General features: G+C 42.4%; 3 protein-coding genes across 13 annotated transcripts; 2 read left to right on the top strand and 1 right to left on the bottom strand.

The window, feature by feature from the left end:
• The first annotated feature begins 34,268 nt into the window (after nucleotides 1-34,268).
• Nucleotides 34,269-35,553, top strand: id1 (inhibitor of DNA binding 1, HLH protein). The gene is made up of 2 exons (XM_050038907.1): nucleotides 34,269-34,767; nucleotides 34,989-35,553. The coding sequence occupies exons 1-2, from the start codon at nucleotides 34,285-34,287 to the stop codon at nucleotides 35,022-35,024; spliced, it is 519 nt and encodes a 172-aa protein (XP_049894864.1). The 5' UTR covers nucleotides 34,269-34,284; the 3' UTR covers nucleotides 35,025-35,553.
• Nucleotides 35,554-39,125: 3,572 nt separating this feature from the next.
• ncoa3 (nuclear receptor coactivator 3) lies at nucleotides 39,126-74,117 on the bottom strand. Of its 4 annotated transcripts, XM_050036958.1 has the most exons (24): nucleotides 73,982-74,117; nucleotides 69,675-69,824; nucleotides 56,031-56,098; nucleotides 53,894-53,998; nucleotides 53,461-53,621; nucleotides 52,038-52,138; nucleotides 51,635-51,809; nucleotides 50,619-50,810; nucleotides 50,361-50,447; nucleotides 49,854-49,997; nucleotides 48,314-48,461; nucleotides 47,617-48,206; nucleotides 45,712-46,694; nucleotides 45,474-45,597; nucleotides 45,013-45,252; nucleotides 44,588-44,794; nucleotides 44,091-44,208; nucleotides 43,806-43,977; nucleotides 43,052-43,423; nucleotides 42,722-42,868; nucleotides 42,368-42,611; nucleotides 42,085-42,277; nucleotides 41,738-41,948; nucleotides 39,126-40,887 (listed from the first exon to the last, which is right to left on the bottom strand). In XM_050036958.1, the coding sequence occupies exons 4-24, from the start codon at nucleotides 53,977-53,979 to the stop codon at nucleotides 40,876-40,878; spliced, it is 4,707 nt and encodes a 1,568-aa protein (XP_049892915.1). In that variant the 5' UTR covers nucleotides 53,980-53,998; nucleotides 56,031-56,098; nucleotides 69,675-69,824; nucleotides 73,982-74,117; the 3' UTR covers nucleotides 39,126-40,875. The 4 variants fall into 4 exon arrangements, with proteins under 4 accessions (XP_049892915.1, XP_049892917.1, XP_049892914.1 ...); XM_050036960.1 differs by lacking the exon at nucleotides 69,675-69,824 and having other exon boundaries at nucleotides 42,377-42,611; nucleotides 73,982-74,094; XM_050036957.1 differs by lacking the exon at nucleotides 69,675-69,824 and having other exon boundaries at nucleotides 73,982-74,093.
• On the top strand, nucleotides 70,762-104,557 carry zmynd8 (zinc finger, MYND-type containing 8). Of its 8 annotated transcripts, none has more exons than XM_050036965.1 (21): nucleotides 70,762-70,852; nucleotides 85,873-85,940; nucleotides 86,862-87,013; nucleotides 89,856-90,077; nucleotides 90,286-90,399; nucleotides 90,922-90,987; nucleotides 91,195-91,287; nucleotides 91,387-91,474; nucleotides 92,247-92,302; nucleotides 92,432-92,509; nucleotides 92,629-92,744; nucleotides 92,827-93,326; nucleotides 94,091-94,225; nucleotides 94,390-94,545; nucleotides 100,020-100,553; nucleotides 100,697-101,218; nucleotides 101,412-101,608; nucleotides 102,138-102,218; nucleotides 102,329-102,407; nucleotides 102,514-102,753; nucleotides 103,856-104,557. In XM_050036965.1, exons 2-21 carry the CDS (start codon nucleotides 85,916-85,918, stop codon nucleotides 104,029-104,031), a joined length of 3,630 nt encoding a protein of 1,209 aa, XP_049892922.1. In that variant the 5' UTR covers nucleotides 70,762-70,852; nucleotides 85,873-85,915; the 3' UTR covers nucleotides 104,032-104,557. The 8 variants fall into 8 exon arrangements, with proteins under 8 accessions (XP_049892922.1, XP_049892925.1, XP_049892919.1 ...); XM_050036968.1 differs by lacking the exon at nucleotides 70,762-70,852 and adding an exon at nucleotides 80,798-80,925 and having other exon boundaries at nucleotides 89,934-90,077; XM_050036962.1 differs by lacking the exon at nucleotides 70,762-70,852 and adding an exon at nucleotides 80,798-80,925.
• Nucleotides 104,558-106,242: the final 1,685 nt, after the last annotated feature.

Below are 106,242 nucleotides of genomic sequence, written 5' to 3'. Positions count from 1 at the left end.
GGGGGGGGGGGGGGGGGGGGGGGGGGGCGGGGGGGGGCGGGGGGGGGGGGGGGCCAATCTGTTTATATTACATAAACTCATCCAAGAGCCATGGGAGAGCAGGCGAGAGAGGAGAGCAGTAATAACCTGTGGATCACTTCTCTCTGAGTCAACATCAAGGCTCTGTGTTTATTTTTCATTATTTCCCAGCGGCACTGAGCTCCTGGAAGAGAGGCCTCATACGCAGAACTGAACTGAACAGCGTCGCATCCACACTACAAGCTGAACCTTCGCAGTCCTATTTTTAGTCTCAAAAACGACTGTAACCATAAAGACGAAATGACGGCTTCACTCTCAAAGTGTTTGCGTGTTTTCTAGAGGTGATGGTAAAGCCTTTGCAGATGGATCAACAGCCTACACCCAGCGAGAGGAGCCCATAATCTGTTTAAATATGTCTCTGTGAATTGTTGTTGTGATTACCAATAGAGCTGTTATTACAGGCATTACCATGAGCTTGACAAGTATCTCATGGCAATGGTTCAGTTCACTGTCACAAGCATGGTGAGATCCCTGATGACAACAGTCGCTGGATGACTGATGATATATAGACAGATAGACCCATGATTTTAGTTCAAGTGTCGAATCCAGTGCATCTGACGTAAAAAAAAGAGACCAATCATGAGTGAAAGAGAAAGAGAAAGAGAAATATGCAGCTGCAGAGAGTAGAAGTTGAGTGAAAGGTTAAGAGCCACCTGCAGACAGAGGAGCGTTCAAGACGCCACAACACAGTCGTAAAAACCCTCTTAAGGCAGTTTGTTACAAACCAGTTTAACACACTGGAGCAGTTTACAACTGGAGCTGATGCACAGTAAAGCGCTTTACACAGTCACTGTGACTGGCAGATACCACCACACACACACACACACACACACACACACACACACACACACACACACACACAGATTTTGGAACTATAATCTTTATGTTGATATGATCCAGTTGAGTGAGTGCTATAATAACACTTCACCTGTCACTTGACATTGAGACTGTTCTGGTCTGGTTCTACCTGACAGGGCATGACGGCTGACACCACTCTGACATTTTCAACTCCCACATTCAGTCACAATACGACCTTTGATAAAGGGTATTCAATGCTTTATTTTTAGCAACACGGATGCAAACCTTTTAGTAAATCCATCTGTCCATTAGTTAAAGTGAACACAACTCTGCCCCCCCCATTCACTGACTGTACCTGTTATCAAGAATGGCGAGGCGGAATAATGATGTGACTTTGCCACCTTGAACAGGCAGTGTAAAAGGGCCTTATATATATATAATCCAATTTCACTCAATTCCAAAATCTTCATAATATCCCACTGTTAGAGGCACAACAACTGTGGAATTTTCCATTGAAAAACACTGTATCTTGGATTGAATATTTCAGTTTTCAGTCAGCAAAGTGCAATATAGCTTCAGTACAGACACAGAATATGATGTAACATCAAAGCAGCTTCATGTAACCTTTGCCAAACAACACATTCAACTTCTTTTCATCCAACATGAGTGTCTTCAGTCAGTTGATTTTAAATTGTCATGATTGGGTGATGATAAATTGATGTAGCAAAGGCACAAATTGGTGCATAAAATTGAACATAATGCAGGAAATTAAGTGTTTGATGCTCAAAATTTTCTGCTGGAGGACCCCCAAACTCCCCATTTCATATGCATTCCCACCAGTGTTGAAATGAAACCTACACCCTTGCATGGATATATTAGGAGAGCTGAATAAAATGCCACCAGCTGACCTCGCTGCCAGTTAGCACCAGTGGCCACTTCCGGTACTGCACTTTAAAAAATCCTCTGCGTCCCAGCAGCATTTTCCCTATTGTCAACCATCATAAAAAAGACTGTTGAAACTGTTGACAATACAATGCAAACTGCAAATGAAGCTAATTATTACTCTTTGTGTTATCAAAATGGAACCCTCGAAAGTTGTGAGCATTTGTAAAACTCCCCCAGAGTCAAGAACTGCTATTTTATTTATAAATGTGACATCATATCATAAAGTCTATCGGATGGGCTCACAGGGAAAGAGAAATGTATGTGTATATTCAGTGAACTGGATAATGCAGAGGCAAACCGTGAAGAGAGGACTGTATTGAACTGGGTGAGCAACTTTGATTGGAATGAGCTGATTCCATCTTTGAGTCTGGTTTCCAGTTTACTTGTTACATCCAGTTCAGTTGAAGTCTTTATTTGTCATATCATATGTAGGTACACAGCTACAGCAGAGCAGTCGCTGGCAATGAAACTAGTTCCACCATATGTATATATATGTATATATATATATATGTATATATACATATATATATATATATATATATATAAATGAAATAGAATAAAATAACTTAAAGAAACTGTTAGACGTGGTGTAATCAGGCAAAACAGATAGTAGTAATATGAAGGTAAAGTGTACAGTGTGGTGTGAGTACTACAAATATGTCTACTGGTGAGGTATGACATGTTTATATTTTGTTTAGGTTCTCATATTAAAAAAAATGTGTTTATATGTGATCAAATTCAGTGTAAGAGATAAGTCATAGAGTGAATGAGCTCACTCAGTACTGTCTGTAACATAGCAATGTAAGCATGTACAGTTTGCTAACATTAGCCACCATAAGCTAGTGGTCATTCTAGAGCCACAAAGGCTGTAACTGCAAAACCAGTGAGACAACTGAAATGAACAAGGGTGCATTTAGTTGCTTTTGAATTCAACTTTGCATTTTATAATTTCACCATTTTGAAGAATGATTTATTCTCACTTTAAAGGTCTACTGTGTCAGATTTAGTGGCATCTATAAATGATCTTTATTTGTCAGTTGTCACAAGGCAATTTTACACAAGGTAAATTCACACAAGGTCGTTGAAATTTATCTCCTCACATATCCCTCCCTTAAATACACCAAAAACATGCATTTTAGAAGGGTCATGACACAGGGTCAGCCATAGTACTGCACCCCGGAGCAGTTTAGGGGTGTGATGCCTTGTTTAAGGGCACCTGTCCAGCTGCTAGTCCACACTACATTTCAGGTCTGTAAGGGGACTCGGCAATAACTGTGAATGTCATATGTTAAACAGATGCCTCTAAATCCGACTCACTTCACCTTAACGTTGAGGTTTCAGGAGAATGATGGAAACACGTGAAAGGAGCATTTACATTAATCAGTATTTATCCTGCCAGGCGGATGATACGCACAGCAATTCTCACCCACTATGGCTGTGTAATTGCTTTCCTCACACCTCTCTTTATAACTTTATCAGTAGTCAAATCATATACACAACACTTCTCACCTACTGCAGCAGTCTGATTGCTTTGCTTCATACCTGACTTTATCACCAGTCAGAGTTTATTCTAAGCCTCCTGATAACACGTTAAGCCTGTATTTACCTTACTCTCTGAGCTCAAACACAGCTAATACCACTGCGGGTGCACCACCACTGCTGTTGAGCCTCTCCCAGTGGGGAGCTTGGCAGGCCTGTGTTGACAGTGGTGTTGCCCCAGTAAGCCTGATGATTCACACACAATATTGTGCCAATCTGCAGGTCTCAACATACACCAACGGTGCACACGCCTAACCAGCTGGTGGCTTATTGTGCAACGACAGGACACCAAAAACCTTCTTGACTCATGAGGAGAAAACACTCCTTCTGGCTTGGACAGAGAGCACACACTTATTGTGCAACATATAGGTACTAGGACAATATGATTCAGCACTTAGTTTTGAAATAACAAAATCCATTCAGCTGATTCAGCTGCCTTTCAGTCTGGTTTGCAGTAAATCACTTGGCATTAAGATCTATTTGTGGCTGTCAATGGGGGAGAAATAGGTATGTCGGCAGCATTTTGACCACTGCTGTATTGTTTGTAAAGGTCAAAAAATGTCTTTATGACTCTCTACTGAATAAAATGTTTTAGCTTTTGTCAGTGACCAATAGAAGGTATTTTAGGACACCAGCAGAGAACACCTTTTGTTCTCTTGTCGGCCAGGGTGACGTTGACATTTTAGCACGCGCTTAAGGAGAACTTTTGAACCACATGGCTGTCATAGAGCAGCACAGTGGGGAAAACCTGTTGCCTCAACCTTTGTCAAGTGTGACAGTTAAAAGTTCACCCCAAAATCTAAACTACATATTTTCCTGCTTACCTGTAGTGCTTTTTATGAATCTCGATTGTTATAGTGTGAGTGGCTAAGTGTTCGAGATATCGGCTGTAGAGATGTCTTCCTTCGCTCTAATAAAATGGAACTAGATGGCACTCAGCTTTTGATGTTCAAAGCACCAAAAAAATAAATTTGAAAAACCCAACAGCAATGTGTCTTTACAGAAGTCATGGGGTCTCATTCATAAAACAGTGCGTTGGATCCATACTAAAAATGTACGTACAAAAGCCGAAAATAGCTTGCGCCAAAAACTATTCGACAACTTCTACAATCAGGCTTCGACCTCACCTGCGTGGGAAGTGGCTTACGCTTCTTTCAGGCCTCATTTGGTGCGTATGCAATGTTTATTAATGAGACCCCCGGTTACTCTATTTTCTGTCTACTGAACTACACCCGCTAACTGTATCGCTGCAGGAAGGGAGTGTTCATCTTATGCTAGCTCACCTAGCACCAATGAGCTAGCTAACATTACGGATCAGCTGACAAGGACGTATTTCACTGCTGGAAAGATAGTCTTTTCATAAAACTGGGTTGTTAATGCAGAAGGAAGATGCAGATGCTTTTGAAATTAATGCTATATGACCAGAGAAAACAGAGAAAAAGCTGTGGCTTTCAATTTAACCTTTCGCTTTTCTGCGGTAATAAAGCTACAACTACCAGAATGCACTATAAGACACCCAAAAAAATCTGAGGGAAAACAGGCTCTGATTGGAGGGAGAGCTAACCACGCCCACCTAGGAGACAGGAAGAGTAACCGTTTTCTTAACATTGGATAAGCCTACGGTGAGGTATCTCCTTTATCCAATATCTCTGTTTTTTTTTATAATACAGGAAGCAGTATGGTGCCCACTTCCTGTTGATGAATTCTCATATTTCAGCTAAACAGTGCACTAAAATATGTTTTTAGTGACATTTTAAAAGACATTTTAGGTGAGAAATGGGCAATCCAGTAACAGAATCTTGGTTTATATTTGATCAGCACTGCCTAGTTTAACAGTTTGGTCTGAGTTTGAGACAAGGTCTGAAGACTATCTTGAGTAACCAGATCAAGATTTTGGAAAGAGACATTGCTGTTGAGATTTTTTTTCCCCTTTTTTTTTCTGTTTTTGGCTCTTTGAGCACCACGAGCCGAGTGCCACCTCTATGGCTAATACCTCCAACACTCATCGACTCACACCAGAGCGATGTAGATACAACAGGTAAGAGGAGAAATATGTTTTTTAAATTTGGGGATGAACTGCCCTTTTAAGGCCTGCAGCTTTTGAGCAGGAGAGAGCCGTGCTAACGGCTTACACCTGAAACGGGAAGCCTAACTGATAGGTCACCTCTGTCACTTGGGAGTACTTGTTCTCTTTGACTTTTACGGGGAAAAAAACCCCTCCCTCTCCCTGTGTTGTATCTGGTGTCTTTCTCCCTTCTCTCACCCTCAGTATCTGTCTTGTGACGGAAAACAAGGGTGGGAACCAGAGCTGATACAGGTGGTGCGAGGATGTGTGAAGTTCAACCAGAGTGAAACATGAGAGTGAGAGAAGACCATTCAGATAGACCAGGAACACTGTTTGTTCTAATGGCTTCCAGAGAAGGCAAACAGCAACCAGTGCAATCCAGATGTTTTCTTTCTTTCTTTACTGCTTTTTTTCTTAAATGAATATTACCTTGTTTTAACCAAGTAGCTGGATAATTTGTTCCATTTGAGGAGAGGGGAGGGGGCAGGCAGGCGACACTCAGGCGCGCAGCCTCACAGGTTCAGGCCTTGTTGGAAGGGTATCATGTAGCCACTTTTATGACCTGTTTAACACCAGAGAGTTGAACGCAGCCATTTATCCCACAGTGTATGACACGGTGTGAATGCGATAGGGTGAACACGACAGTAAAAACAAACAAAAAAAACTCATGTTCATTACTGGGAGAGGAAATCAGGCTACATGGAAAGAAAGAGAAGTCCCTGTTTGTCTGCAGTAAATTACCCTGACGCCTGCCTCTTTGGATCCACTGATACAAGTTGCTTCGACAACAACTTTCCACTGTTTAAGAGGGGGACACTATTGTTATTGTGCTCATGTGCCAAGGGGAAACCCTGATGCATGCTGCTGACTGGAGGAGCAGTTATGAAATTTAAAACAGCCACTGTCAGGCACAATGGATCATTTGCATGATTATTCATGTCTCTAGACAGTAGAAGTTCCTTAACGGCCTCCCAAGACCATCTGACCTACCAAAACATATTTATCTTAGGGAGCTTCATCCATCAGCTCAATGTAATGAGAGATAACACATACAGTATGTCTCTGTTTACACATTAAGGCCTGCCAGACAAAGCTAATGAGTGCTCTGTTATGTGATGTATGTATGAGAAAGCTATGGAAGAGCAACATCAGCATTAGAGGCTTTATGCGTGTGAGATAGAGAGAGGGGAGATAAATGTGTGTGTGTGTGTGTGTGTGTGTGTGTGTGTGTGTGTGTGTGTGTGTGTGTGTGTGTGTGCAGGCTGTTTTCACGCTACAAAAAGTAATGCACCAGAATTTGTATATAACCATGATCAATGCGCTGACAGGAGTAAAGATGAGAGTAGAATAAAGAGCGAAACTCCGTGTAAGGAGGGAGGTTGGGGTGGTGGAGGAGTCAAACAAACACAGGACTTGCCCCCAGGAGACCAGTGATCAACCAAGTAAACTTTGAGTTATTTTGAGGTATGTCATGACCATGTTTCTATTCCTTAAACCTGACCTACATAACTTTACTTTCCTAAGCTTAACCTAAGATACTTTACTTGCCTAAACCTAACCTAAGTTACTTTATTTTCCTAAGCCTAACCAAGGTAACATTACTTGCCTAAAACTAGCCTATGTAACTTTACTTTCCTAAGCCTAACCAAGGTAACTTGCCTGAACCTAACCTACATAAGTTGCCTAAACCTAACCTACGTAACTTTGCTTTACTAAGCCTAACCTCCGTAACTTAACTTGCCTAATCCTAACCTATATAACTTTACATTAGGTAAAAAACTTTATGTTAAGTACGTAATTTGGCGACACCAAACCATGTTTCTTTTTCCAAACCCATATGTAATTTTAGTTAAAGTATGTAACATGATGACACCATTCTTGGGCTGCTAATTTGTTAGATATCATACGAATCATTGTCTGGGGATGCGTTGCAGAGTATTCTCATGCATCATTTGTATGTAACATTACATTAAGTACTAATGACACCCAAACATGTTTCTTTTCCTATATCTAACCTATGAAATTTTGTGTTAAGTGAGTAATGTTACAACGGCATTCGTAGCCGACTAATTTGTTAGATATAATATAACTTATTGTATGTGCATTTATCATAAGTTATCATACAAAGCGCTGTATGAGCATACATTGCAGGTGGTTATGATGGACTATTTGTATGTAATTTTACCCTAAGTACATAGCATAACAACATATTTCTTTTCAGGAACCTAACCTACATAGCTTTACTTGCCTAAACCTGACCTACATTACTTTGCATTAAGTATATAACTTTACTACATACGTAACATTACGTTTCGTGGGGTGCTAGTTTGTGAGATATCATACAAACTGTTCTGTGAGTGTGTGTGTGTGTGTGTGTGTGTGTGTGTGTGTGTGTGTGTGTGTGTTTGGAGGATAAAGAGCAGAACGGACAGGAGTCGTCATCTTTACCAGGTCTTCAGCAGAACAAGGAACATTTGTCCTGACAGCAACCAACAGGAGCCACCATTAAAACGAGGCTGTGTGTGAGAGAATGAGTATGTGAGGTATCATGTTTATCGCACTGCTGTTTATTATATATGTCAGAGCCAATATGTTTATGTGACCGCTCTTTGGCTCAGGAGCCTGGTCCACAACTCCTTGAAAGATCACTGGAGGGTCCCCCTGTGAACACTTAGGCTCTGGCTTTCAGAGGGAGAGGAATAACAATCCCCTCTATGATGTCTTCCACATGCGCTCCATGACGCGCACTCATTTTTTTTCCTGACTATTTCGTCCTTCATCAGATGTGTTGGAGGTTGGGCAACAAGGAGAAAGAGGAGAAAGAGGAGAAAGAGAGAGAGACAAGGGTGAAGGAAAGTGAGTGGGAGAGAGGAAAAAGTGAGAGCTGATCTTAAATTTCAATTGAGCCCCGGCAGCTACACAAACAGTGGATGAAGGTGGGAGGGGGGGAGACACAGCAGCTGAGGCAGAGGGATGGATGGATGGATGTGGATGTGGAGAGGGAAGAAGGGAGGGAGTGAGGCGCTCGGCAGAGCCACTCAGTCTAGACTCCAGATGTGCAGGCAGCAGCAGTGTGGCTGTTTTGGCCCCCACCAGGCTGCTCTGGGAGTATCCCCGGCACATGTCCCCACGCCGCCTGTAAATCAGCCCAGCCAGGCCTCAGGCAGCACCGCAGCCACAAAACCCCTCCGCCCGGACCCCCAAAACGGGCTGGCCAGCGACAGACGGACGCCGATGAGCCCACTGTGCCGCGTTAAGCCTGTAATAGTCTCCTTCACTGCCTATGGCTCCAAGTTTGAAGAATTACCACCCTTTTTTGCCTCTTGTTTTTTAAGTGTGTGTTTGCATGCATGTGTAGGTGTTCCTCTAAATGCAGATGGGGTACAGCATCAGGGCACAGCAGCTGACTATAGATTAGAGAGGAATGCAGCTTGGTGTCATAAACGCTGCCGTCTCTCCTCATTTAGATCCACCACAGCTCGTCTGCTGCTCTGCTCCCTAGTCTCACTGGCACCAGGGCATTCCTTCAATAGCACACTGCTTCCCATACTTCACATCCACTCCAACATCCACAGAGAACATTCACACAATTACAGATTCCTGCTGGATGTGAGTGTGTGTGAGTGTATGAGTGTGTGTGTGTGTGTGTGTGTGTGTGTGTGTGTGTAATCCTTTCCCATCAGTGCTCAACACATAATTAGACGTTGGACTGGGAGGCCCGGCCCATATATAGTAAGCAATGTAGACCACAAACATGCACTTAAAACCAGATTTCTTATTGTACTCCATAAGACCAGAGTGAGCTATTTTAAAGGGGGAAAAAAGTCTTACAGTGGGTCACCGTGCAGCGTTTAACACATCCAAGTCCACACGAGCAGAAGGAGCACAGGAGGAGGAGGCCTGTGTGTGTTTCCAAACCAATCCCGTGCTATTGTGCAAAGTGCTAAAGTCAACGCGTCACTCAGCTGTTCAAACAGGTAGCGTGGAAACATTGGAGCTGTGTTTAAGTTGATCAGGCTGCAGACATCCTCTGAACAAACAGGTGAGCGCAGGGAAAAAAACAGTGGAGGTCAGTGTGTGTCTGTTTGTGTGTGCGTGTACACTCAGCCGTGACTGTGGCCCCGTGAAAAGAGGCGGCCTCCCCTTCTGTCCACTGTGTGTGAACAGGTGAGCAAGCCACCATTTTAAGTCCAACCAGTAGACACAAACACATTAACTGAAACACACAAATGCACCTATTCACGCAACCACACTCACACATATCCCAGCTGATCCCTCTAAACCTTTCTACGCTAGGTCATGGTGAGATTGCAGTAGCAGCAGCACTCACACAGCTTCCTCCTGCAGCGACCATATGTAAGTGTGTGTACTTTGGGGTTCTTCAAACATCTTGATTGTGTTGTTCCTTGTTGTAGAGGATTGGTGGGAGATTTCCCAGCATCAAGGCCCAGACCCTGCATGGGACGCTGCAGGAAAAAACAGCTGACAGCCTTTGGAATGCTCCTGGACATAAGAGGTTAACTGGGCTTTAACCTTCGCACCGTGGGAGGGGATTGCTGCTAAAACACAACACAGACCTCCGACTGGACTGTCATCAGAAGCTTACATTAGACAATGAAGCGTAGGCCCTACAAGTCTCAACGATATGATGACTGTGAGATTTGTAGTCAGTGTTGTTTAAAACCTACAGTATGCCTTGACGTTATGAAACACACAGAGATAAAAAAGGGGGGTTATTTATGGGTTTGTAGGAGTGCTGAAGTGATAATTTGATTAATTGCCAGGAAAGGATTATCAACAAAAATGTCAAACATCCACTCCTCTAATGAGAATACTGTTTTCCGAGTTTACATAACTTTAAAGTGATTATCTTTGGGTTTGGGGCTGTTAGTTGGCCAAGACGTCATCTTAGGCTCTTGGAAGTTATGATGGAGTAAACCTGTATTTCCCAGCTTTTTTGTGTGATGTACCTCGATAGCCCTGTCAGATGAACTGAAGTAGGCTACCCCTTCATCAACACCACCCATCATGTCGAGTGGCATTGATTTGAAGTTCGGATGTAGAAACACTATTAATTGAGGAAAAGTGGATATTGTTACAGTATTTTTTTCCATACAACTGAACTGCCAATTACTAGGTCACAAAAGTCAAGATTGCATTTGTAGCCAACTACGACAACTTGGAGTAGCATTACTTCTAGCTAACTTTAAGCTATTTAAACTGTCAAAATACCTTAAATTTTAGCCTTTTAATTTCTCCAGCAAACTATTTTAACTGCTAATCTACGAGCTTACTGTAAATATCCATTTTAACCTTTAATCATCAGCCTTTTCATTGACTTCTTATTCAGCTGTTTATCCATTATAGGCTACTTTAAACTAACAGTTTAACCATTTATCCTATACTTACAGCTATTTTGATCATTTATCCATTATCTTTAGCTAACAAGCTATTCCAACCTTTGAAATCCTGGACTGTACAAAATAAAATGGGTGGAAACCTTTAGCTTTTTTATTTATCCAGCTATTCATCTGTTAATCCATTACCTCCATCTAACATATGCCCATATATACTTGTAGCTATTTTAATCATTTATCACATGGCTTTTTCATCTATCTAATTAGCTGTTAAGCTAACTGTTGGACCATTTGTCCAACAAATTTAGCTATCCATTTCAACTGTCTATCCCTTACTTTTAGCTAGCTTTAAGCTATTTCAACTGTTAATATACTAGCCTTACTATCCATTTTAACCATTTATTTGTCAGCCTTTTCAGTGAATTTTTGTAGCTATTCAACCTTTTATCCATTTTAGGCTACTTTAAACCAACCACTTAACCATTATCCTACACTTTCAGCTATTTCAATCATTTATCCATTAGCTTAGCTAACGAGGTTTTTCAACCATTGAAATCCTGGACTGTATAAAATAAAAGAAAACTTTTAGCATATAACTGATTCAGCTATTAATCTATTACCTCCTTCTAATATATATCCATTACTTGTAGCTATTTCAATCATTTATCATTTGGATTTTTTATCTATCTAATTAGCTTTTAGGCTAACTATTTGTCCAACAAATTTAGCTATCTGTGTCAAATGTTTATCCATTACTCTTAGCAAACTGTTAAACGATTTGTCCAAATAGGTCAAACTTTAGCTGTTTGTTTCAGCTGTTTATTATTTTTGCATAACTACAGTATTTGGACTTAATTCCTTGTGTTTAGCCTACAGTTTATAGCCTAGGCTACTTCTGTGCTTGCTTGCCAACTAGCATTTCAATTGCAACACATAGTGTTGAGGGGTAATGCACATGCAACTTTGGTTGGGAGTCACTGAACTAAAAAATGAATTGCTTATCCTCTTAATAACTGACAGATTATTTTATGATAATAATATTAAGTTAGTTGCAGCCCTAGATACCAGTTTAGAAAGTAGAACCGATAATTGAGTCTAAATTTTTTTTTTAATGATTTAAATTTTAGGTTTTAAGAAACTTTTCAGATAGACAGCAAGTAAACAGGACTCACTTACTATCCTCAACAGGCTCCATTTTATACCACAAGAGGGCCACCTACACCATCTAAGATCCTCCTGGGGTCCACAACAGTTAGAAGTCTGTGTGTGCATGTGTGTATATGCGTGAGTGTCTGTTAGCATGCATGCATGAGCAATCCTGAGTGGGGGGATTGCAGGAGACAAGGCAGTCAGTCAGAGGGCCCTGGGCTCTCCCAGTTAATTAGTAGCAGGGCTAGGCCACAAACAGGCCAACAGCCGCCGCCTGGCCCACAGTCATCATGTGAAACGGCTGGAGGGGAGAACGTCTCCCTGACGCTGCAGATAGAGCCGTTCAAAGAGCTTATCTGAGGCTGTCTGGCCTCGCCTTATCTGATCTGACCCCAGCTCATACGCCTCCTGTTACACTATGTTTCATCTGGTGCAGAGTGTGGAAGTTGTTCCTGTGTGTGTGCGTGTATGCAATTGAAGGCTCTTGTGTGTGTGAGTTGGAATCTGGTTATAATGTTAAATGCTTGGATTGGATGTCAACCAGGCCAGTGTGAGGTCACCATCGGTTGTAACACAGTAAAAAAAGGGGGGAGCAGAGGAGGGGGTGCATATCAAATCAACCACAGGTAATGTCACTGTTACGAGGCAATCTGAAATCATTTAAGCGTACATTTGTGCAGTGATTTATGAAGTGATTTATGGGAAAGTTACTCAGGCGAGCTCTGTGGCCTGAGCTGGATATGTTCAGGAGTGTGTTTTTGTTTAAGTGTGTTAAGACCACAGCTCAACCAGCAACACAACGTGCAGAAACCTACAGTTAACAGAAAGTAGTCCAATATTGTTATATGTGGAAGGTAATCAGTAATCTGTACAGAATTACATTCTTCAAACAGCCCTCTGAGCTTTGCATGAGTGTGTACTCATCCTGCAGGTGATCATTTATTTTCCATTATATGCTAATAAGCAGTGTTGTATCTTTCAAATGAGCCACTGCACAGTAATTACGTATCCACTCTAAGCTTTTCTCTCCTGGCACCGGCTGGCTGTGGGCAGGGACGAACAATTCAGACACAATTTAGCTACAATGCTGCAGTAATTGTTGTTGCCCACTGTCTCCCCCAGGGGTGACCCCTCACTTCCCGAAACACAAACACATGCAGATACAGATGCACATACTCACACACATTAGCACACAATGTTGACACAGCTTCAGCAGGGACACCCCCTTCTACACCATGACACCCCCCTCCTCCTCCCCTCCTCCTCCTCCTCCCCCCTTTTGCCTTCTTGATCCCTCATCCCACCGTCCCTTCCTACACACACACACACACACACACACACACACACACACACACACACAGAGTGCTGTTTGGTGGAGATCAGAAGCCCAGCTCAGAGGCCCCACACCTGGGCATGTTTGCGGAGGAAGCGGGCCCTGGGCGGGCTGCGCTCCATGCGCCTGTCGACTGGCTCCACCAAGTCTGGCCAGCTGTGCTCCTGGCCTGGCCTCGCGCTGTGGGGGCTGTGCAGCTGGGAAAGGCATGTTTCCCAAAAGAGGAGAAAAAAAGGCAGGGAGGGGAGGAGGGAGGGAGGACACACAGCGAAGAGAAAAAGAGAGAAAAAAGGGCTTTAGGTTATTTCGAGCTCATTACACATTCATCCCTGAGCTCTCCTAAAGCATCTCCTTTTATATGAAAAAAACATTCTGGACTAAGCTGGTTAATACCTAGGAAGTGTTTGAATTCATTATTAGTTTTTTTATGTAATTATCAAACAAGTTTAAATGATATAAAGCAAAAGAATAAAAGTATTGCACAGCAGATAATCAAATTGAAGCTTGTTTGTTGTGATAAATGCACCAATATTAGCACTTTTTTAATACAAAATGTGTCCTATATGTTTAATTCTTCACTCTTATGCCTCTTTAGATAATCAAGCCAGGTGGTTATACCTAATATTCTTTCATAATAATCCATGTTCATCATAGACAGCATGTTTGTTCAAGCTGCGTCAAAGAAATGATGAACAAATGGAATTCAGAATTGCTTTACTTCAGTTTCAGGTAACAGAATGTTTAGTATATTTTGAATTTGAATGTTGGATATTGTAATTTGGCAGATGCTCCAGTGTGATAAAATTTCCTGGGGATACAATGCACACACTCAAAACTTTCCCCAGTTTGAAGAGACGACAAACAAACTGTTGCAGCATTTGCTGTTTCAGATGTCACCTCTTCCTGTGTGTGTACTTAGCCTGCTGCCATGTGGAGCTCCCGAGGGCTGTCGGGCCCAGCAGTAGCTCAGGAAGTGGAGGACGTGCGGAGAGGCCACCGTGTTCTCCTGTCACTCAGCACTCCAGGGAACAGCCAGTCAGGCCGAGCCAGGCGGACCGGGGCCAGAGCACGGCAGAGCTGGGGGATCCCGTCAGAACATGCCCAGAGCACAGGCCTCGTCCTGGGCAGGAGCCACTGCTCAGCTCTCCCTCCATCCAAACCTTCATCCCTGAGGATGAGTCCTAAAAAGCACATCACCTTAATTATGATGGATTGAGTATAAGATTGTATCTTTGCTGCTGCATCTTGTGTAAAGGCCCAATTTACCTGACATCAAAGAACTAGTAGTGCATTGCCTCACATTGCCTATATCTTGGCTAAAAAAGTTGCACCTGAACACACTGCAGCCAAGAGCCAACGGCCAAGGACGGATTCAAGACACTATTTAGCCAGCAACACAACCTGATGTTGTAAGAACAAATGATATTTATCGTGCGCTAGACTAAAATATCAAAATTACAAACAGTTTCTGCTCAAGAGCTCAATGGCTTGTTTGTTTTCGATCTCATGCCCTGTTGACTTTAGCCATTTGTCTGCTGTCCTCACTTCCATTTCTCTCCTCGTGCACTAAGCTAATCAGTGGGATTTTACTCACCAATGGGCTCTGCCGACGCCGATGCCAATTCAACAAGCTGCATCAGCCAAAAAGAAGTCTACAAGGGCCGACGATGGCTAACTGGTCCCAACAGTGTGGGACATACCGCTAAAACTAGAGCGTCACGCTTACCAACAGCCGACTGTCGGCTTGGTGTGTCTCGGCTGTCAGGACAGTGAAACTGCCAGATGTTACTATATATCACTGCTGTTTCTCCAAGGCATCTCCACATGTCTAGTTTCACTTGTGTGTTTTAGCTCTGTTTGCATGGTTCAGATTCTAGACACCCTGATACTATCTGTGTAGATCAGTTAAGGCATTTTAAACCTTAAGCAGCTGTACGCTCCAATAGGTGTCCCTTGGGCTTGTTTGACTACAGATTGAGTGTTCAGGTGAAACAACACTAGTTATCCAGTGCAGCTATTTATTGCCCCTGCCGGGTCATTCCCCTCAGAGGACCTCAAACATATGAGAGCAGCCGAGCAAACAGAGGAGCAACACACTAAACCCATTTGTCTATTGCACAAAGCACAGAGCCTGCTGACACACAACATGTTCTGTCTGTAAGGAGCCCATGTGTTAACCACATCCCTCGGAGGAGACTCTCACAGTTTGGCCTCTGTGTGGGGGGACGCTGAGGTGGCATACTGGCTCTCAGCAGTCTATAGCCTCTCTTCAGGTTAGGTTGGCCAGCACCACAGGACCTTACCCTCTGTCCCTTAGGCTAAAGGTGCTCCCTGCTGCGCTCCCTCCTCAGGCGTGACCCCGGACCTGCCACCCTGCTGTCACCAGTGGCCCAGGTGGCCAGATGGACATACAGGGAGGAAGCGGCATAAGGTGAACATATGCTGCAAAAAAGAGGTGGATGCTTTTGCAAGGAAGTCCATTTGTTCTTGTTCTGGCAACAGAGACAATGTGAGAGATAAAAATGTTGCAGTGATAAACCAACATTTATGGATGATGGGTGATGTGTTGCAGGATGGGATATGCCATTAGCTCAGACAGAAAGGCACCTAAAATCAAACTCTCTCCTACACACACATTGAGTTTATTTCCTCTGTATTGCTCCCTTTTTCTATGTAAGCCTGTGCTTGCTCACCCACTGAGGCCTCCACCTTGCCCTGCCTGCCCCATCACAGGAGCCTGTTTTCAGGCTTGGCGTACCGACGAGAGCCAGTCTCTGCTCGCTACCAGGGCCCATACACCCACACCCACTACATTCCTCTACTCACAGCCAGAGGGGAGGGTGAGGTGCTGGATGAGGTGAACATCAGCCCTAACGGATGGGACAGCCTGGCGCAATATTGCAGGATATTTTCTCCAGATCAGCAGGTATGAACTGAGCTTTGTGCCTCGGTCTGATATCATTAGGCAGTATGATATCTGTTAGGCTCATTTTCCTATGATGTTGTCCTTCATAGGTCTGCCTTTTCAGACGATGATCCATCTCTGGGGGATCAGATTTGCTTCGCTTCGTATCAAAATAAACCTGCAGCTTAGCAGAGTAAATGGAAAAACAGAACAGAGGGAAAAGAAGACCTCAGGAGACACAGAAGGAGAGATAGAAAAAAAAATCCTGACGAAAGCAGAAAGAGAGGATTATCTCCCCAGCTGTCTGTGCATCAGGAAGTCTCTCCCAGAGAGTCAGCTCTGACCAGCCTGATCACAGAGGCAGCACAGGAAGTCCCACAAAAAGAAAAGGAAGTGAGCACCAGCTACAGGAAGTGCGTTTTTGCAGCTTCGGCTCCACGAAGTCTGGACCCTGAAGGGAGGGAGGGGGGAGGAGGAAGGGAGGCAGCCCAGCTGAACGCCAGAGTGTGAGAGAGGAGGAAAAGAGAGGGAAAGACACTTAGAGAGGGAGGGAGAGACAAGTTAGGGCGTAGTGACGGCAGTGACAGCTGTCTCCATGCCGCCAGCTGTGTGTCATTTAGTGAGTGCTTATAAAAATGAGCCTGGCACCAGGGAGTGATGTTCCTGATGCTGTGGCGCCAGGCGCTCCGCTTCAAATGACACTGGGTGCCACCACGACTTCCTCTCAACCTACACACACACACACACACACACACACACACATATGTATATACGCACACAAATGAAAGAGCACAAAAAGCTCAATTCAGCACATGTAAATGCAGGCTTGTGTTTGTGAGAGGCATATTTTCAGCTGCTTCTATCCTTCCTCTGCAAACTCCTACAACAGAAAATTGAAATGTGTTTCTACAGTTCATCTAATTACACAATACTGTGATTCAACACTATCGCAGCAAACACAGAGGACGTCAGGACAAACAGATTACAGGCTCCCGTGACAACATCCCCACCACGTCCCACTCACACACACCTGTGTTCACACATTCTCTGACTAAGCCCAGCGTTTTGCATGTAAATAGTGTGTCGCTGTGCTGAGGAGGTGCTAACTTCCTCTGTGTTGCACCTGGCCGATTGCTCATCTGCATAAAGAGTGAAGGGGAGTGAAGGAGAGCTGCAAGGACAGAGGGAGAAAGAGGGAGAACATCAGAGGTGTTAATGGGTTAAAACCTGATAATTGGGGGGTACTTAGTCTACCATTGTCATCGTGAGGCCTGAGGGACAACAGATGAAGCCTCATTTGGATTTCTTAGAGTTCATGTGTCACTTTAAGTGCAGATGCTTCTTGACTCAGATCAGTCTTTTCTTCCAGTACTTTTTGTCTTTGTCTCAACCCTTTTGTTTTGTTGCATCACTCACTACCTCTTGTACTTTTGTAGCACCTTTATATATTTGTGCTTGATATTGTAAACAGTGCTCTAGTTATATATATTACAAGTCATTGTTTTGCAACTAAATCTCAAATCTTCTTGGACTCAACTCCCAAGTCAAGACAGACAAATGTTGAGCCCTGATTCAGAATGGGTTCTTCACCAAACGTTATGCCATTTCAACAGGAGAATGGTGTTCAGAACTGTGTACCTTTAGTGATCTTTGAATCCTTTTAAGGTACATTGTCACTAGGGGTTTAAATCACCAGCTTCATCACGATACGATATTATATCGATTTGTTTGGATGATGATACGATGTTTGCCAATATCACAAAGTCTGTCACGATATGATTTCGATTCGATTCAATTCAGGAGCCTGTGATCGATATGACGTGATATCATATGCCCATCTAACACAATCATTTACATCAACTCACAAAAACAACTAGAATATGATTTGACCATTTTATTTCTGAGCTCTTCCAGGTATCAGGCATTTAAATGAAAAACAGTATTCTTCTGTAACAAAAAATAACAAAAATAGACCTGTTCACTAAAGTCTCACATTTCTCATGTTTAAGTGAATTTCAAAATAAAGGTGTATCTTTAAGATGACGATATGGATCGATGTTTTCATTTTGCATCGATGTAATCGGATCGTTAATCAATGAATCGATGTATCGATGTGGATTGATGTATCGTTACACCCCTAATTGTCACCATGTTTCTTTTTCTGAACCTGACCTACATCACTCTAAGTGAAGTACGTAATGTCACTAATTCACTCATTTGTTAGATATCATACAAACCACTGTATGAGGATACATTGACCTCTGCCATGCATCTGTTTTTAAACTTCCATTTGCAGCTGTGACACTTTAATTTCTCCACATGGGATCAGTGAAGTTCATCTTTTCCCTTATCATAACTTTTTTCCATCATTGTATGAACTATTGCACAGTGGTCCTTTAAAAGCCTACATTCCCTCTGGATGCCATGTAAATATAGTATTTTCAGCATACAATATTTTTATGTGTGTCGGTCATAAAGATGCAGTCGTAAAACTCCAGCCAGCCTCGAAACCACATCTCAAAATGTGCCCTTTGAGATCTCTCCAAATTTCTAAGAACCGCTTTCGCAGAAGGGCAGAAAATTGAATGACGAATAATAAGAAGGAATAGTCTGACTTTGGATATGCTGACATCATCACATCTTGGTACAGCCAGTGTGACCTGTGTCTTTGTGTTCTCCTGCATGTCCTTTACCTCCGATCCTGTTCATTCTTTCCTGATAAATGATAAAGCAGATATCCATGTGTTGTCCTTTTGTTATCAGAGGCTATCAGGGCCTTCCAACAGTATCTACTAGGGCCCCATCAAGGTCAGACTGCAGTTCATCCAAAAACCCTTCAGGCTCACAACTGCTTTTCAGATGGGACGCTGGCGTCTTGGAGTCAGCACGGGACACACAGTCATAACATTTGGGTTGGAGTCTTCCAACAGACATAATTCAGCACAGCTTTAAAAGCAAAAGCTGATAATATTCAAAATGACTGCTGTCATCATACTCGAGAGAGTGAGTACTCTGGCTCGGGGCCAGCCAGCTCACTGCTCTATATTTGGTCATTTCTCCTGGCTTAAAAATGACTTCACCAATGCAATTTCAGCCTGGGCCCATGTGTTGTTTCAGTCTCGTTTTCAGTAAACTCTGTGATCACCTTGCCTTCGCGTTCCACAGGCCTTTCACTGGGAGCACAAAGAGAGAGAGGGGCATTAGTCCACAAGAAAAGCCCAGCTTTGGCTTCTTAAAGAAAGCAGAGGTTTAGCTCTTTCACTTCCACTGCATTGTTATGCTAAGGCCCAGCTTGGGAATAAGAGTGAACCATTAGCATCTGAAGAAGAGCCAACATCTGAGGGAAACATGTCTTTAAGGCCCCAAAGAAAAGAATCCATGCTGTCTCTCCCTCTCATTTTCTCATTCTCTAACTCACTCACTTGTTCCTCAACTCAACTCTCATTCCTCGCCATTCGAAGGCCTATTCTCTTTTCTTTCAGTTTCTCCTGCTGGCTCTTTTGGCGCGAAGAGGGATAAGAGGTGTATGTGTGTGTGTATGGGTGGGTGGTTGGAGAGGGGGATTAGGAATTTAAATACTTCACGAAACAATGAATATATCAGCTATCTTACTGGATACTATGCATCCATATCAAACAGGTTAAATTCATTATAAAGACCTAGTTTTAAAGAAATAACTGATGTTACCAAATGAGCTTATCTGAAGATGATCAAGTGATCATATTTAACATCATCATCTCAGAGGTAATGTCATGACTGGAGCAGGGTGTTATTGGAAAATTGCAATACTTGTGCAAATATGTTACCTGAGTTTTGATATCAAGTATCAGAATACTTATATATAGCCTAAGCTGAGCTTACATTTGATGCCAACTCAATACTCAGTGAAATGTAAGGCTTTCACGTTGGCAGTTTTGGCCGCGCAGTGTCAAACCATGCCGCGTTGATTTGTGTTTCCATTACCAGTTCAAACACACTGAGTTGCGCCACGTCGGTTTGGCCAAAGTGTGCCCAAGCGCCTCCAAGCAAGTTGCAGTGACGTCAGATGTTATTCAGGGTCGACATTCAGTGACGATTTAGTGACAAGATGAAATAGTCTCTGCTGCTTTTGCCAGACATAGCAGATCATCAGTCTGAGGATGAAACCCAAGCCCTGCTTGATGTTTGAAGTGGGAAGACCAAGTAGGCAGGAGATGGACATCCGTCGTATGTTTGTATAGTACTGAGAGAAAATTTAAAAACTCTTCCACCAACATAGAACAGTACAAGAAAGTTATCAGTTATGCTATCAGTTAAAGACACATCTTCAAGCAGGTAGCCCTGTTGTATGGAGATGCAAACCCCTGCCACGCTGGGCTGATGCGCTGAGTCAAACTGAGTCACACCAAAACAGCATCTGCATGGAAAAGGGATCATGGATAAATTCCAGGGGCTGCTGAAAAATGTGACTCCCTAAGGGTAATGAGTATTTGCTAAAATACTTCTTATATCACTTTTCCATTTCAATGAATAAGTGGTGACAGTGGTGGTTGATGTTCAGTTGGGTTTTTTTTGCCATTTGTTGTCTTTCTATCATTTCTATTATAGGCTCTATCACTGGCTTCAGTATCACCACATATTAAGTGAAGTGTAACTGAAGTTTTACATAGTTCAGTGCTAATAAATCGTCCCAGTTCAAATATAGAAACCTCATTTTAACTGTTTGACAGGTGATGGTTTTGAATTTTCGCTGTGTTCTCACCCAAACAACTTAACTTGGCTTATGGCACCTTTCATTGTTTTCATTGCAGTCTCAAGTACCACAGCTGATTCACTGTTAAAGACATTTTCAGAGCATTCAAAAAGGTTATCATGTTCTTTGATATAGTTGTTTTTATGAGTGCAACATTCAGAGGAAACTCAAAAACGTCAGTGATTAGCGAATGTTCAGGACTTTGTTTGTTTGTCTTTGTTTCTTTTTCAATACTAATTCTGATGCTTTTACTCCAAGTATTGGCCTGTATTGATACTGAGTACTGATGTCCAGGGATTGTTATGACACTAAAATGGTGTTGGTGGCCAGCTGTGACTGAATGACAAAAAATTCTATAATGACGCTGACAAAGAAACTATTAAACTTGTAACAGGCACATCATGGTCAATACTAAATCATCTTAATAACATCAGCGTCCCAGCTGATACTGATCTCAAGGATTGGATTGGTGCATCCCTACTGCATAATAACGATAAATAATCATGCACCTTGTTTGTCCCCTTGGAGGAATTCATTTTTCATTCTGTTGTTATTCTTCTGTGTTCACATGCAAGCACACAGGCACGTGCATCAAATGTGGAGAGATGTCAGAATGATGGGTCGCTGCAGCACAGCGCCCCGAGCAGCCACCAGTCCACACTCCATCTGTCTGTGCAGGACTTTAACCAGCTACCCTCTGGTTCCAAAGCCAAGTCCCTTATGACTGAGCCACTGCTGCCATATTCACAGTAGGCTGTGTACACAACCAAGGATGCCATGGGAACAGTGATGCTCATTTGCTATGAAATTTAGTTCAGCTGAGAGCAGGAGAGTTGCTTATCCAGTCTCTATGATATTTAGCCTCTGCATTGAAGTGCATGACCATTGAAGGACAACAAAGCTTTGACAAAATCAAGCCTTGCAAGATGCCAAGTCTCACAAGACCGCAGCCTGGCCTATCCGGAACAATCATGTTACCTGGATAATTGAACATGGCATCATTGCGGCTTCCAAGTGCGAAAGCGGCTTTAGTTCCCTCGCTGCTGTGAGCTTTGGGTTTGTTGTAAACAGTCTGAACGTTGGGGGGCAGCTGTGGGATGAATCATAGCCCCAACACACACACACGTCATCCTGGGTGTGATCCCACCCCTGGGTCACAACTGGACACGGAGTGGACCGAATCCTAGAAAGAGGGGGAGTGATACTGTAAAGAAACTCACACTGTAGGGCAATACGCAGGAACTGAAAGCTAGAAATGCTGAGTCACTGTAGTTTTGCAGACTGTTATGTTCCCAGCTGGCTGTTGACATGGAAGGGAGGAGTGATGAGCTGAGTGATAGCAACAACACCATCACCAGCAGCACTGTGAAGCCTACTGTCTGATAAACACATGACTCTGACAGGGCTTTCTGGTCAAGCCCTTCTTCTAGCTGAGTAAAGCCTCAGTGAAGCACAGAGCCGTTCGGGGAAGAAAAGAATGACTAAGTCGTGCACCTGCCTCTCTGTCAGGGTAACACAGCCAACACACTGACAGGAGGGAAGGGGGTGAGAGGGCTGCATGAAAAAAAGGAATTTCCAAGGACAGGGAAGATGTTGTGAAATCATATTGCGCATGTGGCCCGCACAGCTGCAGAGGGAGTGAATCGCTCCATGTGTAACAGCATGAATCACCAGTAGAGTTCCTCAGAAGTCAGATCACACTTTCAGCTCGCTCTCTCTGTCTAATTCTTTCTCTACCTCTCACACATCCTTCCCACCCTCCCTGTTGTGCTGTCTTCTGTTTTCCATACCTCGCCCTCTTTATCACAGGTGCAGGCAGTGAAGTAAGCTGACTAGATTATCCACATGTGCAGTACACGATCACACCCCAGTCTCACAGCCATGCAAACACACACAAATACACACACCTCGCTAATCACAATGAACAATGCTGGAGCCATCCAAAGTCTCTTCATCAGCATGAGATCATGAGGCACATATAACACACATCGCTCACACACTTCCTCCTCCTCCACCTCCTCCACCTCCTCCCCCCGTCACACTGTAACGCAGGTGGCTGACTGCAGCAGCCGGAGCAGCATTCCTGCTCTGTTGTTAAGTGACATCTCCTCTGTAGAAGTGTCCTCATCCTCATCCAGGAAAATCAGATGACTCACAAGGTTATTTACTTCAGATGGATCTCACTGGGGTTTTTATGTCACTTCTAATGTATCTGGAATGCTTATGGAGGCTGCTTTAGGTCAGTGTACCTACATCATATTGCTGCACATGTATCATAGATAGAATCAACTTAGTCCATTGGTGTATTTGCTCACAGGGACAAAGTAAATCCATACGTTTCATAAAAATTTGAGCCACTGACCAATAGCTAGCCATCTCAAGAGCACTGCCTGTTCATGGTGGGAATATCACACTGTTATGCCACCTCACCACGCTGTAAAGATATGATCGGTTAATACGCCACAGGAGGTAGTAACGTGCAAAAACAGTGTCTGTATAAACAAGATAGTCTGCAGGATGGGGTCATGGGCGGCACAGGTGCAATGTTTTGATGATGTGTTACATGTATGACCCACTGCGGAAGATTTAAAAAGTAGCTGTTAGTTGTTAGTTGTTAGCGGCTAACTCAAAGTAGAAGAATAGCAGCCTTAAATGTCCGCACATTGGGAAAATGATGAGGTCAAGGAGCTCCTTACCCTCCGAGCAGAGGACAAGATCAGTCGCCCTACAACAGGCACGGTAAATGATTCTTATTGACACGTTAATGCCATTGTTGTTGTTTAGAAAGTGCTGCTGACGTGTATGTTTCATGTCACACCAGAGGCCAATGCTGTTGTGTTACATGTCACGCCTGTCTTGCCTCTTTTGATTCCTCAAAGCTGTAATGTAGTATACAATCACACACTGGAGCGCAATGATGCTGCCATTGTTTGGTTCTGTGTAAAATGCAAAGGAGGCATAAAGAAGTGACTTCGTAGCATCTCTATAGCCGATCTGTGAAAAAGGGCTAGTGAGTCCAAAATGGAGGAGGCTATTGTGGCTTTTTAGCTGTTTAACTTTTTACTTAGTGTCAGAGGACAAACTGCTCCACTAAAAAAGGATTAGTCTGCAGACAGTTACGAGACACAAGTCAGTGGTAACCTACAAAGATACAATTTATTGTCCCATTAGCAGTGGCGTAGTGGTAGTTGATGAGGTGTACTACTAATACTGAAGATCGTTCAGAGAGAATTTACCCTCTAGGGTCCTCAGTCACAACTTTTCCACCAAATTAGCACTAGTCGTTAATCAGGTTCCGTCTATCTAGTGAACCAGGTCACGTTTCCACCAGTTTAAAGTGGAAACATTGTAAACAAGGATTTTTCATCAATGGAGTGCATCACACAATGCACAACGAAAGTAAACAGTAGTAGCAAGATGGCGGACCACATTGATTACCTGCAAATTTTTGTTCTGTCATTACAAATATTTGTTTTTTATCCAATTTCAAGCAAGCATCGCTCTCATTTTTCTGACAGTTTCTCACTTGACCTCTCCGTTGTTGCCTTCTTCATCCTCTGTTTTAACCTGTAGAATATGACATGCAACGATGTCGTTATGGTTTATACTTCAGGTCAAGGGAAACCTGCCATTATTGGTTTAAGCATGGACCTAACTTTTAAGGCTCTGAACCTGTTAACTTTTTGTCAAAATGCTGACCGATTCGAAATTAAGTGTTTGAACTGGAGCAGAACCTGTTCTATGTTGGTGGAAAAGGGGTAGAGAAATGGTATGGTGTAAGGAGGAGCACCCTCATGAAGTGGAGAGGCTGCCGACATCTTTATCTGTCAAAGCTTTGGCTCTGATGCTAAATTGACAGCTTTAGAATTTGTCTTTAATGCTAATTCAATGGTTAAATCCACCCAGAGTTGGGCTAGTTGTAGTGCCCTGTAGGGCAGCGGTGTTATCCAGGGTCCCTAAGGACTGTCCAGCGCTGCTCTGTGTGGTCCAGCCCCCCCAGGAGAGGGTTGGGCTGGGGGGCTTTGGGCCTCTGTCTCTCTCTCCTCCTTGTCCTCCTTTGATATCAGGAGTGCTGGAATGGAGGAGTAGCACTGGAGGGGAGAGGGGGGGGTTGCTGGGTCTCCCTAGTTGCCAAGCGAACGCCATATGGGCAGCTCACTGGTGTTACTAGGGGCCCGGGGCAGTTCCCAGAATTCACATGATAATGAAGCCCGGGGCCATTCAGAGTGCTGGCCTAAAGCTGGGCCTAAGAGCTTTTGATAGCCCCCAGCAGCCTGTAGGCCTGCCCACCCCGGGCCCAGCCAGCTTTCCTGCCAGGCCCAAACCACCTGTTTGATTTTCCCAGGGCCCTGCCACAGCGGAGGGAGAGGAGAGAAAGAGGGAGAAGGGAGGAGGAGGAGGAGGGGAGCAAAGGAATGTCTCCCTCTTATTTTGTCACTGAGTGTGTACTTCCCATTCACTTCCTCTTTATAATCCTCCAGCCCTCCCCTCACGTGCGCACACACATACACACTGTTGCATAAACACAAGCGTGCACGCGAACACATGCACCCCGGTATAACCTAGACGCACATACGCACACACCCCTGCTGACCCGCACACAGGCTCTTTCGCCCTTTTGTTAAACCCCCTGAAACAATCCCAGGGAGAAGAATGAAGTTTAAAAGTAGGGCACCTTCTGCCGCATCGAAGTTTCACACAAGCAGATTCCTGGAAGTGGGCTCTGGGTGAAAAACAGGGCGCTTGTCTTAGCTGCGTGTCTCTCAGCTCTACATGGGAACCAGGGGAGGATCTTTATGGGCAGCTGAGGGAGACTGGCAGTACAAGAACCTGGGGGGTTGGATGAGAGGGTGATGGAGACTGGGGTGGATGAGAGGACACCCAGGCGTGAGAGGAGGGAACAGGGAATGGCGCTTGTGGGTCTTGCGGGGGGTCGATGCATGTTTACAAGGAGGGCACATTCCTTTATCGTGAGAATGGCTGGTCGATGCACAGCGAAAACACCAGGACAGACAGGGCAGATGGCCCCAAGGCGTGCCTTCCTGTAGCCACAGCACATGAAAACAAATGTTCAATTCCCAGCTGATGCTTTATCAAACAGTGTGGTGTTGAGTGGCGCTGGAAGATAAATATTAGGTCTGTTTAATTTAGCCATGGGGCTTAAAATGACATTTGCATGCAGCACACAGTCTGAATGGGTGCTCTCTTCTCTGGCACGACTCTGTGGCAGAGTATTTCCCGTTGTGAAATCATGTGATGTGATCACAGTAACAAAAACTCACACCCACTGGATGCACAGGTGTGCAGGTGTGACGGTGTGTACTCTGCGGCCACTTCTAGTTCCCGGTGTTAAAGGCGGGGCAGCGTTCCTACAGTTTAACCTGAAATGCTACCTTGCTGGGGGCTAAACACCTGCGCTGCACTCACAGGGTTGTAGAAAAAAGGTAGGAGAGGGTGGGTGGGGGTTACACCTGAGCTGCCTGTGTTTACCCCCAACCCTTACCTTACAGGCTCTCTAGTTACTGTAGTCCCCTGGCTATGCTGTTCTTTTAACACGTTATTCAGGTCAGGTGTACGGGGGACATCTGCACAGAAAACATTACAATAACTCTGCACTGTAGCCCTATTGAATGTGACAAGAATACACACACCTACACCTGTTGCACCTGCACTGCCTTCTGTAGGGCGCATGAATAGATAGCCAGATTCCCACACCCAAGTAAATTAACTTCCTCTTTCTGTTTTGCCGTCTATACAGCTTTGATAAATAGAAACAACAAACAAGAGGCGAAACTTGAGCGGGCTCAGATCACAGCTGAACCAGCAGAGGCTGTTAAGGTGGGACTTTAGTGTCAAGAGCATCAGGAGAGAGAAACAAAAACTCCCCGAGGCCCAAATAACTTGATTATACCCGCTCCACAATCAAAACAAAAGTGGCAGGCCCAATCTGTTCACTGTCAATGGCGGCTCTCATTTGTCAAGCCCATCCAAGAGGTTGGTTCTCAGGCGACTCGCACAATGCCCAGTGACAAACAGGAGGGCTCTCCTTTTAGCCCTGCCTGCCACCGGGAAGCCCATCTGAAGTATTAATCTTTGGGTGGAAGAGTGGAGGAGAGGGCTCAGCCTGGCCCAGCCATTGTCCCCAGGCCTGGGCCCTCTGAATGGGGCTTTGTCAGCTCCCCAGCTGCCACTGTCCATGCTCCATCTTTGGGCTTTGGCTCCCATGTCCCCTGGCCGTGCTGACTGGACGCCTCTGTGCAGCTGTGGGGATGTGCCGGTTTGTGTGTGTGTGTGTGTGTGTGTGTGTGTGTGTGTGGGATGTAGAGAGAGGTTAGGTGACAGACCATTCGTCTCATACTCACACAGACACACACAAATATGTGGCTTTACATAGGGTCTCATTTCAAAGTGGTGCATTCAGTTGCCATGGAATCTTAAAAATGCCAGAATGAGTTCCTGACTTTATTACGTTAGTTCAGTTTCTTATCAGGACGTCTTTAGGGGAATATATTCTTGTCTAGTAAACAATAACAACAACACACGGTTCTTAATTTCTCTGCTTTTCTTTTCGATCTGGCAAAATCACAAAAACACACTTGGCAGTTTTGTTGTTTTTATGCTGGGTGTTGATCAGAGGTGTGGACTCAAGTCACAAGACTTGGACTTGAGTCACAAATGACTTTAGACTTGACAAAATCAAAAAAGACATATAGCTCGGATCAGCCTTTAAGACCAATGACTCATGGCTTCACTTGGACTTGAGCCTTTTGACTTGAAAATACTTGAAACTGTCTCCCAAGCCAATTTGGGAAAAGAGAGTTACTGACATTTTTCCAATATGAGTTATACAACAAGACCGGACAGAGACAAAATTCACTCTGATTAATAGTGCTGGATGCTGTGAAAGTGCAATGTCAGCACTGCTTTTTATGATTAAGTTCTGTATCACTTGTTTTTAATAAATAAATAAATAAATACACATTTTAAAAAGATGAATGATTTCTGTAAATTTGATATGTTATTATTCTGTTGATAAAATGGCATCACATTTGGTAAGAGTGCATTATGACTTGTTTAGGAACTAAAAACTCTTGACTAGTGACTTGACTCGAGACTTGACTCAAAACTTGACTCAAGACTTGTCCGTCTTGACTAGTGACTTGACTTGGGACTGTCAGTCTTGACTTGGGACTTAACTAGGGACTTGTCAGTCTTGACTTAGATATTGACTTAGGAGTTGTCAGTCTTGATTAGTGACTTGACTCGGGACTTGCCAGTCTTCATTTGGGACTTGTCAGTCTTGACTTAAGACTTAACTCAGGACTTGTCAGTCTTGACTTGGGACTTAACTCAGCACTTGTCAGTCTTGACTTGGGACTTGCCTTGGGAATTGTCGGTCTAAAAACAAGAATTGATCTGGGACTTAATTTAGGACTTGTCAGTCTTGACTAGGGACTTGCTAGTCATGATATCAGACTTGACATCAGACTTGTCAGTCTTGACTTGGGAGTTAACTCAGGACTTGTCAGTCTTGACTAGTGACTTGACTTGGGACTTGCCAGTCTTCATTTGTGACTTGTCAGTCTTGACTTGGGACTTGACTCGGGACTTGCCAGTCTTGACTTCAGACTTGACCCAGGACTTGTCAGTCTTGATTTGGGACTTGTCAGTCTTGACTTGTGACTTGACTTGGGACTTGCCAGTCTTGACTTGGGACTTGCCAGTCTTGACTCGGGGCTTGACTCAAGACCTGTCAGTCTTGACTTGTGACTTGACTCAGGACTTGTCGGTTTTGACTTGGGACTTAACTTGGGACTTGTCAGTCTTGACTTGGGACTTGATTTGGGACTTGAGTGCAAAAGTCTCACCTCTGGTATTGATGATGACAGAAGGGTTTATGTCTGAAGCTAAATCAGTCTAATTGTGTGAATTAAATTATATTTACAGTATAAGCATGTGTTTATATATTTACCCATAATGCCCTCTGTCCGGTGCAGTGATGCTGTGTGGTGTGTAGATGATCACACAGTGGCGAGAGGACAATGCTGGAGCTGAAGCTGTTATTTGTTTGTCCTCCATCTCCCTCCTAAAGCAGGGGGCAGCTGGCGAGCAGCAATCAGGCCTGTCCCCCATAGGCATCCTCTGGCTCCCAGCTGGGAACAGCTGGTCCCCCCTTCTGCTACTGGTGGACCTGGGCCCTGCTGGAAGTCCTGCAGAGGAGAAGGCCTCATAGGATCTGACAAACAGAGCGCATTCACACATAGACAGGTTCTGCTAATGAAGAGGCCTCATTAGGCCACATTTACAGTTCCTATAGAGGTGCATCTATTGTTGGCTCTGAGAGGGGAGAAGGAGCTATGGGGCTCCTCAGGACAATGGAGCACCTCATCAGGTTGCGTTGCCAGTTTCACCGTGGCCTCAGCGCAAAGTCACATCTCACCAACCATCGCCTGTGTGATGTCAGCAGCAAACTGTTGCTAAAGTGAAAGAAGTCGAGGGAGGGGTGAGGTGGGGTTGTGAAATAGTTGCCGGTGGTGGTGGGGGGTGATGACCAGTGGACGGAAAGGGAATCTGGCGTTATTAGATTTGCAACAAGCCGTAACACTGTCTCCCATTGTGCATCCCTCCACCCCTGCCCTCCCCCAAGCCCCTGACTGTAGAGAACACTACCCAGCATCCCCTCCTCCTCATCACCCCCTCCTCACCCAGCCCCACCCCGGCACCCCCACACCCCCAACTAAAGCTCTCTCTCCAGGCAATTGCCACTGGAGTGGAAAGTATTCCAGAGCACAATGCCTATGCTCTCAATGGGTGCTTTAGCATGCCACCAGTGCGCTGTCACCAGCAGATGGGGAGCTAATTAGAAGCCATTAAAGGGCTTTGATAGTGTGTGTGGGAACCAGGCGGAGGGAGATGGTCACAGGGGTGTAAAGGAGGGGGGAGCTTTGGGTCCGGTGAATGCACACACACACACACACACACACACACGTGAGAGAAAGAGATAGAGAGAGACCAAGCTGTCCCTGCGTGTCCTCCCAGGCCAAGGACGCAGAGCAGAGGACACCTGTGGGGCTTCAAGGATCTCCGTGAGGCTTCGCCGCACATCAACTATCAGATGCAGATAGTGTTCCCGTAACGTGCCCCTGGCTCTCAGGGAAGGGCATCCATCCACCCACCCAGTCTGCTGCCTCCCTGCACACAGGAAAAACACCCAACAGGCGGCGAGGCTCCAGCCGGTCTGCACTGCTGATGACACATCTCTGAACCAGGACTCCCACAGGAAGTGACTCCCAACCACGGGTCCTCAGTCATTACAGAGGCTGGGCTGCCCAGGGAGGTGCCAGGCCACGCCGGGACATACCAGGAATCCAGGCAGAAACATACATAACACACACACACACACACACACACACACACAGACGCCGTGACACACAGCTTCACAAACCCTCACAAACCCTCACATTCAGCACAAACTCCCTCCACATGTACCTGTGACTGATGAGTCCTCAGTACCACCAGTCAGCCGTCGCCCAGCTGGGCCGAGATGTGACGTTGTGGCGTGGTAAAAGTTTTTGTATCTGACACCGCACTCCCCCCTCCCACTCCCATGTGAGCCTCTCCACACACCTGCACACAGGTGTGATCATTATCAAGCAAACAGGAAGAGCGTGACTGGGAACTGGAAACTAATCCCACAGCTGCGAGGAGATGGCCTCTGTGTGTGTGTGTGTGTGTGAGTGTGTGTGTGAGTAAAAATTGTTGAAAACTTGCATGTGGTCCTCTCATAATCAAATTCCTGCTCACTTCTTTTCAGCAGTGTATCTCACTAATCATACTGAAGTCTAAGAAACCATTTATTCTCCTCTGCCTTTATTATGGCTCGGTCACTTTCATGTTTCAGGAAGTAGTCCGCGCACTGCTCATTGTCCCCGCTGCAGTAATAACAGCAGCAAAAGTGTGAAAGCATTGCTGGAATGTCCTATTTCCTCTGAATGGATTCCTGCACCAACTTCCTGTAGTGTGCTTTTGTAGATCTATTTGCTGAACCGATAAAGAGGGCGTATTAGCTAATATGTTTCCCGTCCACCAAATGGAACAATTTATCCTGAAAAACGCTACTGGGAAACGGTTTGTGTGCCGCGGGCATAAATATAGCCAAGATACACAATGTCCTGAGAGAGAAGAAACACACACACACACACACACACAAGTGTTGATTTTCTGTTGTTTGATGGATGCAGGATGTTGCAACAGCACTGACACAAACAGTAGCCCGTCGTAGAAATAAAACAGCAAGTGATAATCGGCTCACGTGTAAGGAGTCCGCTGGGGAATAAATTGTGTGTCAGCGCTGAAGGAGGGAAGGGGAGCTGGGAGAGGGCACTGCCATTCTGTCAGTTAAAATCAGGAGCTAATATGTTTCACTTTTCTTTCCCCTCCTCTGCCTCTTCCCTCTGTCTTCTCTCTCTCCCCTCGCCTTGATGTGCTGTAAACAGGCTAAAAAGGGCCCAGCTGTGTGGAGTTATTGTTGGTGTCAGTAGGAAGTGCTGATAGCTTTTGCAGCTGAACAAAAGCTGGATGAGGGGAGTGGAGGGGCGCTCCAGACACTGTGGCTCCAGCCTAGATTCTCTCCCACAATCCCTGCACCGCACTCCCATTGTTCTGCCCACCCGGCCCTCCCTCCGCCCTGTCAGCTGCGACCTAGGACAGAGGGCAAAAAAAAAAAAAAGAAGAGGAAAAAAAGAAAGTTTCTTAAAAAGTTTTTACAGGCTACTGCAACAGCTCGAAGAAACAGGCCCTGTGGTAGTTAACTTTGTTACAAGACAGCACAGCAATGCTGATGCTATCTTTGGTCTGGCAAAACATCTGTGCAGATGTAAGCAGACGCTCTTTAAATAGCTTTTATATTAAAATGTGAAGGGGACAAGCTGTTTTTAATTCCTTCAATATGCAAATTAAGTTACAGTGATGAAAAACAGTGCGACTGTGAGTCTGGGCAATAATCAGAATATTAATGAAATCTGCAAAAACAGGCATATATAATCTGTAAGAGCTTAATTTAAAAGTCCCAACATATGGTATGATACAGTGGTGGGATGTTACTAAGTTCTCAAATAATGTGTATGTGTGTAAGTACAGTTCTGAGGTACTTGAACTTTCCTACTCTGCACCTCGGACATGGAACAATCACTTACATCCATCGATGAATTTAAGGGCATCATAAAGAATGTGCTTGTTTTTCTTGAGAGGCCACTATGTTTGAATAGTTGTTGTTTTATTGTGGATTTTTTTTGTATTACATGTTGTATTATGTTGCATTTTAAATGTGTTTTGATCGGCTGCTACCTCGGCCAGGTCTCTCTTGTAAAGGGATTTTCAATCTCAATGGGACTTCCTGGTTAAATAAAAATAAGAATAGGACATATTCTTCCTATAAACCTTAATTCATTGCTACAGTTGTAAAAGTGAGACACTGCAAGCACTTCAAAATGTTTTAAATGTTGAACAGTGAGCAGTTTACGTGTTTTGAAGTGCTGTAGGATTCTATATTATTAGTGTATTTAATTTATTGTTATTTACATATAGATTTAAGGGCAGAGAGAGCCAGTGCAGATGCATTTCATTGCATTCAATGTGTATGACAATAAACTAGACTTGACTGAAACTACCCCACATATATACAAAATAGGAAACATAGATTAACATTGCCAAGCTATTAAATATTAATATTAAAGTACATGGTACATGTTAATATATAATAGTAATCAAACTATATAATATACAACAATATGATGCTGGCAGCAGCATTTGTCTTGCTTATTGGGTCTTTAAAGTTTACTTTAAAGCTTACTTGCTTTGGAATAAAGGCAACTCATGATGGAGTAGCTTTTCTTTTCAGCATTTCAGGATCCAAATATTTCATCCACCTATGTTACTGTAGTTGCAGCTGCAATAATATAGTGGAATATCTATCTGTCTTACAGGAATGTAAATTAAGTAAAAAATGTCATGTGTTCTTTTGGTCATTCCTTAAAAAATTAACTTTACTTTATAGCTTAAATTTGTGTGATGCATGATGAAGTCTACACTATCTGACATAAACTTAATTCTAGCAAATAAACTGCATTAAATCAGTTTTTTAAAGGCAGTAAAAACTGTGCAGAGGGACACACAGTAGTCAGAGAGGGCTGTGTGGAGGAATGCCACAGTTATTCTGTGTTAAAATAAAGCCCTCCTCTGACAGCCTGGGCTCTGCAGGTGCGCTGGGCGGTAATCTCACCCCGCTGCTTTAAGGTGATAAATGAACGACAAAGCTCCGGAGCCGGTTTGTTCTCAGAGCTCCGCGCGCCACGCAGGTGAATGGAGGAGTGCGGAGTTGCGAGCTCTCTTGTTTGACGTCTCCATGGAGACCGCCCGAGCGGCGCCAGGCTGACAGGCGTCAAGGCTCGGATGAATGGGTGACGTCACCGCGCTGGCGCCTGCCAGTCTGCTCGGGCTTGTTTGGACAATCTGGGGGGAAGATTCAGAACAGAGCGATGCGATCTGAGTGTGCACACAAGGCTGAGCACACACTGCAGAAACATGTGAAGGAATCCGTGAAGCTGCTGCTGCTCACACTGGGCTTCCTTCAGGAAAAAGAGAGTCTGTGCTGCGAGGAAAGTGCAGTCTGTGAGCATAAAGAGAGCTTTGAGTTTAAAAGGCACAGATTGTGTCCAGAGAGAAGTGGTGTGGAAACAACCAACAATCTGTTCTCATGTAGTAACGATATTAAACTGATGATCTGATAAATTAAATGAGCTGCTAATCTCTTTACTGACATTCCACACAGTTTACAAAAGTTGTCTCTAAAGGAGCTTCTTCATCTTAAACTAATTAACAAAAAGTGAATCTGTTCCCAGGATTGTGTGGCCACTCTGTCCCATCAGTTGTCTTCCTTCACTGTACCATTGTCATCCACATCTGCAGAGCCATCAACAATTGTGAGACGCAAATCTAGGGCACTGTGGTAGCCTAATTATCATTAGCCATTCATCCTATTCATCCTGTTCCATCCCACACACATTCTCACAGCGCATACCCAGGCATTCACCACCCCTTGACTGTCCCCAGGCAATCTACACCTGCAGAGTCCCCAAGCCATGGACAGCTGGATTCCCACATATTACCCATAAAAGACACACATTTGTTTCCATTTGTAACGCCATCCCTCAAACAGATTGTAAATCCCGATAACCAGGCGAGAGCGCTCATTGGCTGAGAGTGCTGTTGTGGACCGACCCATCAATACAAACGCCGCCGTCTCATTGGCTGACTGTCTTCAAACAGGACGACTCTGGTACGCCCCCAGCTCCTGCTCCGCTATAAAGCCGAGGAGGTTTGCCCATGTGGATGTTGCAAACTGTCAACATAGCCTCGCTAAGAACTCAAAGAGGAGGAGAAGCCTCATTCCAACACTACCTTATCTCATCAACTTTGGACACTACACCTCCTACTCTAATCAACATGAAGGTTGTCGGATCTACCTGCGCCCTCAAGAGCAAGGTCGGCGGCGAGGACATGGTGCGCTGCCTGTCCGATCAGAGCCTGACCATCGCGAAGTGCAAAATTCCGCTGCTGGACGAGCAGATGACCGCCTTCCTTCACGACATGAACAGCTGCTATAGCAAGTTGAAGGAGCTCGTGCCCACTCTGCCCACCAACAAGAAAGCCAGCAAAGTGGAGATCCTGCAGCACGTCATTGACTACATCTGGGACCTGCAGGTCGAGCTGGACGAGCCGGAAAAGAGCCGCCAGCACTCCGCAGGGAGCGTCACCCGCACACCGCTGACCACCCTGAACGCAGAGATCGCTAGCATCGCAGTGGAGGTAAATATCTCTTCACATGCATTGCTAAATAAGTCTGACAATTGCTCAGTGTCCTACTAAGCTGCTCACACCACTGTAACATGTTAGTGAACGTCTGTAGCCGTGCGTAAAGTTGCTGTGTCTGTGCGTAAAATTGGCTTTACGCACCGGTTTGCTTGTGATTGCCTCAGATCCGTGAAACGCAGATGTACTAATCAGCTCTCTTTTTCCTCTCCCCGCAGAATGGATGCTCAGACGACAGGATAATGTGCCGTTAAGAGCTCATGGAGCATCGCACCATCACCCCACAGCGAGCACCGCGAAGAACTAACAAGGCTATCTGATGTGACCTCTCGACCACATCTATAAAAAACCTTGAACTGTGTAGGGACGTTTCAAACTCCCACTGCTAGAAAAGAAATTGTGTGGACATCCTCCGTCGGCGAGGATCTCTGTCACTCAGGGCTCTCGATTCATCAGAGGGCCCTGAGAGAAGATGAAGACCGGTGGTGTCCAGATATAGACTGGGTTAGCCGGGGGACCAAGACATGATCAGTGCGACCAGCATCGCCTGTTGCTTGTAGAGTTTCTAAAGAAAGCTAATGTTTCTGTTACGCTCTTTGTATCTTGTGTAAACCATATAGAGATATTCAACAATTTTGTAAAAGATAAAAAAGTAATTTTTCTCAGATTCCTGAGCGACAAACTGTATTGTATATTACAATGCCACATTATGTGAAGATATTGTTTTCTTACAATGTACTTTATTGGTGTTTTTATTAAAACAAGACAATTATTTTTCAACAAGTATTCTCCTGTGTCATTGTGTGTGTGTGTGTGTGTGTGTGTGTGTGTGTGTGTGTGTGTGTGTGAGAGAGAGAGAGATAGAAGTGTGTGTGAAGTAAGCTATAAGGTGCACTATCACAACATATCCCTGGGGAGTTTCAGTGTCATTTTCTTTATTATAACTAGAACCATAGTTGTGAAACATGACACTGGGATGATTATTATGGGCTGTTAAAGCCTTATTGTCATGGTGATTAAAAGCAGGCCTACTCATAGTCATTTGAATAGCTTATCTTGCTGTTTTGGGTACTGGGGGAGTGTAAAATAGTTGTCAGTAAAAAGTGCTACACCTAGCAGAAGCTGTTAAGTCATTCAGGTAACATAAAACGTAAACTGGTGGTCAACATAATGGCTCCTAGCCAGTTAAACTGGTAATTTGCCTCTCTATGGGTCATTACCGTATCACATTACAAAAGGAAGTCTCATGTTAAATCGTCAAGTCTGAAGATCTTGACCAACTGAGTGTTTGAAATAAACTTTAACTTTAAAATAATTGCAGTAATGACAAGTTACATGTTTTCACATATTCAATGACAAAGATAAAACGACATAAAGAGGATTGCTAGGCAGGAAAAGTGACGTAAATGAGATAAAAGTTTGTTTCACTCCATAAAACATCCATTTAAATATGGTGTTTCAATAAGTTATCGTGTAAATCAGCAGTTTTTTACTCTCCCCCGGCACCGTAGGGGTTAACATGGCTTTGGCGAGGCGATTCGTTATAAGATTTATTCTGTCTCCCTGGTGCAATGTTTTTCCCATTTCCCTGCGGTGCGATGCGCACAGCTGCAGCCCCGGCGTGGCCAGTGTGTGATTGTGTTTGTGTGATAGCTTTGTGCCAAGGGCAGGGGAGGGCGGCGGGGCCCAGACTGAGCGGCGCCTCGGCACACCTGGGGAAGTTCAGGTTAAATAGCTCCACATTCCTCAACACACAGCTGATTGAAACATTAACAAACAGTAATCCACGGGCCAGGCCGCAGATGGGCCGGGAACCACGCCAACACTCAGAGAGAGAGGGAGAGAGGCAGAGTTGCTCACGGGGAGAGATTCCCACAGTACACTCGTATGTTCTACATTTACTATTAATATATACACATTGTGTTTTTTAGAAACACACTGCTCCAGCTGTTTGAAAGCGTCCATAATTAGCTGAACTGAATACTCAACATATACAATTCCTTAATGTTTTCCTTTATACTGTAAAATCATTAATAGCTGCGAGTTTCTAATAAAATCATCTACATGGCAGATACACAGCCTTCTTACGTAATCTGGTTGAGCTGAGGATAAAATGCAGACCAGCCTATTGTGGTCTCCATAATAAGTCTGTACGCGATATTTTATTAGCATTAAATCCAATTAGGCCCACGTCTTGGATTGGATATGTGCCTCTGTCACAATCATTATTATTATTATTTTAATCCGTCCGTCTGTAAACATGAATTAAACCTCATGTCCCTTCCTTTGACTCTCTTGTACCTGGCGCCCTCTTGCGACAGTGAAATGAATTACAGGATAAAAAGCCTGCTAGCTGGTGTTTGTGGCGATTGATATATCGGAGAACACATTAGTAGACAACAGCGCCCCCTTCTGGTATCAGTGCCATGAAAAGGTCTGTTGCTGACATAAAAATATATAGTATAACTACAGTGTTTCCATATAACGCAACTTTGTTTTACTTCACTACATTTAAAGGGTACCTATGTACAACACAAAAAAATTAGTAAACATAAACAAATCTCTCCCAAATCCAAAAATCAGAGTGCTAAAGCTCAAATCTGTGATGTCATCAAGTGTAAAGTCTCATCTGAATATGAAAAAGAAAACAAACAGTCTGTGGGTCCACAAAATCAGGCTCCTGCTAAGAATCGTATGCCTCCGAGCATGTTCTCCTGACAGTTGTGCATTGTTAAACAATGACATCACACTCATGCATCAACAATGCTGGAATGTTGCAACAGGAAGGAGTCACGGCAGAGAGGACAAAATGGTCTAGATGACAGGAGTGCAGCTTGAAATGTCTGTAAGATGATTATTACAAGTAAGAGTAAATAAAACAGCAATATCATAAAATATATTTCAATGCAACATGGGCTTAAATTCCGGAGATGACATGTATTTAACATTCAAGTGCCACTGCTTCCCAACCAGACAGCATGTCCATTACCAGGAGTAAAAATCAAGAGGTAACTAAGTACATTGAATGTTAGCACTGTACTGAACTACATTTGAGGTATTTGTTTTGTACGTTATTTGAGTATTTTCATTTTATGAAATGTATATTGGAAAAATATTTTACCATGCATTTAAGATAGGATCAGCATGTTACATCAGTGTATATGTAAGTTAAGAGTCTAACTAATTAGTGTTTCACATGAGTTGTTTGGAGTTATACTTAATAGAGATTTACCCCCTAAATGTGTCCGACCCTTTCATTTAAATAACTGTTTAAGACCAAAAGGGATGTAATATGCAAAATTTCATTACAAAAAGTTAAACTACCAGATATATTTATTTGTAGCAGAGCTTTGTTTTTTCTTCTTTCCAACTCCACAGATCATTTCATGATTCCCCAGATGTGTGCTGTGACCTAAAGGCGGGGCCCCACCTTTGGAAATCACAGGATGAAAGTGCATTCAAAATAGCTGTTTGTTTTCATTTTTCTGCAGATTGGCTACTTCTATTTTTTTTTCTTAGAGGGGGAGCAGACACACACACACACACACACCTATACAACCTTTATTTGGCACAATTAACACCCATTTTAGTCAACCTATATATGTGGGTGTTGGCATATCTGTATGCATGCATGAGTTATATATGCAAATATAAATATTTGTGCTCATACATGTATGTATATGTGGATATATATGTAGTAAATTTTTTTACTTTTTTTTGTTCCTTCTTTCTGTTTTTCTAACCCGGTGTATAAAATACAAAAAAAATTAAAATGATATTGTATTGTACACTTTGTCGTTGCACAGATTCACATTTATTGCAATAAAAGTAAGTTAAAAAAAGACTTCTATTTTAAGGATATTTGCTAATAATACTTAGGCCCTTTCTCTGAATTTTGAATACAGGACTCTTGCAAGTAATTGAGTATCTTTACAAATACTGCTAGTATTACTTGGGTAAACAATCCAAGTACTTCTTCCACCACTCTGCCTCAGAGTATCACGTCTCTTCTCAAGTACTTATAAAAAGTTCTGTCACGATTTATATTTAAGGATGCCTCTTCCATCACTGTCTGTGTAAGCCCAAATACATTAATTGTATTCAGGTTTTCTTCATTACAACACTAAGCAGAGTGTAATATCTAAACTCAAATCAAAGCAGCTTTTTTTTTCCTGACAGAATATTAAATTTAAAAATGGAAATGGGTAAATTCCACATTAGCATCTTGCAATAACCTGATGGCAGCAGCTCTCATCAGCTTTGTTTAATCAGAGTAATTACTTCGTCAGTGCAACAGATAGTAACTGTTATAGAGTTAGAGTCAGAAGACAAACACAGAACCAGAGCCAGGAGTGTTTAAATAGAAATTTGTATTTACATCAATATCAACATCAACAGAAAAAAATCTGTAATATACATCCTGTAAAATGACAGCTTATCTTACCTCCAAACAAAAAAACACAAAAACAAACCAAACGATCTCTTGCCTCTTTTTGCACTTCATTCAAACTCTACAAAGTTCCTGTTTCCTGAAGTAACAAAATCTGGACACAAAATGAAGTTGTTTTCCTGAAAGATAGAAGAGATATTGATATGTCTTGAGGTGGATTTCATTCCATTGGTATTTCTCGTTCACAGCAAAAACATGCTTTGTTTTCTCTGGATGTCGAAACGTTCTGCTGTGGGGTTTGGAGTTTCCAGTCCTCTCCGCGCTGCACTGATAGCCTCCCACTGTGGAACAACTTCGCCCCGTGCTCCTTATGCTTACAGTACAAAACCATCAAATGCTTTTACAGATCCATGATATGTACCCATTTACCATCAGACTAATATAACACATATCATAAAAAATGTACACCAGAAAGCTCAGAAACTATACAGAGATGTGGAAAAATATCTTTGGATTGCGCATGTTGAGAAGGTAGATTCAGCGAGCTGAGTATAACAGTCAAAAGAAGATGGTGTAAATAAAAAAATACACACAGACACAGACAGAGCTGGTGGGAGAACACTGCAAGGACCAGGCGTGTTGGTGCGCCGAGGAGTTCCATACAGCTCACCTCACGCAGAACCCAACAAAATCATATTTCATGTCATCGACTATCCCGACAGAATTCACTTCCGCCACCTTCCGATAAAACCTCTGACAGCGTGAAAGCTCAAACCTTCAACTCATCAGATACTTGTCACAAGTAAAAGTGCCTCGCTAAAACATGAAATACATGACGTATCGGAAAATTTAAAAAATACAGCATTCGGAAAACGACAAACGAGGGAAGGAAACCCCAAACACACCTGCAATACTTGCAAGGGCATTAAAAAAAGAAAGCAAATCAACCAAATCAGTATTGACCTATGGGACACAAAAATACAACCAGGTCTCATACTTTGTGCAATAATGGGCCTTTAAAAAGCACGTCTGATATATTTTGTAGAATATTTACAATTCATATTCACAGAGGACATTTGAGACATCTAATACTGCAGTACCATTTGTTTGCTTATAACAGGTGTTACGATGCTCAGTTACAGTCTAAAGCGTAGAGGCAAGAGTTATTGCTCCAATCTGCATAACATAGTAAACTGTGCTTATAGCTTCCGATGACTTCAAGAATGAGGCGCATCCAAAGGATAAGAAAGAAAGAAACAAATAAAGAAACCCATTGTTGTGAAGGCATTGAATCTCTAGTAAGGCTGTAATGATGAAGAAATATTGCATCGATCTTTGTTCCACACAGAAGCCTCCAGGTAAAGTGCAGCCACAGCTAGTTGTACCATAGTCCCGTTCTGCAGCCTGGCCGTGATGCTGAATGCTGCCCGACAGCTCCCACGTAACTCTCGTCAACACACACAAACATGCGCTCACCCATATACAGGGATGTTTTGTTTGTCAGTCACCTTGACAGAGTTACAGTATGTGAGTCTGTCTTTGTCGTTCACTTCCTCCAGGACGAGCAGTGTGTTGTGCTGAGTCTCCTGCGTCACCTTTTATGCTGGAGAACTCCTATGTGTGTGTCTTTGTGTGTGTAGGTCCGGCTCTTTTTGGGGCTCGGACCACTCTGCCACAGCTGAAAGGCTCCAGATTCTGCTGTCAGCTGCGAGTCTTCAGCAATACTTCTGCAGAGAGAAAAACAGTGAGATGTGCAAACTCTCCTACAGGTTCTGAATTTTGCTGTACATGTCTGATATCTCCACTGTGTGTCAGGGGGACATATTATGCTTCTCCATATTTTGTGTCTTATACACAGTGTTACAATAAAGGATGTTCATCATAAACGTGGCTTCAGTTTTACATAATGAGGTAAACATATGTAGAAGTAATCCCCGTGACCAAAAACCTCAGGCGACAGACTGTTTTGAACACTGCTTTCAACAGTTTTTTTTTAAATTCTGTCTACAGTATGATGTCATAGCATGCTGGATTTCTTTTTATGGTCATCTGCTCCAGGCACGCTGCTGCAAGTGTTTAGTATGTAGCCTCCAATGCTACATGCACATGCTAATATCATGGATACCTGATCTTGGTTACTGATGTTATAAATTTCGTAGCATATTCCTGCTGGAACGTGTCTGGTTGTGTTTAGAAGCTTTTATTGGTGATTTCTCTCTGTTACGACACAGACTTTGGCTTTTGTTTGATGTAAGAAAAAATGATGCTGCACATTTGCGATCACTCGTTAGCACAGTTAGCCTGTTATATTGTGTGAATATCACTGTCTCTCTGGACGTCCCGCTGAACCCTGTTCTCAAACTCTATATGGAAAAACAAGGAACGAATAATCAACTATTCGTATTGAACAGCCAAATCTGATTCGACGTACATAATTCTGAGCTGGTGCAGCCCTAAAAACATGTTCTTGTAGAAACCTTATATGAACCTGAAAATAGGCGTAATAGATCATCTTTAAAACATCTGCTGACCCTCATGCAAGGCTACTGAAGTCCTACGTGTCAGTATATTACCTACCTGATCAGGTCCCATTGGCATTCTGCCCATTCCCATAGGGTTCATGCCTATTTGGCCCTGCATCTGGCCCTGCCTCTGTCCTGGCATTTGGCCCATCTGTCCCGCACCAGCCCCGCTGACAGGCCCGGGTCCACCCATGGAGCTGTTCATCATCATGGGTCCAAACTGGCCCTGGTTGCCCTGCTGGGGGAACTGTTGCTGGGGGTATGTGCTGGAAAAATAAAACAAATTTTGTTTGACACAAGTCATTTACCTCTGCATATTCAGAAATATCACATGAGGAAAAACATTTCTGAGTATGGTGCTAAAGTGGTGATGATTAAAGAGAGAAGCCTGATGCTACATACTTGTTGCGTGGCATGCCGCCCTGTGGCCAGCCTTTCATGTCCCCAGACGGGTACATGGGCCCTCCCTGTGGATTGCCCTGCATCCCCTGCATCATGGTGTTCTGAGGAGGACCTCCCATTCGTCCCTGCATCATGTTTGCTGGTGGGCTGCTGCCTGGGGCCATGAATGATGGGTCCCCCTGCTGGTTCATCCCTGCAAGAACAACAACATGAGAACAGTGATGAGTGTGAAACTTGAATATCCAACAGGAAATGACACAGAGCTCCGCCTCAGTCGACTCACCATAGTTACCTCCATAGTTGAAGCCCTGCTGCCCAGGCTGGTTTATAGGGGGGCCTCCCATGGGACTGTCCATGCCTCCTGGTGCGGTGACATTTGGAGGAGGGCTGAAGCCTCTTGCTGCCGCCTGTCCCTGCCCCTGCTGCTGTTGCTGCTGCATCAGCATCATCATCCGCTGCCTCCTCATCTGCATGGTCATCATCTCCCTGCTGCGCTGAGCCATCATCTGGGCATTCAGGAAACCAGGCTGCAGACAAACAAATACTTTGACCTTCACTCTACAAATGCTGACTTGAGTGAAATTAAAAAGTGGCAAGTGAATGCACACTACATTAGATGTGGGGAAACCAGACTGACCTGACCACCCATGCCTGCAGGCTGCATGCCTGGTTGCATGCCAGGCTGCATGCCAGGCTGCATACCAGGTTGCATGCCTGAATGCATTGCAGGGTTTCCTCCGGGGGCATGTTCCATCTTGATGCCTTGTCGGGTCTGGTTCATAAACTGCCAGATGAGACGAGATGGAGACAATTATATATACCAGTTTGTTTTTATGTTCACTATTGACACAGAATCCAAGAAGCTACTGACTTCTACGAAGACACAAGCGGACCTGCTGTATCATAAATTTAACAATATAGATGTGTGTGTGTGTGTGTGTGTGTGTGTGTGTGTGTGTGTGATCACCTGCTGTCCTTGCAGTCTCTGCTGCAGCTGCAGTCGCAGAGGTTTGGTGGCAGTCATCATGCGAGGTCGCATCATGTTTGCACGGGGGTTGCCCATACCAGCCATTCCCGCCATGCCAGGAAAGCCCCCTGTCTGACCCACTTGATTCATCATGGGGTTGAAGCCTCCAGGAGACTGGCCCTGCATCGTGTTGCCACCATAACCAGGCTGCATGCCCATAGAGGAGGGCCCTGGGGGCCCAGGGTAACCTTGGTTATACATGGGTTTTTGGTCCATGCCTAAGGAGGAGTCTGGCCCTGGGAAAGACTCTGAAGGCGGGCGCTGACCCTGGCCTCGCTCTGGGCCCTGTTGGTTGCCTTCAGGTCCATGGGTCTGGGGTAAATAGAAGTTTCATGTCATGCTAGTTTGAAAACATTGACTTTAGCTGGATAGAGGTGGATGTAATTAGACAACTGACAGAGCACTGACATAAAACACATAAATATTAAACAACAGCGAAATAATTACAGGTATCACAACAGGCTTACAGATTGGTGGTGCAAGAAGCTACAAAAAATTGGGAGCTAACTAACATTTACTACAAGTTGAGGATCCACATTCAAATCACAAATCACACTGTCTAATTAGATAATACAAATTCATCTTCAATTGAATATTAACTTGAATTACTATTGCTACTTGTGTTACTATTTCCTGTTGACAAAATGAGTATATGTAATACTGTATATGATGTATACTGTCGTGAGTCTTGTACCTGTCCTACTATTTCAGGGATGCCAAGGGCTCGGTCTATCTCCTGCAGAGCAATGACATCAGTGGTATTGAGCAGAGAGTCCAGCTGGTCAAGAAGTGCCCGTTCATCACTTGGGCCCTCACTGTTGACCAGGGGCCCCAGCAGCTCCTCCAGGGGGTTCCCAAACTGGTCCCTAACACAACAAATGATAAAGAAATCACTTAAAGACAATATTAACGCCATCTTCTGAAGTTACGGTCTCAGTTGGAAAAAATTTAGAGGGATAGGGTTGTGTAAAATGTTAACCTGTTTTTGTTACTCTGCGGCCTGTCCATTCCCATGGGAGCATCTGGCCAGGAGGGGGACTGAGGTGGGGGTCCATGTCCACCAAACGGGCTCATACCCATACTGGCTTCATTGTTACCTGCAGAAGTGAAGATGTGTAGTGTATGCAGAAGTGAAGATGTGTAGTGTATGATTAATGTAGAGTGGAAACAATGACTACTTTTACATGCAATCGGAGTATGAACAGCTGCATGGAAAGGGAAATATTAATAGACTATTAATTTTTATTAGCTATGTAAACAGTTCAGTAAGAATATCATCTTTTTCAGAATATAAGTGAAACCTGGAAAATTTCTTGCATGGACACATCAACAATGAGTCAAATTATCCACCCGGTCAATTCAACAGAAAATGACTCCAACTCAGATATTTAAATTACTCTACTATATTAGGTACCAACAAAGTACAAGCTCCAAAACATGCAGCAGTTACAGTTACAAACACATCATGTGACATACCCATATCCATGAGTTGCTGCTGCAGCATAGACCTGGTCTTTCCAGGTACACTGTTGGAGCGGTTGATCATGGGTCCTCCCATTGGACCGGAACGACCCATGCCAGGGTGTCCTGGTCCGGCCACAGGGCTGCCACTGGACCTCGGCATCCCCCAGTCCCCTGGTGCTGACATGGGAGGTCGCTGCGGCATTCCTCTGCCCATACCTCCTGAAAAACACAAAGAGCACAAACATTTAGTGTTTGTAAGCTCAGCAACACAGTGAATACTGGACCAAGAGCTTCTGTACTTTCAGAGAAAGTGGGTTTAGCTGACAAATTCAAAGAAAGTAGCATTGAGAAAACAAAGATGTCTGCTCTGATTGACCCAGGTCCTCATAGAGAGCCAGGCTGTCTGGGGCATGCTAAGAAGTAAGTGTTTAAGTTACTTGTTGGATTGCCCCGTGGTGGACACACACCCATGCCCCCTGGAAAGCCATTCGGGATGGGTCCAGGCCGGATTGGCGCATCCATCTTCTCCTGTTTGACCAACGTGGGACAGGGGACGTTCCGTCTGCCGGCGAGCCCACCACCTACTGCTACCTCTCCACCCATGGGCTTAGCATCCATGGACAAGGCTCTTTGATAGACACTACGCTGAGCTGGAGGCATTGGGCCTCTATCCCCATCTGAAACACACACAATACCAAAGTTAGGTCTAAGGTTACGACTGCCACTGACAAGGAAGCATCTACAGTGTGACACTTTATGCAAGACTCGAGAAATTATTAGACATGCCAAGGCTGCTATGATTGTCATGCTTACGCTTCTCTGTTTTTACACATTAAGCACCTTTTTGCTGCCTAGTTAGACCTGATAACATGATACTCAACTAGACGAACCGACTTACCATGTAAACTTTCAGGCATATTTCCCTGTTTGTTTCCTACTTCCTTCCCCGCTCTGGAGTCTGGCTCAGGGTAGAAGCCAGAGTTGTTCCTCGGGACACCCAGAATGGTCTCCAGGGTCTCCGCCTGAACCACAGAGACACAAGAATGATAAGACAACAGTGTTCTACTTCAGATTTTAAATTACATTAAATGCATAAATCAGGCATAACAAATTGTTATACTGGGCAAAAGCCTTACCTCATCAGATGGCTCTATCTTGACTTTGCCATCCATGCAGTGGGGGTCTGAGCTGGTGACCCCTGAACCCTGAGCTCCTCTCCCCTCCAGCTCCTCCAGCTTTGGCTTGATGTCTCCACCTTCTTTAGAGTCATCCTTATTGAGGAGGTAGTGCAGGAGGGCGTGGGGCTTCTCCTTCTTAGGGCTGTGCTGCTCCTGCTTTGATTCAGATCCCCTAACCCCTCCAGTGGCTGCGGGCTCCGATGTCTCTGAATCCAGGCTGCTCTTCCCAGTGGCCTCGGCTGTGATACGAGCTACCTCGTCCGGAGTGTTTCCATTCTGCAGAAGCTTGTGGAGGATCTTGTGCTTTGCCTGCAATGACTGACTTGTCAAATGTCCTGTGCTGCCAGAGGAGGACACAGTGCTGTGATTCCCGCCTGTAGAGGAGGACACTCCTGTTGACGAGGAGGGGCTAGTGACACCGGCTGTTCCGTCTTTAGCCTCCGGCGTAGAGCTGGGCCCGGAGCTCGGTGTGTGATTAGGTGGCACCAGCTCATCTGTAGGGGAGGTGAGGAGCTGCAGAAGCTTCTTGTGGCACTTGGTGTCAGGGACTCGTCGGTTGGGTTCTCCCCCTGCCGGACCCGTCTCTCTGCTGGCCTGGCTGTCTGGCTTGTCAGGTAGGCCCTCGCTGGTGGGGGTGTGTGGGTGCGGTTGAGACTGCTGCTCTGCTCCGGCACCCAGTGAGCTGCCTGGGCTCTTGGAGTCGGAGTAGGCTGGGAGGTTTGGTTTACAGGGTCCCCCTGGTGCTTGGTTGGTGGAGTTGATGCTCGGGGAGCTGTCAGGCTTGTGATGGGGAGGAGAGGTGAGGGGTGAGGGCATAGGATTGCCTACTCCCTCACTAATGGCTTGGAGGGCATTCAGGGAGCTGCTGGAGAATGTGGTCCCTCCTCCTCCTCCGCCTCCAGAGTTACCAGGGTGACTGGAGCCCATGGGAGAGTTCATACCTGCAAAGGACACAACCAGAGACATGTCATCAATGTATGAAGTTGATCTAACTTCAAAGCGAGGAATCTCAGCCTGTCTGTCTGTGTGTAATTTGCATATCTAGACAACCTTTCAACCGATCTACTTCACACTTGGTAGGTGTATTTTTGGGGACCCACAGATGTGCAGCATCAAATTTGTTGCAATTTAGACATGTGACATGTTCAATATTAATAAACTGTGAATAAAAAAGCAAACAGGCTCTGTGACTTTGTGCCACAGTGGGGGCAGGCCATCAGGGTTCTGTAGACAGAGTCAAGCATGTCTCACTAAGTGTATTTCACCATGTTTGCCATAGTTATAACACTAATTAGGAAACCACAAGCAAAATACCTCAGCTAATTAAACCCATGATCTACTTTATAACCTATTGTTATATCACAGCAAGTGACTAATACACCTCTTTGGAAAGAAATACCTCCACTAAGTGTATTTAACCTGTCCTTGAAGCAAAAGCAAAACCAGTAACATGTCTCTGTTGGATATATGTCATTTTATAATGTTTTACTCTGTAGGAGAAGTACAGAGAGTAGTATATCACAGAGTTGCAATTTTTGTGATTTTAGGGGCCATTTATACATTATTTAGGGGTACAATGAGTTCAATATCTAAACATCATTATAAATCTATGGCTGTTTGGGGCCCAGGTGTGTTGTTTGGGACCCAAATAAGTGTAGAGCTGAGTGTGAAGTTGTTTGTAAGAGCAGTTCTGGAGAAAGCTGCATGCAGCAATACCACAGGCCAAACAATTAGCCCATTCCAAACAGCCATGTTTTCAACAGGCGCTACACTACTGACACAAATGTCACAAAAAGTGCAAGTGAAAAAGACTTTCTACATCCAATTAATAGTTCTGGAGAGTTCTATAAGTTTGGTTCTTACCTCCGGGAGAGAAAGGGCTGGCACCCATCTTGGGGCTTCCTCGGACTCTGGGTGAACCCATGACGTTGTGTGGGGGGCCGTTAATCCCTGGACTGGCCTGGGGGGGACTGGTCATTCCCATCCCGTACCCTCCACTTCCAGGTCCGCCTCCGTGGAACTGACCCATCTGCTGATGCTGGTGCTGCTGCTGATGCATGCCATGATGGCCCATCTGATTCATGGGCCCCATTTGGTTCATGGAGTTCACGGGGGAGTTCATTTGGTGCATGGAATTCATTTGATTCATCTGAGTCATTTGACCCATGTTGTTCATCGGATGCATGGAATTCATTTGATTCATCTGATGCATGGGATTCATCTGGTTCATGGGATTCATTTGATTCATCTGGTTCATGGGGTTCATGCGGTTGCCCCCAGTGTATGGAGGCACTCCTCTTTGTTGCATGTTGCCTTGTTCAGCCATGCTGTAGCCCCTGTTCATGCCCATGCCCCCTCCTGGGCCCATGTTCATCTGCTGGTTGGGGTTGTTCACACCCATGTTTTGAGGCCTCATTCCTCCTCCCTGATTTCCACGATAACCATTCGGCTCCCTACAAGGTTACACAATAACGAAAAATGAAAACAGAACAAAATATAAGCACATATAGCAAAGTGAGACAACCTTTCTTGCTGGTTGCAATTGTTAAAGCATTTGCACCTTTGTAGCAAGTGTGTGGAGAGGAAAGAGTGCGGTTCATTGGTGGTGGGATTCCTGCAGAGGTCACTCCGGGTCTGGGCTGTGACTGGGGTGCCATCAGAGAGCGAGAAGCGGTAGAGTGGGGTCTCCGCATGGCCATTATGGAAAGCTAGAGCAGAAAAAAGAGGAATTAAAGCCCTCCAGAACAGCTGATAAGAGATCAAAGCATCTGCACATTAACAACAGAAAACACTTTAAAACAGCTGCCAAGGTTGTGGCAGGGACTTGAGCTGTATTTCCACATAGTTGATATATACATGCTGTTCTGTACTGCGAGTGCTGGAGATAGTCAGAATCTATGATGCCGTGATAACACAGATGTATTTTTCAGATAACACAAAGGCATTGTAAAGGTGTTGCTCAACTAAACGACCTGCTGAGAGTTCACGTGTAGGCCTGTCACGACACTTACGCTATCAACTTAATCGAGGTTTGCAAGAATAGCAAGGTCATGATGCCAGAATAAACAGCAGGGTTTTCCTGACCATTACAAGACTGTCTGGCACAGCTCCTGAGCGTTTTTTCTTTTCACCCCACCTAAGCTAAATGAACACACAAACTACGCTCAGGCACGTTCGCTGTCATTTCTGGTCGCTCTGCTTCTGTCCTCTTGTCTGCTCTCTGTGTCGAGAGTTTCACTGTGGGCAGGGCTCAGTTCTTCCACACAAACACACATGCAGTTACCCATGCCTTTTTATTTAGGATATTTTACATTCCTTATACCATTGGCTAAATATTTTAAGAATCAAAAGTTTATTCTTCTTTCAAAGGGTGGTACTAGCTTAAATGTGCTTTTATATTATATAACATATCAGTGGCATAAGTTGGTCTTGAAATGGCAATAGTATCATTTATCGCAGTTATTGCTGGGATCACACATCAACCACCAAAGAAGTTATTGTGACAGGCCTATTCACATGTACTGCTTCATCTACTCTTTCATTCTAGCCTTCTTTTCTAACATTTACAGTGACATCTGTTAATTTGGCAAACAGGATCAGAGGCTGCTGTCTGTTTGATGAGTAAGAAGAAAGGGTGGAACAAAACTCCAAACCACATAGACTCTCACATTACACAGGAGTTACAACAGTACTGAAAATTGAATTAAGAGTTTTAAAAACTAGTGTTTTCTTTCCACCGCCCCACAGAGTGCAGAGTGTTATTCACTGTGTCTCATAATGCCTCCTGCTGTACTGGAGATGACTCATTAATGGTTTGAGCCTCTTATTCATCTAGCAAGGGCCATGTCCCACATACCAAACATTTTAATGAGGTGACTTGTGTTTTGGTACACTCCCTGCACTCTTTTGTCATTGTTGCATATCCTTCTTGACAATGCTAGCACTTGCTCTCTTGATGCCTATAATAATGGATCATGCCTTTGCCAATGTCTGTGACCATGCTTTCGTTTTAAGTAATTACATTCACATGCAATGTTGTGTTATTGATAAGTGATGGTGACATGGGAGGTTAAATGGCAGGGAGGTGCAAAATTACATACCATCTTGATAGTGCCGTTTGTAGGACCACGGTTGTCCCTCACTTCGATTGAGGAACATTTGCATGCAGCGCCTCACCAGATCCTCCCAGCCTGGACGCATCGTGGTGTGAAGAGAGGTGTTCTGTTCAATTTCAATCATCTTACCTGCAACAGAAGATGCACCACAGGGATTACACGAACGTTAATGGTTAATAGTGAACCTCTGATGTGGTGAATATGATTAATGAAGTATTTCAAAAATCTACACTGTACATCTCTAAATATCTAAAATGATGTGGTTTGAAATGTCACATTGTCAAGTCAGCACAAGTAATGAGTTCAAGTGGGGGATTTTAAAGCTGATTTTTTGACAGCATCCACCAGTACTATCTAACACAGCATTTATAACCTGACCTAGTTTGATTGTTAAAGCTAGTGTGCCTAGCAGAAACGTTCCCAAAAGTTGTGTCACATGTATACAAAATTCATACCCTTGCATCTATTACAAATGAAACAGTGGAAACTTACCAGACAGTTCATGGCGTGTGCTAAATCTCTCTGTCCTCTCCACCGCAATGATGCGTCGTGCCACACAGATCATACATGACTGCAAATCTGAGTAAAGAGACAATGCAATGTTAAGTCCTTATTTGACTACACTGGGGGAGAGAGTGGACATTCAAATATCTTGGGGGTATAGTGTCATGTGCAACATTCAAGTACAAATTGACCAATAAATACAGTAGATGGCATAGGCATACCAACAACGTCAATAATGACTTTTACCTTCTCCCTCCTCCATCATGGCCCGGGGCTGAGTGAGGGCAAAACACTGCATGGTCTCATAGCGCTGGCCCCCGGGCCGCTCTTCTGGCAACCCATGACTCTGACCATGAACAAAGTTCACCAGCATGCGACAGTTGAAGGTGTGGCTCTTTTGCCGGGGTGCCTCTCCACCCCACGATGCCCCATTTGGTGCTATGAAGAGAAATAGGCAACAGGAGAACAGATGACCGTGACTGTATGTGTGTATCCAAGAGCATTTAGATCAAGAGGTATTACTTCTAATTATACAACAGTTAGTTCCAGCTCTGCAATCTGATTGGTCGAGAGACAGTAAAACCGTGATGATATTGGAGTACAACATCACGGTTATTTCACTGTGTATGTATCACTCCGCCTCACAGCTGATTGCAATCAACAATCAAATCAAAACTGACGGTTAGTGTCAGTTAGTTAGTTGTAGGCTAATTAATTCATCCACTGTCAAACAGCCTGCGGCCTCATGCCTACGACCGAATCACAGCCGTGACGATATCACAGTACAACATCACTCCCTCTCGTGTGATATTGCTTAAGTATGAGTCAATACACTGTTTTTTTTTTTGTTTAAGGAAAATCCTACATAGCATATCTTATATGAAAACTCAACTCCTGGCATTTGCTTGTAGTGTTCTTAACCAGTGTTTTTCAAAATGGAAATAATGGCAGAAACAGGCAAACCAGCTTTAAAAGTGATATATTTTTCTTTTTATATAAGTGCTGTACGGTGGATCTAATTAATGTCGCTGTGAAGAGTGGTTTATGTGGATTGTGGACTGATACATTTTTATAAAAGTAACTGATAAATATTTAAAGAAATTTTCAAAGGTTACATTTGAGACTGGTATATGGTGTGGTAGGCGGGAGAATAAATGTTTAATTGGGTTAGCCCAAAGCAATCAAGCTGGGGGAAATACTGCACGATACATGTGTGAACTTGAATTAGTTTGCACCCACACATTTATAAACCCCTGTCTCACCATTAGACTTGGGGAGATTCTTGTGAAACTCCTCCTTGTCCTCGTCATGGATGATGTTGTACACACTGGTGTTGATCAGCTCCTCCTGCTTGTACTGCAGGTACTGCATCACGTTGTCTGACACAAATACGATGTTGCCCTCTCGGTTGACCACAAACAGGAAGCCATCCAAGGCCTGAGAACAGCAGGACCACAAAAATGGAGAGTGAATGAAGGGAGAGTTATCAATAAAAATAACATTATATATGCCTTATTTGGTTACTATTTTTGCCCCTCCATAACCCAGCTGAGACATTTGTATCCACTCCAAGTGAACATCAACAGCGAAGCATTGGTCCAGCATATGGAACAGCAGCTAATTAGTGTTGTTCTTCTGCCCCCCAGTGATTGTCCCCAAGCTGACCTGTAGGAGCAGCGGTCCCAGATGGTCCTTGTCAATGACCCCTTGACCAGTGGAAGACACATCCGCCTTCTGGACATCGTCATCACTGCAAGAGCTCTTTCCTGAGGACAGATGAAGCACACCACTGATGAAGAGAAATGTCCTTTTGCAACAGCTATCTATACCTTTCAATTTCTTATTTGGTACTTGTTATATCACAAATCATCTCTATGGTGTAACTCAGTTGGTACAGCTATTGTTCAGAGAGCATCACTTGGTGGCAGTGACCTTAATTTTGTGAGGAGGGCATGATGGGCATGTTTTTTGGCCACAGTATAATTGATATTATTTTACAGTATCTACCCTGATCATGCTATGATGTCCAGTTAGCTGTGGGAGCTTCTTCCTAAATATAGTAAAGTAATTTTTTAATTCTGGCCAGCAGGTGGCAGCATGAGTCACGGATGAATGATTAGCATGCCTTTCTATTTTTAAAGTCAGCATGTGTCTGAGGCTTTGTTAGATACCACTCTATATAGCAGGGCCATCTGTGGCGCGAGACACTGTGCAAGACGACAAATAGTATGACACTGGATTTAATTCCATTTCTAACGTAACTAGCTGTGTGAGCAAACAGAGCTCATTGGGTTGTGATTGACATGAAAAGGTGACACCACAGAGACTGATCGCAAAGAGCAAAGATGTGTAAACTGGGGGAGGGAAAAGGTGTGTTAAATGGACAACAGACAGAGAGGAGAAGAAAAAAAAAACAGAGGCCCTCCATCATTCCCATCCTGTAACTATGGCAACCTGGCTGCATAACACCGAGGCCAGCAGTAGCCAGCTGTGACCCTCTGGGTAGATTCCAGTATGATTGCTCTCTCTCTCTTCCTTACCCACTTAACCTCACAGATCTAATCTCATCCAAGCTAAAACAGGTGGAAGAAAATATCCTCTTTTGTGTATCAAATCACGTTGAATCTGCACAACGATTGGAAAATGGCCTAAGGACAGGAACGACTCTCTATATGGTCTGATTTCTGAGTCACCAGTGTCATTTGTCTCCCAGAGAGGAGCTCGGTTTGGCACTAACAGATACACGCTGTCACTGACAGCCTTGAGCCACGACCACCAAGGATTGGTCTCAATTACTGGTGTTCGTTTACCCCCAGCAATACAAACAGCCCAACTGGCTGTCAGTCTGAAGTGGCCTGGCCATGAACCAAACACACCACTTCATCACTGGCATCATCTGTCCTGCAGCAGGGTGCTTGACAAGATTCAGCCTAACTTAATTCTACGTTTACTCCCCATAACAAGCACAGAAAAATATGAGGACAAATATAACGATGACAAAAAAATATATAAATAAACCAGTAGTAATAATAATAATGATGATGATAATATTAATTGTGTATGTGTGTAGTGTGTACAGTGTCGGTACCTTGCTCTTTGATTTGTCTGATCTGTCTCACGGTCTCCTTGAGGATGGCACATTTGTCAGGCTTGACGTTGAAGCTGTCAATGTTGGAGAGGTTGGCAGAGATGAGCTCGGCCAGCTCCTCGATGTACTTGCTCTCCTGTTCCCTCCGACGCTTGTCACACCTGCCGGGGCGCCAAGGGGATTAGACATGTTACCATGACAACCTCACCTCCCCATGCCCCGTCCGTATGCAGGCCATACGGCCTTGGCTCAGATGCTTCAGATATTTTGCTAGCAGCAGACACACATTTGAACCAGGGGAGGTAGGGACGTTTACAGGAGGCCAGGAGGAAAGAAAGTGACCTTGTGCACTTGCTGACATTCACACGAGAAACAACAGCAGACAAAGCAGATTGATAAGTGACCGACACTTAACAGAAGTAACAGCACTCACCCTAAGCCTGGTGTGTCACAGGTGGACAGTTTACGTTTGCGGTCGGAGCACAGTGGCTCCAACGAGTTGTCTCCTACGCCACTCATCTTCAGCGCATATCAGCACCTGAAAGCAGAACACTGCACATCACATATACATGTATACGCACAGACATCTGGGTGGTGCAGAATCATCAGAGGGAACGAACCGGGACTGTGGTTTTGTAAGCTCATATGCGTGTGGTACAAACAAATCAAAGGATAAGTGTGGAATGGAAAGTGCCCTCAGCTGTCGTTTCTTTGCAAAGTTCAATCAAAAATTATGCCAAATTCAGGCAAACCTTGAAAGCTCAGTGTCAAGTTATGGGAAAAGAGAATCAACAAAATCCCCAAGCTATTGAGGTTATAAATGAAGTGACTTCCAAGGGAAGAGTAGATTGTAGATTCCTACAGATTTATGAGGGTAGACTATCCAGTTAGTAAAGCAGCCTTGGTTCCTGCTTAGTGCTTGATGGGAGTGAAATCTCATCTGTTCCACTGTGAGGAGCGACTGATGATGATGTAGTGATTTGGAGCCTCGGGGGAGATGGGTCATCCTGCGTTCAGCCAGCCTACCCGCTAGAATGATACCACTCTTCTAGCAGTGGCAACACACATACACACTGCGTATACAAACTGTTTCCAGTACACTTGCATGTTCAGACATGTCGAGGCACATTCTGTAAGAGAGATGAGCTACTGTCCCAGCAAGGCACATATTCACCAGCCTGCCTCTTTGTCTAACTGCCTTGGACTGTGTGGAGGGGAAAAAAAAACACACCGCTGAGGCTTGTGGAGCCCAGAAACAATCCAGACGAGGCTTCACAGCGCATTTCAGGGACTAGTAAGAATTTACTCTGCATTCTCCATACTAGGCTACATCCGCTCTTTCTTCCAATGGGTTTTAACTGCTGTTTCCCCCCATACCATCCTAAGACAACCCCTCCCTTCTTTCCCTCCCTCCCTGGGTGTAGCAGTCCTGGACTGAGGACCCTGCCCTTGTTTTCTTGCTCTGGCATTGCCCTGCATCTGACCCCCTCAGAGTTCACGTTAGAGGAAACCTCTGTAGCCAGCCTCTAAGGTCACTGCTCTTTCCTATTCCCACCCAGAAACACACACAAAGCCGTAGCGTGCGGCTGCACAACCAGATTGTTCCACTACAACTATCCTCGACTCTGTGTCTGCATGTGTGTATGTACACACACAAACGCTCTTAAACACAGAGTGAGCTCATTCCAGAGTGGAAAAGTATAGAACGGATGGGAGCCATTATGCAACTCCTGCTCCGCAACTGCAGGCTAGGACATGCAGCCCAGTCACCCACCACCACTACTCCTGCTAGAAGAGCACCAAGTCTCAGACAGGCACTCTGCACCATAAATCTGCACCGCATGCTTCTTGTCTGTCTACCTTTCACCACCCCTCTCTAAATCTGCCTGTCCTGCTCTGGCTGTGACTCTCACTGCCTTCCCTCCTCTCTTTCTTCCTTCCTTCCTGGTTTCTGTCCTAAGGCTCACCTCTGCAGCAGTGGAGAAAGATGACATCAGCCCTCAGTCAGCCTCACATCCTGAAACGGACAAACAGCAGAGCTGGGGGCTGCTGGGGGCCTTTCTGAGAACAGGGAATGCATAGCAGGGTAGCACAGTTTCTACTTTGGTCATGAGGAAACAATGTTGGAAACTTCTGAGCTTCTGCGTCTCTTTGCTTCATACAACTTCACCAAAACAACTATGTTCTCATGAGATTTAAACACAAGTTACTGTGTTTTCTTGTGTTCATAATCACCCTTTTTAAAAGCCTGACTGAAATCTGAAAACTGACAACGCAAGTATGCAACGCTTCTGGAGCACAGTGAGAGATTGCAGCCCACCAAAACCACAGATGAGTCTCAACAGGCCTGGCAGTACGCCACTGACCTGAATCAGCTTCATTTGACAATGTGAAACTTGCTCAGGGACAAGATGAGATATGTTGCACAAACCATCAGGCACACAAACAGCAGCTGTTCATGTGAGAAATACAACATCTCATAGTTAAAAATAAAATGGTCTGACAACAGATTGTCCACCTGGGGTGTGTGCATGAGTGTGTGGGTTTTTATACATCTACCACATGCTCACCTTGACCAGTACAAGCCCCAGTCAAGCTCCATTCAGGGTCTAGTGTCGCTTCAATGTCTCAACATCTCCTGAAAACACAAACAGGAAACAAAATAATCATTAACTGTAGTGTCTTCTGAATGTCTGGATGTCAGCATGACTGGCTCCCTATTAAAATAGCATGAGCTCTTTGTATGTTTTGCTTTCACAGAAATTCATGGGAGAAAACCTGATTTCTAAAATTGCACAGGAAGCCACAGCAGATAGCATCCTGTTTGTGTCCTCCCCTCAGCCTGTTCCACTGCGTCATCACTTCCCTTTCCTGGAAATGTGGCCACTCATCCACCCAATTTACATATTCGGTTTATCATGTTGGACCCCTGTCATCCTGGCTCCTACTCACACCTTGTATGATTGCTGCTGGCCTTCAGAGGCTTTCCAAAGCTCGGCTGATTAAAAACTGAGACAACAAGACAGTGTGCAAATGACCCCGTCCTCACAAAGGTCAGAATATGTCACCTTTCTTTCCTACCATTTTTTTTAAATTATACAGTGCTTATATATGTGACACTATGCATGTGCTATTAACCATTCTTTCATAATCTTCTGTACTTTAATACTCACAGTAAAGAAGGCCCTCTGGGGTTTTGTGTTTTCTCATCAGAGCAATTGGATAAGCTTTCATCAAAGCAACAGAAAGGGATCTCTCTTCAGCTGTCCACCAACATCTGTCTACAGTTATTCCATCTTAAAATAGCAGTGACAATATCATACTCGAAAATTATATCTTCTTTCTAACCACGTTGTATTGTCAAGGGACAAGTCATGGGGTCTCTACACAAAAAGTGTGAGGGGCCGGCCTTTACTGTTTGGGTACAAACTGCTCCTAAAACCAGTAACCTTTGGCACCATCATACTACTGCCACAGATAAGCCTGTCAGATGTCCTTTCCCTAATGAAATCTAACAGTAAACACACTGCTACAAACTACAGCTACAAAAACACTTGTGTTGCTTTATATGGCAGCTTTGCAAGTAAAAACACATGCTGATGTAAAACACAGGAACAGATCGGGCTTTATACTACTCAATATAGCCAATCCCAATCAGTTAAAAAAATGCCTCAATCGAGATCGGACTGGGACATCCCCAGTTTCAGTTTTGCAACTTCTTTAAATGCCACCCACTCCTACACACTTGACCTTTAAGATTCACTGACAAAAAAAAAAAAAAACACCCCACACCTGGTGTTCTCTAACAATGTGCTAAACAATAATTACAGATTTAAAACATTAAAAAAAATGGATAAATGTTTTAACTCCTAAAAAGACAAAACAAACTAGATCATGATTTCTCCACTCAGTGTTATACTTTGTAGTCGAAAGTCTAACTCACAATCATCACAGCCACACATCGCTAGTTGCAAGCCTGCAACCTACTCTGCCCACAGTTTGTGTGTGTGTGTGTGTGTGTGATCCTCCACCACAGACCACTGATCACATCAGTCCTAAACGCAGGGCTGCTACTGAGCTAATGCTGCAGCTGAATAATTTAACACAGAGAAAGAGAGAAAAGCGCTCCCCTTCCGTCAACTGTCCAAACACAGTTTAATAATTCTGAGCCGATTCTTATGAACACCAAAACAACAAATCAACAATTCACAGAATATTTTCAAGCATCTTTTAGTTTTGTTGTATTGTCAACTCTTATTCAGGCCAACTATTGCTGTTAAAGTTTATTAATCCCTGTGTTTTCTGTATTTGTTTACTTACACAGGCACAAACACATACACATACATGCTACACGTGAATGAGTAACTTCTGTAAGTGAAATGTAATTCAAACCAGGAGATATAAGCACTGCTATGAATATGGGCCGCAGCAGGAGGAGGAGTCAAGGCAGGCTGAGTAGAATAAAGAGGGGGAGGAGGCGGGAGGACAGAGAGGGGGAGGGGAGGAGAGAGAAGACACAGTGCACTGACACTAATAGTGCTGCTGGGTACTGGATGCAATACTGTGTATCTGACACTGAAACAGTTTCTAAGCTAAACCTGTTTGCTACTTTAAACATAAAGTATGTCATACACTGCCTTAAATGAACAAAATGTTAAAGCTGCAGTGAAATACTGCAATGAGATAAATAAATAAATAATTAAATAAGTGCAAAACAGAACATTGTATGTGACTAATGCTGAGTGCTGTTGAGCAGATTAATTGTAGGGGTAGGAACAGAAGTTGTGGGTTGTTGTTGCTAGTCAAGTTGCCTTTGAAAGAGCAACCAGAGTTTTACCTGCAAGGCCAGCAGGTATCTGTCAAGCTGTGTCCAAATTCATCCCCTATTTTTACCAGCCGCAACAGGGTGGCTAATATTGTTTTCAACTTGTGAGCCTGTCTATCATCTGTGAGTCTATCACAGCTGGAATTATCTCTTATGATTAGTAAGTGCCCAAATTCACAATTCACTGCTTGCTTTAAACTAAACTATGTCATATGAGGAGTAGGGAATGAGTGGAAGAGGCATTTCAGACACAGTCTCAGTGTTGGTATCTTGTTTATAACAAAAACTCATAATTGACATAAAATACTGCTTATGCTTTGAAGTCGGCAGTGTACACTCAAAAGATATTGAAAGCATTATGTCTACTAATGCACTTCTATGGCTATAGTCAAAATTTAACAGTTAAATGTAAAAGTATTTCTAATTTCGAAATGACTAAAAAGGCCACCATGCTTATTCTACAAGGGCAGGGATTGAGCTTTGACAGTGAGTTTGCTTGTTCAGCTGGTCAGAAGTGACAGTGAGCAGTGAAGGGACAGACACAACGTTATGTACTACACACCTCATTGACTGTGAGGGATTTTGCTTCCTCATATAAAAAATGAAGACAGGATACAGTAGTGGTTGCCACCAACATTGCTACCGCTACCGTATGAACCATGTTATTTAACTCATCAATGAAACGATTATCTTACTATGACACAAGCACTGCATGCCTCAGAGCTCTCATATCAAGCACAGCTTCACTAACACTGAGTAAATAAGGGGAGCGTAGGGAGCATCTACAAAAACATACAGGTCTTATTTGAGTCATTTCAGTGTTTCTGCAGCCTCAGTGAATGTTTGACGAGTTGCGGAGATACAAACATGTAAGAAAGACAAACTACTGTTAGATAGCTGAACGACTCTGGGGTGGTTTTACAATCACATTGAAACTCTACTCTTTTCAACTGATAAAGTTCCTCATTAAATTGAATGTTCTGAACACGTAAACATGTTTGAAGGGACAATATAAGGGAACACACGAATTGGTGTTGTTTTTCCTGTGTGCCTACAAGGTTTAAGCAAGAGAGCCAATCGCACTTGTCGAGCAGAAACGCCTGTAGGGTGCTCCAGGGATGACGTTTTTCTATAGGCCGATGCAGAAGTTAGCATCGCCCTGGTTGGTTTCCTCGACAAAAAGCCAATGGGGTTTTTCCATTGGACTTTGGATTACTGCAGAAAATAAGCTCTGTAGCAAACAAACATTTATGGTACTTACACATTTGTTCATCTTCACAAACACCTCTTCAATGATTTTTGAAGCCTAAATGCAGTTGCCAGATGTAAAAAGCTATTGTAAGGCTATAAATGAACTATACTATGGTTGCGTGATTTAACATCCCTACCACAACAAGGCTGTTTGGCGTGATGACATTCTGTAGTCTCATTTAGCCACTTGTTAGCAACCGCTTTTTTAAAGACACATAAAAGCTTCAAGGGTCATGAGTGGGGTATTTACTGACGTGCTTTATGTTGTAGAACAAAATGTAAAAGTCTCTAAAGCTTGTGTTAACCACAGACCTTATTTTGGCCATCTAACCAAAAACCCATTAAAAAAAACTTATTGACTTTGAGATGAGAGAAGTGTGAGTGCAAAAATGCTAACTCATTTCTGGGTTTTAGGACTCATTCCTGTGGCACTCTATTCTCTTACAGATATGATGCTGATGAGATTACTTGAGTAAACTTGGTATTGAAAGACACATTTTTTGTACTCTGTAGTATCAGTTCGTATTATGAAAGTATATTATTTTTGATACACAGGCGTTTGGCTAAAGGCCAGAGAGGCAGCAATGTCAGTCAGTCAGGACCAGAATAGTGAGGAGGACATTCCTGCTCAGCCTGAAATAAAGCCTGCAATCTGAGCTCCCTGAGACAATGAGTGGCAGGCCCAACAATAAACACTGGCCCACCCAAAACAAAGATCACACAAAGTGGGGCACACATACACACAATTACAGACCCCCCAAAACACACCCAAAGCACATGTGTCCAAACTGTTTTCATTATAACTGTGTGTGAGAAAGAGAGGGGTTAAACAGGCCAGGGTTTGAGGGAGTGGAAAAACACAGAAACCCCCCCCCCCTGAAAAAATAGGACTTTCTTTTCAGGATCATCGCAGACATGAGCTACCAGAAGCATTTAGCATCATTACTTCACAGCACTCAAACACACAGACACCACACAGACAAGGTAATAAAGCAACAAAAGGTGACCACTAGAGTTTGGGACATCAAGAGCAAAAAAGAACAAGAGGACAGAATGACTTCCTGTTTTTCTTCAAAGACCTTCTCCACCTCCTGCTAAGCATACAACCAGCTACTGGGTGAAGTGCAGCTGGAGCTCACACAAGACCAAGTAGTTTTACCAAGAAGTGCACATGAAAATTTCCCTCCTTTCCAAAGAAACACCTTGAGTTTTGAGGTAATCAGAAAAGTATTTACATATTGATGTTACTGAATTTCATCGGCTTTGTCCACTTTCTGTGGGTGTGATGGCAAAAGAGGGGCGAACAAAAAACAGAAAAGCAATTTGGAGATAGAAAGCCCTCAGTCTAAAGAGACTGTTGTAACGTGAGTGAAGCTCTATGTCCACATTATAGGATGAGCTGCCTTCATACCTAGTTTGATGTATAACTGGCTGAGGAATGCATTGTCTCTTACAATCGACGTGTTTTTGCACTAAATAAAACAGTGTCCACGAAATTAATAGGACCAAAAAAACATCATGTGGAGCTTGTTAGTGACACTCAACCTAATTAACCCTGTGCAACTAACTGAGCAACTTATGGCAAATAAAGTTATCTAAATAAATCACAAGCTCTTCATAATGTATTTATGAGGATGTGGCATACTGCACTACTCAAATAATCACAATCTAGTAAGCTTTGTATGCTCACATCAGCAGCTTAACCAGTAAATATATTTCTTGCACCACTGCACTTGTGTTTTCAGAGACACACAGGGAAAAAAAAGCTATGATTGGTCAATCAGTGTTAAGAGGAGGGGTTTAGCAAAGGGTCATTAGCAAATTGTCTTTCTTTATCCCCTTTTAAACAGAGCATTGTTTCCCTAAAAATGATCCGTCATTATGCCAGCTTTGGCGTTTTATACTGAACCAAACAACACTGGCATATTGCTGCCACAGTGTGTGATCTTAGGTAGTACGTTGTTATTCCAGAGGCAAAAGAGGCGTGATGTGTAACACAACAGCGTTAGTATCAAGTCACATTTTACACAGATGTCAATTCAACTCTGTAGCCCCTTTTACACTGCCTCTTCAAGGCAGGAATTTCACGCCGTTATTTTGCCTTGCCTTTCTGTGTAAAAAGCACAATCAAGGAATGGGGACAGAGTTGTCTTACCTTTAAGTCGGCAGTGGAGGTAGTGACAGTGCAGAAATTATGTCATTATAAAAGGGACAGTCGGCAGGACGGGACCATGAGCAGGACGGGTGTGACATTTTGACGACGTGTTATGTGTGCAACCCTCCCTGGGAGATTCAAAAAGTAGCTAGCAGCAGTTAGTGGCTAACTCAAAGAAGAAGAACAGCGGCAAAACCATGAGGTGAGGGAGCTCCTTACCCTCCGAGCTAAGGATGAGATCAGCCGCCATATAACAGTGATGGAAAGTAATTGTTATTATCACGTTAATGCCATCATTACTGTTTATAAAGCACGTCATATGTCACACTAGAGGCTGACGCTGTTGTGTTACAAGTCATGCCTCTTTTGCTTCTATGATGCAGGCATGGTAGTTAGTGCTGTCATAACAAACTTCTATTCATTTGAGTGAATTATCAGGGAAAGTGATTGATGCTATCTTTGAACTCTTCCTTGCAGTTTTTTTAATAGTAAGTTTTGTTTACATTGTAGATGAACAGATATTGGAATTTAGATTTAACAACTAACTTTACATTTTGAATCCAGATGTTAATTTGGGAATGATCTTTGCTATAGCACAACCCACAATTTCTGACACTTGTGAACTTTCAATGCTGCAAACTCCATTCTGGAACCAATCATTTTTTACCCTCGCTAGATGGCAGAAAAAATAATGAAACCATGGACGGCATTACTGCTCTTGCTTCACATAATTTAGAATCATATTTCACTTTGTTTAGCAGCCATCCATCATCGTGACATTTTGGGGATTCCCCGTTATTTTTGAGGGAAGATAACTTCCAGAAGCTAACGTTTTTCAAATTTTTAAAAAACCCTTGTTGGTAAATATCGCTCATTAGCTGTTTTCCTGCCAACATCACACATGATTTTAATGAAACATGGGCTAGTGGGACTTAGCTGGAGTCAGAGGGTTTAATGGCAAGATGGAGAGTGCTGCCACACATTGTGATTCAGGGATGGAGATGAGGAGGACATGTGTCAAGCATGTGTGTACAAGTGTGGATTTTGAAATAGTGAAGCTGTAAATTGTTCAGAGAAAGACTCCATTTAGATGCTGAGGCAGCTGTGAAATTCCAGCAAGGATTAAAAACCAGACTGAAAACACAGGCTATGTCTCTGCGTTTGTCTGTAGTGTGTCTGCCGTTTAAACAATATGTTTCTGTCTCTTTATTACTCTGCATACTTTTAATGTGATGGTCCATTCAAACCATGTCCGAACTGTGAACTGACACTGCCAAAAATAAAACAAATACAAAACCAATTTTGTTTTATTTCTGCTTGAACAAATTCACTCACTTGGAAACGTTTTTTGAATTAAAAGCCTCAACAAGCCTGATCTAGAGTTAAAGGCGTACAAGGAGCAGTTCACAGTGGAATAAAGCACACCTTTGAAAACCATGGTAGTGACGCAAATGTGAGAAGAGGACAGAGGTGGAGTTGGGAAAGTAGACAGAAACACACCCTCACAGGAGCTTATTGGAGTTTTTAAGTATTTCAGAAAAGCATCAATAAGAAGCCTCAGTCTTTAAAAAAATCCAACTTGAAGGCTCAATCCAGGCCTAAAATACATGACTAATGCTGCATTCACATGCTCTTTGGATGGTCCCATTTCCCAAGACGGGAAGTTGTTCTTCTGACTTTGGTAGGTTCATGGGCCTATTGCTCCAAGCATTTAAACAAAATATTGTTAACAGTTTGAAGCTTTACATTACAAAGTGATTTTGTCCCAAACTTGTTACTGCATCAGTTCATCCCCTCAGACTACTAAAACATTGCCTTACCTGACAAATGTTAATAAATAACTTGTCAAATTAATCTAGGTCATTTATCTGGATAGCACCTAATGATAACAACCTAATACCATAGTATGAATTACATGTGCGTAAAAAATTGACATGTAATGTGTTAATTATTAGTTAATTACAATCAATAGGACATTTACTTTGTTTCCGCTGTTTCTGCACAGACTATAGGGTCAACTCGGCTACTCGTGTACCAAAGTTTCCGCCAACTTTCCGAGTTGTTCCAACATGAGGGGGTGTTCGCATGAATGTTCCCAGTTGAGAACTTATTTTTCTGATTATTCCAACATCACATGAATGCAGGGTAACACAATGTGGTCTGCCATGTTCTATACATTTAAACAGTTTCCAGATCTAATGATCTAAGTCACACAAACCCTTTGCAGAATGAAAAATAAATGTGGGGTGAATTATCAATAAATTAAACACGGCTGAGCCCATCTGTGACTCATTTACACTGTCTGCAAAACAACATACTGTTGTTGACGTAAACTACATGAGAAATTTTCTCATAAAAAACATTTACAAGAGCACATAAAAATATATTTCATGTATGAAAAAGTGGCTTTTTCCTCAAACTTGTAGTGCACATGATGCCCATAGATGCATGTGGTGAGGGAGAGAAGATAGTTCAAAGCAGAGAGAAACTGCCTTCCCAGGATTGCTTTTTCCCCCTAGAAAAAAAACATCCCCCACCCATGCCCAACGCACACAACACACACAGATCTCAGACAGGCTGTGTGTGCATCTCCTCATTTTTCTCACACAAACTGCATCGTGTAGAAAAACCAGGGAAAATAAATGAAGGTGGAGACAAAGAGATGGCAGATTCCACTGTGTGTGTGTGTGTGTGTCACACATGCATCTACAACTATCCATCATTAATACGGACAAAGAACAGAAAGGACCAGGAAAGGACGCACGCGGGCACAGATTCAACCAGCTAAATCTCGAACAACCCCTTCATTTTCCATAAGCTTGACGTGTTGGTGTATATAGCGGGGTGATAAGAGTGAGGACACGGCATTGTCCAGAGGAGATCACAGCGACCAAACAAAATGCGGGCGGCTGTGATCACACAAGGCTAATATTATGGAAATTAGTTCATTAATCAATGGCTAAACAGCCTTTTATCTGGAGAGCCAGAGCGCCAGGGCCCGATCAGCCGCCATACTGCCCATTGTGATAACACACACACCTTTACTAGCAACTGATGGAGATGCAGTGAGAGGAGACATCTCATGTAGCCTCAGATAATTCAGTGTGAAGATATGTCAGCCATTGTTATTACTTTTTAGATGACCTCATGTTGATATTAAAAGAGACCGTGGTTGGTTTTAACTTTCAGAAGCAGTGCGTTTGTGTACACGTTTCAACTGTGCCACTCAGTAAAAAAGCAGATATTCATTTTCAGACCGCAGCGCAGCTCTGACGATTTTCTCTCTCCCCTTCCTCCCTCCCTTTTGCTCTTGTGTGTGTCTCTCTCTCTCCTCCCTCTCTGTGCTCCCTCCCCCCTCCTCTCCCCACCGTCCCTGTTGGATTGGTGGAGTAAACACAGGAAGAGAGCGGGCTCTGTTCCACCACGCCAGAGCTGGGGCTGGGCGTTCCTGCAGAGCTCCTGCGCCGGGGTCAAAAGTTTACTGTGGTTTTCATTTCACCTTTCCTCAGCCAATCACAGCACCACACTGCAGCGCCTGAACTCTGACCCCTGCAAAGAATTCCACTCAAAAGATGGTCTGACGCCAGTTTCACAACTGCACCCCCTCCCATCTCCCATTTTTCCCTTTACTACTCCTTTTCCTTTCTTTCAACTGGCCAGTTTCATGTGTTGACAGAGTCTAGGTGAAAAAGATTCCAGAAATGAGGTACGAGGGGTAACGGAGAGCAGGAGCAGAACTGGGGTTTTAACACACACAGCCATGCTTTAACAGAAAACTATCAGTACATGCTGTCTTTTACCTCCCAGCATGATGAAAAGCTTACAATGGCAAAATAAAAAAACAAAATGACACAATTTACCTAAAAATCTGGGAAGGACGAGAATCATTTTACGATCCAGCACATACATGGAGACCATTTCAGTTGTTCGTTTCAAACCCAGCGCAAAAAAATCCATAGAATTATTACTTATTATAAAGAAAAAATAGAATATAAATCTAATTCTTGTTCAGTAGGTAAGGTGTACGACTCTACTCTTTGGTTTTTCTTCTTTGTGTTCCTTCATCTACGATGCTTTACTGATCCTGCCACACATTCTGCCCACCACATGCCGCTCAGTTCCAGGTTAACACTATTAAAAGCGTGTTTAAATGACTTATGAGGACAGGCTGGATACAGGGGTCACAAGGACCAAGTGTTGAAAGACAGACAGGGAAGGAAAATGGATGAAAAGGGACGAGGCACTCTGCTGGGCTTGTATCACAACACTCAGGAATCTGTTTACGAATCAAATCAGAGTAGCTCAGTCTGACTGGACACACACACACACACACACACACACACACACACACACACACACACACACACACACACACACACACACACACACACGCTGAGCCATAATCCAACTGTGGGTTTGTTTTTGTCTTGGTGACACTGCACTCTGTTCCCATCTGCTGAGTGATTAAGCCTGCACCGCTAATCAAGTCCCTCACACTGTACATGTTGAAGGCAAAGGACGACTTACACTGATCAAAAATAACATATGCTGACCTCTACTTTAAACTGCCTTCTTAGGTCACATCCACACCAATACGTTTTCATTTTAAAACGAAAAAGATCTCCGTACACGAGTGTTTTCGCACCATTTTAGAAATAATCTCCTTCCATACCAATGTTCCTGCAGACCCACATACTGCTCCAAATGTAATCAAATTTGATGTGTTCAGAAAGGCTTTCAAACTGTCAAACAAAAAAGTATGAACCAAAGGAAATACATGGCACAGTTTTCATTTTATGATGTCTTTGTGGAGGAGGCCAACAACTTTTTTAGAGTAAGAGATTTGTCATATTGATGTTGTGATGATGGCACCCCACATCGTCACAAAACTCAGCTAAGCAGCTCCAGTGTGGAGCCTTTTCAAGGTTTTGAATCTACTGTTGTGATAATCCTAGATAACTATAGCTATTTAACAGCCGTATTTAAGTTAAGTTTGTCCTACAGCAGCAACAAAGTTTGCAGGCATGTGTTTACATCTTCCATTATAAGTGGAAAACAGTTAGGCCTAGGTGCTTTCAGAGCATGTCCCTCCTTTTGTACTAAATCATTGAGTAGCAGTACTACATTGAGTAGTATTTATACTGATAAGTGTCACTGGTAACGATACCCATTCCTATCTGTAAAGTCCTGCCTCACTGTTCTTGGGCTTTTGGCCTTAAATATCTTTGATATTTCTGCATTACTGTGCAACTGTTCTGCAGCTAAAAAAAATAGGCTGAACAGTGAAATGACTAATATTAATTAGTTAATTAATTAATTAATCAATTAATTAATTAATACAATTATTTTCTGCAGGATGAGATGATGACTACCATCATTTTTCTTCAAAGTTCAAAGTCGTCACATCAAACTTGAACGTGGACTAAACATAAAGCATCAGCAAAGCATTAATACTGTACCAGGTCAAGTTTAATTGTGGAGTCCAAAATCTTGATCACAATTATTACAGAACTAACTGTGCAGTCTTCATAGATCTTTTTGCAGCCTGCTCATTTCTCAGTCAGAAGAACTCATGACTGGTCCCTGTCAGACACCTCCTTGAATGCTACATTTAAAAGCTTAATAGTAACGTGTTAGCACATGTTGTTTGTAGCATTGCTGTGGCAGCATGAACCCATTTTCCCTGGAGTATCTGCAGTTATGTAATTTCATTACACTGAACCCATTAGATCAAAAATATGGCTTTATTTGCATGGGAGCTTCATATACCCTGAAAATCTGTGAAGCAAACAGTACAGTATATAGGCTGTAGTAGGCTTTGGTGATTGAACGAATGTATCAGCTACTGGCCAAGTACATCACTGGTTGGTTTTAGGTGTATTTTGGGCGATTTTTGTGATTTTAATTTGCTAATTTAATGGTCTGCCTCCAAAGAAAAAGTGTTCAGTGGGCAGCTTGCACAGTGCTAAAACAAGGTATGGAGACAGGCTCATGTTTAGTAAGCTAACCCAGTAGCTCAAAGAGGGCAGCAATGGCAGAGAAAGAGAGCAGGAAAAAAACAGTATGTAGGGCCAGTACATTTTTTTTTACGTCTAACTTGGAGTAGTGGCAAGACTAACCAAGACAGTTTTGGAAAGTTTTTTTTGTTTTTGTTTAGTTTGAATGAAGCGTGTTTTACGATAAGTTAACAAGGCAATTAAGATTGTAGTAGTTCGGAGAAAGAGAGGAGAAGGTGTATGTTTTGGGCACAAATGTGTCATTAATCACCAGTTGTTGGGCCGACAGTGGCAGGTTGGAAATGTTTAACATATCGCCCAACCCTAGGCTGTACTGCCCTACAAGTACTAAACAACAAAACATAACTCCATGAAGTTACTTGCAAATATTTTGTCAGGTAAGTTAAATGTAGATAATATGAATCTGATTGCAGACATATGTTAAATTATTGGAACTTTCTAATAGATTTTACATTTGCATTTTAAGAAATGGCAAAACTTAAACTCAATGTTTTGCACATTTGATGCCTATGGATGTGTAGGGCAAGGAATCTTCTCGTCAGTCTGTTTTTATATTTAAATAAAAATAAGAATTGTAAATATTGACCTGTGAACTTTGTATTCTCTACTGGTTGTCTTATTATTACATCTTCTTGTGATTACTATATGTGCTTGTCTGTCAAAAGAAATTTACTGAAGCTTACTAAACCATGTGGGTTTACTTCCACATTGTGCCAATATACACTTATTCTGATCTGCACTACTGACTGTGTTTTTGGCCCCCACAACTGTCAAAATTCTGCCATCCCAACTTAAAACCAAACTCATAAATTGCTCTAAATAATGTTTAGCTTTAATCCCATTTCAAGGGTGGCCACATGGAACAGGGTAGTACAGACGGTGGTGCTAATTGAACAGGGACCTTTACTTCTCCTATTTTAGTCACACCACAGTCATATAGAATCACTTGTTCCAGTATAGCAATAGCAATCAGATGAGCATATATGAACACCACAAGAAACAGGCCAAATGGAAACACGGTGATCACTTGCCAAAAGTAGAGCCACCTCCATATAAAATACTGGATCAAGCTATTTGGCCAACTTTTGTGAGTGTTGTTTAGTATATAAAAATACTGCATTGATGCAAAGCTTGATGTGATCATGTGGCAATGTCAGGAGGAGGCAACCTTTTGACTGGAGTGTTGCCTTAACAACAAGCCACATACACAGGGTTGACGTCATCAAGCAGAGTGAAGAGCAGTAATGCTGAAAGGAACATTTTCCACTTTATCCAGAGAGGAGAGGAAAAAAAATCAGTCCAATTAAGAAATGAGTGTTGTAGAAAAAAGGAACAGTAATAAATTATCTGACATATGCCGTGCCAGTGTTGACATGCTGTAGTAAGTCTGGAGCCTTTAACGATGGTGTGGAAGTCTGTCATTCACAACTTGACTTTTCTTTGAACTCAAGGCTGCAATAAAGTAGAAATCGCACTTGTGGAAAATCAAAATGTGGTCTAGCACAGTGCTGTGAGCAAATGTCTGCACATTCACTGCAATTTGTGGTAATTTCTATTAATGACAGGAGCTTTTAAATTGCAGGTGAGCTATAAGATAGGAGGCAAGCAGTGCCCCAACAGGCCCTGCTTGCATGGTCACATGTGCATATCCTCTCCCAGCTTGCAATTGCAGTGCCATGCCAGCCACAGCTGCCTCTCAATCCAGACAGACCCAGAAACCACAGCCCGCTGCCACATAAGTCTAGCATCAAGCTGTTTCATCTTGGAGATGTATAGAGAGGAACAGGAACACAATGTAAACAAAAAGAATCATTTGCACTGTTCAGCTACAGGGGATTGAATGAGGGCAGTGAAGGTGAGCTTTGTGTGACTTTGGGACAGAGAACCTGCACACTTTGCAGATGTCAAGGCCAAAGCCCCTTGTTGATTTGGCTGCAAAGTAACTATTTTGCTCGTCCTAACATACCTTTAACAATTTTGGTAGCGTATACATGGGACAAGCAAACTGTAGACAAGGAGAAGATGGAGACAGTCCATGAAGCAGTTGAGAAGTTCATCCAGAAATGACACAGTGTCTCTTCCCCTCTTCACCAGCCTCTTTCTCCTTCTCTTTATGCTGAATAACAGACAGAGAGAGCATCTGGTAGCAGTTATCTCACAAACCAAACTTTTTTTCACCCTTGCTGTCTCTCCCCCCCAAAGCATTTTTTATAAAAGGGGGCCCTAAACAAAACACAAACAAGGTCTTGCTAACATTTTACAATGGTAACAAAACTAGGCCAGGGAGCTACCCTCCCACTGGCTTGTTCAGGTGAACCCGTTTTACGAGCATTCTTCAGCTGGGGGAGCGAAAGTTAAAGGGGGAGTTGAAGTTAAAGAGGAAGGGCAAGGAGGGGAGGGGGGACAAAGCTCTTGGCACCCCCTTCCCTAATAAACTTTTGCCTTCCTCCAATCAGCGAGGACTACAGAGAGTGAACTGTTCCAAATCCTTGCTGGTTATAAACTGGAATTGGGTGCAATGATTGCTTCAGGCTGCCCGTTTGGCTTTTAGAAGTGTGTGCATGGCTCACATATGGCTCTGCTAGCCTAACACTTGGGTATTACCTCAGAGTTGAAGAAGAGGGGACCGAGGGGATGAATGAGATGTGACTTCAAATAGAGTTGGAGTGCAAACTGCACCGCTTGACTTTGGACTCAGTGGGCTGGCTGTCTGGCTTCCCTTCACTAGTGAATAACAATCTGGTTTCAGCAGCTTTCATCTCATATTCTCACTCTCACTTGTTTGGGCGAAGTAGCTGTAAATATTTTAGCAGTGGAAACACGACTGTCTTGTTGAGCAGTTTTCTATATTTAGCTCTACAGAGGTAGGCAGAACCTACCTGTTGAGTACTACCACACCAACACACCAGTGAGGGGTATGGGCACTTGAACAAACACAAAGACAGCTCACTGTCACTGCATGAGTGACCTTGAGATGTGGGGACTACACAGGATGTTTTACACAGCTTGAGCTGACCACAGGAAACTTTCTTAAACCTTGGTTGTAAAACAGCCTCCGAAAACAAGTCAGAGTCAGGTCTGATGGAGTAAAGCTTCAGAGGATCCCATACAAATGTTGAGGAATCGAACTTGACTTGGAAGCAGGTAAATCCCATTAACATTTAAGAAAAAGTTATAACTGGAAAATGTAAAGATGTACTTTCCCCAAGTAGCAAGTTATCCTTAAGAGGCAACAACTCTGGTATTTTTCTTGACTAGCCTTACACTACCTGTACTGCTGCCTTAAAAAAGGTACTAAGACCATGGAGTCATATTTCAATTAGGGGAAACAATCAGGCTTTCCTTTCAGCTTTGTGTGTCATCAAAAGTCCTCTCAGAGGTACTGCACACCCACACAGCTATTAATCTTAAATTGAACACATACCACATGACCAATTGGAAGTTATTTGAAACGAAACTTATTATCTCGGTCTCTCTTTGCGCACACAGACTGACGAAACACTAAAAGAATGCCATCTATTCAGACATCAGTGACACAAAAATGCAGCTTGACAAAGACAGATTAGAGACAGTTATCAAAAAGCGGCAAGCTCTCCCCTTATTTTTTTCTCCTTTTCTATGATACCAGTCAGTATTTAGACTTCATTGCAGCCACAAAGCAGACATATTTACCAAAGGTTGTAAAGAAGGAAGACCATGCAGCAAATTTAAATTGGTGTAAAATGTTGTGAATTTTTTGTCCTTAAGTTTTTAATTATTTAAAAACATTAATTTTTAAACAAATTTATGAGAACCTCATAGAGAATCAAGCTTTTTAATTCAGCATGCTGACTTCAGAAATTCAGTTTGAACCTACTGTGCTTCCATGTGCATCTATAATTATGCATATGTAGTGTTTACAATGCAGTGGGCTGGGGCTAGTGCTCAAACGGAGAACTGGAATCAATACAGAGAATCAGAATTGATGAAATCCAAACATTCCCCAACTTTACTGAGGAGCTAAGGATGTCACTGAATAAATTCAAACAGTCAAATGTAGTGTATTTTTACAGAGATGTATTATAGGACATGCTTGATCCCCAGATTTATTAGCTTACTTGATCTGTTTCAGCAGCAATCTCACTTAAAGAAAAAAAATATCATATTGTAACAGGATGCTAAAATATTCAACGCCAAAAGTAAAATGTATGAGTAATAACTAAATATCAGTAATGCCAAGAAACACTCATTTGATTATCAATCAGGCAATCTGATGTAACCACAGAATCTGCCACCGGAGAGAGACTTCTCCCAGTCCCATGAGAAAAAGTGATAAGTTAATGAATTATTGAGAGCACAGGAGCCAGCAGACAAAGAGCGAAAGCCATGCATCCCAGTCACTTCTTCACCCCATCTGCAGTCAAAGAATCCCCCCAAAGATTGATTCATTGTTAACGCAGCCTGACACCCTGTGTGAGGGAGAAAGAAAGTGGTAGATAAAGGGACAGAGAATGGGGGACAGGGGGCTCCATTTGCCAAGAATATGAGCAGAAGCAGTTCATTGGACAGGTTCCCACAGTGGTCATTCTACCACTTACAAAAATACCACATACGTGGGCTTGAGTAATGGCATTCCATCAGACTCAAAATAAAGACAAGTTAGCTCATCTGACGGCTGAAGACTGCACAGCACCAATCTCACTTGTTTATTCCCAGCTACATGCCATTTAAAAGCCCACATTATTGAGATATCGCAGCCTATTCAACAGCCTGCATGAAATCATATAAGCAGGAGCACTCATCAGTAAGCCACATCCTATTTGATAGGCTGTGTAGTAATGTGAAAAGGAAAAACATCCAGATTATTTCTGAAACTTTCACGTGGAAATGAGCATTGAGCTGTAAATACCTGCAAGTATTGGCAGGGATGGCCCCAGGCGATGAGAGGACAGCACACCTAGACCTCAACCGTTTGAGCGGAATGACTAACCTACCTCCTTATTGTCTGCCTGCACATGAGCATGCTCTCCAAGAATGTTCTCTTACCACCTCAAAAACTGAGTGCTCAGCATACACCTTGTCGAGGACAGGGAAAGCAAACCTGGACTCTACCTGAACCCTGAGAGTGATCATCCTCCCCCTGCACTGAAACACATCCATCTCCCTCTGCCAGCCTGTCTCTCTCTCTCACACACATGCGCCTAAATATGATTTATCAGCGGTGAAAACCAACATTTATCATACTGTGATGGGCCATTATACCAGCCATTACAATCACGGATACGTAATCTCACTACAGCCATGCAAATAAATAACAGATGCTGTGGATTCTCCAGAGCAGCCACACTCAGCTAGTCAGCTCGAGTTGGGTTGTCAGCAGCAGTGGAGGACAGCAAAAATACAAGGTGGTTAATCATGCTCTGCAGCTGGTTAACATCATAATTTATCAGCTACTACGAAAATAACAGTTGTTTTCTAAACATGTGTTCGTCTCTCATTTCATATGACTTGACTAAAGTAGTTTGTTGCAATTTGTTTAGATGGTGTTGCATTCAATGTGCCGATTTAAAGGTTAAAAAAAAAAACTATTCCGCAAACAAAATGCAGGTACATTACATCGTTTACTCTCCTCTACATCCATGGAGACTAGATATGCGTAACAAACGAGCAATAAACAGCTGTATTGTTTATTTTGTTTCCCAAGACAACTACTGCGGTGTAACTTAAACGTTAGCTGTGAACACAGACAATTCCTGCAGCCCCGCTTGTACCGAAACTGTAACGCAAGTCAAACCGTCTGATAAAATCTTCAGTGCTCAAAGCAGTTCAGCTGTGTTGTGGTCAGTGAACACAACACAGTGGCTCTACAAAGTTACCATCACAGTTTTAAAACACAAACTCATCATAAGAAGTGCTGAGTATCAACGGCTAACGTTCGGCTATTGCACCCCAGCGAATCAGAGAGCCTGTATCTCGTAAACTTTGTAGCTAACGGATAATGAAAACACCAACGGACACCGTAACCATTAAAAACGGCACATTAACAAGTCGAGCCTAACGTAAATTAGCATTTTATCGATAGTTTATGAGCCAATATTATAATAACAGACATTCCATAACAAATAGTGGTAAGGTGGTTCGTTGTATCACGGTAGCTTAAAAACCACAGCCTGCTCGGAAGCGGAGCAACACCAACTGTCCCTGTGACAAATTTGCACGTTCAAACACACACACTGCCGCCTGTGTTCGAAACTTAGCTATAAATGAATCATAAACTAATTGCAGAAAACTCACCGGCTTCGACGCTTTCATTGAGTAGGGCAGTTTCTTTTACGCCTCTACAAACTCTCCGCCATCTTCGGCAGGACCGTGTTTGTTTAAATGCGAAACACTCCCAGAGCGGAGGGAGCCAGCTTGTAGCAGCGCGACATGGCGTCTGGGTAATGTAGTTGCTCTGCGTCGCGAGCCACATTAAACTGCTTGACACGTACTGCAAACGAACTACACGTACGCCAATACCCATGGGCGATATGAGCAGCAGTCACTGATATTATTAGGGGAGAGATTTAAAAACTTATTTATAGGCTGGCAGAAAAGCAGCTTTATGCAAATGACTTGTCATATCCCTGGAGTATTATGCTGTTATGTTATTCACTTTACAAACAATTACAAAAATATTTTTCACAAAATAAAAAGCTTGAATACTGTTTTAAATATTAAACAGAACACAAGTAGGCATTTGGAATTTATTGTAGGGAAACATATCCTACACATTGTATGAGGGTTGACTTCCAGTGAAGCACAATCTAAAAAGCTGTACATTTTTCCAATATTATTTCTACTATTTTCAGGATGTATGATGAGTAGAAGGCTACAATCTGAATTAGGTAGGAATAAATATAGGCTAATTGCACAATATTAATTTGCAGTCATGATTTGTGGTCCCTATATCGTTGAACAGAACACTCCATCTGCTGCATCGCATTTGGAGTTTTAGTACCTTGCAATTATGTCAGTTATAAAGTGACAACCACTCACATACATGCCAACATGTGCAGCCTGATACCCCACATATTGGGTCCAGTGTCAGTTATACTAGATGGAGTACATGTGGAGCCAACGTGGCCCCTGCATAGCCACAGTGGATGGAAGAAACTGTCTCCATGGTGATCTCTCAGGCACACTAGTTTTGAGTTTTTACTACTAAGGGGGGTGTGAGGGCCAAGATGGAGGCAGAGCAGCAGGATGGGGGGTGAAGGGAGTAAAGACGAGGAGAGCCAGAGTTAAAATCTTGGTAATTAGCCCCTTACTTTCTCTTTCCTGCCTGAGTATAATTCTGCAATCAGCTTAAAAACTTTGAGGTGGGAAAATTAAAGGGTGTGTATGCAGGACGGAAATATCTGTACAGTTTATTTGGGTGAAGCACACAGCTGCTGAGAAGGTTCATTACCAAAGTCACAGCATTTTATATTGTGCTGCCAATTCCCAATTTACTCAGACAAAGATATTGTTGGCACACATAGTACTCAAAGTGTTACACAACTAGCAAAGATGCATATGTAATCTATACACTATTCATAATATTAATGCAAAACTTGATTACATAAAGATTAATCCAGATTTAGGCGGATTGTTTGCTAATGTTAGATGATAATTAATGGCTCATGACATGATGAAATCACCTTAAGTAAAAAACAAGCACTACGCATTTTTGTTATGTGTGTTTTTGGTCTGTTTGTATATCTGCATGAGTGAGAGAGAGCCTCAATTACATTCCATGGAGACCCAAAGAGGGGCCCAGTGGCCCTCTGTTTGTGCCCCTTCCCCCACAAAACATGGCAAACTGACCTCCCCCCTCAATGAGTGTGAGACACTTTATCCCATCCCCCCTCCCCACTCAGCCTCTCTACTTTGAAAGGACAGGAGATAACAGTTTGAAAGGACAGGAGATAGCCCCATAATCATTAATGTATTCAGATTAGTTTACCTGCAAACGGCTAACAGCATGCCTTTCTTTGCTCCAAGCCCATTCCCATCCCCCAAATTCTCAACACTATGCTCATGCAAAAGCACAAAATAACATTTTACATAAGCATTATCAGTTATAAAAACAAGTTATGACTAAATAAGATGACAAAAAGAGTTGTAAAAATGAAATCCAGGTAAAGAAACTACATTGCATGATACTGTCGGTCAAAAAATGTGTACAAGTTTCAAGTTAAGTAAAACAGTGATTGTCAATTGCCAGTGGAATTTGAATTATTGCTTTTATAAAGTGTGGGAAAGAAGTATAACTTATACAAAAATCACTGATAAAATTCCTCTGGCTTCTTCTGTTTTGTCTATTCATCCATACGATTAATCAAATCAAGTCACCAAAACAGAAAGTTTAACTTTTCGGCCTATATCTTTTTTAAACTAAAATTTCTGTAAGCTGAAGTCATTTACATAATCATACAAATCATATAATGTCACATAATCAATAGTTTGATCGTGGAAATTGAAAAAAGCTCAAATATTTGTCATGGCTTTTGTTAAAAAAAAAAAAAGGTACTAATAAATACAGCTCAGCAAGTAAGATTTAGAGCGTGTACACTTACAAAAAAACCCAAAAACATAAAATAAAATAAAATAATTCTCTTAAAATCACATTTACATGTATAACATTCAAGGCCTTGAATCCAAGGAAGAGTCACTGCCATTCTGGATCTAAACAGAACAGTAGCTAGGGCGCCATCTTGGGGACAACAGGGCTCGTTACCAGTTGGCCTTTTAAAAGCTCATGGCGCGTCGTCTGCAGTCTGGACACCAAACGGTAACTCACAGAGGAGACTGACAAAGGTGACAATGACAACCTATGATGTAAGCCAAGACTTTATGTGTCACTAGAGTAATAATGCTTAATCGTTGTAACATAGATATATAACGTTAGATGTAATAGACTGGCGAAGTGTTTTTACCACGTCCTTAGCTGAGGTATTTCTGTTTAACGTTAGTTTGTTTTAGGTGGAAGCTCAGGGCTAACCTTAACTTAAGCTAACTCACCATTAATTAACATTACTGCAGGTCAGTAAAGCAGATATTAGCGCTATTTATTAGCTGTGTAAACGACTTGGTCTAAAAAACCCAACTAATTATACAAAGTAACTTTAAAACGCAACGTTAATTCTACTTCATTTTGCCTGAAGTAGTAACACACTTTTTTAATTAGAAACCATCTGGCAATTAAGCTAACGTTAGCTTACTAGCAAAGAGACTAGCTAGCTAACCAAAGTAAGTCTAGCTTGACTTTTTGTCTTTAGCATTTAGACGTTGCACTAAAAAAATATGTATTCTTACTTTGCTGACAACCCATACTTACCAAGGCCATTTCCCACCACATTTTTTTTTTTTTAATTTTCAGTTTACCCTTATGCCAAAGACTTTATACTCCAAAGTCAATGTACCATCTGTAATTAGCTGTCACATGTCAATGTGTGAACAGCTCTTCCCGGCCTGCACTGATATTATAAAGGACTCACACTGCTGGTAAACCCCTTGCAGTGATTTCCAAAAGCAAGGCTGGATGACCCTTAAGACAAAAACTTTTCCTTATTAATTCTGTCAGGGTGTCTGCAGGTTCTATAAAGGTATTATAATGTCTTGAATTCAGTTTTATAAATATTAGGCCTTGAATTTTATTGAATGTTTGCTTAAAATGACCTTGAAAAGGTCTTGAAAACCATTTAAGTGGCTGGTACCAGTACGCACCCTGCCTGTTACAAAAATTTAATTTAAAGATGTGATGATGATGATGATGATAATACTAGTACAAGTAATAATAACATTAACAGTAATAATATATGTTATTTAATGGCAGCTTTCATGGCACTCAGTGTTACCTTACTGAATGTAAATTAAAAATGAGATAGACAATAAGCAACAAAGCATATGCATAGATTTTGGGTTATACAAAAAAAAAACCGGTGCATAAAAATATCACTAGAATCCGGAAAAATTAAGTGTTTGACGCTCAAGATTTTCTGGCAGAGGTCCCCCACAGCCATTGCTTCATGTGTGGCCAACAGGATATAGCTCAGAAATGACTTAAAATTGGTATGAAATAAGACACAGTTGTTGTAATTACAAGCTAGTTAAAAAAAGATGGGTTTTAAGAGCAATTTTTAATTCTGTAATGGAGTCCAGCATACAGATGTGAGGGTGAAATGAGTTTCAAAGTTTGGGTGCGGCTTAGGAGAAGGCCTTAGCACCCACTGTCTCATGTCTTGTCGACATCGTGCTTACTTATCACATACTTGTAAAGACCATTATTAGAATCAGATTTATTGGACAAATATGTGAGCACATACAAGTAATGTGAACCAGGTTTTTTGTTGCTTTCGATGTACATGAATAGAAATAAACAAACAGCTAAAACAAGGACAACAAAGCTGCACACAGCGCTAAAAAACAATATGTATTTAAGAATGGAGCAACAATGAAGATTTTAAATTGTAAGAGCATAGAAGCAAATCTGTTAGCCTCTTTAGACAAATGTTGTTAAATGGGCTCCCTCTCAAATGGTTAACTTATGTATTCTTGACATAAATATGTTTGAGAATCTCTGGTCTAGTGTGCACTGGGCTGTTATAAAGTTTTACCACAAGAGGTCGCTGTTGTCTTTCTTTCAGTAGAAGGAGAGGCCACAGGAAACTGAACAGTGCAGGCTGGTGCTTCTCAGCAGCCAAATATTATAAACTACAAAAACCAGAGTGTAATAAGCATCATCACCAAGTGAAACAAACATTCAATTCCAGCATATAAGCTTTAACCTACAAAGAAGCAATCATTTGTTTTTCCCCCCAAAACAAATTAACCCAACCTATTCTCCTGTTCAGTGATGGTTTTTCTGCTCACTAGGTAATTAGTTCCATCGTAGTTTTGAAATGAGTATTGAACCTAGTCTGGAGATAAGTAGTTACTCAAGTAATTACTCTTTTTTTTTTTATAGATTTGAATTGTCATGTCTCAGTGGCAGTAGACGCACAAACCACACTGAACTTAGAATGTTGCTAAAAACAAATATCAAAACACAATTGCAAACAAAATAGAGACAAGTTAAAAGTAAAAAAGTATGCCCATTAAACATGTGTATATGCACAGGTTGCAAAGTGCTAAAAGGTGTGCAAAATTGACATGAACTTCTGTTGCAATTGCCATGTATTTAGCTTTGCAAGTTTTTCTACAAATGAATAAAAATGGAATACATTCTAAACGTTTAAATATAAACTTTGTTTAACTAGGATGTCACACTGAGATTAAAACCTCTTTTGTAAGTTAGACTTTGCCAAGACAGGGTCATATGGCAGCATTAAAACAAACAGGACAACAACAACAAATCACAACAGTGACAGTAGGTATATCAAGATATGTTGCATAATGAAGTGCAGTAAAGAAGGCAGCAGTTTTTAGTCTAGAGTTTGTGAGTTGATTGAGGCAGCTGCAGCTAGCCGTGACCACTTCCTGTATTCTAAGTTTAAATTCACTTAAAGAGAGAAGGATTTTGAGTTTGAGCTTGGCCTGCAGATCGTTCCAGGGCCAGAGACCTTAGTAGAACAGACTTGTTTTCCAGCTTCTGTTCTGGTAAAAGGCACTTTAATTCTAAACATTTACATTTGATTTTGCATGATTTACAAAGTTATGGTTATAAAGTGTATAATCCCTTTATCTTTGGTCCACTCCCTCACATATTCAGCATACATGTCTGTCTTCTTAGCATGACACTAAATCCTTTCCTGCTGCTAGCTGTGCATGTGCTGACAACTCTGCAGTATGTGTGGGAGCTGCAAACACTGTGGATACGTGCATATGGAAAGTGTAACTAAAGTTACAATTATATATAAAACTGTGAAATATGTAAAAAGGAAAACTTCTGTCTGTCAAATGAGACTGGATTTTTCATTAAATTAATACTTCACCATAAAATGACCATTTGTACATCAGTTAGTCATGTTGTATTACCTTGAATTCATGAAGAAAACGTTCTCACATGCCTCCACAGAGAGTGGAGAAGATTTATTTATTGATTGGGGACCATGTTTAACAACAGCAAAACTATATCAAAACATCTGTTTAGAAACTCACACAACTCATGCCGTACATACAAGTCTCATTTATCCAGACTAATGCTCAGTACTTCCCGAACACATGCATTTTTACAAAAACTTGACTATTAAAAACTTAACTGAGAGTGACACTTATCTGCGCTTACTTTAAAGCCAGACTCCAATAAGTCTTGGCCAAAAAGAAGTGTCAGGGGAGGGTTCCTTGGACCCCTCAACAGAGGTCTGGGCTAATTATTTTTATATTCATTATTAATTTTTGTTTCATAACTGGCCCCCTGGCAAAGCAAGTTGAGTACCAGGCAAACAAAAGAAACCAAGAAAAGGGCAATGTTGCAAAAAAGAAGTGTGCTTACAGAGTATTCAGAGGTGTAAGTCATTGACAATCTTGTGAAAATCTTGTTGAATCATGCTCCATTGCAGAATGATACAACAGAAACTGGCTGTCACTGTTTCTTTAACAGTATAATCTTGGTTGAGCCACGTTGTTAACATGCGATCACACCAGTTCAAAAGCCACACTCTGGAAAATCACGTGACTGTAATGTAGTCTGCATTTTTAGCATTGTTGTCAAACCTTCATAGGTTGTAGAGACAGAGTACATTTCATTTAGTGCCTGTTTACTCATTGCTGTTATGTAAATAGCTGTTTTTTTTTTAATCTTTTCCATGATGGTTGGTTGAACTTGAGGGTGGGAGCTAGTGAGACAAATTCCTCCTTAGGAACACAGCCGCAGGCCTGTTCTTTGTGTGCACATCTGCTGACTTCTCATTGCAGCTACAGCAAAGGCCTACTTCGTAGCAAGTTTATGAAACAGCCGTGGCTGAATGAAGTCCTCTCGCTAGCTGAGTATTTTGATCTGGGCCTAGCTCCTCTTTGCTCTGAGTACTGCGTTTTAGCTCGCCTGAGCTAAACAAAAGACAAGCAGCCAGGAAATGCACTAGCCAATCAGCAGCTGCCTTACATTCTGTCGGCATGCGTGGCCAGTCTCAGTGTGCCTTATATCAGAGCAGTGAGTCGGACAGCTTGGAGAGCCGTGGCTGTGCTCTGAGCAGGGTGAGGGCTGACAGGCTGTCCTCCATGTTTTAATAAGCATTGACATATCACACAGAGTTTGTAGCCATGCATCCACAGAGGTAAGCCTTATTTTCATTCTTTTACATATACAACACTGTTGATAAGGCACCAGCCACTGTGTGTGATCCGTGCCTGAGTAATAATACAGGTTTGTCTGACAGACTGGGGGAGGGGGAAGAGTTTTTGTCACCCCACAGCATAAGAGTGGAGCTTGGAAAGAGAGCATAGCATGGTATAGTACAACAGGCTGCTAACTGGGTGGCTGTCTGGACACATACATTAGGGGGGCACAGGTCAAGTGTAAGGTCATTGTATATTCAGAGTGTACTGACTAGGAAAACCTGCTTTCTTTTGTCAAGATCAAAAGAGGATTGAGTTTGTGGCTGCCCCAGGCCTGTGCTGTCAAGATGGCAGGCCTGTTGAGGGATCCATGCAGGATGGGAGAGACAGGGAGCAGTGCAGAGGGGAGTCCCCAGAGGAATTAACAGATGGTAAACTGACAGCACAGCAAGTTTAATTTAGGCCTCAAACTGGCATGAGAGCAAGGCAGCAGGGCACTGTTGTTAATTGTTTGTAGGACTAACATGGCAATGAAGAACTGTAAATGATCTAATTTTTCTACACCTTACCCCAAAACCCAGTTTACCTCACCACAATTCCCTTTTTTACTTGGTGAATAAAAAAAATGCTGTTAGGGGCCTAATCCTGTAAGCTGCTCACCAGTTTTCTAAAATACCAATTATCTACGGACTAAATATGCCATTGCAGCTTATTTATCACAGGGTTGAAGGAATTGCCTGAGCCTAATGGTGTGCACTGCCTCCCAGTGTTGTTCTCTGCTGCCGAGTGTCAGCCATTTTAGAGAGCTTCCCCTTTCTGTCCCTCTGCTCCAAGCACACTGAGTATTTGTATGTAAGAGAGAAGGAAAGAAGAAGGGAAGGACTTCCTCTGAAAAGGCTCTGCATAGAAACCTCATCTCATCCAGAGAGGCTTGAAAACCTGTTTGAAGTCGACCAGGTTAGATTGAATTCTCTTTCTCATGATGTTGGTTTTCTGTATGCATGAATCAGATACAAAAATGATTACATTTAGTTTATGATTGTATCTATTTCAGCCTGTTTATCAGTATTTTTATTTTATTCTGGAACATTAAATATATTCCAAGTGGGATATGTGATTTCTGTCATTATTAGAGGAGGATGTCTGACAAAGGCTTTGCTTTAAGTATAAACAGGGGAACTATGGCCTGGATATAATGGCGCACATAATGTTGCTTGACCAGGGTTCAGGAGCAGTCTGCATTGACTGAAACAGCAAACCCCCCCCCCTCCCTCTGTGTTTTGTGAATGGTGCTTGGTAATTCGTCTAATCCCCTCATTCCACTGTGGTGTGGGGATTGGTGTGGGCACACTTAAATCTGCATCACACTGATGCTCACAGCCTATTTAGTTTGGTGTCTGTCATTGAACTATCCAGCAGTTGACCTTCTTGGACCTGTGTAGATGATGAAGTTGGCCTTGACATTTTGGCCTGGATGTTTCTGTCTTGAACGATGTTTTATACTTGTGTTGCACTGATTGTACCAATGTGTTTTAATTGTGTGCGTTGTTTGTATTCATGCTGTGAAGGTCTGTATTGATTAAATGAAATGCATACATTTGGTCAAGCAGAAATAACTCACAGAAAGATGGAAAAATGCATATTTTTTCTCTCAGTTATTAACGGTGTATTAGACTTTTCATCTTTATTTTGCTCACATCCACATCTCCAGGCAGATATTGATTATGAGACAGTATATGTTGAGGAAGCATTGCAGAGAGAGGGAGGGAGGGAGGGGGTTATGCTTTCCATGCTGTCTGGGAGGCCTGTGACATTTTCAGTCCCGTCTTTGTGTCCAGTATTAGGCCCATGCTCCATATCAACATGCTGGGGCACATAATAAGCTGTATGTGGTCTTTTACAGCAGATTCGACTGGTGCCATGTGTACGTGCTGTGTGTGCGGTGCGCACAGTGGTCAGAGAGAGGGAGAGAGGGAGAGGGAGAGAGTGAGTGTGTTCAAAATGGATGCCATACACATACACTGGCTGAGAGCACAGCGAGGGAGGGAATCTGATCCTCTCCCTGTCAAGCCTGTAGAGCTGCATCTTACATGTCTGATAAAAGGCACACGACCGGTATATGTCTGTATGGGGTTTAAAGGGAGTGAGAGACTCGGTTTTCAGGAGGTTTTTAGAAACAGTGAGGAACAGTCCTCTCTGCATTGCAGCACTGTGGCTGAGGAGAGCGGGGAGAAGAGAGCCTGTGTGGCACACCGAGCTGAGCACCCAATCAGGCACCTCCATGTGGTGCTCAAGCCAATCGGCAGCCTGCAGCCGAGGTTAAAGATTGACAATTGCAGGAGAGAGCAGCAGGGAGAGAAGGCCTTCTGGGAAACCTGGACCCATCTTTTCCCTCATCCCCCAACGCCCTCAATAATTGAAAAAGATTAAAGAATAGGCTGAAGAATCTGTATGTGAGTAAGGAAAAAGGTATGCTGTTGATTTCCTACATTGAAGCATGGATGTTGTGGCAGTGGTGGGTGTGGAAAGGGTGGTATCACTAGGTTACAATAGGCTGTTTATGTGCTCTGTGGTCTTTGATTTAAAAATGTTTTTGTCAGAATGGGCAGCATTGATTTTTGTCCTTGTGCCTGTCCCTGTCTGTCTCTTTGTCTTTTGATGCTGTATTTCCTGCCCTGGACAGAACAGGATGCTGCTGGGGTTGATTGTCTGAGGCTGTCCAGACAGGTTAGATGAGGAGGCCAGTAAAGCCATTTCACTGCACTCCTGTCTATCTCTGCAGATGTGCTGTGTTCCTGTCTGATATTTCATCCTTCTTTAGTGATGGAGGAGCAGGAGGGGTAGGGGGGGCGGGGGGTGGTGAACAAGACTGTTGAAATGGAAGCAGTGTTTTTGTTTTCGGCGAATGCCTTTATATTTTTCACACAAAACATCCAAATGGTGCTTTACTTGGTAGTAAATCAAACAAAAAATTGGCAGAATTGAAGCCATCTGTACGGTGAGGCCGGTGCAGTTGCTGTGGCGTCAGAGATAGTGGCAACAATAATAGGATCGACAACAGAGCGCCTGCAAACCAAGGTGAATCATGTTGAACTGATACTAAGAAAAACCTGTTGGGCAGATTTTGAATAGAAGGTGGTTCACAGCAAACTGTAGGTTGCATTTCAAGGAAATGTTTCTCAACACAACTGTGGCTGTGATTATGCAATCCATTATGATATGCTGTCTGTTATTAGGTCACTGATCATTGAATATTACGTGGTGTTAAAAGAAAACAGGGAAGTCTTATTTACTTGTTTTTCACTTGTTGGGTGTCAGAAGGTTCAGACACTGCAGAATCTACTGTTCTGTGTTTTCGTGTTTACTATTTATAGATCCTCTGTCAGTGGAGAAAGGTGCCTGCTATTTATGATTGGAGAATGGCCTTACACATTGAGCTGCTTTTGCTCCTCTATTGGTTGGCTTCTATGTATTAAGTCTAAAATACAATCATCATTTATTTAGCTGTGTTATCAGCATTGTCAGTCATGATGGGTCCTGAAAGTTGCAGATTATTTTTGGTAATAAGTCTATACAGGACCCGTATCATGTCTGGCAATACAGTATGTCTGGCATGAAGCATTTTGGAGGCTCTTTACAGACGTTTTCATGCAGCATATTTTATTTATTTTGTAATAATTGTTTTAATGTATTGAAATTATGTGACCTTGAGCAGAGCAGAAAACGTTGAAAGCAGTGTTTTTGTCAGCTGCATACAGTGCTGGTGGATTCAGAATCTACAAGTCATTATTCAGTTGTAACCATTCACAGACACAATCTGGCAATTTGTTCCTGGTGATCTCTTCATTTACTGACTAAAAGGAATATTTCACCAACAAAATGACCATTTGTAAATCAGTTAGGCATGCTGTGTTACCTTGAAATTGTGAAGACAAAAAACTTGAACCGTTGATTTATTGACTGACTGGGGATCGTGAGAAACAACAGCAGAAACAAACAAACTCTCACACAACTCATGCAGTATATCCAGGTCTCATTTATCTAGTTGTATGTTCAGTACTTCCCAAACACATGCATTTTCGATAAAAAACAAAACAAAAACGTAATATAATAACAATATATCTCAACGGGACCTTCCTGGCTAATTAAAGGATGACTTAAAAAATATATATATATTGAAGTCTGGCTTTGAAGAGAATGTAGATAATTTTCACTTTTAGTTGAGTATGTATAGCATATAATTTTTTATATAGTTTTGCTGTTGTTAAATGCAGACCCCAGTTAATCAGTACATCAGTATGTTCACAGTTTTCCATGGAGGCATAGGAGTTTTTTTCACACAAATTTAGGGTCATTTTGTGGATGAAGTATTCCGTTATTCACTGATATCATTCAAAGCTGTTGAAACCTACGTTATAAGCATAGCACTTTCTCCATCCGTCTTCAGAAGTAGTTGTGATGTAGTACTGTAGATGTGTTTTAATACATTTTTTATAGAGGATTTATGATGGTTCTGTTCCCAACTGAGCACCCCAAATCTAACCAGAACTACATTGTTAAGAGACAACCTGCTGGCATAGTTGACCTGTCTTGTTTAGAATAACCCCATTGTGGTGGGATGAGGGACATGAAGAAGATGGTGAGACTGTTTAACAACAAACCTCTGCAGGAATGCGTTACAGTCGTAACACTTAAAAAATAAGCTTTTGCTTTTATAATATAGAGTGAAGAGAGCTGACAGGAAATAAGTAAGGGGCAAACATCTTAATCTTCTCGGCCACCACGCTGTCCCAACTAGAATGTACCTCTAAAGAACGTGTTGTTGTAAGGAATACTTTCAAATAACGTTCTCCAGGATAATAGCATGATTAATGGATATGAGAACTCTTCAGCTGTAGGTTATGTTTGACTGGTAGACTTTTGACCATGTTCTTATTTTGCATCAGTTTGGCAGAGGAAGAGGAGAAAACTGAGGTTACGACAGACGAAATGGAGATTTCAACACGGTCCAAAGGTGAGAACACACTGTACAAGTTTGTTTTTGGATAGGTTGGCAAAGCTCTGTTTCTATACTTGTGTAATTATTCAATGATATGTGCAGTAGTTTGGTTGTAGTTGTCTTGGTTTTATATTTCATGTATTATGAGGGGTGTCATGATTCTCCAAATTCACAATTTGATTTGACTTTGGATTTTAAGATCACAATTTGATTAAATTCTTTAATTGAACTTTTTTATTTCAGCACAGGCGGCTATGCCACTGTTAGACTGTCGAGTCTTAATTTGTTAGGATCAACAGATCAATAGTTAGATATAACTGCCATATTTTTTGGACCACATGAGGCCGTGTGGTCAGTTTAAAATAATTTGTTTAAAATGTATTAACAATAACTTCTTTCCTAAGTCAACTGGGAACAAAAAGTAGAGCCACTAGGTGGAAGAAGGGTACTTTAAAACAACAGCTTTAGTTTCCTCCCCTTGCTTCACTTTTACTTTCACTTCACTCGTGTAGCCCATAAACTGTTGTTTTTCTGTCAACCACACCTTTGTTGTTTACATAACCCCAGTGGAAGGCAAAACGTTGCTACACTGCCGACTTCAGTGAAGCAGGAGGTTCCAGTTTTATTGTTTTTCCGGTTTTCAGTTTACCGGTAAGCTAAGCTGTGTTGTCTTTCAAAAGTAGAGCGATGGTGGTGGTGGAGATCACAAATCCTGCTTCTGATTTTGATGACCAAAATTAAATTGATTTTTTGATCCAGAATCAAATCATGACACCCCTATATATTATATAACTCACCGTTCTTACTGTCTTCACCTGAGGGGGATCTTTTAGAGTGCTGGAAAACTCTGGTGTGTGATATCTGTTGTTTTCCTGCCTTAAGTAGGCCATCAGTGTGCCCTTCCTGGTTTGTGTAATCTTTGACCTTTGTCTGCAGTTTCAGACACAGGGTCAACAGAACGGATGACCCAAAAACGAAAGATGCCAAGTCCCTCTCATTCATCTAATGGTCACTCGCCTGCTGAAACATCCCCTTGCCCAGTGAAAAAGAAGAAGAAACCAGGTGCTATGAGCAGCAGCAAAGACCAGGTAACAATCACCAACAAACAGGATTTAAACCTGCTATCAACCTGACTGACTGATTGTCTGTCAGACTTAAACTAGACAGTAACTCGATTTTTTTTCATGGTCAAGAGGTCAAGCTCTTTGAGTAAAGATGTGAATGAACCTAAAATGTATTCAGATTATGCAGTTGTGTTAAAGGCTCAGTTCACCCAAATCACCAAAAACACTTCTTGCCTCTTACTCCTAATGTGAATAATTTTGATTTTACCTGCCAAAGGTCTGAGATGCCTGCAACTGAGACTGCTTCAACTGCTTCAAACATGGAATTTTGGCATAAAAGTGATGTGTTTGAAGTGTTTGATTTGCTGTTAATTGGGGATGAGTTTGACCCCAGTCGAATATTGCACCGGACTGACATTAGGTTTAATATTTTACAGAGATTTTTTTCTGTTTTCTTTTATATTTTTGTTGTGAGGTTATATGAAAATAACAATAAAAACACAAACATCTTACTCAAGAACTTGATTTTATTCTGCAGGATGTTAGTGCATAATCTGCTGCTAGTTTTCTTATTTATACTGTTGCCAGATAAGAACTTCCTTTACTGTAAACAACAGTATACTGTTTTGTTTCAGCAGGACATTTTGGATCCATGGGGATACAAAATCCTGTAGAAAACACTCTTGACAACAATCTGCTGCTGATATATTGTTATTCAGAAATCAAAATATCACAAGCTTTTACATCCAGACCCTCAAGACCAGTGTATTAGACGATAGAGCTCATGTACGATGTCAGCAAATAAAGGACCTATCTCAGATACCATGACAGGTTATGATGACAGTCTTTTTGCTGTGGGGAGAAGTGATTGGTTGTGATCAGTGATTCATATTCTGTCAATATTTTAAAGGAATACTTCAACCCCCAAAACAATCATATGTATATCAATTACTCATCCTGTGTTATGTTTTTCTCACACGCCTCCCTCGAGAACAAAGTACGCAAAAACAGAGAAATTTCTTGATGATTTAGAGGAAATGAGAGCTGCATTTAACAACAGCAAACTGTATCAAAACATTTGTTTACAAACTCACATAGATCGTGCAGTATAATCCAAATCTCATTAATCCAGTCATATGTTCAGTACTTCCAAAACACGTGCATTTTTGCTAAAACATTATGATTTGAAACAATTCAGCATAACCAGTCTCACCCACAGACGAGTAGCGCACCTGTGCAATTGCAAAAGTGATTTAAATATTACGGTTCTAGGAAAAATGCATGTGTTTGGGAAGTTCTGAGAATATGACAGAATAAATGAGACTTAGATTATACTGCGCGAGTTGTGTGAACGTTTGTAAACAGATGTTTTAATACAGTTTTTCTGTTGTTAAAAGAAGACCCTTACAATTTCAATTCAACAATCATTTTCCTGAAGTTTCATGAAGTTTTCTTCATGAATTCAGTGTAACATGGGGGGAGTAATTGAAATATAAATGATCATTTTGGGGGTGAAGTGTTCCTCTAAGGCCAGTTTTATTTAGGGAAGGTTCACTGAGCATGGATGCTTTTTTGCAGGAACACCCTGCTTCACCTCAGCAAACATTAGGCACAGTTAGACACATCCACACCCGAAAGCTTCCCAGTTTAACCACAGTCTACACTGTTGGCCACTTTGCAGCTCCAGTGGAACAGATAGAGGTGAAGGTCTTTCAGTTAAGAAATTTAATTTCTTGTAAAAAGTGAGATGTTTTGTATTTTCTTCTTCAATGCGCCCCTCTGCCATTTACCTTCACCAGTACTCTACAGTTTGCTCCAGGATTGAGTGCTTTATAGTTTTGTTAAACTGGCATCAGGGGTACGAAACAATGTCTTGTGACACTTAGGCAAAGGTATTTCTTTGCTTCATATAGACATTTAAGCTCTGAACTGTTATGTTTCTTGGTCATTTGCAAAATTATTGCTGTTTGAAGTATGAATAATGGCATGTTTTTATATACCTGAAACTGTTTGCACTTTGTTACATGCTGTTATGATTCCAGCTGTTGTAAGTCTGATTCCTGATTCCTTTAGGGGCTAAATATTGTGTGATCTAAATATTTAAGTATTTCAGGAACAGTATGACATGCACAATTACCTATTAGTGTGTTAAGTCTCTGTAGTTTACAGTGTGATGTTTAGGAGTGTCTGCCATATGAATAAATGTTGTTGTACACTTTTACACAATTGTTCAATCTCTTTGGATACTACTGGTATCAGTAATTCAATAAGTGATCTGAGGTATGATAAAGAGCTATCTGTGCACCTCTAGTTTTAACACATGCTTTTGTAGTTGCAACTATTTTAGCAAAATTCTCTGCAGTCTGAGAGAGTCCAAAGTGCATGCTTTGCTTCCTTTGTGTGTAAAGCAGTTCACAAATGCACAGTAGGTAGATGATTGCTACTGTCTTTCACTTGGCTCTTTAAGATTTCCTTTGTAAATGATTAGTAGCCACTGTAACTAATTGAGCTTTAACCAGTCTAATCAAGGCTGATGGTGGTGTTCTGAAACACAGACTCAAATCAGAGACCTGAGCAAGTCACATCATTTAGAAAAAGTATATATCCAGACCTGTTGTCTTTTGAGGTCATTTCCATCACAATGGAAAAATGTGATGCTGACTTTTAAATTTCTCAGCTCATCAACCAGCAGTGAGAGTGTAACACTTGTTCTGATCAGGGCTCACAGCAGTCTGTGTTTTGGACTTTAGTGACTGTAGTGTGCCTTTTTTGATGTGTGCTGTGTGTGCATGTATGCTTGGCTTCTCTAATCTCTTGCCTGATTTTGACATTCCCCAACTTTGTCTTTCTTTTGCCCGCATTCCAGTCAGAACTAAGACATGGTCCCTTTTACTATGTGAAGCAGCCAGCACTCACCACAGACCCTGTTGATGTTGTACCGCAGGACGGCAGGAATGACTTCTACTGCTGGCTGTGCCACCGCGAGGGCCAGGTGCTCTGCTGTGAGCTCTGCCCCAGGGTGTACCACGCCAAGTGCCTCAAACTACCAGCTGAGCCCGAGGGCGACTGGTTCTGTCCGGAGTGTGAGGTACTCACCCAAGAACGTGTAGATGTGTGGGCTGTGTAAACCACATTTCAAAGCAGTTAGTCTAAACCTGTTGTCATATTTGTTTAATAAGGAGGGCCTCTCAGTAAGTTTGGACGATGTGATAAAAACATGTTGAGCCTACATAGATTTTGTGCCACAATGGGATAAGAACAAAGTTTTCAACTATTTTCCTCTTGATGTCTTCCAGAAAATAACAGTTGCTGAGTGTATAGAGACTCAGAGCAAAGCCATGATGATGCTAACTATAGACCAGCTGTCTTACCTACTAAAGTTTGCCCTTCAGAAGATGAAACAGCCAGGTGTAAGTACTCAGGTCCCTCTGTCTCTATATGCAATTCATGCTGCCAAACTGATTATATTGTGTCGAGACATACAGTCTAATTATAGATGGGGTACACTGTATATTCTCATTTCTGCCTTTTCTAATTGAACATTCAGATTCTGCAATTTCGTTATGCTTGCATAATGACAAAAAAGCTCTCGAATCTTGAATTTTGGAGATTTATCACATGGATATTGGCATGTGTTCTTTTCTGGCCAAACTTAATTTTTAGATTGCTTATGTGACCAAATGACACGTTTTTTTTCTGGTCACCATATTCCCATCAGTCGTGCCAGATGTTAAGATCTGCACCCTGAAGTACTACCTGTCCACATATCGGTCCAGCATGATATTATTGACTTGCATGTGCAAATTATTTCTAATAACAGAACTAACAATCATAGTCATTGTACTATAATGGGCCTGTCATGGCTGGAAACCATGAAGGTAAACATGCTAGCTGGTGGTGAGGATACAGCTGCCCCTCTCACTCTCTTGCAGGATCATCCCCGCTTGTCATCTCGCTCCCCCCATGCAGCTTCCACGCAGAGAAAGACTTTTAATTGGGTAATAAATTACACCACTAACAAGACCCCGTCATGATTTCTTCCTCCACTGGTTTTTCCTCCTTTTGTTTGAAGCGGCTTATAGATTTTTTTGGGTGGTAGCATGGTGGTAGCATGTTCATGTGCGGTAGAGGGGAAGGTTATGCACTAAGTCTGGTCTGACAGTTTTTTTTTCTTCACTATCTGCTCTGTCTACTAACCTTTGCAGACCGAACCCTTCCAGAAACCTGTCTCTCTTGAACAGCATCCAGATTATGCAGAGTACATTTTCCACCCTATGGATCTTTGCACACTTGAGAAGGTAAACCACCAGCTGTCGCATATTTGTCTTTGATAATATGAATGTACAAGCGTTAAAAGGTTTGTCAGTCGGACTCCATCTTTTCTTCTTGCATCACAGAATATAAAAAAGAAAATGTATGGCTGCACAGAGGCCTTCTTGGCAGATGCAAAATGGATTTTGCACAACTGTATTATATACAATGGAGGTACGTTTCATTGTGTGGACATCATATTTAGAGTAATCCTGAGTAACACAGACTAATTCCTGCATCTTAATTTTATATATATGTATGTCTTTACTATGTCATAAAAAAAATCACTCGGAGCGTGCTTTATTTTTTTATGAAGAGCTACGTGTGGGTTTTATTTCTGTAACAACAATATCTTCACAATAATGTTAGCTAGGTTGCTAAGCTAACGCTACGTTAATAGAGCTTATTAAAGTTAGAAACACAACACTTACCAGCAAGTTTCATTGTCTTCCACAGAAGGGCTTTTCCGGCTTTGTTGTGATAGTTTCTAACATACCATACATCTCGGGTTAGACAGTAGCTATTGGAGCAGCAGTGATGACACCAGCGCGTTTCTGATAAGTTCAGAGATTTTCAACTGGAAGCACTCAGAGTGGGCTCACAAAAAAGCTGGAGCGCTCTGAAATAAAACGCTGGGTGCGGCGCTTTTTCTCTAGGCGGCAACATATTCTTACTCCTCATTGCAAAAAGACACTGGCTGCTGTGTGGACTCAGGCCCAAATTGATGTTCGTGAAATCAGCTGTGTTCCACTGTTTATTATCAGATATTAATTACTTATTTTGTTAGTTTTGAATTAGAGATTGCTTAGAATAATTAATTTGAAACAATAACATGCTGCTATCATGTAATACAATTCCACTGAATGATGATTTACAATAATATTGAATTATCGTGCTGCCTGGTGTGCATTAAAATTGTGTAACATCATTCATGTCCTTGTTTCAGGCAATCACAAACTGACAGCTACAGCTAAAGTGATAGTAAAGATCTGCGAACATGAGGTTGGTATGTGGTTTGGGTCAAAAAAGATTTTTATATTCAAATGGGATTCTTATTTGCTGATTGATTTAAATCACTAGACGTGACAGCTGAAACTTCATTTCATTTGTCTTTTGATTCTTTAATTACAGATGAACGAGATTGAAGTTTGTCCTGAGTGTTATCTGTCTGCTTGCCAAAAGAGAGACAACTGGTTCTGTGAGCCTTGTGTAAGCTAGTTGAGTAACTTGACGTTTCTGTTGATGATTCCACCAGGTTGTTTACCCTTTTAAACATAGATCACTGGAATACAACCACTTAGTTCCAGTGTTTTACTGTATGTCTGCAGAGTAACCCACACCCTCTAGTGTGGGCCAAACTGAAAGGATTTCCATTCTGGCCTGCTAAAGCTCTGCGGGACAAAGATGGACAAGTGGATGCTCGCTTCTTTGGTCAGCATGACAGGTATCAGCCCTTTGTGCTTCAGTTACTCAGTTACTTGGGCACATTTCAAGCTTTGTTCATAATGTGAATCTTTATCCTTCAGGGCTTGGGTTCCTTTAAACAACTGCTACCTCATGTCCAAAGAGATCCCATTCTCTGTGAAGAAGACCAAGAGCATCTTCAACAGTGCCATGCAAGAGATGGAGGTCTATGTGGAGAACATGAGGAAGAAGTTTGGAGTGTTTAACTACGCCCCCTTCAGGACACCATACACTCCTGACAACAACTTCCAGATGCTGCTGGATCCCTCCAACCCCTCATCCACTCCAATCAAACCTGAGAAACAGGAGAAGATCAAGCTGAGCTTTGATATGACGGCGTCACCTAAGATCTCTTTGGCCAGGACCATGTTGTCTGGGGCTGGGGTGGGAGGGAGCACAGCAGGCCGGCGGCTCCCTCTCAGCGATATGCCTCGTTCCCCTATGAGCACCAACTCTTCTGCCCATACTGGTTCGGATGGAGAGCAGGAGACAGCAGACAAGCCCCAGACAAAAGCTGCAAACAGCCAGTACAGTGCAGGAGAAGAGTCTATGGACTGTACAGGTATTTCAACATGTGTATCTCAGCAAAAAATGGAACGCTGAGTGAGTGTTGTTTGAACGTCAGTGTGTCCTGTTATGGTTAAAAAATAGTTCAGAAATTAAAGTTGTTGCAGATGTTACCTGGGCGTTGAAGAAAGATTGAAATATTCCATTAGCACAAACAAATAAACTATCAATGACTCACTCAGGAGTCTAACCCCAGTCTCCTGCGTGAGAGTCCTGAGCCCATTCATCCACCATTACTTCTTCCATGTGAGGCCTTTGTCGCTCTTTTTTATAATGTTACCTGACTTTCTGGCAGAAAGCTCTAAAGGCTATTTCTCCCATGTGCGATCAAAGACAGCTTGGATTAAAAGTTTTGTCTCTCTTTAACACCACAGGCTTAAAACGCATTTTATATGTTGACAAAAGGGGTGTTGAGTAATACTAGTCTTTGGATGTGGAATGGATGTCACAGTGTTGCCGTCTGATCGCAACCATTTCACAACCAAACAAATAAATTCTCAATAAAAATACCATACCATACCATATTAAATAGATGCATTTGGTTGTTTTCATAGCAATAATATGATCAATACTGCCCGGTCTGCCTTGATCATTATTGGATGGGGAAGCAATGTCACCATCCGGCTGTCCACCTCATAACCGTGTTGCAGACCGCTGGCAAGAACGTCTGACCAATATTTGCTAAGAATTTAGTGTAGCAACAAGAATGTTGTGTCAAATGGAAGGAAACGTAATTAAATGGTAAATATCTCTGAACAGCATCACCTGCCCATCCTCGACCTGGTCCTGCAGGCAGTTCCTTGGACAGCCCTAAACCATTCCACTCTCAGGCTCCTGGCGCTCCTAAGCAGGAGAAGACACCACCAACAGGAAGCATTCTGAACCTCAATCTAGGTGAATCTTTTATGGCGGTTATGTCATATGCATTAAAATGTTTAATAATGTCCATTCTCTGTGAGCAAATACAGGTCACCATTAGACATGTTTCTGCTAGAAATAAAGTCTTTCTCTTGTGCAGATATTGATGTTTGGAATTATTTTGCATTGTATTTTTCCAGATCGGAGTAAAGCAGAAATGGACCTTAAGGAGCTTAGTGAAACGGTTCAGCAGAAACAAGGAGCCACACCAGTCCTCACCTCTCCGAAAAGACAGATCAAGAGCCGCTTCCAGCTGAACTTGGACAAAACCATTGAAAGCTGCAAGGCACAGCTGGGTTAGTAGAAAACACAAAGAAGAACATTTCTAAAGTATATCTGTAATGTTTTTATGGTGAGTTGTTTATTTAAATCAAACAAAATCGTAGATCATCAAACACATAAAGAACTCCACTCGGAACAAGAAATATTCACCAGAAACAAAAAAAGACAAATAGGAAAAACAAAATGAATAATATAATGATGATAAGTATAAATAAACGAATAAAATAAGTAAATAAATAAATAGAATAAAATAAAATAAAATACAACAAGGGGGAAAGAGTCAGAAAGGAAGATGATATGGGTAGTTGATCAATCCTCTTCTGGGTCTGGTATAATGTGTAAGAGGTCAATATATTCCAGCAAAGGTTTCCAGGTATCCTGGAATTTCCTTATCGAGCCCATGAGGGAGAATCTAAGTTTCTCAAGTTTAATGTTATACATAACTTCTTTAATCCATTGATTGTGTCCCGGGGGAGAAATGTGCTTCCACCTAAGCAAAATTAAGCGCCTGGCCAACAAAGTCGTGAAGGCCAGAGCTCGTTGTGCGGCAGCAGGGAAGCCAGCGTTGGGGGGAAAACCAAAGATAGCCGAAAGAGCATTGGGAGTAATGACCACACCATAAGCCAAGCTTATTGTTTCAAATATGTTTGACCAATAATGTATCAATTTGGGACAAGACCAGAACATGTGAATGTGATTAGCAGGTGACTGTTTGCACCGGTTACAGGAATCATGGACATCAGGAAATATTTTGGACAATCTAGCATTAGTATAGTGGATTCTGTGTAGAATTTTGCATTGGATTAGCCTATGGCGGGCACATATGGAGGAGGAATGGACCAAGTCTAGAATGCGCTTCCAGTGTTCATCAGGTAAGTCTGTCCCCAGGTCACCTTCCCAGGCATTTTTAACACGGTTAAGGAGGTCTGGACTTACCGAGTCCATGGAGCCACAAATAACTGAGATGTCTTTCCTCTGATTGGGATCCATATTCAGGAGGATATCGATCAGGGTTTCAGGAGGGCGATTGAGGAAATGAGGAAACTGTTTTTTAATGAAATCTCTAATTTGAAAAAAACGAAAAAGGTGAGAGTTGGGTAGATGGTATTTAGTTGAGAGCTCTGCAAAAGATGAGAAAATGGCATCTGTATATAAGTCATTAACAATTACTATGCCGTTGTTAAACCAAGTTTGAAATGCTGAATCTGTACTCGAGGGTTGAAAGCCATGATTGTTAAGTAGTGGGGCAAGACTGGAGGGTCTATGCAAGCCAAAATGTTTTCTAAATTGACCCCATATTTCAAGAGACACAACCGGATTATTTGTAACGGATGTGGAGGGGAGGGGTAGCTGGGAGCATAATATGGAATGTAAAGAGAATTGGGAGGCCGCCTTCTCCAAGTAAACCCAAACAGGTAAATTGTCAGGATTGCCACCCATCCAGTATGGGAGTTTTTGGATGTTGGCTGCCCAGTAGTACTGAATGAAGTTTGGCAGGGCGAGTCCACCCCTACATTTTGGAAGTTGCAGAATTGACTGCCGGATGCGAGCAGGTTTGTTCCCCCAGAGGAATTTGGAGACCATCTTGTTTAAATTAGCGAAGAATGCTTTCGTAAGTACCAGAATCTGCTGAAAAAGATATAAGAGCTTGGGTAGAGTAATCATTTTAATTAAGCTTATTCAGCCTGCCAGAGACAGAGGCAGGGAGGACCAGCGATCGAAATCGTCCCCAATTCTTTTAACCAAAGGGGTGAAGTTTTTACCAAAAATGTCAGACATAGAAGTTGTTATGAAGATACCTAAATACCGAAACCCACCCTCTGCCCATTTAAATGGGACAAGGGACCGTGGGATCTGTCCTGCCAATGAGTTAATCAGTAGCAGTTCGCTCTTTTGGTAGTTAGGTTTGTATCCAGAATGTTTACTAAACTGTTCTAACATACGAAGAACAACAGGAAGTGATGTGACAGGGTTCGATATGTACAGTAGTAGATCATCAGTGTAAAGTGATAATTTGTGTGTAGTATCAAACCGCCTAATGCCCTTGAAGCCCTCGTCTGCACGTAACCAAATGGCTAAGGGTTCTATCGCAATTGCAAACAGTAATGGCGACATTGGACAGCCCTGTCTTGTACCTCGCTGAAGGGGAAAAGAGGGTGACTGCATATTGTTTGTTTGCACTGATGCCACTGGGGCAGAGTACAGTAATTTAACCCACAAGATGAAATCTGCCCCAAGGCCAAATCTCCGCATGACTTCAAAGAGGTACCTCCATTCCACCCTGTCGAAGGCCTTTTCTGCGTCGAGCGAAACCACCACCTCTGGAGTATTTGGGTCAGGCATATTAAGAATGTTGAGGAGTCTTCTGGTATTGTGAGATGACTGCCTTCCTAACATGAAGCCTGTTTGGTCAAGTGAAATGATATGGGGCATTACTTGCTGTAGACGAAGAGCAAGAACTTTAGATAAAATTTTAAAGTCTACGTTTAACAGTGAGATGGGTCTATAATTATTACAAAGTAGGGGGTCTTTATCTTTTTTGAGAATAAGCGTGATTGTGGCCTTCGACAGGGTGTCAGGGAGGCGCTGGTCCGAGAATGCCTCATTATACATGCTCTGCAAAACTGGAGAAAGAAGAGTGGAGAATGTTTTGTAAAATTCCACGGTGTAGCCATCTGGGCCAGGCGATTTGCCACTTTGTAGCAACTTGATTGCCTCCTGTATTTCCATAGTAGATATGGGCCTGCCTAGGTCCCTGGCGAGATCAATGTCAATTTTGGGAAAACTAATCTTGTCCAAAATACTGTATTCTATGTCTTGGGGGGAGTCTGAAGTGTATAGTTCAAGGTAAAACCTGGCAAATGTTGTATTAATATCCTCTGGGTCCAACAGGACCTCGCCAGATGAGGATTTAACAGCTGGAATCGCTCTAGAAGCAGCTTCTGCTCTGGCCTGGTGAGCTAGGAGTTTACCGGCCTTCTCTCCCGATTCAAAGAAGCGTTGCCTGGACCGGAGTAACTGTGTTTTAGCTTTATTTGTGGAGGCAAGGTCAAATTCTGCCTGAAGTTGAAGGCGTCTTTTGTAAAGGTCAGGGTTGGGATCAATTGAGTATTTGTTATCAACTTCAGTAATTTTCTGCAGTAAATCTGCCATATGGGATGTTTCAGTTTTCTTCAACTGGGAAACATAGGATATAAGTTGGCCTCGCAAATAAGCTTTTAAGGCTTCCCAGAGTATTCCCCTAGATATGTCCGGTCTGTCGTTTATCTCAAGAAATAATACAATTTGTGAGTGTAAAAATTGTTTGTACGAGTCCTCAGCCAATAATGTAGAGTTAAATCTCCAGTGCTTAGGGAAGTTGTACCATCTGATGAGGCTAATGTCTAGAGAGGTTGGGGCATGATCGGATATGACTATGCTCTGATAGATGCAAGAGTGAACTTTTGGAAGTAGTCTATTGTCTAGGAAAAAGAAGTCTATGCGGGTGTATGTGCGATGTACATGAGAAAAAAAGGAAAATGCTTTACTTGTGGGAAATTTGTGTCTCCATGGGTCGGACAGCCCAAGCCGTTTAGTAAAGATGTCTAATGTCTTAGCCGCTTTGGACAAGGGTGACATTTTGCGTGAAGATCTATCAAGGTCAGTATCCTGAACCATGTTAAAATCCCCCCCTATGATAATATAGTGGTTTTCAATGTCAGGAAAGGATGTAAAAAGTCTGGCGATGAACTGGTCATCGTTCCAATTTGGAACGTAAACGCTTGCTAGAATAACAGGAGTGTCCTGTAGTCTACCGGATACAACAACGTAGCGGCCATTGGGGTCTGCTACTGTTTTAGATGGTTCAAATATTATATTTTTGCGAATCAAGATGGCAGTGCCTCTGGTTCTTTGATTAAATTTAGAATGAAATAAGTGGCTGACCCAGCTTTTTTTAATTCTTGCCAATTCCCTGTTACGAAGGTGGGTTTCCTGAATAAAAAATATGTCCCCCTTTAAATGCTGTAAATGGGTCATAATCCTGTTAATTTTAGTAGCACAGTTCACCCCCTTAACATTCCACGAAATAAATCTGATATTATTGTTTAAATTAGCCATCTCTCTTTGTTGTAACAGAGTTGATCAAATTCAATAACTGTAACGGAGGAAGATGATGTGAGGGTTGGAAAGGAGTAAATTGACAAGATGACCATGCACCAACAACAAAAGGGAAGAGGGGTGAAAGCAACAAAAGAAAACAAAACACCCACCATAGAAACAAGGGGGAAAAAAAGAAGAAATAGAAAAAAGAGGAAAAAAGAGAAAGGAAAAAAAAGCAAAAAAAAAAAAAAAGCATACATACAAACACACAAATAAACAAGTCCCCAGACCTGAGTATCCCCAGCATTGAACGTCATATGTGTCCTTTGCACAACGGTGCTTCGTCCTTGCACCTGCATGCTCACTTCCGATCCCAGCTCCTAATGTTTCCCCGTCCCACAGTTATTAACAGATAGCTCACGGACAGAGCTATAAACATGTACAACACACCCACACATGTGTATACTAACTAGTATAATGAACAAACAACAGTCACACAAGTGGCCCTGAGGATTTCTCTAAAACAAGATCCTGGTTACTGCCCCATAATTTGTCAACTTATGTTCCATATGGCAATCAAAACAAATAAACAAAAATATCCAGATTACAAACTGATTATAAGTCCACATAAAAAAAAAAAAATACAGAGCAGGATTAAAACTAAAGTGCAGACCAAAACAAGGCATTGTTAAAGCTGCCTTAAAAATAAATAAGTAAATAAATAAACTTTGAACATGGTGTCAACATGTGTTTCACATAGAAATCAGAACAAATAAACAAAAGTAGCAAAATTGCAATATTAGACACGCCCCCCCCCCTCCTTCTATAACTATAAGTCTACATAAGAAACTGAGCAAAACTAAAGTTAAAGTGCAGACCGAGACGAGCCCGAGAGGGGTATCTGACTTAAAAAGTGACAGAGAGAGCGAAAACATAACATCACAAAGATTACTTCTCAACAATTTGACGCTGTCAGGGCCGCATTAAATGATAACAGTAGTTATAATGTTATAACAATAATTATAGTGAGACCCAGAGGTATCAACAAGTCCGCCAGAGCTCTGGCTATAACGTTGTCGTTACCTCTCACACATGTCAGTTGTTTTAATTAAAAGTCTATAATATATCTAAGCCCCATTTTAACATCACATTTTTCCACCCCATTTCACTCCCATTTGCACCCCAATGCACAATGCTAGCATTGTGTCAGAAACAAAAACATTGGATTGGTTGATGCAGCCTATCACAAGTCTCTGGCATCAGTTTAGAGCTTCATGTCACCAGCTTCCATTGAAAGTGATTTGTAGCCTGTAGCCATGTTGCTCGTAGTGTGAACACAGTATTGATATCTGAACCCTATAACACTGAATGGCGATGTGATATTTCCCTCCTATTATATTGTTTGCAGGTATAGATGAGATCTCTGTGGATGTATACAAAGGCGTGGAACACAGTGACTCAGAAGACTCTGATAAATCAGACTCCAGTGACAGTGAGTATGCCAGCGATGAGGAACAAAAGACCAAGGATGGTCAGGATGCAGCACCCGATGATGAAGCCCAGAAGGAGCCTACTAAAAGTAAAGTCAAAGAACAGCCTTCCCCGAGCCAAGATAAGGAAGGTAAAGCTGATACACTTGTGGCATCTGAGACTGCAGCAGGTGACGCCACTACAACACCATTAGATGCTCCAACTAAAGAGAAAATAAGCACTGATTCTGAAAAAGAAAGTCCAGAGAAGACCAAAGCACCTCCAGCATCACCTGGTCTAAGAGAGAAGGCTCAGGCGAAGGAGGAGGCAAAGCAGCCTGTGGCAGTGGAGGACTCTGACTCAGAGAGAGAGCTGGTTATTGACCTTGGAGAGGAACAGGGAGGCAAGGACAGAAAGAGGAGCAGGAGAGACAACACCACTGCTAAAGAGTCATCTGCTGGTAAACCTGAAGGTAAGAGTTGTACTTTTCACAGCTGATCCCACAAGAAAGAATCAAACACACGCAGAATCTAATGCCCATTTTTGAATGTATGTAACATAGGAAAACATCATCAGTGTTATAACTGGTAAATAATGTAGGTATTTCCCTTGTAGGTAAAGCCCCGACCCCATCAACACTGCCATCTCAAAACAGTACAGCACCTTCCACGCCCTCCAGTGTTTCCACACAGTCCCCTATGGCCATTCCTGTCACCATGGTGTCCTTCACTGCTCCCTCACCCGCAACCATAAGCCTTGCAACTGTGTCCAGTGCCACCGCAACACCCCCCTCTTCCTCCTCCTCGTCCTCAGCCTCCACCACACCAGCTTTGAAGAAACAGCGTCCTCTGCTGCCCAGAGAGACAGTGCCGGTGGTGCAGAGAGCTGTTGTGTGGAATCCCACTGCTAAGTTCCAGACCTCCTCTCAGAAATGGCACATGCAGAAGGTGCAGCGTCAGCAACAGAATCAGCAACCTGTGGCGACCACACAGATGCAGGCGTCATCTCCCAGGCATGGCCAGGCTCAAGTGCTGACACAGACACAGGCCACTGGGAACGGGTCGACAGCGGTGTCCTCATCTTCAGCACAGCAGTCTTCACAAAGCACACGCTATCAGACCCGACAGGCCGTTAAAGGTAGATAAAACATTATACACTTTGCATGCTAATAACAATATTCAAGCATGACTTCACAAAGTGTGTGGGCCTGTGTACATAGTATCAAAATTTCTCCATTTAATGTTGTTTAGAAAATCTTACAGTTTAATCTCTACAGCAACAAATGTGTTTGTTCATTATGTTTCTGATTAATGGTCTTCTCATATTCCAGCTGTTCAACAAAAAGACACTCCACTCAGCACATCCACGTCAGCTGTCACCTTGGTATCCAGTAGTCCAGCTTCTGTAGCCATGATGGCAGCATCAAGTTTAGGTACAGCTGCTACATCTTCACCAGTGGCAACAGACCTGTATATCCCCACTGCCTCGGCGGATGTGGCTGCAGATATCGCCAAATACACTAATAAAGTTAGTATAATTTGTTGTTTACAGTTGAGTTAGCACTGACTGGCCATTCCAAGATGAAAACAAGAGTGGCCTAAGAGCTGTTTGTTTTATGTCAGGGGTGGGGGTGGTTTTTTTTTCTTTTATTTTAAATGGGGGATCCCATTTTCTACTTAAAATGGGACTTGAAGATGACAAGACAAAGAAACCAGATTAGTTTTGCTAGTAGGGGTGTAACAGATCTGAAACCAAGACTTAAACTGCTACATGAATATCTACGGCCTCTTGTCACTGTAAATTATGGCCAATGAGCCACCCTTGAATGTTTGAATCTTTTCAAATGAAAATGAAAAATAAAAGTTATTTACTATTTTTTTCCCAGCTATACATAAATTGTACCAAATCATCAACCCAAAACTGACTTACATACCAAACTATGAATTTTGTGTACTGTGGCACCCCTAGTTGGTAGTTCACATATCATTCAGATCCACCCATAAAATATTTTCTTCTTGAATGAGACATCAGTATTTTATGGTCTGCTCTTTTTCAGATAATGGATGCAATTAAAGGTACCATGACTGAAATCTACAATGACCTTTCTAAGAGTACGTCAGGGAATACAATAGCAGAGGTAGGTGTTTTCTCTTGGTCCTGTATAGACTCAAAACACTTCAGATCATCACAGTGGCTTTGCATGTGACTCATTACTTACCTTAATGTGCCCATGGGTTTTTAATTCAGATAAGACGGCTTAGAATCGAAATAGAAAAACTGCAGTGGCTGCATCAGCAAGAGTTGTCAGAAATGAAGCACAATCTTGGTGAGAACTTCAGTGATCAGCAATATACTACACATGTAGTCTTCTTCTTCCAAAACTGTGTAATGAGTTTTACTACATTTGATCATGTTTGTGCACTTCACTGTAGAGCTGACAATGGCAGAGATGAGGCAAAGCCTGGAGCAGGAGCGAGAGAGGTTGGTGACTGAGGTGAAGAAACAGATGGAGCTGGAGAAGCAACAAGCAGTGGATGAGACAAAGAAGAAACAGTGGTGTGCTAACTGCAGGAAAGAGGCCATCTTCTACTGCTGCTGGAACACCAGCTACTGTGACTACCCCTGTCAACAAGCCCACTGGCCAGAACACATGAAGTCCTGCACCCAGTCAGGTAACGGCGTGTGACAGCATCAGCATGCTGTTGATGACATTCACACAAGCAAGAGCTATTGTTTTTTAATTCCTACGCACCGGTGTTAGCTGTGGCTGGAGGCATTATGTTTTTGGGTTGTCTGTCCGTCCGTCCCATTCTTGTGAATGCGATATCTCAAGAACGCCATGATGGAATTTCTTTCAGTATGGCAAAAATTCTCATGAGTGCAATATCTTAACAAGGCTTTGAGCGAATTTCCTTAAATTTGGCACAAACATCCACTTGGGATCAAGAATGAACTCATGAGATTTTAGTGGTCAAATATTAAGGTCATTGTGACCTTAAAAAACATGTTTTGGGGCATAACTCAAGAATTCATAGGCTTCTTATGACCTGTTGATCAGACAACTTCACACAAATGTCTGATAGGATAAAATGACAAAGTAATGACATTTTATAGCCAAAAGGTCAAAGGTCACCTTCACTGTAACATAATGTTCTGCGAAACCACTTTTTTCGACCACTTTATCGTCATAACTCAGGAGCAGAAGGGGAGACATTTCTTCAGATACTGAATTGATGACACTAATCTTGGGTGACCACTTTGAAACTGGGTTTAGATTTTCTGTGCTGCAGGGTTGCAGACATGTGTGAAGCAAAAAGAGCAGCCGCGCACATCCAAATAGTGAAGAAGGTGCTGGACTAAAAGAATTAAACTAAACAAAGAAAGAAAGAAAAGTCTGCACACTTCAGCTCCCTTTTTAGGTCCATTTATTCCATCATCATGGAGTGACATTTTGGGCCACAGGTGCCCTTCTTCAGACCCTGCTGAAGTGTGCGGACTTTTCTTTGTTTGTTTAGACATGTGTGAAGCAACCATGTTTTAGCAACAACCATATTTGAAGCATTGTCAACTGTCATGGCTACTGAGTCTGGACAGACATAGATGTTAACTGCAACTGGACTGGTTCGCAGAAGCATGCAACCGTGGGGCGGTAATTCTAGTTTTTTCAGCTCGTAACTCTGTCTGGAAGTTTCCAGTCCTTTGCTTGACTGCATAATCACCAGCTTCATATTCATGCATGTAATCTAAATTTTTTCACTTTTGTTCTATTTGTAGCCACAGCCCCGCCACAAGAAGCTGAGGCTGAGTCGACAGCAGACCTCCCAAACAAAGGTTTAGGGCAGACTAGCAGTGGCCCGAACTCTCTCAGAGACACGCCAGTCTCTGCACCATCAGACAAAGACTGTGAAATGGAGAAGAGCACTGATAACGTTGCTGTCACTTTGTCCTAAACAAGCTTATCATACTTGAAAATGTAAATGTGTATAGATTTTTTTTTTCACTCTAAGGATATGTCTATGTAAATTGTTCTGTTCAAGCAAGGGAGCAATCTAAATTCGTTTTATTTATATATTTTTTGTTTTCAGGGCTCACACACTGTCCCCACTGCACAGCGGTCTTCACATTTTAAATGCGGAAACAAGACTGACGGCAGATAGTTAGTAACCACTAGAGGGGGCAGTTTAAACAAATGTATACTGAATATTCATGCACTCCTTTACAGTCTATAGAGAGCTGTCGTACAGAGATCTTAAGAGCATGCCTGAGTGTCACATACACATAGTGTAAAGGACAGCAGTTTAACAGTTTAAGACTGCAAAAATGTAACCCGTGTTAATGGACCACCCAGATTTAGGTTAGACTGTTGACAGAAATGTCTGTAAATTCCTTATTTTGTATTCTGTTAATTTATTTGTTATTCTAATGTTGCCTGCTGTATACTGCAAAGACAATAACAAATACAAACATTTTAAACAAGCTGTTTATATGGTTACACCGTGGTCTCATTAGTTATGAAGCAGTCTGCAGAGTATAGTTTACACTAAATATCGAGTGTGCACCTTGTTTTTTAAAGGCCCAGTGTGTAAGATTTAGGGGGATGTATGTACAGAGATGGAATATATTATTCATGACTGTTTTTTTTTTTTGTGTGTGTGTGTCTCCATATCATTGTGTTTTGCCACCTCAGACTGAGCCGTTTATATCTACATACAGAGCGGGTCCTCCTCTATGGAGTCAGCCATGTTGTTCCTACAGTAGCCCAGAATGGACAAATCAAACAGTGGCGCTAGATATCGCCATTTGCTTTTTCAAGTCGGCCACCGTAGTTCTCTGACACGCTTGGCACACAGGAGAAGTTTCAGTTGGTTGAAATGAGCAACCTCATTGTTAGATGCCACTAAATCCCAGACACTAGACCTTTAAACTAAGAACTTAATTTCTGAAACTCAAGTTCAGATAATACAATCTTTAAAACTGTTGGCTGTAAGCAGTGCCTTTTAAGTTTTATCTTATAGATGTCTCAGAGGACCTTGTTCGTGTGTTGGATTTATTTTGGTATATGTGCATTTTATAAGACTTTATTTTTTTTTATTTACTTGTTTATATAACAAGGATAAATGTTTACGACACTGCTTCATATGTAAAATACAAAGTAGATGCAATTTGCTAATTTGCAACCTCTGTCCCTGGTTAGGCTTGTAGAATTAAAACAGTAAGATTTTAAGATTACTGAGCAAGTAGTAATTCAATACAATAATATAACACAACATACACAGTAAAATACGGGCAAAGACTAAGTCAAAGAGGAGACCACAATAAGAACAGAGACAAAAAACAATTAACAATGACTATGGTATTTAAGTATGAGATCTGTATGTGTTTATGTGTATGTGTACATGCCCACACATGTACGTCCATGCACTGTGCTTAACGCACATGCATGTGCATGGGTTTATATGTGATCAAAGATTGTGACAATCAGTGTTGACAGGCTTACTTCAGTTTTAGCCATTGCTTTAAATGTGTGTTAAAAACCTTGAGTTCTGTCAGTTTTTTTTAATCTTGTTGGCTTCACGCTGACTATTTTTAACTCTAACAGCTGCGGCACATTTTGATATTAAGGACTTGGCATGTCAGAAGTCTTGAAGAAGAGGTTTATTAGGCCATTAAATACAGACTTATGAGAGGTTAAAATTCTGCAGTCACATACTTTAATGTTTTATTATTATTATTATTATTATTATTTACATTTTCACTTACCATTGTTGTGGGCCTAAATAAATTCTTACATCCAGTTGTAAAAATGTGTAGCCTATGCATTGAATTAAAAAAACAACAACCCATAACATTTTCCTCTGAATTTTGCCAAACCTCAACAGCAGGGGCTAGTCTTGAGCTTCCCTAGCTAGGGTAGCAATGGAGTTCAAATCCACAAAAGTGAAAGTCTTAGGGAAAATAGAGAATTTAATAGTTCATGGACGGATTAATTTGCTTTCACCACAAATGCTGCAGAGATAAAGTACCAAATAATCATACATAGCCCACTGCAGAGTAGCCACCTTGTGGTAAAACATATTTTTGAATGCTCACTTACACCTTTTCAATGTCAGTAGGCTAATTTAGACCAAATAGGCTGTTACCAAAAGGCTTAAATATGTTTT

Source organism: Epinephelus moara, chromosome 24 (assembly GCF_006386435.1).
Source record: "Epinephelus moara isolate mb chromosome 24, YSFRI_EMoa_1.0, whole genome shotgun sequence".
In the NCBI taxonomy this organism is placed as follows: domain Eukaryota; kingdom Metazoa; phylum Chordata; class Actinopteri; order Perciformes; family Serranidae; genus Epinephelus; species Epinephelus moara.
The sequence above is the reverse complement of the archived record's forward strand: the minus strand, read 5'-3'. Positions and strand labels throughout refer to the sequence as shown.

Coding starts and splice junctions, on each gene's coding strand:
- ncoa3 (XM_050036958.1), bottom strand. CDS start 53,979: ATGAGTGGCGTAGGAGACAACTCGTTGGAGCCACTGTGCTCCGACCGC. Junction 51,810..52,037: donor TGGGACCGCTGCTCCTACAG/GTCAGCTTGGGG, acceptor TGCTGTTCTCAG/GCCTTGGATGGCTTCCTGTT. Junction 43,424..43,805: donor TCCCTGAAATAGTAGGACAG/GTACAAGACTCA, acceptor TATTTACCCCAG/ACCCATGGACCTGAAGGCAA.
- zmynd8 (XM_050036962.1), top strand. Junction 85,941..86,861: donor GATTTCAACACGGTCCAAAG/GTGAGAACACAC, acceptor CTTTGTCTGCAG/TTTCAGACACAGGGTCAACA. Junction 101,219..101,411: donor GACCCGACAGGCCGTTAAAG/GTAGATAAAACA, acceptor CTCATATTCCAG/CTGTTCAACAAAAAGACACT.
- id1 (XM_050038907.1), top strand. CDS start 34,285: ATGTGGATGTTGCAAACTGTCAACATAGCCTCGCTAAGAACTCAAAGA. Junction 34,768..34,988: donor TCGCTAGCATCGCAGTGGAG/GTAAATATCTCT, acceptor CTCTCCCCGCAG/AATGGATGCTCAGACGACAG.